This window comes from Pseudorasbora parva, chromosome 20 (assembly GCF_024679245.1).
Source record: "Pseudorasbora parva isolate DD20220531a chromosome 20, ASM2467924v1, whole genome shotgun sequence".
NCBI classification, from domain to species: domain Eukaryota; kingdom Metazoa; phylum Chordata; class Actinopteri; order Cypriniformes; family Gobionidae; genus Pseudorasbora; species Pseudorasbora parva.
This window is the reverse complement of record NC_090191.1, coordinates 1,737,943-1,853,542: the sequence shown is the minus strand read 5'-3', so window position 1 is coordinate 1,853,542 and position 115,600 is coordinate 1,737,943. Positions and strand designations below refer to the sequence as shown.

General features: G+C 41.8%; 2 protein-coding genes and 1 pseudogene across 2 annotated transcripts; 2 read left to right on the top strand and 1 right to left on the bottom strand.

Moving 5' to 3' along the window:
• Positions 1–30,037: 30,037 nt before the first annotated feature.
• LOC137049887 (membrane-spanning 4-domains subfamily A member 8-like) lies at positions 30,038–31,825 on the top strand. Its single transcript, XM_067428637.1, has 6 exons — positions 30,038–30,143; positions 30,234–30,302; positions 30,557–30,706; positions 30,961–31,074; positions 31,409–31,489; positions 31,674–31,825. The coding sequence occupies exons 1-6, from the start codon at positions 30,045–30,047 to the stop codon at positions 31,743–31,745; spliced, it is 585 nt and encodes a 194-aa protein (XP_067284738.1). The 5' UTR covers positions 30,038–30,044; the 3' UTR covers positions 31,746–31,825.
• Positions 31,826–47,074: 15,249 nt separating this feature from the next.
• LOC137049951 (meprin A subunit beta-like) lies at positions 47,075–89,359 on the bottom strand. The gene is made up of 16 exons (XM_067428700.1): positions 89,332–89,359; positions 88,351–88,748; positions 87,488–87,497; positions 87,213–87,254; positions 87,035–87,072; positions 82,319–82,391; positions 82,104–82,221; positions 72,060–72,238; positions 71,712–71,930; positions 59,816–59,971; positions 59,513–59,737; positions 59,003–59,443; positions 58,710–58,880; positions 57,223–57,331; positions 47,796–47,873; positions 47,075–47,604 (listed from the first exon to the last, which is right to left on the bottom strand). Exons 1-16 carry the CDS (start codon positions 89,357–89,359, stop codon positions 47,514–47,516), a joined length of 2,376 nt encoding a protein of 791 aa, XP_067284801.1. The 3' UTR covers positions 47,075–47,513.
• LOC137049902 (uncharacterized) lies at positions 67,044–69,976 on the top strand (annotated as a pseudogene).
• Positions 89,360–115,600: the final 26,241 nt, after the last annotated feature.

Genomic DNA, 115,600 nt, shown 5'->3' with positions numbered 1-115,600 from the left:
TGTGCGGGGATGTGTAAGGGGAGCAGCTGCAGCGCCTCCTACCACACCGGCAAATGCTTGCACTCAATCTTCGGTTCAGGGCCTAGTAGCTCGCCATCCATACAAGAAACCTGGCCTGTATAAACAGGACCAAGCAATGAGCAACACTGATTAAGCATTACAATAAGTAACAATTATATAATGTCACATCATATCATAATCATCATCACCATGTACATGATTCAATTTTATCCTGCATATAGCAGTCAACAAGAGTACTCTATAAATAGACAATATCATCAATAATTCCAAAACACATCTCAGCATTAATTAGAACCAGTTCACAATCAAACATCAATATTGCTATAAATGTCATTAAATATTTAGTGCATCAGTTATATAAAATTAATACAATTAAGCACATAATATATTCTGATTAAGTAATAAATTGATACAGCCAGCGCCAGCACCGGCTAATAAATCTATATACCATACACAAGTACTAACATTAGCTCTTTAACACTATATGATACAAACAATGACACTCACCAGTTCTCGTATGATTAAGTCACTCAATACAGCAGTCTCAACATAAATGGAGGCATCTAAAGAGGTTGGCAGGCATAACAGTTCAAAACCGGCAGTATAATGATTAATAGAATACGTTTACATAGTTAAACGCCTACCTGCAGCAGCTCAACACGTCGACTCCCACACACACACAAACTAACAGCGCGCGGCCATATTTAAAGGGAAATGACGCGATCTCCGTGCCAAATCTCGCGATACTTGTACAAATCTCGCGATAACGTGAAAGAGTGGAGAGTCGTGAGAACAGAGCATATAACAGTAAACCAGGGTTACATCCTCCCCCCTTAGATCATGCACGTCCTCGCTGCATAAAAACCACAGAAGTATTACAAGTTAGAACTAGTGTCTGCTGCAGTGGCATAACTAAGGGCCTCTGTATAAGCATTGGACAAACTATGAAAAAGAGTTTGAACAACTGAAATTAAAGGGTTACCCAATGCTGTATATTGAAGTCGTTGAATGGGTTGGCGCTGACGACCTGAACGTCTGGGTATTACATCAGAGCTAACTATATCACCAGAAGTAGTAGCAGAGCTCTGAACAACAGAACCCACCGATGACTCAGATTGGACCGGCCCACAGTCTTCATCCTCAAGCTCCAGAAGAACCTCAGTTTCAGGCACATCGATGCGTACCTCTTCCACAGGTAAGTCCACCTCTCTCTGGGCATATTCATCCCTCAGTTCAGGTAAAGAAATTCCAGGTTCTTTCACCATAGCGTCTACATCACAGCTGGACATCAATGAACCTTCCTCAATGGTTGGCCCAGACCCTTCAGCTTCAGGCAAGTGGCTTTCAGATATTACAATTGTAGGTTGGGAAACCAGGTTTTCTGAGGGAGGCAGGACAACAATATCACTTGGGACTGTCGACGAGGTAGACACTACAATGTCACAATTCATGGGTTCTCGTTCAAGTTCACCCATGTTCACACTGATATTCATTGGGACTTGAGGAAAACTCCCGAGGATGACAGGTTCAACATCCACTGGATCCTCATTCTCAGAGAGATCAATAGCTTTGTTACAACTCTGGCTGCGAGTGTGTGGCTTTTGAACAGGCAGATCTTCAGGAAGGTCCTCTATAGATAATAGAAAGCCACAAGGCAAAAGCAAATCACGATGGAGTGTGCGAGTAGGTCCTTCCTTAGTTTCTGGCCTCACAGTGTAAACTGGAAGATCCCCAGCCCGTTTCACAACCACATATACCTCTTGTTCCCACTTGTCTTCAAGCTTGTGCTTGCCTCGGATTCTAACATTACGGACAAGAACTCGGTCGCCCACCTCCAAACTTGCAGGTGTAACACGTTGATCGAACCGGTCTTTGTTCCTTTTGGCTGACTTCTGAGCATTCTGGGTTGAAAGCTTATAACTCTCCTCAAGACGAGATCTTAAATGCTTCACATACTGAGAATGTGAGGAAGATGGAGATTCACGGACAGGCAAGCCAAAAGCTAAATCAACTGGAAGCCGCGGTGATCGTCCAAACAGGAGTTCATAGGGCGTGAACCCTGTTACCTCATTTCGCGTACAGTTATACGCATGGACAAGAGGTTTAACGTATTCCCTCCACTTAGCCTTCTGCTTGCTCTCAAGGGTGCCCAGCATGTTTAACAATGTCCGGTTGAAGCGTTCAACGGGGTTGCCCCTGGGGTGGTAAGGGGTCGTTCGAGTTTTCTCAATGCCAGCCACATCACAGAGCTCCTTAATCAGCTTAGATTCTAAATCTGGGCCCTGGTCAGAATGTAGACGCTCAGGGATGCCATAACAACTCATAAAGTCATTCCACAGACATTTCGCCACAGTCTTGGCCTTCTGGTTTGCAGTTGGAATAGCGACAGAAAATTTGGTGAAGTGATCCGTAAGCACCAAGATGTTCTTTGTGTTACTGCTATCTGGCTCAATGGTAAGAAAATCCATACATAACAACTCCAAAGGACGACTAGTTTGGATATTTACTAAAGGAGCTGCCCTTTCTGGAAGACTCTTGCGTCGTACGCACCGACCACAAGTTTTAATGAAGTTCTCAACATTAACCGCCATCTTAGGCCAGAAGAACCGCTGCCGTACCAAATCCAGGGTACGCTCTATGCCCATGTGCCCCATGTCACTGTGGAGACTCTTCAAGACAACTGTACGCAAGACTGAGGGCAAAACAAGCTGTAGAACCGGTTTATCTTCATCCTGCCTTCTCCTATACAAAATACCATCTTCCAGCTTTAACCGATTACACTCCCGTAACAACAATGCAAGTTCAGGAAGTTCCTCTCGGGCATTGGGGGGAACTTTTTCTCCTGTCTCGAGTTGATGGATAACTTCACGGATTACTGGATCAGCACGTTGTTCTTCCCTCAGGTCAGTGTGGGTCAGCGGGGATATGACAGGAAGGCCATGTGATTCCTCCTTAGCGAAACTGTCAGGGATGATATTAGCATGAACAGAAAGTGACTCAACTAGGGTCATATCACTTTGGGAGTACTCAGCAAGACAGCATGATCTAACAAGACTGCTCTGGCAAATAGCAACCACACTATCAGGGGATATTTCTGAAATTTCACCCGGGTCACACCGTTGATTCACTAAACGAGTCACAAGCTCACACTCTTCACAACCTGCACTTTTATCTAACACTTCTCCGTGACAGCGCCGGGATAGAGCATCAGCATCAAAGTTGTGTTTGCCAGCACGATACTGCATCTTAAAGGAATATGTCGACAAGGCAGCTAACCATCGATGGCTTGTGGCATCCAGTTTCGCTGAGGTCAAGACATATGTAAGAGGATTGTTATCTGTGACGACCGTGAAGTTAGCACCATAAAGATAATCATGGAATTTCTCTGTGACACTCCATTTTAAAGCCAGAAACTCAAGTTTGTGTGCTGGGTATCGAGACTCACTCTTAGACAGGCCTCGGCTGGCATAAGCAATGACCTGCAGCTGACCATCCTGTTCTTGGTATAAAACGGCTCCCAATCCAATTATGCTAGCATCTGTGTGCAAAATGTAAGGCAATTGTGGATTGGCGAACCCAAGGACAGGAGCAGATGTTAACTTTGAGATTACGGTGTTAAAAGCAGCATGACAGTCGGCCGTCCATCTCTCCCCAAAGGACTGCTTCGGATCCCGGAACTTCCCTGCAGGACTTTTATCTTTATTAGACTGACGAAGAGGTGCATAGCCTTGAGTAAGAACATTAAGGGGTTTTACCAGGGTGGCATAATCCTTAATGAAACGCCGGTAATACCCTGCGAACCCCAGGAAAGACCGCAACTCTTTGAGATTTCGGGGTACTGGCCAGGATTTGAGAGTGGATATTTTCTCAGGGTCCGTTTCAACACCCTTCTCAGACACGATATGTCCCAGATAACGTACACTGGACTGGAAGAATTTACATTTTTCAGGAGACAACTTCAAGCCAAATCCAGCCAAGCGGGTAAGTACTTTGAGTAACCAGTTCTCATGTTCCTCTAAAGTGTCAGAAAAGATAATAATGTCATCTAGGAACACAAGGACCTCCTTAAGGTTTAAATCACCCATACACTTTTCCATCAGTCTCTGGAATGTACTTGGAGCATTAGTGACCCCTTGTGGCATCCGATTCCATTCCCAGAACCCTAACGGTGTAACGAATGCAGTTTTAGCCTTGTCGACTTCATCCATTTGAATCTGATAATATCCAGACTTTAGATCCAGAGCTGTAAACCATTTGGAACCCGTTAATGCTGAAAATGACTCCTCAAGATTCGGCAAGGCATATGCATCTTTCACTGTTTGCAAGTTTAATTTACGATAATCGATACATAACCGTACGTCACCATTCCGTTTCCGGACCACCACAATTGGGGAAGCAAAGGGTGACTCTGACTCACGGATGACACCAGCGTTGAGCAAATCTTGCAAATGGCTCCGCACAGCTTCAATGTCACGAGGATGGATCGGCCTAGCCCGCTGCTTAAAAGGGGTTTCATCATGGAGCTTAATGCGATGCTTTACCTGCTCCGTGCAGCCGAAATCAAGATCATGGTGAGAAAATACTTCAGGCATTTGACTGAGCTTGAGGGTTATTCGCTCCTTCCATTCCGGCGGAATAGGAGATTCTCCAAATGTTAACTCCAAGGCGCCTCTCTGAGAACCTCCTGAATCTGAAGGGGTTTTTACAGTCTGCTGGGCCAAGATAGTGAGTGATGTGCCAATATCAGCAATTACTGTCATAGGCGGAATTAAAACATTTTGTTCAGACTCATTCATAACAAGAACAGGAACCTTGTAGGGAGCATGATTTGGAAGTGTGATGAGACAGCTCTGGACACACAGCCCACCAGGAAGTGATGATGTTGGATGTTCAATTACAGCCCATTGAACTTTTGAAGAACTGTCTACTCTAGCAGAACCTTCAAGGACAATGGTCTGACCAGCAGGAATCAAAACTGGCATCTGACTCAACAACCTCACAACTCCTGTTCTGCCCACCTGATTCTGTTGGTACTTCACTTGCAGGAGCTTTAAGACTGCACAATACCCTTGGGCCATAGGTTGAAAACTGGAAAAGTCACTGCTGATATATCGTTCATATAAAGGCTCTAGAGTATTCATACCGATCAGCACAGGTGAAGAATCCCCTGGATGTACATCGGGTACAACAAGAGCAAGAGTCGGTATATCAACTTCTTTCCCCAAAAACTCTTTGGGAAAAGCAATATTCACCTCTACATAACCCAGGTATGGCACTGACTGACCGGCGGCACCCTCAACCTGAAGTAAGTTGTAAAGTGGCTTCACAGGGCAATGGCTGAGGCTCTGGTTATAGAAAGAGACAGGAATCGTAGTGACCTGCGAGCCTGTATCTAAAAGACAGTGGGAACTTTGTTCAGCAATCTGAACCACAGCAAAACACTTTGAGCCCACAAGCCCTTTTGGAAATTTTATGGGTGCATTCTTCATCTTAGACAGTGACATTTCTGCACAATTAACGGTCTTGGCTTTGGGACAATTTTGGTCCCCACTGGCCCCTGTCTGCCCCACAACAGGAACCGGACTCAGTTTAAATGAACAAAGTTAGAGGCGTTCTGTTGATTGCTGGTGAACTGTTTCTTCTTACGAGCAACCAGAGTAGGGTTAGGCTCATTTTCACATTGGGGACGGATGTGGCCATCCTCACCACATCGAAAACAATAACCAGGTTTGGGCTGAGTCAGTGTAGGTGGACGGGACTGCTGATTAGCTGCTCTGACATGTGGCTTACTGTAAGACGAAGTCTTTGAAATGGAACTGACCTTTGATTGACTGGCCGTAAGCATGGCTAACTGTCGCTGGACTTCAGCTAGTTGTTGTGCTAGTTGCTGGGTAATGTTAATCAAAGATGTCACTGCCCTTCCATCTTCACTGTCAGAACGAACAACCTGAGCATGAGATGTGACCTTCTGCCGTGTAGACCCCAGGTGCTGCTTCATTCGAAGTGCTTTAGCTGCCTCCCGATCCTCTTCGGTACGCAAGAGTAGCAGCAGCTCAGAAAAGTTAGGTGGACAAGTCTTCTTTTGCTTAAGCTGAAGTTCAGCAATAAGTGAATTATCCCAGCACCCCCGACAGAACTGATTCAACAAATGACGATTAACCTCAGACTCTATGACACCTCCTCTTTTCTTAGCTGAGTTCAGGGCAACCTGGAGCCGTTGGAGGAAGGCAGATGGTTTCTCACCTCCGTCCTGAAATGTGTCCATAAATTTAGCAAATAGTTCATCCCCATCTTGCACAGTAGCATAGGCTGAATCAAGAGTATTTAAATACACCACAGGCAATGTACTGGAACTCAATTGCTTGACCATATCTGCTGCTGGAGGAAGAAGACTCTCAACTATCCTCCTAGAACGATGGAGATCAGACGCCGATGGATCTTGCAACAGCAGTTCTACCCCTGACCGCCAGGTGTCATAATCAGCTTCATGCGCAGGTCTTGGGAGCCGACCCGAAAACACCCTAAGCCGTTGGTGATGTACTGCATTCTCCTCATTCTTTACAATGTGCTCCACTACGTAACGTTGTACCTCAGGTGGATGGACATCAATGCTGGCAGATGACTGCCTAAACTCTGGCAGCGTAGGGTCATTCGGATCATTGTGGGGCTCGGTGGCTGACCTGGCCGGTATTGACCTGGGGGCATCTGTGGCTGATGGAGACTGAGTCAATAACTTCACAGATGGCACAGCTAACTCTGTGATGGATAGCTCTTTCACCTGAGTCGCCGAACGGAGCTCAGGAACCGAAAGTCCAATCTGAGTCATCGTCGTTCTGAGCACTTCTTTGTAATCCACCCCTGTTAATTTGGCTAAATTCTGCAAATCAGATAAATACAACGCAGTTTTAGCTTTAGCAAAATGTTCAGTACAAACAGTAGATAACTCTGAAATGCAACATGTATATTTCCTTTCAGCAGAAACAAATGTATAAGGTAAAGTGGGACGCAACACATCCAAAGCGGCACCACTACTGAACTCAATGACAAGTGTACCATCAAATTCAGATTTCTTTTCAGAGATGGTCTCAGTCTTACTAATTAACCCATATTGGCTTAAAAATTCAATGACCTCCTTACCTCCCGGTTCTGTTATGCCTTCCACCAGTACAGCATTTGGTAATTTAATACCACATTTCAAAAACACATCCATGATTTTCACAGAACTGAAATAACTCAATTTAACAACTCAATGTACATTAAACACCCCAATTCCTCCTGGCTGGCTCGCCAAATGTAACACGTATGATTACTGCAATAATAGATTAAAATAGTGGACCAGTATCAGAAAGACTAAGTTCAGCTCAGGGAGGAAAATGGCGTGTTCAATGAGACACAGACACGTGGTTGCGATACCCAAAAGTGTAGTATATTATAGTGACATAAGCTGACAGACAGTTTCAATATTTACATGTACACAAAGATGGTAATGAGTTCATAACTGTTAATAAACAAATCTAAGTGTTGTTTTCTCAAGTCATACACAATCATTCAAATGATTAAAAGCTGCAACCGTCCTTGCACAATGCACACTGGGTCAATCAGTTCATTAAATTCAAAGAACCATAATGTAGGAATGTGTGTATTGGTGTGCGGGGATGTGTAAGGGGAGCAGCTGCAGCGCCTCCTACCACACCGGCAAATGCTTGCACTCAATCTTCGGTTCAGGGCCTAGTAGCTCGCCATCCATACAAGAAACCTGGCCTGTATAAACAGGACCAAGCAATGAGCAACACTGATTAAGCATTACAATAAGTAACAATTATATAATGTCACATCATATCATAATCATCATCACCATGTACATGATTCAATTTTATCCTGCATATAGCAGTCAACAAGAGTACTCTATAAATAGACAATATCATCAATAATTCCAAAACACATCTCAGCATTAATTAGAACCAGTTCACAATCAAACATCAATATTGCTATAAATGTCATTAAATATTTAGTGCATCAGTTATATAAAATTAATACAATTAAGCACATAATATATTCTGATTAAGTAATAAATTGATACAGCCAGCGCCAGCACCGGCTAATAAATCTATATACCATACACAAGTACTAACATTAGCTCTTTAACACTATATGATACAAACAATGACACTCACCAGTTCTCGTATGATTAAGTCACTCAATACAGCAGTCTCAACATAAATGGAGGCATCTAAAGAGGTTGGCAGGCATAACAGTTCAAAACCGGCAGTATAATGATTAATAGAATACGTTTACATAGTTAAACGCCTACCTGCAGCAGCTCAACACGTCGACTCCCACACACACACAAACTAACAGCGCGCGGCCATATTTAAAGGGAAATGACGCGATCTCCGTGCCAAATCTCGCGATACTTGTACAAATCTCGCGATAACGTGAAAGAGTGGAGAGTCGTGAGAACAGAGCATATAACAGTAAACCAGGGTTACATGTGTGTATGTATATACAGCTGAAATAAAAAAGTATGAAAACCCCAAATTCAAAATATCAGAAAATTAGAATATCACATGAAATCAATAAAAAAGGATTTTAAATACAGGAATGTTGGCCCTCTGAAAAGTATAATAAAACATATGTATATAGTTACAGATATTAGTTATAGCTAAATATATTAGTTTCAAGTAAGTAAGTAACATTTATACATCTTTTAAAAGAAAATTGCTGAAAGGAGGGCACATGTATGTCAGATTGTTGAGCTGGAGCAAGGCATTGCAATACAGTTTCAGTCCCCTGATGGCACCGGGAAAACAAGGAAATATGTTGATTCTCAACCGATTCAGGTATTTTGTGTTGGCTAATTTGTAAGTTCTTTCTGCACATTCGGTATATTCATGATATAGTTCTGATTTGTAATTTCTATATTTGCTTATTGTTTCTATATTTACATATTGTTCATGTGTTGTAAAGGATCTGTTTGCCTTTGCTGGCTCAGACGACATGGCCAGTGAAGTATTTTGTGTGCAGCTGTCCTGGTCATTGAACACTATACTTAGCGTTGATGGTAGCCTCTTAGATCATGAAATTAGTAGGCCCTCAACCTTTGGATGTCAGGTGTTCAAATAGAGGTAAGTTCAACTTATTTATTTTTTCTAAAAGTAAGAAAAAATAACTAATGTCTATATTATTATTATAATGCTATTTAGGGACTAATTGCATCCAGTGTTGAATCTTCAACTGACCAGCCGGCTGCTACTCAGGACTTAGGAAACATCTCAAGTCCCATCCATTCCATTGATCAGGATGTTGGGTACTCCAACACAGCCACAGGAAACATCTCAAGTCCCATCCATTCCATTGATCAGGATGTTGGGTACTCCAACACAGCCGCAGGAAACATCTCAAGTCCCATCCATTCCATTGATCAGGATGTTGGGTACTCCAACACAGCCGCAGGAAACTTCTCAAGTCCCATCCATTCCATTGATCAGGATGTTGGATACTCCAACACAGCCGCAGGAAACATCTCAAGTCCCATCCATTCCATTGATCAGGATGTTGGGTACTCCAACACAGCCGCAGGAAACATCTCAAGTCCCATCCATTCCATTGATCAGGATGTTGGGTACTCCAACACAGCCGCAGGAAACATCTCAAGTCCCATCCATTCCATTGATCAGGATGTTGGGTACTCCAACACAGCCACAGGAAACATCTCAAGTCCCATCCATTTCATTGATCAGGATGTTGGGTACTCCAACACAGCCGCAGGAAACATCTCAAGTCCCATCCATTCCATTGATCAGGATGTTGGGTACTCCAACACAGCGGCAGGAAACATCTCAAGTCCCATCCATTCCATTGATCAGGATGTTGGGTACTCCAACACAGCGGCAGGAAACATCTCAAGTCCCGTCCATTCCATTGATCAGGATGTTGGGTACTCCAACACAGCGGCAGGAAACATCTCAAGTCCCGTCCATTCCATTGATCAGGATGTTGGGTACTCCAACACAGCCGCAGGAAACATCTCAAGTCCCATCCATTCCATTGATCAGGATATTGGGTACTCCAACACAGCCGCAGGAAACATCTCAAGTCCCATCCATTCCATTGATCAGGATGTTGGGTACTCCAACACAGCCGCAGGAAACATCTCAAGTCCCATCCATTCCATTTATCAGGATGTTGGATACTCCAACACAGCCGCAGGAAACATCCCAAGTCCCATCCATTCCATTGATCAGGATGTTGGGTACTCCAACACAGCCGCAGGAAACATCTCAAGTCCCATCCATTCCATTGATCAGGATGTTGGGTACTCCAACACAGCCGCAGGAAACATCTCAAGTCCCATCCATTCCATTGATCAGGATGTTGGGTACTCCAACACAGCCGCAGGAAACATCTCAAGTCCCATCCATTCCATTGATCAGGATGTTGGATACTCCAACACAGCCACAGGAAACATCTCAAGTCCCATCCATTCCATTGATCAGGATGTTGGGTACTCCAACACAGCCGCAGGAGACATCCCAAGTCCCATCCATTCCATTGATCAGGATGTTGGGTACTTCAACACAGCCGCAAGAAACATCTCAAGTCCCATCCATTCCATTGATCAGGATGTTGGGTACTCCAACACAGCCGCAGGAAACATCTCAAGTCCCATCCATTCCATTGATCAGGATGTTGGATACTCCAACACAGCCACAGGAAACATCCCAAGTCCCATCCATTCCATTGATCAGGATGTTGGGTACGCCAACACAGCGGCAGGAAACATCTCAAGTCCCATCCATTCCATTGATCAGGATGTTGGGTACTCCAACACAGCCACAGGAAACATCTCAAGTCCCATCCATTCCATTGATCAGGATGTTGGGTACTCCAACACAGCCGCAGCAAACATCTCAAGTCCCATCCATTCCATTGATCAGGATGTTGGATACTCCAACACAGCCGCAAGAAACATCTCAAGTCCCATCCATTCCATTGATCAGGATGTTGGATACTCCAACACAGCCACAGGAAACATCTCAAGTCCCATCCATTCCATTGATCAGGATGTTGGGTACTCCAACACAGCCGCAGGAAACATCTCAAGTCCCATCCATTCCATTGATCAGGATGTTGGATACTCCAACACAGCCGCAGGAAACATCTCAAGTCCCATCCATTCCATTGATCAGGATGTTGGGTACTCCAACACAGCCGCAGGAAACATCTCAAGTCCCATCCATTCCATTGATCAGGATGTTGGGTACTCCAACACAGCCGCAGGAAACATCTCAAGTCCCATCCATTCCATTGATCAGGATGTTGGGTACTCCTACACAGTTGCAGGAAACATCTCAAGTCCCATCCATTCCATTGATCAGGATGTTGGGTACTTCAACACAGCCGCAAGAAACATCTCAAGTCCCATCCATTCCATTGATCAGGTTGTTGGGTACTCCAACACAGCCACAGGAAACATCCCAAGTCCCATCCATTCCATTGATCAGGATGTTGGGTACTCCAACACAGCCACAGGAAACATCTCAAGTCCCATCCATTCCATTGATCAGGATGTTGGGTACTCCAACACAGCCGCAGGAAACATCTCAAGTCCCATCCATTCCATTGATCAGGATGTTGGGTACTCCAACACAGCCGCAGGAAACATCTCAAGTCCCATCCATTCCATTGATCAGGATGTTGTGTCTAGACTAAGTTGTGCAATTAAAGAAATACCTCAATTTTTGTACTTCACAGTGAAGTTTATGCATTAGATTCTGAAGATAAGGAGGATGTAGTCATGTTGACCTCACCGGTTTATTCTAACAATGAAATTGTTGTAAGTATGCAACCATACTTTTAAAAAGCCATAATAAGCTATGTTATTAAGTTTATTTTTTTGTTATTGTAATGACTTAGGATGACGTTACTGCTGCTGACATCATCAGAACATTTCAGAGGGAAAATCTTAATTTGGAAGAAAGGGTGATTGTAGTGGCCAGAAGAAGGAAAATTCTGCATAGTGTGTGTACTGCACTGAAAACTAGCTACTTTGCATGGCACAAATCCCCACAAATCGAATTTGTTGGTGAAAGTGCTGATGACTATGGGGGACCTAGAAGAGAATTTTTCAGGTTAGTCTTACCTATTTGTCATATTTAATAATATATTTATCAAATATTATGTGATGTCTTTTTTTAATATAGCAAATATACAAAAAAATACCTTATTGCATTCAGATATTATATAATGTTTTCCGTTGTTTATGGCAATGCTAACCACTCATTAGGTAACTGAAATGGTGTTTCTTTTATGTGTCTTATATTACACCACAGTATAGAAACTGGTGCCATCCTGTGTCTCAATTATCATTTGAATATGGTTGTAAATATGACATCAAAGTACTACAATATTATCACTACTGTAATGTTGTGGCAGTGGTCCTTTTGTTGCATGGCCAACTGTTTTGCACCTTGAAATGGACTATTTTCATTTTCTTAGGATAATTTTTAAGATAATAAACGGGTCATTTAATATATATATATATATATATATATATATATATATATATATATATATGTATAATTTTTTTAAAACTTAAATCAGTACTTCATGACCACATGTATTTGGTGTAGCTGTGTATTAAATTGGAACACGCATATTTAGCTGGCCACTAGTCCAAATAAAACCTGACGTCATATTGTTTATTTTGCTATAAAGACTATACATTATGACTTCATTATTATTAAAATAATAAGAACAAATTTTAGGCTTTCATTTCAATATCAATTCAATAATTTAATTGTATTTGGTCTATTTATTTCTCTAGGCTTTTGATGGAGGATGTGCAGTCATTATTTTTGAGGAGAAAACAGGCCAGATGTTTTTCACCTATGACCAAGTAGCTGTGGATATGAAGCGGTATTACACAGCGGGAGAAAGCTAATTGCTTGGTCTCTCATGCATGGTGGACCAGGTTTTAAAGCACTAGATAGCACATTATTCAAACTAATGTGTGGCCAAGCAGATTCTGCAGAAGAATTTGACTAGCATAACCTGCCAGATGGCGAAATTCAAGATAAAGTGCGACAGGTATGCATCTTCACACAGTTCAAAAAGAAGGCATTCATGATTTGTTAGGGTAATGGAGTTTATTTCTTTCTTTTAAGGTATTTTTTTTGTCAGACCCAAGAAGACATAGATGGAATAGTGTCAAGCCTTGGAGACTGGATTGCTGACTGTGGTGTCCCTGGAATTTACAATGCAGCACCTAAGGATATGAGACGGATCTATGGTCAGGTGATCAAACACTACATTTACTTCAGGTATAAAACTCAAAATAATTTACATTTTAATCAGTCTACAGTTATAATCATGTTTATTTTAGTGCCCTTGCCTTCACTAATATCGGCACCCTTGGCCAGTGTTGGTCAAGTTACTTGGAAATAGTAATTAGTTACTGATTACTGATTACTTCTCCAAGAAAGTAATCCAGTTACTTTACTGATTACTTATTTTCAAAAGTAATTAGTTACTTAGTTATAATTAATAGCTAAGTTATTTTTCAAAAACATGATCTGAATACGCTATAAAGCAAGACCTTTCAGCCTAAAACATTCTTTCTGCATTTGTCATTGTAGCAAAGTTCGATAGGATGAGGAAGGAAGAGGACACGGGGGTCGGCTAGACGGTTGATGCTTGTTTATTAACTCAAAACTTTCAATAACACACACTGCGGTGTGGATTCACATAAACACACGATCACTTCCGGGTCGGCACTTCCGGCTTCCGGTAACTCAGTCTCTGTGGGGGTTTGGCATCAACCGTCCGAATTCTCTCTCTCCCTGGTCTCTGGTTCCGCTGGTGTTTTATCCCGTCTCCGCGCTCATTACTGGAACAAGAGACAGGTGTTATTAATCTGCGTCCAACCCACTCACTTACCGCTCGTCCCGCGGCTCTCTCTCCCGCTGCAGACCTCGCTGAACCACGCCCCCCTTGCCACATACCCCCACCGCCCGACTCAGGCCGGGGAGCCGTCCGGCCTGCAGCCCCCCCCCCCCCATTTCTGGAGAGGAAATCGGCCACAGCCATCTGAGCACCCGGCCTGTGGACCACCTTGAACTTAAACGGCTGAAGAGCGAGATATCCTTCATGCGGTGGAGCCATTGGAGAGGAGCGTGGTCCGGACAGAGAGTGAACTCCCGCCCCAGGAGGTAATAGCGGAGAGTGAGAACGGCCCATCTGATGGCCAAACACTCCTTCTCTATGGTGCTGTACTTAGCTTCCCTCTTAGAGAGCTTACGGCTAATGTACAGCACCGGCCGCTCTCCCCCCTCCACCTCCTGGGCCAGGACTGCGCCCAGCCCCCTGTCCGACGCGTCAGTCTGCAACAAGAAAGGCGGCCCGCCACATAGAGCAGCCTTCACTTGGGTAAAAGCCTGTTGACACGGCTCCGTCCACTGGACCGTATCTGGGAGCCCCTTTCTAGTAAGGTCAGTCAAAGGGCTGGTGAGGTCCGAATAATTTGGTATAAACCGTCTATAATATCCCGCCAGCCCCAAGAACTGTCTTACCTCCTTTTTGGTCTTGGGCCTCGGACAGGTTGCAATTGCGGCAGTCTTATCAATTTGGGGACGCACCTGACCATGACCCAAGTGGAAGCCCAGATACCTTACTTCCACCCGCCCAATCGCACACTTCTTTGGATTGGCCGTGAGCCCCGCTCCCCTCAGCGACCTCAGGACCGCCCTCACATGCTGCATATGCCGCTGCCAATCGTGACTATAAATCACTATGTCATCCAGGTACGCAGCAGCATATGCAGCATGGGGACGCAAAATCCTATCCATGAGTCGCTGGAAGGTTGCGGGCGCCCCGAACAAGCCGAAAGGAAGCGTGACAAATTGGTGTAATCCAAACGGCGTGGTGAAAGCTGTCTTTTCTTTGGACAATGGAGACAAGGGGATCTGCCAATAGCCCTTTGTTAAGTCCAGTGTCGAATAAAATCGAGCCGTGCCTAACCGAGTGCCTCAACCCGCGGCATTGGATACGCGTCGAATTTCGACACAGCGTTCACCTTGCGGTAGTCCACACAGAACCTGACCGAGCCGTCTGTTTTGGGGACCAAAACTATCGGGCTCGCCCAGTCACTGTTGGACTCCTCGATTACTCCCATGTCGAGCATTGCGCCTAATTCTTCCTGAACTACTTTTTTCTTGTGTTCAGGCAAGCGATACGGCCGGCTGCGAACTACCACGCCCGGCTCGGTCTCGATATGGTGCTGAATCAAGTCGGTACGTCCCGGTAGGGGCGAGAACACGTCAGCGAACTCCGCCTGCAATTTCGATAAATCAGTGAGTTGTAACGGTGAGAGGTGATCTCCCCCCGGGGCCAGCGCGACTGTTTGCGCTTTAATGCTCGCCTCTGGCCCGAGATCATCCTCTCCCCCGATCACCGTTGCCAACAACACTGATTCCACCTCATTCCATTTTTTTAGCAGGTTGAGGTGGTATATTTGACGTGCCCCGTTCCTATCGGATCGTATCACTTCATAATCGAGCTCTCCTATCTGTCGTGCGACCTCAAACGGCCCCTGCCACTTTGACATTAATTTTGAGCTCGACGTCGGGAGTAGAACGAACACTTTCTCTCCCGGCGTGAATTTGCGTAGTTTTGTACCCCTGTTATATGACCGGCTCTGGCGGTCCTGGGCTTACAACAAATTCTCCCTAGATAGCCGCCCCAAGGTGTGGAGTTTTGTTCGCAAGTCCATGACGTACTGAATTTCGTTTTTGGCCGAAGAGGGTCCCTCCTCCCAAGTTTCTCGTAGGACGTCCAGCACCCCCCGTGGCTGCCGACCGTAGAGAAGCTCGAAGGGGGAAAACCCCGTGGAGGCTTGCGGGACCTCTCGCACAGCAAATAAGAGGGGTTCTAACCACCGATCCCAATTTTTGGCGTCTTCCTGTACGAATTTACGGATCATGGATTTAAGAGTGCGATTAAATCGTTCGACCAAGCCGTCTGTTTGTGGGTGATAGGCGCTGGTTCGAATGGATTTAATGCCCAATAATCCGTACAATTCGCTTAACGTGCGTGACATAAACGCCGTGCCTTGATCAGTGAGGATTTCCTTCGGAATCCCCACCCGGGAGATTAAACGAAACAGTGCGTCCGCAACACTCTTCGCCGAGATGTTGCGGAGAGCCACTGCTTCCGGATATCGTGTTGCGTAGTCCACGATAACTAGCGCAAAACAATGTCCGCGTGCGGATCGCTCTAATGGCCCGATGAGGTCCATCGCAATTCTCTCGAAGGGGACCTGCATTAATGGAAGGGGGCGCAATGGCGCTTTTGGGGCGGCCAGTGGATTCACCAACTGACATTCCGGACAAGACGCGCACCACCTGCGCACATTGTCATGAATGCCTGGCCAAAAAAATCGGGTCATTAAACGATTCAGCGTGGCCGCCTGTCCCAGGTGGCCCGCCATTGGGTTAGAGTGAGCCGCCTGGAAAAGCATTTCCCGGCGGCTCTTTGGTACTAACAGCTGGGTTGTATCTACCTTTGTCTGAGTGTCTTGGGTCACTCGATACAACCGATCCTTGATTATGGCAAAATATGGATACGAGACAGGCAAGGCAGGTTGGAGAGACTGACCGTCAATCGATCGGACCTGTTGGAAGGCATTTTTGAGGGTCTCATCTTGTGACTGCTCCAGCGGAAAGTCATCGCAGTCCGAGAGAATCAGTCTCTCGATCCCGCTCGGTTCCGCTGAAGCTGTCCCCAAGGGTCCCGTCTCAGTCTCCTCGCCTTCTTCTCCCAAGCGGCATCCGCGCATAACGACCCCAATAAAGCCGAAAAGGCGGGCCAATTTGTCCCCAGAATTAGCGGATGCCGGAGGTGTGGACTAACCGCCACCTCTATACTATGCTTTTTCCCCCGAAACTGTATCGTGACTGGGACAACCGGGTATTCCACCACATCCCCGTGCACACACCGCACCTTAACCATGCGGCTTGTATCCAATGCCCCAGGCTGCATCAGGCTTTGATGGATCGAGGTTTGGTTACATCCTGAATCCACCAAGGCCTGATATGTACCCCCCTTGATACTCACAGGAATTTGGTACTCTCCTGCCTGATCGGGGGTGGTCCGCTGGACGTTCGGGATCCGGATCATTGTTCCGATGTCCATCATCGGACATCGGTCCACAAAATGATCCGGATCGCCGCACCGCCAGCAGGCCAGCCAAATGGCGAGGCGGAGGGCGTTGTCATGGCGGCGGCGCTGTCCTACTTCCTTCCCGGGTTTCAGCACCAGTGTAGCAAAGTTCGATAGGATGAGGAAGGAAGAGGACTCGGGGGTCGGCTAGACGGTTGATGCTTGTTTATTAACTCAAAACTTTCAATAACACACACTGCGGTGTGGATTCACATAAACACACGATCACTTCCGGGTCGGCACTTCCGGCTTCCGGTAACTCAGTCTCTGTGGGGGTTTGGCATCAACCGTCCTGACTCTCTCTCTCCCTGGTCTCTGGTTCCGCTGGTGTTTTATCCCGTCTCCGCGCTCATTACTGGAACAAGAGACAGGTGTTATTAATCTGCGTCCAACCCACTCACTTACCGCTCGTCCCGCGGCTCTCTCTCCCGCTGCAGACCTCGCTGAACCACGCCCCCCTTGCCACAGTCATCATCTAAAATCGAATGAAATAAAACATTGTCTTTTTAAACTTTTTTTTTAGTTTCAATATTTGAACTTTATCCACATTGCATCAGGCAAAAATTAAATTAAATGGAACAGTCTCAGACTGGAAGAAAATTGTTGAACATTTAAATCTATTTTCTGCACATGTCACCATATTTTAATGAAATAAAGAAAGTCTTTCTTCTGTTAACTTATATTTCTGCATATTCCAGCATATATATATATATATATATATATATATATATATATTTTTTTTTTTTTTTTGCGGTATAAGACAACCTGCATGTTGTTTTATTTTTTATTTGTTTAGATTGTGTAGGCCGTTTCGTTTACAAGCGCCGATGTGAGCAGCATCCGCCTGCCTCAGTTTATCAAAAATTATTTGAATAATATGAATTATTCATCATTTATTAGCTGCAGGGTCTGCTCTCTCCCGTGCTCCATGTTGTCTCTTGTTCAACACTACACACGTCGGTGTTACTGACGTCGCGGTGCTCATACGCCCTTCTCTCTCACGAGACGTCTCACGAAACAAAATCACGGTTAACGCAGTTTGCTTACGGGAAAGTAACAGTAATCTGATTACTGTTTTTGCAATTTTAATCCCTTACTTTACTCGTTACTTGAAAAAGTAATCGGATTACAGTAACGCGTTACTTCTACTTCCAGGGGCGGAGTGGCCATTGGGAGAATTCCCAGTGGGCCGCTCTGTCCGCTCATAAATTAAGCCGGCAGACTCGGCTGCTTCATTATTCTGTTCTCTTAATTTTCTCTGTATGTCTATATGTGTTTAGTTACTGTGTAACTGATATAACAGCGCCGCTAATGACACTAGATTTCAATTTAAAGCAGCGCATGATCATCAGACAGTGCATTAAAAAAATGCTGTTTTCTGTTGTCAAAGCTCTCTCTCTCTCTCTCTCTCTCTCTCTCTCTCTCTCTCTCTCTCTCTCTCTCTCTCTCTCTCTCTCTCTCTAGCATTGGTGGTGGCTACTCAAAATTGTAATTTAATGCTGTGGAGAGAATAAGCTAATCACGGAAGGATAAAATGGATGGTAAAAAGTTGCCAGGGGAGCTGAAAAAGCCAGGTGAAAAAAGAAAGGCATTGGAGGATGACGCGGTCAAATGTGCCAAACAAACAGATATTTTTTTTCTAGACAAACGAGCAGACAGAACATAGTGACTCAAGGTAACTTACAGTGAATATAGTAGTATATATATATATGTAAAGTTAAATTTATGCATTTGGCAAACACTTTTATCCAAAGTGCCTTACATTGAAGGAATTATTTTTTATGCAGATCACTGTTTTTAATTTGATTATCTGTTTCAATTACATTTCAGTGATTTTAGCCTTGTGACTTTCCTATTTAAATAACAGGATAGTAAGCACAGATCTGTCACTGTCTTGGGCTCCTGGGCTGAAAATGGGTCCCAGTCCGCCCCTGTCTACTTCTGTCTCTGAATCCAGATATTTCAGATCCCTGCTTGTGGACTCAATTTTCTACAATCAAGAACCGAGAATTGAGTTTCCAGAGCTGTATAATATTGCTTTTTTTTTTTTTTTACACCCTCTTTTCTTAATTTCACCTTTGAGGAGATGCTGGTATTTATTACTGGCGCAGACAGCATTCCCCCATTGGGCTTCCCTGGAGAAGCGAGAATTGAGTTTTACACCCAAGAAGATCGCCGGCTTCCATTTGCCTGAACTTGTGGCATGGTGCTCTTTTTGCCTCGAGGCATTCAAGAAGAGGAGGAGGAACTTCCTGTTGGGTAGCGAAACACGATGGCAGGTTAAGCAGCGAGCTCCCTCAAGTCAGTTTAAATAACTCCGCCAAACTCGATATATACTTTTAGTGAATCTTCGAACGTTGAGAGATGAGCGGAGGGACCAAATCTAAAGCTAAAAGAAACCCCGAAAAGCAAGGTAAAGACTCCAAACGAACAGAGACAGACAGCATGCAAGAAAAAGAGGAAGATGGCGACGGAGAAACTACAGACTCACTGCGCGCGGGTTTAAACAGTATAAGTAAACAGATACGGGAATTCCGCAACGAGCTGAAAACAGAGTTCGTGACGTTTAAAGATGAACTTAAAACCCAGATGAAAAACGAGCTAGAGGAGTTTAAAGAGGACATCAACCAGAAATTTGCAATAACAACACAAGAAATAAAGGAACAAAATGCAAAAGTTGAGGCCACGTTGTCGCGTGTTGAAGAAATGGAGCACTGGAACTCCGAAACTGAGAGTCTGTTACACGATTTTATACAAGAACACAAAAAGATTACGGAAAAACTGACGGACCTCGAGTCACGGTCCAGAAGGAATAATCTGCGGATTTTCGGAGTGCCGGAAGATACTGAGAAGGGGTCTGTTATTCAGTTAGTTGAAGAAATTATCCGGAGAGAACTTGACATTGATATCGACTGTCAAATTCAGCGGGCGCACAGGGCTCTGGCACCGAAACCTAAAGCAGATCAACCCCCGAGGGCTATCGTGGCGAATTTCTTGCAATACATCATAAAGGAGAAAGTATTGAGAAGAGCCTGGGAGAAGAAAATAATCACACTCGGAGAACGAAGAATTTTCTTCGACCACGACTACACCTCGGCTGTGGTGCAGCAACGCAGGACGTACATTAAATCGAAGAAAATCCTGAAAGAAGCGGGGATCCGCTTTCAGACTCCGTTCACTAAGATGAGGGTACATTGGAACAATGGAGTAAAAACGTACAACCAAGCGGAAGAAGTGGAGAAAGATTTGCGTGAAAGAGGGTATGAAGTGGACGATTCTGAAGATGCAGCGGGCCCAACAATGCTAAAGGAACGAATCGAGGCACGGAAAAGTTTAGCATGGCAGCGGGTCGGCAGAGAGCGGGGAACAGAGGCCAGCAGAAGGGCACGGAAACGGTTGGAGGATTTTCGGCGGACGAGCCCGGCGAATCTGTAAGAGATCCTCTATGTGACGACGTGAAGAAGGGACTGAATCATACAGTTGAGAAGAGGCAACGATTGTGGACACTGCAATTCAATGTGTAAAATAATGCGATCATGCGGTAAGGGGCTTTCGTGTACATATTGGCTTATGGGAGACATAGACATTTAAGACAATACAGTTCTGATATGGGTGCAATAACCTACAGCAGGCTGCACCTCATATCTAGAAGAGGGCCCTCCGTTCAGCTGAGGCTTTCCCTCACTATGGAGACAGTGACTCTAAACCCTAAGTTTTGGGTGAACATTACCACCTGGAGGTCAGTTGTTGTTCACACATTTCGTTTAATACTCCTTGGTTCATGTAAAAATTGTATAGCTGTTTATAGTTCAAAGGTTAGCCAGTGGGGTTATCATTGTACGAGGATTGTTGTAGAGAGTTAAATGCAGAAGAGAGATATTGAGATAATGTCTTTGAATGTTAATGGATTAGGGAACCCAGTTAAAAGAGCTAAGGTGATAGCTAAATTGAAAAGAGAAAAGAAGCATATTTATTTCTTGCAAGAAACACATTTGTCAAATGAGGAACATGAAAAACTGAAAAAATTTGGGTTTAAAAATATCTACTATAGTACATGTCCAAACCACCGTAAGAGAGGGGTCATTATCTTAATTCCAAAATATGTTAATTTTGAGTATCATAAAGAGTTAAAGGATAAGGAAGGGAGATATGTTATTGTTAAAGGAACAATTAATAATAACTTGGTAACCTTGGTAAATGTTTATGCCCCACCGGAAAGCAATAAACAATTCTTCAAAGTATTATTTGATATTGTGGCCAAGGAGATGGAAGGTGTTTGTATATGTGGAGGGGATCTAAACATAGTGCTAAACCATGACCTGGACACTACAAGCAACAAAAGAAACAAAAACATATAACAAAATTCATGAACCACATATGCTCAGAAATGGGCCTAATAGATGTCTGGAGGGAACTGCACCCATTAGAGAAGGATTATAGTCACTACTCTGCTACATACTCAGTATATTCTAGAATAGATTACTTTCTCCTACAAGAAGAAAATAGACACCGGATACAGAATTGTCAAATTGGGGTAGCAGACATATCGGATCATAGTGCTATATACGTGAAGATCTCTTTGGGGGAAAAAAAAAGAAACAATCTGTGGAGACTAAACCTAGGAATATTAAATAATAAATCAATTGTTGAAAAAATTCAATTAGAAATAAAAAGGTATTTAGAGGAAAATAATAATGGTGAGGTGGACCCCTCTATACTATGGGATGCACTTAAGGCAGTGATTCGAGGGAAATTAATAGCTATTACAAGCAATCTGAACAAAGAAAGATCAGCTCATTATGAGAAACTTATCTCAGAACTAAAGCAACTAGAGCTTAAACATAACGCAAATAAAGAGGTGATGGCTCAAATGGCAGAATTAAGAAAAGAAATAAACACCCTATTACAGTTAGAAGTAGAGAAAAAGACTAGATTCTTTAAACAAACTTACTATGAATCAGGACCAAGAGCACTTAAATTATTGGCAAGGCGAATGCGAAAGCAACAAACTGACCATTTAATTCCCCAAATCCGTGACCCCAAAACCAATCAAATTAAATACGATCCAAAAGATGTTGAAACTATTTTTAAGAATTATTATAGAGAACTTTATAAACAGACCTTGGGTATGAATAAAACTAAAGTACTAGAGTTCCTTAACAAATTAGATATGCCCTCTATTGGTGATTTACAAAATAAAAGTCTAACTGCAGAAATCACCACAGAGGAATTACAAGAAGTCATTGGCAAATTAAAAACAGGCAAATCACCAGGGAGTGATGGATTTCCTTCAGAGTGGTATAGAGCCTTCTATAAAGAACTGATGCCATTACTAAGGGACACTTTCAACTGGATCATAAAAGAGGGGAAAACTCCTCCATCATGGAAAGAGGCTATAATTTCTGTAATTCCCAAGGAGAAAAAAGACAGGGAACAATGTCAAAACTATAGACCAATATCTCTTCTTAATACAGACTATAAAATTTATAGTTCTATTTTAGCATCTAGAATACAGTTGTTCTTATCAGACTTGATAGATGAGGACCAAACGGGTTTTGTTAAAGGTCGACAAACATATGACAATATAAGAAGAACGCTTCATATAATAGATAGGGTGCATCAAAATAAATTTCCTGTTGCTCTAATCAGCCTTGATGCCGAAAAGGCCTTTGACAGGGTCAACTGGGAATTTCTTTATTTATCACTAGAAAAGTTTGGTTTTAATGTAAAATCTGTCCAGTGCATCAAGTCAATATATCAAAACCCGACGGCTAGAGTAAAAATAAATGGGTCTTTATCAGAAAGTTTCCTCCTGGAAAGAGGAACTAGACAGGGTTGCTGTCTTAGTCCCGCCCTTTTTGCCATCTATATAGAACCCCTGGCTCAATACATCAGACAACACTTGTCCATTCCAGGGGTCAAAATTAACGGTATAGAACACAAAATTAGTCTTTTTGCAGACGACGTTATGATTTATTTAGCTGAACCCAAAAAACATTTTACAGATCTTATGCAAGTTCTGGCACAATATAATGAATATGCCGGATACAAATTAAATGTAACAAAAACCCAAATCCTTATGCTTAATTGTAAACCTAACAGGGAACTCAAACAAAGCTATGATATTAATTGGGAGGCGAAAAGTCTAAAATATCTAGGTGTAAATTTAACTAAAGACTTAACAAAATTGTATAGAGCTAATTATGATTCAATCACTAATAATATAAAGACTGACATTGAGAGGTGGTCCACATACCCCATGAGCTTCAGTGATAGGATAAGAGGAATAAAAATTAATGTCTTACCACGCTTGTTATATTTGTTTCAATCCCTACCAGTGGAAATCCCCCCAAAGCAATTCTCTGAATGGGACAAAATAATATCCAGATATATATGGGGAGGTAAAAAACCCAGAGTGCGCTATTCAACTCTCCAATTACCTAAAGAAAAAGGTGGTATGGCTCTTCCAAATTTTAAAAATTATTTCTGTGCAGCACAGTTACGCCCCATCTTTTATTGGTGCACTCCTAGTTACATAGCCAAATGGAAAGAAATAGAAACAAATACACAAGGTTTTCAAACTCAGTCATTCATAGGGGAGAGTGAACTCCATGGACACAGTAAAGAGAGACTGGACCCAATAATGAAATTTTCATTGAAGATCTGGCATTCTACTGTTAAACATTTTAAATTGGAGAAGGAAATTGGAATACTCAGGTGGATTACACATGATGAAGAATTTAAACCAGGAAGGGAGGACCCAATATTTCAACAGTGGAAGGACAGGGGAATGACTGCATTGTGCTGTGTAATTGCAGGGGGTGAAATCAGAAGCTTCCAGGATTTAAAGGATACATTCGGACTAAGAAATCAGGATTTATTTAGGTACTTCCAGTTAAGGGATTATTACAACAAAAAAAGGAAAATTAGAGTAAACGATATCCATCCCCTAACTAAAATGATGATGAACTCCTATAATCATACATTACCCAAAATAATCTCATCTGTGTACGAGGTGTTGACCCAAAGCAGTCCCTCCTCCACATTATATATAAAATTGAAATGGGACAAAGAATTAAAAACTGAAATAACAGAAACCGATTGGTATGACATGTGGCTAATACACCAAACTACTACCAGCTCACAAATATGGAGGGAATTTTGCTGGAAGTGTCTTATCCGCTTCTTTATAACACCTAAGATTAAAAGCAAACAAGTCTCCAGACAACAGGTGTGCTGGAGACAATGTGGGCAGTTAGAAGCGGATCACACACATATCTTTTGGAGCTGTGAGAATATTCAATCATTTTGGGAGGAGGTACAGGGAGTTAAGTGTTTGGATATAAAATACCTAGAACGTCTCTATTTTTACTTATGGGGAATATTAAAGGTACAGTGCCTAAAAGTGATCAATATCTATGTAAGATTTTTCTTGCGGCTTGCAAAAAGACTATAACTAGGAATTGGCTTAAAGATACTACCTTGAACTGTATACAGTGGTTTGGAATTATTGAAGAAATCCGGGTTATGGAAGAACTTACATATATTTTAAAGATGAAGAAAAATACTTTCAAAAGGGACTGGGAAAAGTGGTTGATATATAAAGAACATAAAGGTATCCTTAGCTAAGTAAACAGTATTTGTTATAGGAATGATTAACCTCGCTTGTTTGGCTGAATTGTTCTGTTTTTGTTTATTTATTTACTTTTTATTTATTTTATTTTTCCTTCTTAATTTGGGGGTCAGTACATGTAAGTGCATGTATAAATACATTGATGTTTAAGAACATATTCTGATACGCATTTATAAGTTTACATTTGTGAACGCTGTATTACATATATTTGATATGTATAATTAATTTTTTCCCCTTTTGTTAATATTGTGTTTTATGTTCATTATAAATTTTGTAAATGAGAATAATAATAAACATAAAGTATAAAAAAAAATAAAAAAAAGAAGAGGAGGAACTGACTGAGCTGCTGAACACAGCACTTAAAGGGTACCTTGGGTTGGGAAAAATCTCATTTATTCAAATGTTAATTAAACGGATAGTTGATCCTAAAACTACATTTCTGTCATTAATGTCTCACCCTCATGTCGTTCCAAACCCGTAAACGTTTTTTTCATCTTCACAAATGAAGATCTTTTTAATGAAATCTAAGTGCTTTCTGTCACTTCACTGACATCTACACAACTACCACTTTGATATGTCAAAAAGTTCATAAATAGATGTGTAGAAATGGATTCATAGAAAATTAATCCATATGAATTGAGCGGTTTAGTCCAAATTTTCTGAAGAGACTTGATCTCTTTACATGATGAACAGATTGAATTTAGTCTTTTATTCATATAAACATGCATCATCTCACACATCCGTTGGGTAAACATAAACTAATATTTTGGACTAAAACGCTTAATTCACATGGATTAGTTTTACGATCTATTTTTGAAAATCAAAGTGGTAAAGATGTGTAGCTGTCAAGGGAGGGACAGAAATCGCTCGGATTTCATTAAAATCTTTAATTGTGTTCTGAAGATTAACAGAAGTCTTATGGGTTTGGAACGACATGAGGAAGAGTTAAAATAAACATTTTTAACAGAATTAAACATTTTGGGTGAACTATCTCATTAAGTTTATTGAGGATGTTTTGCAAGAACTTTATTTGATAACAATATGTTCTTGAATGTTAATGCAAATGCATAAAACACAGTTTAGAAATACACAATTAAAAGAAAACACTTACAATTGTAATAGTGGATTTGGTACCATCTCAACAGTTGGTAATGTGGCATAATTAATTAAAAGACTACAATAAAGGTTTGTTCTCTGAAAATAAATTCCAAAAATAAGAGGAAATATTGCATCTTCTGTTTTATTTCATTACACTATTGCAAAATCAAAATAAAATTGACGATATGCCAAGAATTGATGAAATTGCCAATATAAATGACTGCATGAAAAACTAAGAAAAATAACCTCACCTTAAACAACGTTTCACAGTGCGCCTGGACACACACAAGATGTCTGCCATTGGTTTGAAATTGAAAAATGATATTCTAGCAGAAAGCGCAACTGTTCTTCAGCTATGGAGAGTCGTGGACGGCCAGATGAGCCCCTTACCAAGACGTACAAAATTGCCTCGTTGACACGGACAAAGTGCGTGTTGACACGGTCAAAAGTCACGCGTTTCGGTCAAAGACTAATGGCCCTAATCGCGTTCCATAAATTTCAACGTGTTAAAGCATCCAGATTTGTAGCCATGTCAATAATGTTTGTAAGAAACCAAACCATTTGTAAATCCGTCAAGATTTCAGCGAGATGAGAGTATTTATGTTCGTACAGATCACTCATCTTACATCAGGTTCCACAGAGCCCGACAGAAAGCCTGCCTGTGACAAGATGGCCGCCGGTGATGATGATGGTGACTCCGCCGTAAGACATCTAGCCTTGATTATGGATATCTATGGGTTGAATAGCCGTGAGGAGCGATTACACTCACAGCGCGGACGAATCGTGTGTGTGTGAAGACTCAGGATCTATTGAAGAGAACGCAGGCAATGCAGACACTCATATAAAGCGGTAAAAAAAACACTCGTTTTTGATCCATCAATGCATCTCTCACTTACTGTATGCGATCTCACTGTTAGATGCGCTGCTGCGTCAGTCAGAGGAAAATGCCTATCCGTGTGCTGTCATGAATGATTAAGCGCGTGCTGTCATGAACTAAAGGTCCCGTTTTTCATGTGTTTTTGAAGCTTTGATTGTGTTTACAGTGTGCAACATACTTCATGTGTAAAAAAACACAGTATTTTTCACACAATGTCCTTATCTGTACAGCGCTGTTTCCTCTGTCCTGAAAACGGCCTGAGGATTTCCTTGTTCTATGAAGTCCCTCCTTCAGAAACACGTAACGAGGCTTTGAAAGGGAACTTCTGTTAAATTAAATATCTCGCTTGGCATTGAACTTTGAGCTTTATAGTTTTACAGGTATTATTTATGCTCCAACAGCAACATTACACACTAACTAAAGTTTGAAAGATGGGATCATGAAGAACGGGACCTTGAAGCAACGAGTCTTCTTATAGGATAAAGTCTCGTGAATAAATGAGAAAGCGATGAGTCATCGCCGTACTATAGTACAATAAACCGTCACAACCTATGATGAGTACATGAAGATGAATTTAAAATAGAGGGAAAAGGCTTAAAGTTAACTACTTGTCTCCCACATTCAAAACTACTCCATTATTTTCAACACACATACTTCTGTCAAAATCTCAGAAAATTAGGTTTAAGGTTTCATGGCCCTTTTACAAATGTAGAGTACACACAAGTAGAGTACACACATAGAAAAGGCAATGCCATTTCCTTTGCATCAATATATATTTTTTAAATTATTTAGAAGTTTTGCATTATGTCCCTTTTTGAAGGATAAAGAAAGTTAAACATAAGATATTGACTTTCCAACATTTTTTCCTTCTATTTACACTACAGAACAGTGACAGAAAGGGTTTTCGTGATCTGCTCGGGATGGAAGTCAAGGATTTCAGCTACTTGCTTGGAAAAGTGACACCGTTCATCCAAAGAAGGGACACCTAGAGAAGATTGAGAAGAGCCATAGGGAAGAGCCTTCTCTTCACAATAGAGAAGAGCCATCAGTGCGGCTGTCACTAACACTACGATTCCTGGCTACCGGTAAAGAGTCCATTTTAAAACTCATACCCCTAGTAATTATACACATGCTCCCCTCCACAGGAGAGACGTTTAGATCTCTGAGCTTCCAGTACAGGAGCGGAAGGGCTTGAATAAAGGAATATGCAGATAAAAAAACATTATAGATATAGCTCCAGAAGATCAGAGAAGCAGACTCGGCCCAAACCTCTCAATACAAATCACTAAAGTATCCCTTTGTGCCCAGATTCTTCATCACCCATAGATAAGTCAGTATGAAGTGCAACACAAGCACACTGAGTTAATGATTATGTTTTGTGGTGTTCTTCTTATGAAGGAGCAGCTTTACCACCTGAGCTCCAGGTGCCTTCCTGCCTCTCCTTCATTCTGGGAAACCGACTCTCATGACATTATACTGAACTACAGAGCAAACTGTGATAACCAACCGAAGAGAAGATTTTTTTACCGGTAAAACAACAAATTATACACTTACAATGACTATCTGACTACCTTTATACAGATGCCTATCTTTGTGTTATGTCTGCATTGTATTTATATATTTATTCATTGTATTAATGAATGAACTTTCACTATGGCGGTTGGTAGGGCACCTTTGTAAGTGTCTTTGGAAAAGAGCTTCTGCTAAATGCCTTAAATGTGAATGATGGTCAGTTTGTTATATAGCATATTCTCTGATTTTAACGTCTAATAGAGTTATTCTAGTTGATGACAATAATTTAACCAATAGTAATACTATATAGAGCGTCAGTTAACGCTTTGACGCGACATCCTCATTAAACCTCTGCCGTGACGACTCCAATCTTTTAAATGATCGTATGACTATCTATCGCTCTAATATGACTTCTGACCTGTAATGTTGCCAGAATCATAATCACACACTGTCTGTTCGTTGGCCAGAGCAGAACTGGCACCCGACTGAGCCTGTTTTATTCATATCTAGTCTTGATTTACTATATTCTTTTACAGGTCGATTTCAGATTCAGAGTCAAGAATGTCCCACACTGCCATACCCGTGAACTCTTCAACGCTTGTCATCCAGTTTCAACCACCAAACCAGACAGCAGCTGGAGCTGGAGCTGGAGCTGGAGCTGGGACAAATGCTCCCGCTCCTGTTCATGTTCAACAGCCAGCAGGAGTTTCACCTCTTCAGCCGTTTCTGAAAGGACAACCAAAAGCACTTGGGGTGAAACAGTTGTGCATAAACCCAAATCATTGATTTGTATGTGTGTATGTTACAGCCTGGTCTCAATGGAAAAACGTACCTGTGGCAACGTTTTTGCAAACCTCAAAATACGTACCAATAGGCACATATCACGTACAGTTTCAAAGTGAATCTGGTGACATTGGTTTTTTAACGTACACCCACACTAAACCCCAAACCTACCCGATAGTGTTAACAAAAGCAAATGTGACAAAAATAAGATTGTGTCCGTGTCATTTTAGCTTGTGTCTGGACTCGTCTTTGAGCTCTTTTATCGTGACCTGTTTTTCACGGGATTCGTTCCTGAGCTTTCAGCATCACAAGGTCAAATCTGTACCAGCTGAGCTATCGAGCTTAATAGGTCAGAAAATCCGAACATATGGAGCTGGGTAAGGGACGCAAACTCCAAAATGTATTCATTTACAAATCATGGACTATGGTAAAAAAAGAAGAAGAAGAAGAAAACGATAAAAATGCTGTTTTACTGGCTCTAGTGTTCATTTCACTTTGAAACGGTCGTGATATGTACCTATTGCTACGCATTTTGTGGTTTGCAAAAACGTTGCCACAGGTACGTTTTGCCAATCAGACCAGGTTGGTATGTTAGTGTGAGGTTAGGAGCAGTACACATGAACAAAGCATACACATTTTATTGAAGAATGTGACCTTAATACTGTAAGAAAAAAACAGCAAAATAAGATCATTATAAGTTTATCATTTACAGAGTAAAATCATAAACCTGTTTTAAGAGTGGCAAACCTTAAAAAGTAAAATAATGCGTAAATCATTGTGTGAAATCATGCGATGAGAATATCTAGATATGTTTGTAGTTCAAGCACAAGTTCATAACTCCAACATGTAACCGATTAGCTTGCTTTCTAAAGCCTCTCCTGTCCCTCTCAGACTGTCCAGATAATGATCGGTCTGTTGATTCTCCTGTTGGGAATCGTGTCCACGATTCATGTAGACTCCATCTTTGTCATTAGCGGTGTTCCTTACTGGGGATCTATCATCGTAAGAAACAATTATCCAATTAAGTGTTGTGTAGCACGAGTTGCATATTCCGGCAGAAGTCTTGATTTGTGTCTGTCTCTCTGCTCTCAGTATATCATCGCTGGCTCACTCTGCGTTGCTGCAGAAAACACGCTGAATTCACCCTCCGGTTTGTGTTTGGTATGTGCACAACACTGACTATGAGCACTGATTTCTTCTTCCTTATGTTTTTCTGCCATAAAAGTGTATGAGACCGTAATTGATCTAGAACCCAAACTTAGAAGTGTGTACCACTTAAAAAGGGTAGAATATACCACACCTATTATGCGATAAATCATAGAGATATCACTCTCCATATACCTTTCAATCTGTTACCAAGCTACGGTTCTTCTTGATTTATCGAATCTCTCTTATGTTTTTTTTTCTACCTGTAGGTGAAAGGTTCGCTTGGAATGAACATTATCAGTGCGATAACTTCAGGCATTTCCATTGGCATACTTTTAATGGATTTGATTGTAGGGCTCTTTAACATGTACAGTTACTGCAACGATTCTTATTGTTATTATATTGAGGACATGTATAAGGTATGTCACCAACTTTTATATTCACATTTATTTAGTCATTACAATAATATCATTGTGTGGTCAGGATGATATAATCTGCACTCATCCGTCCAGTCTTTCCCCAACATTTCAGGAGTACTTTATATATCTCTTACTGTTACAGATCGAATTGTAAACTCAGTCCAGTTGGACTTATAGATATGATGTATTTCTGTATGAACCTCAAGTAATTATTGTCTGCTTATTATTTGTGCTAATGTTGAATTGTCTCTCAGACTCTCTTCTGGGGAATCAGTAGTGTATCATTGATATTCACCATCCTTGAGTTTATCGTCTCCATCTGTCTGTCAGCATTTACCTGTAAAGCCGTCTGCTGCTGTTCTCCTCAGGTTAGTGATGTGTCAAGTCAGGAGTCCTCAAAATTTGTATGTATGAACTACCAGAGTCTCTCAACAGTGTTCAGCAGCAGCGTCTGTATTAATAGCACAAACAAAACCTCCAAGTTTAACTGCTTCAAAAACATCATTAACATCTACTGTAGTTTTCAGTTGTGAAATTATTTTAAGAACTCCAAATAACAGCATCCCCACTAGGACATTTCAGGTCTTTAGCTTTTATTCTACTCTACTTGAAGTAGATTGATTATAAACCTGTAATATTAAAACTATCTGCCAGTGTCACTGCATGTGTGGCTTAAAACTCTACATGTGTATTTTTCTAAAGGTGCCGTTTGTTCCACAAGTTGTAAACCCACAGCCCTGTTGTTTCAGGCCAAATCATCTTCACAATCTAGACAACTCAGAGGTAAGAGAAGGGTGGAATTGGACTTTGTTTAGTGGAATGTTTTTTGAGTACAATTCAATGTATTATTTCACTTTAGTGTAAGTGTGTAAAGCACTAAGCAATAGGTGCATTAATTGTTTACTATTCTCAATAAATAAATAATCCATAGGCAAAGAAGCTGACTCTATTGCTCTTTTTCTTGCAGATATCTGTGGTCAGCAACCCTTCTACGCATCTCCATCCTCCAGAAATTCCTCCGCAATACAGTGACATTTAAATACATATGAGTATTAAAACGCCAGAGAGTTTAGGTGGGACACATGGGTTTCCCCTCGATTTACTGTCCAATATCGATAATATGTCCTTTCATTAAAAAGAGAACATGAGAGCAACGAAAAAACACTTATTAGTAATTATTACACATATTTTTAAGTCACAAACGTGTAAAAAAACTATTAAAGATTAGATAGTGTTTCATGATTTTCTTACTTTAGTTAAGTCAAAAAAGTTGACAGTATAATCTGTAAGAATAAAGTATACCGAATAAAACATTTTGTTTATTTTTGTTTGTCACTTTTCTCCTTTATTTAAAGTATATTATATTGTATTGTCTTCAGTTTTGTAAAACTGAAACAGGCAATCAATAAAGCCGAGGAGATGCTGCACACGGGAGATAGATGAGTAACAGGTCCATGTCATTTTGCAGAACAAAGCAAGAAATTTGAAAAAGCAATGGATGGTAAGGGGTACCGATCACGAGTATGAACTGAGGAAACAAAGGCGACCCAAGCCCTTATACCCCCAAGACAACCCCCCCATAACTAATGTAAATAGAAAAGAAACAAACGCAATGGTTCCCCGTCTGTCTTAGATCTAATTTACCTAAGCCGACACCTTTAGCAGTGGCCAAGCGGGTGGAGTTTACACCAATGAGAACAGGAAGTGCCACAGGGTGTGTCACTAAGCATAGCGACATATGCCATTGGCTTCTGTGCGTCAGATGCCACGTCACGTAATGTTAATACTGCTACTGCAAAAAATACAAGATAGCAATCTGCATAGATAGAACATCTTCAACATATGCTAAAAAATACAAAGATGCAATTTTGTTGGTCCCATACCTACAACTTCTATAAAATGTTGCCTACACTAAAAAAAATGCTCTTACTAAGTATTTTTGTCTTGTTTCTAGTCTAAATATCTAGAAATTCTTAAAACAAGAAGTATTTACTAGACAAGCAAAAGCAATTGTCTTGTTTTGGGAAAAAATTACTCAAAATTAAGTGAGCTTTTGCTTAAAATAAGAAAAATAATCTTATTTCAAACAGAAAACACTCATATATATGGATTTACATAATGGACAGACTAAACAAGTTGCCTTCCTCAGAATCGATGACAAAATGGCTTCCAACCATGACAAGACAGCTCTCACCGGTGCGGCGCAGCTCCCCTAGAGGTGAAAAATAAATCAACATCCATTAGCACTCAATACATTTTAGTTTATTAACTTGATGCTTCACAATCAGTTCACTACAGATAAGACTTCACCAGCATTATACAAACAAATATACGTATAGAATCCTTTTTGGCTACAGTAAATTTACATACTTTACCAAACTCAGCAATTCTCATCTATAACAAAAAACAAAAAGATGACTTTTTTTCCCAATTCTACCATTTCAACTTGTCGATCAATTACACAAGGTAAACAAACCCACCTGGGGTTTGCTCTTTTGCTATAATTAGACAATAAAACTATTCAAATATAAAAACAAAAAAACATTTTATTTAACATATTAAATATAACAATTTGATCATATATCAACCACTCTAATCGGTCAAAATCAAATACAGACAGGGAATGCTTACAAAAAAAGTCCTATCCCTTTAGCATGGGGGAAACAAGCATTTCAAAAGAACGCGCGCAGACCTTTTTATGGTGTGTGTACACCCAACGTGAATTTAATTCACAACTTGCGCAAATAGATTGCATACAAAGTCAATGCAAAGATACGAATAGACGTGAAAAAAAACTCCAGCGGAAAATGGCATAAATAAGTGTTATTGATGATGTGTGGAAACTTTGTATAGCGGGCTCAGACAGTCGGTAGAATTGTCCATGAACTGATATGACATGTCCTAAAAAGTCAGCAAGCTGAACTTGTTCTTTAAGTTTACAATTTGGCATGTGGATGCCATTTCTTTGCGTAGATGAGTGGACCGTACATCAGGTTTCTCGGCACCCCATTCACAGCAAGTCGATGGAGACTTTGATGTCCTCTGTGGTACGTCAGGTACTCATTTTCGTCTGGCACACCACATTCCTGTCTTTTCTCAGTTATCAGACTGATTGCAGTTGACATCTCAGGAGTCAGTAGCCCTGCTACCTTTCTCCCCCTCTTCCCTTTAAGTTCAACACGCTCAAGATAGTCAAACAGCTTCTTTTCACACTCCAAAAGTCCCATTCTTTCCTGTCTGTTTGAGTGATCTCGTTCAAGAAAATTACTCAATTTCATCTGACACCTCTCCAATGAGTCTTCTGTTGGAAGATGACTATTTTGGTCAATGTTGTATGTGCTAGATTAGAATAGTTCAGTACTGTTGCCACCTTCTTCAGTGAGTGCTGCAGTTGCCAATTCTGCACTCATGTCCAGATGCTTGTGAAGTTTTTGGATGTCTTCACAGTGAGTGGTAGATTATCTGGTTTATTTTACTTCAAATAATGTACTCGGTTACTCACCTCGGCTCCCTGAAAAAATCAAATAAAATCTCACTCCACTCACTACAACCCTGACACAGAGATAATAAAGGATATAACGCCGGATGGTGCAGCTGGAACAGCAGGCGGCTGAAGGCGGCGTCCAGACGGGAATCCAGCGTCCTCAGGGCTGCAGAGAAGTTTAAAAATCAGCAAGATCAGCGAGGCTAAGGTCGCTGAAGGAGATTAAATCTGAAATCCTATGGCTGAACATGGTCTTTTATAGCCTCAATATGCTAATTCAGGCGACCTCTTCGGGCGGGATTTCACAGTGACCCTTATTGGCTCGCTCTCTCAGCCGCCTTGCCATAGGTTCCTGCAGTTGCTGCAGCACAGCCAATCAGCTCATAGCTCGCCCTGCCGCATCTGCTGTGCAGCCGCTCTGCGTTTTAAATAGATACTCTATAGAATAAAACAAAAGGAGCTTTTCCCATCTGCGATACGAGAGACCTCTCGAAAGGGAACCACCAGTACCACTGGAATCAAAAACATCATTACAAGCTTACCGTTGTGAATTGAGGTAAGGTAAGCAGATCGTTTTGAACATTGGCTAGTAAAATACTTGCTCAAACATTTATTTTGGATAATCTTTAACCCAAAAAAGTTACGGACTGCAGCTTTAAATACATGCAAGTGAACCCCTTACGGTTAAAATACTTGAAATAAAATGTAACTAAGATGTTAGTTGTTAAGTTATCACGGCCTGTGGGCGGTGCGCTGCCATTATATGTTTTTAATGGGGCTGTTAATGCAAACGCGTTAATGCAAATTCATTTTAACAGCACTAGATTTATTAATGTGCGTTGCTGTGATGATGAACACAGGGCTCATCATCACGTGAACATCCGTTCACATAATTATTGTTGTTTTGATTTATTATTTTCATGATTTTTATTTATTATTTTCATGATTATGATTTGTCTTAAAGTCTTGGGTTCATTCCGAGTTGCTTAGCTGAGGGCAGCTATTGAACCCAGACTTTGTGGCCTGTTATATTTTCTTTATTTAGCATTGTTTATAGTGTGATAAATGATATTCATGATTTGAATTATGTTTAAATGTGAATGTGATAGCACTGTTGGTCTAAACCATTATTCTTGTGTTAGGGGTGTTAGCTGAGTCGACCCCCGTAGATGGTATGATCCATGAGTGTTTGGCGGGAAATTTGCTTACACAAGCCTGAGGCTGCGTTCGGAACCGCATACTCATTGAGTAGGTACTCAATTTCAATAAGTACTTACTTAACGAGCGCTAAAAGAGTAGGTACTATATATCCAGATCTCGTTAAGGCGATCCGCACTTTATGCGCCATGTTGACGTTATCATGTGACCCATGACGATATCACAAGCGCAACAACTCGTGTGACAGGTTTAATTCATCTGTATATTGGTTTAAACGTGCTCATTTTTTGTGGTCTTTTTTAAGAAACAGCTGCCCATTTATTTTGTCATTGTACTATAAGAAATACATTTTAACCCTACTAATCTGACAGTTTCATCCTTTTTTATCCTTGCAAAAACCCCAAATCGTGATCTCTTGAATATGTTGTTAATTTCTTTATTTTATATGCAAAAAAATGTCATCCACAAGCAAAAGTGGGCTAAATCTCCTTTATATTTCCCTCTTTTTCTTGTTAAATTTAACTCCTGTTTGATCCCAGGCTTATGAAATAACTAAAACAAACAAATAAATAAAAAGTATTGCATTATGATGATTTATTCAAGATATCTAACCTTGTTATTGTTTTTTCTCTGTATATAATGTACATAAACCCATTAGTTTTATCATTATGATTGTTCGTTGTTAAATATACCACCATGCAATTATAAAACAATTAAAAAAAAAGATATGAGTGACCGGTGCAGTAAGAGCTCAGCATCAGTAACTCCACAGCCCGACCGGTGCGGTTTCCCTCAGTGTTTGTAATGTCTGCTCAGAAAAATCTTTCAGCTGCTCGGAGATCTCGCCTTTGGAGGAAACTGTTGATTGTATACTCGAAAAACGTAAGTAATACTATAAAAAAAAAAAAAAAAAGGTTTCCCCCAGAATGAACTGCACTGCTAGCACACCCACAAACACTTACAATAATAATGACAAATGCTGACCAATACTTAATTATATTACCTTTTTATATATATATCGTTTTAGTAAAACATACAAAAGGCAACTTGTCATATGACATAGCGATGCATGCCATGAATACACATTAGACAAATGCAGCCAATGTGAATACGATGTGAATAATTTTATTTACTGACAACTAAGGAAACATGAATGAATGAGTAAAAGAATTAATAAAAGTAAACATCACAAGAAATGAATAAAAGTCAACACATGAAACAAAGCTTTATTCAAATGTATTGTTCTAACGATCACACATACAGAAGGTGAACGCCACATCTGCTGCCCGTCTCAACACAGGTGTGCCAGTTCTGCAGCTTTATATTCATGAAGCAGTTGACCAGCGTGAACACCTTCATCTGTCCTAGCCATCCATCATGTCCCTCATAGCGTTTTGACTTTTGCGGTGTAGTGGGCTTTCTGGTTTGATCTCCGTAACCGTCACCACCAGTGTGTGCTTGAGCAAGGCTCTTAGCTCCAGGGGGATCGTCCCTGTAATAAGTGCACTGCTTTTGGTCTTTTTCTAGAAGTCTCACTGGCTCTGGGTTTACTGAGGATGAAGAGACCACAGCAATATCTGGCCCAGATGATGCACTAAGGGCAGGTGAAGTGATGGAGGGTCCAGGATCCTCAGTGCTCACACCCGTCTGCTGACATCTCAGATCCTACAAAAATGCACAAACATAATACAAAAGCACTCATTTAAACAGCACAATGTCATTTGATTTCTGTATTAGAAGTAACTAAATGATATTACTTTATATTTTTGTTTCAGGTTTTCCCCACACATGACACCCGTGTCTTGCAGGCCCTGCTCCATCACAAAAGCTCTGCAGCAAATACAAAGCCATCAAGAATCAGAAAAGTGCTAAAATAACTGTTTGAAATAAAATACAACTTAAGATTTAAATAGATGTTTTATTCATTTCTGTAGTATACTGAATCAAAGCCTTTGATGACAGCATTCCTTTATCAGCCGCTCTCCACCAGATAAACACACACACGAGCTCTTCTGTCCCTGTAACATCAGACAAGATTACCGTTACCTATGTGATTTATGTTCAATACTACATTTAAATGTAGTTGCTGATGTGTTAATGTTCCTCAGTTTATCAACAGTACTAATGGACAAATTAAATTGATAAGTTATGTTTAGTTACTTTATGTAGATTTGTTTATTTACATTGCTCAGGTTCATGTAAAGTAAGCAGAGTTGACAACAGTGAACTCTTCATTATAGCGCACACACACACCATTCTGATCTATTCAGATGTATCAGATGTCTATTTTATGGTGTGATGTGCTCATCTGCAATCCTTATCAAAAATTCCTGTCAGATGTTAAATAAACATTTAGTAAGTAGGCTATCTTTATCTTTAACATGCATATGTAATCCACTTTGGAGACGTATGTGTGTTACTGGAGCTCCCCTGTTAGCTATACACAATAAAACGTGTTTTTACAGCACAATCACAACTATTTAGACAACCTTACACCTTCAACAATTCAAAAGTTTACTCTACAGAAGCTCAACAAACGTGATTTGAACACAAGAGAATCGTGATTTTCGTTTGTAATACTCACGTTTGAAAACACCCGCATCGCTTTCCTCCACCTGACGTATCCTTTCCTGTGGCCTTATGGGAAGGCAGGGATAGAAAAGTATCCGACGATGAGCGCTTCACAATCTGGGCGGAGCGCAGTAGGCCATCCGGGGATTTCTCGCCTACTCTTTTATGATTACTGAGGTTTCGAACATACTACTCCTTTCACATACTGTTTTCGCCTACTATATAGTAGGTTAGTAGGCATATTCGAACGCAACTTGAGTACACGTACGTCCGAATCTCGCGAGAAATAGTCCAAACGCCTGGTAGTTCTCGCCTACTCTTTTATGAATACTAAGGATTCGGACATACTTTTCGCTCGCCTACTGCTTTTTCCATACTATATAGTAGGGAAGTATGCGGTTCCGAACGCAGCCTGAGTGTTTGTAGGTTCGGGAAAGGGGCCAGAGACAGCCCAAGGGCTGTAGCTTGTATGGCTATGCTGTGAGGTGAGGCCTAATGCCTAATGCCTAATGCCTAATGCCTAATGCCTAGTTTGCTGTTCTTAGCACAAGTATTAATGTTTTGTGTTGTTTAATTTGAGTATTTTGTTTATTTCTTTATTTTTGTTGGGAATTTACTTTGAGCACGTGTGTAGCGACAGCTGTCTAAATAAACATCACTTGGACTGTAAGGTGTATTCTGCCATAAATGAAGCCTGTCCCCCCGGATACAGTTACTTGGAGGCAGCTCGCAGCACGGGCCGCGGTGGTGGCCTAGCTGTCATCCACCGACAGGACCTGGAGTTGTCCCGCATTACGCTGCCTGTGACATCTTCATGCGAGTGTTTAGCATTTAAATGTAAGCCTCCTTTTCCAATGACTGTTGTGCTTATCTGCCGGCCCCCTAAACACAATTCTGCATTCATTACCGAAATATCTGATCTTCTCACTACACTTTGTACTACCTCTACAAATATCATAATCCTGGGAGATATAAATTTCATGTTGACACTCCCTCATGTCATCCTGCTGCTGATTTTCTTCAGCTATTGGACACCCTCAACCTACAACAACATGTTGATGTCCCCACACATTCCAAGGGACACACACTGGATTTGGTCATCTCAAACTAAGCCCTCCTCAGTAACCTACAGGTCTATGATCTTGGAGTATCAGATCATAAGGTTGTGGCTATGGAGTTGCCCTTTCTGTCATCTCACACCAAACCTAAGCAACAGATCCACTATAGAAGGTTGAAAAACATCAATGCGGATGTCCTAACCCAGGACCTTCAACATATCTCATCTGTCTCCTCCAGTTTTTCTGACTTCATTTCTGTTGCTGACTCTGTGGATTTTTATAACCAGTCCCTGAGCAGTCTTCTGGACCTCCATGCCCCGCTAATATCCCGGACAGTCTCATTCACGCGCTCAGCACCTTGGTACACTTGCGAGCTGCGAAAGATGAAGGCGGCAGGGCGTGTCCTTGAGCGGCGCTTCAAGGCCTCCGGACTTACTGTTCACAAACAGGCATACCGGGAACAAAAGAGGGCTTATGCAGAAGCTCTGCGAAACGCACGGTCACAGTATTATTCCACTATCATTAATACCAACCATGGAAACTCTAAACAACTTTTTTCAACTATAAACCACCTTCTTAAACCCCCTGCATTCTCCCACTCTGAGACCACCGAGGAAAGGTGTAATATGCATATTCATTTTTTCAAACAAAAAGTAAATAACATCCGCTCCAACCTTACTACTACTACTGCTCTGTCCCTTCAAATGGATGACCCACCATTGAAGATTGTCCAGCCCCTCTGTTCCTTCTCAAATGCTACACAGGAACAGGTGGAGGATCTCATCAAAAAAATGAAGCCGACCACTTGTGCTCTGGATCCTTTCCCTTCAACTCTATTGAAGGCCAACCTCTCTATTGTTTCTCCTTTTATTACCAAATTCATAAACCACTCCCTTACAGTTGGTCAGATCCCATCTACATTAAAAACTGCTGTCATCAAACCTTTACTGAAAAACCCATCCATGGATCCAGAAGTTCTCTCCAACTGCAGGCCCATATCGAATCTGCCATTTCTATCGAAGGTCCTAGAAAAAATAGTTGCAGCACAACTTCATGTTCACCTCAAACACAATAACCTGTTTGAAAAGTTTCAGTCGGGTTTCCGCCCTGGTCATAGCACTGAAACAGCCTTGGTCAGGATCACCAATGACCTCTTGATGACAGCTGATACTGGTTCTCCATCTCTTCTCCTCCTACTAGACCTAACAGCTGCTTTTGATACAGTAGACCACAACATTCTCTTACAACGCCTGAAATACAACATTGGACTCTCAGAAAAAGTTCATAATTGGTTTATTTCATACCTGACTGGTAGAACTGAGTATGTTGCCCTGGGAAACTGCAAATCACTCACCCAAAATGTCACCTGTGGTGTTCCTCAGGGCTCTGTGCTGGGACCCACACTGTTCTCTATGTACATGCTTCCCCTTGGAAAAATCATTAGCAGACATGGTATATCGTTCCATTGTTATGCTGATGACACAGCTTTATCTACGGACAACCCCAAATTCCTCTGCTCCCCTACCAACATCCACACTGACCACCTGCCTGGAGGAGATAGAGACATGGATGAACCTCAATTTCCTACAGTTAAACTGTTCCAAATTTAATGCTATTGTAATTGGTACGCAACATCAGCTTCGCTCTTCGATCATCACTGGCATTACTTTCTCTGGCTAAAATATCACCCTTTCCACAATTGTCAATAATTTAGGGGTCAAAATGGATTCTCAGCTCACCTTTGACACCCACATAAAACACCTCAGCAAGACTTCCTTCTTCCACCTCAAGAACATCGCCAAACTCCGTCCAACTCTCAGCCTGGCTGATGCAGAGAGGCTCGTCCATGCCTTTGTCTCCTCCAGGCTGGATTACTGTAATGCACTCCTCATCGGGATCTCTGGCAAAAGCATCCAGAGATTGCAATACATCCAAAACAGCGCTGCCAGAATCCTGATGAGGGTGCGCAAGCATGAACATATCACCCCCATCCTGAAATCTCTTCACTGGCTACCTGTCCTGTTGAGAATTGAATACAAAGTTTCACTCCTCACCCATCAGTATATTCACGGACATGCCCCCCTTTACCTACAGGGACTTATCACCTATCCGACTTCTTCACGCACCCTTCGTTCGGCAAACACAAACACCCTCCAAGTTCCGAGAACAAAACTTTGCAGCATGGGTGGTAGGGCCTTTTCATCGGCTACTCCGAGGCTGTGGAATGCCCTGCCGGACTACCTGAGGGCCCCACAGACTATTGATGTTTTTAAACGAAACCTTAAAACATATCTTTTTACACAAGCCTTCGAATAAATGTGTTTTATAGGTTTTATTGTGTTATATGTGTATATATATATATATATATATATATATATATATATATATATATATATATATATATATATATATATATATATATAATATGTGTATGTATATGTATATATGTATGTGTATATATATATATATATATATATATATATATATATATGTGTGTATGTATATGTATATATGTATGTATATATATATATATATATATATATATATTATTTTTATTTTATTTTTATTTTTAAAAGTGGCTATTTACTACCACTTGGTGTTTTGTAGCAGTTTGAGATTGTAAAAATGTAAAGTGCTTTACAAATAAAATTCATTATTATTATTATTATTATTATTATTATTATTATTCAGAAATGTCCTGTTTAGCCTTTAATGTTGAATTTCGTTGGAGCTGTCGTCTTGTCCCGGGTCCGACTCCGGTTCAAATTGATAGAGTTTGCACTCATTCGTCCCATGATCTGTCCTCAGAGACTCACGTAGCCTTTTGCCTCTACTGTTGTCAAGGTTGACCTGTTGACTGTCAAGGTTACTGTTGACCTCTTTAAAGAACCCTTGAACTATGATTTGTATCCTGTTACATTTGCACAAAGTATATGCATATTCTCTCACATTCACACAGACTTTAGCATTTAGTCATATTCAGAGCTCTCAAGTCTCACGCTTTGGGCGTGAGACACATTTCAACCCGTTCACACGCTCACACGGCACACCTTGTATTTCTCACACAGAGAAATCGCCAGGGTAACACACACTAAGTTGCGCGCTATTAGAGGAATCAAGCGAGTACCCCATATAGTTCTGACGGCCCTGCCACGCACCAGTTCATCTAATAAAAAAGTATACATAGATACCTAACAGAACAGCCAATCATAAAATAGATTTGCTGTATCTGGGTAAGATATAGATATTCCCTCCACCCAAGAACGTTTAGGTTCTGATTCCAACGTCACATTCTGTGATTCATGCCACGGCCTCGCTCATTGAATCAAATGCTCGCTGAAGTACCGTTAGTTGGCAACTAGAAGCCCCAATGACAGACGCAGAGACACAAAGATAACGGTGTTAAGTTAAGTTTCTGACAGCACTTTGTGTTTTCTGTTCTTAATCCCTCAACAAAACTTAAAGGAAGCTCAATCATGATTTACATGAAATGCATTTTGCTATCGTGCGTTATTGCGCTCTCTCTCAGTGACCATCTGTGCTCTTCTGCACTCGTGAATGCGGTGATGGACAGCTGTCCTCATTCCACTGCTGTTTGGATGGGATTTTTTTTTAAAACTCACTTTCATTAATTAATTTATTAAAAGTAACTCCATTTTGAAAGATCATTTTCATCTAAGTAATTCCAAACATCACGAGGCAGACGACATTAGTGATCAAATACAGTCGAGTTATTAATAATAATAATAATAATACATTTTATTTATAATGCACTTTATATTAAACAAAATCTCAAAGTGCTACAGAATTAAAAACAATCAACAACAATAAATAAATAAGTAAATTAATAAAATAAAATAAATAAAACTGAAAAATAAAATAAAATAAAATAAAGAAGTAACAAGTCAATTAAAAGCTCTGCTAAAAAGGTGGGTTTTAAGACCACGCTTAAAAGCATCTATAGTCTGTGGAGTCCGCAGGTGGTCAGGGAGAGCATTCCACAGACTGGGGGCTGCAGAGCAGAATGCCCGATCCCCCATAGTACGGAGACTGGCTGTGGGAGTTTTGAGGCGATACAGCTAAACAGAGCGGAGGTTACGAGTGGCTGTTTGTGTGGTGAGGAGTTCCTTAAGATAGGAGGGAGCATCACCATGGATGCACTGGTGGGTAAGGAGAGAGATCTTGTACTCGATCCTGAACGACACAGGAAGCCAGTGGAGTGATTTTAGAATGGGGGTGATGTGGTCGTATTTGCGCACCCTCATGAGGATCCTAGCAGCGCTGTTCTGAATACACTGCAGCCTCTGGAGATTTTTGCTAGGGATGCCAATAAGGAGCGCATTGCAGTAGTCCAGCCTGGAGGAGATAAAGGCGTGGACAAGCTTCTCCGCATCAGCCAGCGATAGAATGGGACGAAGTTTGGCAATGTTTCTGAGGTGGAAGAAGGAGGTCTTACACAGGTGTTTGATGTGCGCTTCAAAAGTAAGCTGTGATTCCATTCTGACCCCCAGATTCGTGACTGAAGTGGAAAGTGGAATGACCTGATCAGAGAAAGCAATGCTGGTGATAACGGACTTCTGGACCTGAAGTGGAGTGCCGACTAGGATAGCTTCAGTCTTGGAGCTGTTTAGCTGCAGAAAGTTTTGCTTCATCCACGCCTTTATCTCATCCAGGCAAGTGATCAAAGTGGATGGCGTGAGGTCAGCAGAGGGAGATGAACTTGTCCTAAAGTAAAGTTGAGTGTCATCAGCATAGCAGTGAAAAGAAATCCCATGCCGGTTGATGAGACGGCCAAGGGGGAGCATGTAGAGTATGAACAGGGTGGGTCCGAGCACAGAGCCTTGAGGGACACCGCAGGTGACATTGTGTGACAGGGATGTAGCTTCTCCTAACGCAACATATTCAGTTCTCCCAGTGAGATAAGAAGAAAACCGGTTAGTCAGAGAGACCGATGGTGGAATGCAATGGTGAAGGAGGATGTTATGGTCAACTGTATCGAAAGCTGCAGTTAAGTCCAGGAGGATGAGAAGGGGTGGGGAACCAGCATCTGCCGCCATCAAAAGATCGTTTGTGACCCTGACCAAAGCTGTTTCTGTGCTGTGTCATGAGCAGAAACCAGACTGAAATTTCTCAAAGATTGTTATGCTCCAAATGGACCTGAAGCTGTGCACCAACAACTTTTTCCAGCACCTTAGAGAGGTATGGGAGGTTGGAGATGGGCCTGTAGTTGTCATTAACATCTGGGTCTAAAGTAGATTTTTTTAAGAAGTGGTCTGATGATAGCAGTTTTTAGAGTTGAAGTAACAAGGCCAGCCTGGAGGGAATTATTAAAAATCTTAGTAATAAATGGACTTAAGACACAGAGGTTAGATTTTACCAAGGCTGTAGGAAAAGGATCCAGTGCACAGGTGGATGGTTTCATTTTTCTGATGATGTCCTCAACCTCGAGCTGTGTGATTATGGAGAAGCAGCAGAGATGTTGGAAGGTCCCTGGCTGTGGATCAACAGACGGGACAGGCAGAGCGGAGGTGCTAGATAGAAGCAAGTGGATGTTGTCTACTTTCCTAAAAAAAGGTCATGAACTTATTGCACCTCTCTTCTGTGGCTTCTGAAAAAGAGTGAGTTTGCGGTTTGAGGATGTGATTTATAGTGGAGAAAAGCTTCTTGGAGTTTCCAGGGTTATTGTTGATGATGCAAGAGTAGAACTGTGACTGAGCATCTCTCAAGGACCTTGCGTAGGCCTTCTGATGATCTCTATAGGCTTGCCTATGAACAGTGAGTCCTGAGAGCTTGAGACGCCTCTCAAGTACACGCCCAACCGTCTTCATCTTCCGCAGTTCGCTGGTGTACCAGGGTGCTAAGCGCGAGAAGGTGACCATTCTAGTTATGACAGGTGCGTGAAGATCTAGAAGGCTGCTCAGAGACTTGTTGTAGAAGTCAACCGACTCAGAGACTGAGGAGAGATCAACAGAGGAGAATTGCTGAAGGTCTGTAGTTAAAGAGTCTCTTTCACATAAGGTCTAATCTCTTATCAATGATGTGGTCTTGGATGAAAGATGACTTATTTGTGAGGGATTGTGCATTAAAAAGTTCTATTTTGAGCGTTGATGGGGTGGTGAATCTCGTTATTGGCCATAAAACACTAAAATCCACTCCACGTTTTCTGTCATGCGCTGTGCTAAAAGATCTCGCGGTGTTTCCCGTTCAATCCAGTTTAGATTGGTGAGATCTCGCGGTGTTTCCCGTTCAATCCAGTTTAGATTGGTGAGATCTCGCGGTGTTTCCCGTGCAATCCAGTTTAGATTGGTGAGATCTCGCGGTGTTTCCCGTGCAATCCAGTTTAGATTGGTGAGATCTCGCGGTGATTCACGTGTTACCAAAACGGAGAGCAACACTGTTGTGATGACGCTGCAGATGTGCGACGGAGGTCCAGATGGATGGTATGGCTGATGCAGATCTGCGCAGAAGTCCAAGTTCCTTAATGACCGCGATGCACGCCGGAAATGTGCGGTCGTTGAAATTTAGCAGCTGTGGAATGGAATATTTAAGCTTCATGACGGCCGCTGAATGGTTTTGACTAGCGCTATGCATTATAGAAACACAGAGCTGGAACACCGTCAGGCACAGCGAGATGATGGTCCATACCATAGCAGAGGAGTGTATGCACCAACTCCCAGCAATTCCAGCAAACAGCCGATTTTAGAAGAGATAGCAGGGGTGAGTAAAATTCTTTGAAATTTGGAGAAAAAACGTAAAAATCCGTACAAAAAAAGGTTTTAGATGTATAAAAGTGCTCTCCTGTCATGAGGGAGTCCATTCAAACTGCCAACTGTCAACAGCCAACTGTCAACAGCCGAGAAGAGTTATCCGAGACGATAAGAGCCAAGCAATATGTCCCAAAATTAGCACTGACTGAATGTACTAGTTATGACAAAAAATAAAATTAAAATAAAGTTTATAATTAACGTATATAAACTAAAATCGGGTGGAAAAGCGGCGAACAGACAACGCCAGCGTCCTCTCCCCCTCGTTGCTAGGCAATCTATTTTTCTATTAACTCGCTCCACAGCACCAGCCAGTGGATTTAGTTATAACTGGAAGTTGAAGAATTGGAAGATGAAGTGTAGCGATATAAAATTTGCAATGCAATATGTAAATGGCAATGCATTTCAGTATTTAAATTTACATTTTCCATACCATGTGTGCAACATTTGGAACAAAATGATAATTCAAATTGAATAATATAATTTACATTTGCTATTTCCTACACTAGTTTTAACATATAATTTAAACATAAATTGTTTATTGTAATACTTTATATAAGTTGCAAAATTAAAATTAAAATGTATTACAGAAATATTTAGATGTGTTTAACATGTTCAAGCAAAAATTGTAGCAAAATGATCATTTAAATGTTATTTTTCTAAATTGCATTTAAACTTCCATTTAAGATACTTGCGATTGCAATTTGATGATATATCCCGCAATGAATGGAGCAAAATTCAATGTGGAATTGAAAATGCAAAACTCCATCTCGCCTAAGGCAACCAAAGAGCTAGAGCCGGACCTGCCGCTGTCATAAAGAGAGGAAACAATACAACCATACTGATATAGCAAACAATAATCATAGGCAGCCTGTCTGAGATTATCTGAGAGTAAAATAATCTCTGTTGTAAACCACAGCTCACTTCAGCGCGACCGTGCTCATGTTAAGGTGCCACCAACCTCTGGGCTGAAGGCCTCAAAAACCTGCTACCAACACCAATAAACAACACTAACCACTCTCTCTCTCTCTCTCTCTCTCTCTCTCTCTCTCTCTCTCTCTCTCTCTCTCTCTCTCTCTCTCTCACACACACACACACACACACACACACACACACACACACACTAATTAAATGCATATTTTTTTATCTGTACGAATTTGTCGTTTTTCATATCAGACCCCCGTACCCAGCCAAACCCCGTTGCTGCCGCCACGGCCGAAATCTCACTCTGAACTCAGTTCAAAACTTGAGAGCCCTGCTTATTGATTAAACTGATTGGTTGTAGAACAATCAAGCAGTGATTTATTCCATTGAAAAGACAGAAAATATTGTGAATATTTACCCTTAACCTGTACAGGGAATGTGTGAATCATATATTATAATTACAATAAGAGCTCAAATATTGTGAATATTTACCCTTAACCTCTACAGGGAATGTGTAAATCATATATTATAATTACAATAAGAGCTCAAATATTGTGAATATTTACCCTTAACCTCTACAGAGAATGTGTGAATCATATATTATAATTACAATAAGAGCTCAAATATTGTGAATATTTACCCTTAACCTCTACAGGGAATGTCTGAATCGTACATTGATTACAATAAGATCTCACAAATTATAATATATTGGTAACTATTCTGATTAAAGCTATGATTGACATTGATTGTAGATTATATGCAAGCACCTCCTATAATTAATAACACAGACAGATTGAAATCTTGTGTATTCAGATGTAGAGAGCAGTGATAATGGTGATTCGTCATGATTAAATCTCCAGCAAAAGAAAGCAAAGCATCAGGATGATCAGAGAGGAAGCCGTCCTTCCACTGGAGCTGCAAAATATGTCCACACACTCGCTAAAAGAGGAGAGATGGGAAGATAAACGGCATTAATGCAATAGAAAAAGACCAAATGTACATTTATAATGTCTATGCAATATCACTTCACAAAATAACAGCGAGTCAAAAACATAGAGTGCAACCAGTGTAGTCTGATTATATTGGGATGTCAGTTCATAAACTTGTTTAAAATAATGTTGTAGTCTCACCGCTCAGTGGGTCCTGGTGTAGCTCTAGTGCTAGTTTTCACTGTAGTTCTTGAGTTCGGTGGAGGTGTGGGAAGAGCTCTAAGAAACACACAAACATACTGTCAGGTTATCATCATCAGATGCATCAATCAATCAACATTTTATTTATATAGCACAAAAACAGTAGTTGGCCATTGTGCTGTACGAGAGGACAAACAAATACAACAAATAATATAATGCAATAATAAAGGGAGTTTACATCGGAAACTAAATTGAAATCTTTAAAATCAATATTAAAAATCAAATACAGTTGTAACCCTGTAATCAAAAGTAGGTTTTCAACTTAGATTTAAATTCAGACTCTGTGGATACTAGTCTTAAAGAGAGAGGAAGACTACTCCACAATTTTGGACCAATAATAGAAAAATCACCGTCAGCCCTCATCTAAAGTCTAGCTCTCGGAGCCATCAGCAATCATTTATTAGATGACCGTAATGATCTAGCAGAGTTATTTAAGTTCAGAAGTTCAGAGATATGTTGGAGCTGATCCATTTAGGACTTTAAAAACAAAAAGCAGTATTTAACAAACCGGCAGCCAGTGCAATGCTTGTTATATCGAGGAAATATGATTATATTTCTGTGTTCCTGTCAACAGCCTGGATGCTGCATTTTGGACTATCTGAAGATGACTAATATTCGATTGGCTCATCAGAATCAGAATGAGCTATTGCCAGGTATGTTTACACATACTAGGAATTTGTTGTAGTGACCAGGTTTCCACCGAAATTACCCGGAACATTTTGTATCAGGAACTTTTTTTAGAGGAACTTTCCCCCCTAGACCTGCTACTGTCTGCATTTCCACTGCGGTCTAAAGTACCGTGAAGACTAGGCAGATTAGTCCGGTAATGTAGGACTGCACACAACTGCTCCTCCCGTCAGTGACGGACAGTAATCATTTTGGCGCGACACACACTGTCTGCAACAATAACAAGTAAAGACTTAAAAATGCTGGTTGAAATCAAATGCAGCAAGCTCAACCAATCAGCATGTTCAGCGCCCAAGTCCCACCCTCGAAAGTACCTGAACTTTGAAAAAGTACGACCTCGAGAGCAGGGCCATTTTTAGGGGGAAATATTTTCCCAGAATTTCATTTAGACCCTGGTTTCTGTGGTGAAAAAACACCGAGTCGTAAAGAGCGAGTAGGGTTGAAAGGGAGAAGCAAGTTACAGAGGTAGGGGGGAGCAAGGCCATGCAGAGACTTAAAAGTGAGAAGAAGAATTTTGAGTTTAATACGGTAAGACACAGGAAGCCAGTGAAGATCATGCAGAATTGGGGAAATTTGAGCAGAACGCTTGGTGTGGGTGAGCAGTCTGGCAGCAGAGTTTTGAATATATTGTAATTTGGAAATGGAGCTAGCTGGTAGGCCAATGAAAAGTGCATGGTCCTAAGTAGATGGTCCTTTGCCCAATGTCAGTGGTGGGAACAATGTTTCCTGGGGTCGGAGTATTCATCGAGAAGTTAGCAGGTGTGTTAGTGTTGGGAACGAGGCATTTTTACCGTGCTCGCCATGAAGCGTCTTCTGACCGCGCGCCTCTCCGCGATCGCGGCGACAGTATTGTGGTGGAGACTTTGTCTTATGCCACTGGGTATGTTAAACGAAGTCGAAGTATTCATAGGACAGTTCGGAGGCAGGGTGGGGAGTCAAAATGACAATGACAGTGGTCTAGGCATTTTATCATGTAAACGTGTGGCTTTTCATGAAAATTCTGTAGTCCAAGATTGTCACCACCATATGACGTCATAATATGCTAATTCAATTAGAAAATGTAATCCCTATATTAACTTTGGGTCATCCTTAATTAAGATTACTTTATCCGTAAGGGGACAATGCAATTTAATTAAAAACACATGAATAAACATGAGTAAAAAAGCCAGAATTAGCCAAAAGGCTATTTTTCATCTGTAGTCCCCTGGCCCAGATATTAAAAGAGCAAAAATATAACACAAATGTACATGGTTAGTAACAACACACATACACACACACAACGTTGCTTGCAGATGAAAAAGACACATAACACACTGCAAGTTCAACCATAAAAGATACAAGACATACAGCCTATAAAAACAAAGACAAACACATTTTTACAAAGAGACACAACAAGACTTTAGTGCTGATAGATGTACGTATCAATCAGCCATTTCATTTGATAGTCTGTTTCACTCACTAGCGCCCCTCACAGACCAGGCTGAAGGTGCTTTTGCGCAGAGGGATGACACACCCTGCGTCTCAATCAGCTCCCTAGTCCACTACTCAGGGCACTGATCCGGACATAAGTCAATGGGCTAATTGACTAGGGAGCTGATTGAGACGCACCCACAGTCACCTCTCACTGAGCCAGGGCTCTTCATCTAAAATTGCTTGGGGTCCAGTAAATGAACCCTCCTCACTGGCCAAGGACCGGACAATTATATACCTAAAAACATGTATTGATATTTTTTGATCAATTAGTGATAAAATTAGGGCCTTTTAAAAACGAACGAACGAACTGTATATAATATTCAACACTGCTCTCTCTGTGCTTCAAATTTCACTGGTAAAACATCATTATGAATATCATCCAGAAACACAAACAGGCAAAAATAAAGTGCCACCAGTGTTGGAATTATTAAAAAGTGCAGGAAACATTTTTTTATCTCTTTATTTCACCTGTTCCTTTAAATCCAGAAAAACGTAAATAACCTCAAATAACATCTCAAAAGGCTGAGCTGAGTTGACCTTAAAGACGGAACGGAAGCATAAAAATTATTAAAAATTAAAAAGGATTTTTAAAAAAAGCACATTGTCTGAACTTCAGTGAGAGAAATTGGCTCATTTATTTTCTGCGCCCTTACCTCAGACTGCTGAGGATAAAAGTGTTTTCAAAATGTGTATGGCTGAATGCAAAATTGCCCCCTAACCCTAAATAGGGCATTATTTGAAGAGACAGCCATTTGTAGTGGTGTCCGAAACCACAGTGGACATGTCTGAGCCGATGTACACTCAATGGCTGTCCGACTTCATGCACTTGTTTTCATTCACTCCTTTTCATTTACTCCTTCAAGTGAGCTGTAAGAGTGGTCTAACGTAGGGAAAAGTGAATGAGGGTTTAGGGGACGATTAGCCTAGAAATCTAGACGCACCCTAGCGGCAGCAAATTTAATTTGCCCGCAAGTGTGGTCTAGCAACTCTCAATTCCTATCTGAGCTGTATTCCTCAGAATCTGGACGGCCCAATCACATCGTGTAGGTAGGCTATAGAGTCGGCAGGCGGGGCCATAATGACGACGGCCGAGTTGCGTTTGCGTGCTTCTAGTAACACAGTCTTCTAGTAAACACAGAAACTGGCGAACGGCGGCGGTCTTTCGAATCAGCTCTGCCCGCGCCTCCGGAAGACTTGGAGTTAAGCTTTCCTCTGAGAAAAGAACAAAGAGCGGCACTGAAGTCAGGCCATCCTTAAAAATATTTTGGTTTGCAGTAACAGTAAAATTTTTTTTAAAAAGGGTCGGTAGGTATGTCTATATTTTTTTTTTCAAATTTTAATACAAAAAAAAAGTACATTTTTGGTGATGGTGATTACGTAGGTATGAATTTAAACAAATTGCATATCGTGACATCACTGACTGGGTCTTCAAGCCGTGCCTTCGGGCGTGTAGGCTAATTGCAGGCTATATAGACCACAAACAAATTGAAATATTTGTCAAAAACATGTTTATTGCATAAATTTCCGGTGCATTCTTAAAGAAAAGTGTCCAACCACCAGCTAGCTGTCATTGACTCAAAGCTGTCAACCCTCCCTTTTTTTCCGGGTTTCTCACGTATTTTAGCTCTTTTCCCGCTGTCTTCCCGTTTTAGTATTTTCCCGTGATATGTTTCTTATTTTTACGCTCGATTGTGTAAAAAGGGGTCGTTTTACGCTCTATTGTGAACACGCAACTATCTGTGTCTGTCTCTGAAGTGGCTTCCACTTCTTGCCAGACCAACGCATCTGGTGATACAGACTAGTGCATTTGAATATTAAAAAGCAAAAAGTTGTTTTTATGAATTCAATTAATTAAGTCTATAACCAGCTATTTAATCAAGAGCAGTGAGTGAGTCCTTATCTTTTGTTTGACAGAGAGCAGTAAAGGCTACTGCCCCTTTAAGACCTAATACAGAGCTATGCATCGTCTTTCTCAACTGTCTAAAGTTCTCTTAAGGCATATACAGACTGTCTGATGGATACTCATCAAGATCGACATGTTGACATACTTTTTGTGTGAGTTTATCCGTTCAAACGCAAGACTTGAAAGAACTCAATATTTGCGCGCTGTGAGACGTGCGCGCGCTGCGCAAAGAGACAGATCTTCTCTCACTGCAGAGGGTTCTCATTCGCGTCTTCTGGCGAATATACTGAGTGATGATGCCGAAAATGACTGGTCATACGGCAGCACTCGCATGCATTGAACACAGTTTACAAAGATAGACCGTTTTGCCCACGGTTTCTTTTATTATCGCTGTTGTAGTGTACGTGTATCCATCGACAGAACCATACATAAAGCATTATTTTTCAAGTTACAACCAGTCCCGCCGCTCCCACCACGCGCTGGGGTTGAGCAGAACACACGCTACCCATAGCAACGCGTTATGACAACGACATTTCAGACTGACAGAGACAAGATAAACGGCTTTTCCACCATTTGTTACTGTTTTGTACACGTTGTTATATTAATTATAATTCAAAATCTGTTTTATTCGCCACAATATAGTAATGATAAATGTTGAGGGGGCACTTTTGATTCATTTTCAAAAAGGACAGGGGCTCAAAGCCCTCCCCTCTGCAGTGCACTTGCCTGGTGTGTGTAACGTGTCCATGGTCCTCCTGACTCCTATCTCACAATGCGGCGAAATCTCCGACAGGGCTTTAAAACGTTACAGTGAATGAGAGTATGAGCCGAGCCGAAACCATGGCCGAAACGAACGCACGTGCTGGCCATAGTGTGACATCCGTTAACCATAGTGTAAACATAGATGACGTCACGGGTTTTTCTATAAACGAAAGAACGTAGCCTTCGTTTGTATGGCCCAGGCAATTTATACATTTATAATACTTACTAGAATATAATTCATATTTTATTACTGTTGTATTAGTTGTTTGAAAAGTAAAAAAAGAAATTGGTCGGTCTTAAAGCCAATTTACAACCGGCAAGTCGGTCGGACTAAAAGGGAAAAAAAATAAAAAATTGAGTCGGCCCTAAATTGACAGGGTCGGTCGGGTTACGGCAAACAAGAATATTTTTAAGGATGGCCTCATTCTTAAAAAGGGAAGATGTGTTCGGAGTTTAGCCGACCGGATACGGCGAATGTTTAATCAGTCAGCGAGCTCCCCTTCACCGTCGTTGCTCCGGTTGGTGTAGCGCTATCCTATCGCGTGCAGAGGGAGTTTGAAAGACAACCATTTATCCCGCCCCTCGGACTGAGCCCTGTCTATGGTGAGTTTCCAGACCAAACATCTTGATGTGGGTCTGGCTTGTCAGGCTAGGGGGCGATGTCAGATTCAGCATATGTTTTCGTCGCCGCTTTCTGCTCTTCACTGCATGCGTGACTGTGCATCTGAACGTAGCAACAGTGAGCATAGTAACATAGCCTAACTGTCATTATAAACAGTCAAACCAGAACCAAGACGACCCCTGATTGGTCAGAATCCATCTAAGAGGATGGGCACAAATTTGAGTTTTAATCTCAGAACTTGAACAAAGAGTTCAGTCAGTTCAACAGTTCGGTTCAAGAAGTTTGGAAGAGCAGTTGGGGTGGAGTCCAGAAATCAGCTGGAGAACTCCAACGGGTAGACAATCATGGCAGACCCAGATTTGAGAAAATGGGTTAAATTCATTCAAGCCATCTAGGACTCTCCTCTCACTTTCCTTTCTTTTACTTAAATTTCTTTTCTTTTCTGTGAGTCTCGTGTTCTGAGTTAAGTTTAGCCGCAAAGCTTCCCTTGACGAATCTTCTGCGAGCGTGCTTCAACTTCAAACATCCACAAGACTTTCCATCCATCCAGCCGCCAACACGCCATGTGATTGGCTTCCCAAGACGTCCATCAAAGATAGGCAAGACCGTCATAAACCATGAAAAAAACCCTCGCCAGCCAGGACCGAAAGGGAATCCCCAAGACGAAACAGAAGACAAACCTCCAGATACTAAACTGAACTGGTGCATTGATATCAAATTGAATAAGCTCCTAAGGACTCCTAAGAAACGATAGGAGGGTTAAGTTAATGATTGGTGGTTCATTCAGGTTGTGTTATAAATAAATATATTGCTAGAAACGTGGGATTTTATCTCTTTCTCTCTTAAGAGTCTTTCTTTCCTCACTTTCCTCTTTTTTTGCAACTCGTGTGAATATGTGTGTTTTTTGTTAGATGTTAGTTTTACGTGCTAGAGTAATCAATAAAGTTTTGTTTGTAACTAAAATTATGTTGTGTGGATATTAATATCCGCTGCAGTTACAGCCCGTTTGTGAACGCTGGACACTGGACGAGTCATTTGCTCGGTTGTAAAATAGACTCTTGCAAAAGTCCTTATGAATTAATTCATTCATTCGAACTAAATGGACCCGTTTCCCTTATACAGAGTCCCCTACACAGGCTTTTAAGACCCACTCTGTTTCGGTGGTTCATCTTTATACAGTTTGTGTTGCGGGTTTAGCAGATTTTATTTTTTGTCTGTAATTTGGTATAAGATGAACCAGGCATTGATCAGAGAGTCCCAAAGCTGCCCATGGGACAGAGTGATATGAATTCCTTATAGCTGTATAACAATGGTCCATTATATTACTGTCTCTGGTGGGATGTGAAATGGGATGCTGTCTGTATTTTGGCAGTTCACTGGAGAGATTTGCTTTGTTAAAATCCCCAAGAATGATTAAGACAGTCTGGGTTCTTTTGTGCGGTCTCTGTGATCTGATCGGCAAGTTTCTGTAAAGCCAGGTCCACGTGTGCTTGCGTTGGGATGTGATGCTTTGAGTCGTGACATTACATAAACATCTTTTCCTATTCTATTTTTCCCTGGAAACACTTTCAACACGCTTGCGTGTTGTGTGAAAAATAAGCGTCTGTTCTAGGGGTGACCCCTAATAGTCGAAGATTCGATGCATCGTTATGCAGGACCCGATTCGACCACTGATCTCAAGGTCGAATCTTCGCGGGTGTTATGAAACGAGGATCATACCATTTTGGCAATATGGGGGTGCTCAATATTAGTGTTATAAAGACGTGCCGCGGGACTCGCCGCTCCTTTAAAATTTGAACCCATACACCGACGGCGGCATTCGACACCTGTCCGCGGCGATTAAATGTATATTTCCCTCAAATCGTGAATGTACATACTGATTTCACCCTGTGCTACAAGATACACTCATCGTGCAGCTCTTCTGTCAGAAGTCCATTCAAAATTGAGCTCGCGCACGGCGAGTATATAATGTTCACGTCTGCCTGGTGTGAGATCCCTGAGACACGGCGCTGAGCTTCAGTCCGGTGTGCGACCCCCTATAGGCACAATCGGCTTAAGAACGTGCATATAAACGCACAAAGTGTTCTTTTCCTCACTAGGCAGGTATTTTTTTAGGTTTATTTATCAAAATGTTCTTTTATATATTTGTGTGATGGTCTGTGTTTCGATCGCGGCTTTTAAATGTTATGAGAGAACGGTTAATTTACGAATGTGTAGTGTAACGTTAGCCTGTTTTGATCACTTTATTAAAAGTGGTGGCTGTGTGCAGTGTGGAAAGTAAAATAAAAATAGTCTTAGCCTCCTGCTGACTAGTGTCCTGCCCTTCCCAACCCGTTTATACCGTTTATTTTTTCCGGTCTATGGTTTACACACATAGATGATTCGACTATTGGTCGACCATAGAGAGATTCGAAAATTCTGATTTGAATGTGTAAATCCTTAGTCGGGGACACCCCTAATCTGTTCCATTTCTAGCATGTACGCGTTTTCAAGCCACGCCTGAGATGCTCGTCACGCAGGCAGTGTGCAAGCTCTAACTGTTAACATGGGAGCCAAAATAAGAAACGGACACACCACGCAGCCGAGACGCTCACGCCATGCTTGGCCGTCAATACCATAGTATGGTCAATACTGCCGACGTTGTCTTTGCTGTATCAGTAGGCTATATATTTACGCCCCGCAGCTGACACGCAGCAGAAACGCCATGCTCACCCCATGTTTGCAGTGTGTCTCCGGCCTTAATTTCCACACGCAGTCCACACAAACACTTGAAAATGCGCACATTTAATACAGACATTATAGCCTACATTTAATATAGAGCGGCCCGCTCATTTTAAGATGCCCATCAACATTCAAATTCCGGCTACGCCACTGTTATAGCCAAATTTCTAACATTTCTAATTAGAAAAAAAAACAATATGCAACCAAGGCCAAATTATGACAAATAGAAAGATTAATTCATTAACTTACATTAGTAATCGTTATAGATCTTAGTGAAACTGGCTATAAAGAGATGACTTTCTTACCTTTCCTTGTGGTTCTTAAAAGTTTGAATGAAATTTGATGTTGTGGTTGTCGTGTCAGATACTCTTGCGTTGGATATTTTGCATCTGGCAAATCTTTTTTTATTGGCACGGTCCAGTTCAAAGTCCTTATAGCCAAACGAGAATATTTGTGAAGCTCGACCACTATCTGCCATGTTTGGCACGGTTTGAATTGTGCAGAGTTAAGGCACAGACGCTGATGGTGCTGACGTCACAATAATTATCTTTTAAATTAATTTTATTGCTGTTTGTTTATTAGAAGTTCAAGTGATTGTCGAGTCTTCCACTGCAAGTCAAGTCAAGTCTCAAGTAACTCAAGTCAAAGTAAAGTCATTTTCATACTTCAATCAAGCAAGTCGCAAGTCCTGAAAATTGGGACTCGAGTCAAGTCATATGACTCGAGTTCCCACCTCAATGTAGTTGAATTCGCAAACCTGTATAAATGTATTTATGTTGAACACATAGGAACATTCATTCCTACTATTGAAGTCAGTGGTGCCCCCAAAGCAGCCTGGGTATAAACTTTCTTCCAAATATCATCTTTTGTGTTCAGCAGAAAAAAAGAAACTCATACAGGTTTACCTTTTCATTAAAATAATGAGCTTTTCATTTTTGGGTGAACTATCCCTTTAAAATGCCCCAAATCGGCTAGTAAAGAGTTCTTTAGAAATAAGTAAAATAATCAAATGTAAAATAATCAGTTCACATACTTGATCTCATGTTTATTGTTGAGCTGTTGTTAACTTATTTTTATTTATGTCCTTTAAGTCATTGATGCAATTGTTTTTGATAGGTTTTTATGTTTGAAAGGGTGTCCCTTTTTTGTCACACTGAAGTTGGCAATCCTATGTACACCAGAGGTTAAAGGGCATTCACCTCGCAGCACATGGTCTCTGCTGGGCATTGGCGTCAGTAGAAATGTTGAAGTTCTTCACCGTTGCTTTAGGGCAGGGTAGAGAGTCGTTCTGGAGCAGCGCTGAGATATCTGGAACAGTACAACATTCATAAAGATCAGACACAAGGGGAATATCATTCCTGCCCAATCATCATGTATGGAGCCGGATCTAAAATCTGGTACACATATATGGATAAATGAAGTTCTGGAATTAATGTCCATCACACATTTATGAATGATGAGTATGTTGGAAATCTCCATCAGGTGGTGGGGGTGGCTGTTTTTAATGCCTGATCAAAAGTTACTGTGAACCTGATATTACTACTTTTATTAAATAAAATATATGTAAGGGATAATGTACACCCAGCCAGTTGTTATCGCAGAATAAACCCCGACAGAGTGATCAGGACCTCAACGCCAACAAAATATTGTTTCGAGAGTTCCAACCTGCTTTAAGCCTTTATCTATTGCTGCTAAATGTTGAGAATGAATGCTGAAAGGGTTAGTTCACCCAAAAATGAAACCAAGCCTATGATTTACTCACCCTCAGGTCATTATAGGTGTTTATGACATTCTTCTGTCAGACAAATACAATCAGAGTTATATTTAAAAAGCCCAGGCTAACGTTAATCCCTGCAGTAGTTGTGTTTGAAGTCAAATGCAGCTGTCCGTCAAATAACGTGCTCCACACGACTCCGATGGGTTAATAGAGCCTTCTGATTCCAATCGATGCGTTTGTGTCAGAAAAATATCCATATTTAAAACTTTATAAAGGAAACCCGCCTTGAAGTCTTCCATTGTAACCCACGGCTGTTTAAGACACAAGATGGCGCCAGCGTTAAGCACAGAAGTAGAACCGGTCAAGTAACTCGTAGTTCCCGGATGAGCGGTTGTTATCTGGAAATAACGTACCGCTGGAATGCGCGATTGACCAATCAGAATCAAGTATTTCACAGAGCCGTGTAATAAGTATATTTAACACTTATTAATATCATTACAGATAATCTTTATAAACAGGGCATGTGCAGTCCCATTAAAATGTGTTTCCATGAAGGACCCGATCATGGAGCAATGCACAGGACAAGCGCAGCATTGAGCTTCTTTAGTCTGGTCAGTAAGGAGCGTTTTGATTGGAGGATTAAACGCTCACTGTGATTGGCTAAATAGAACATCCTCCAAAAAAGATATTTATGAATCTTAACCTGTCAGGAAGGTCTCAAAAATACTATTCATAAAGATGTGATGGTCATTAACTCACTTGAACTTGACTTGTGTAAAGATTTTACATTTATTTAGGTAAGATGCATTTTTGTGAGCATGTGGGGAAATATTTATGCTTTTATTGTGCTTTTATGAATTTTTTGTAAATGTATTATTTCTGAGGCTGATCCGGCTCCATATCATTCTAATAAGGCCCAGTTTGCTCTTAATACAGCAGATAAACCTGTTCTCTGAGCTCAAATCCTACCTTGTGTGGTGATGAGAAGTATGAGGTCACCGCCCTTGATAAACTCTCTTCTAGTGACATCAGCTGTTGAGAGGAAATTTATAGAGGCTCCTCCACCCACAAATACAGACTCGCCATCAATGTCATTTTGTTCTCCAGCCTTTCGAGGATTGTCCCAGTAATAGACACCATCTGTTAGAGCAAAATATGGCTTTTAAAATAACCCCGAAAGCTACAGATAATAACTTTGAAATGTTGCATATAAACACATGAATAATGAGGATAATAATATCAGATTGCATTAAAGATCTAACCATAACTAGTCACATTAGGGTCAGTGGTGACGCTTTGCTCAAAGGACATGCGCTTCTGTATGTGTGGATTCTGGTCAAGGATCTGGACGGTTATTTGTCTCCATGGACAAGGCCACCGCAGATTATCATCATTTGCACCAGATACCAAACTAACACCCACTGTAAATTCATTCCTGAACACCGATAACCCAGCCACAAAGCGATAACCATCACTGGAGTAATACAGTGGACTCCTGAAACCGTACGACCCACTGTCCATTTTCTTCTCAACGTCTCTTATCTGCCATGTGAAGGGACACTCGGTCTCTGAAACATTGATATCATCCAGTGAGAAGCCTCCACTGGAGTTTCCTGCTCCTTTACGGCCTTCAAACACAACTTGGAAAGATTTATTGGCGTTCAGTGGCACATGATGCAGCTTCCAGTAATTCCCAGGGGTTTCTGCAAGAAATGAAGCGGTCAGTAACACTGAGATACAGGCCTATATGAGTGTGTGAAGAAGAGACAGACCTGTGATCTGATCCATAAGTCTGAGAGTTCCTGTGCTGTCTGCTTCATTCTGGTACTCTCGGATCCAGATGTTGAGCTGGTCAGACTGATTCCCGCTGTGATAGTAGTAGAACTGCAGGCACTGGACTTTGCAGTCTCTTGTAGGGGTCAGTGTCTTGCTCTCCAATCTGGCTGCGTCCCCCTGGTTTCTGCCCTCAGTGCTGAAGTGCATGAACAAAGACGAGCCTGAAACGGGCATGAAAACAGGTGTGTAGCAGCTGTGGATGGAAGTGATTTCTACTGACTGACTGTAATAGATCTGACCGTTCTGCTTTCTGCCCAAGTACGTGTGGTCGGTCACATTGATGCCCTTCACTGAGTTCACTCTCTTCCAGCCATAATCAGCAGCAGAACAGACGCTCATCTGACACAGAGATTCATCATCAAAACTACAGTGGTCAAGGAAAGAGACGGAGGAATCTGCAGTGCACACAAACACACACGGAGACAACATCAACTCATTTCCATTTCAGTTCATCACAATGGCCCTGGCTATCCCTGGCATCAACCTTGTAAACTTGTAACAATGTGTAAAAAACATTGCAACCATAGCAACCTGGTATGATCTGCAATTTCAGTATTTATAAAATATACACTTTAAGTAACAAAATATATAGAAAGTTAATTAGGAAAATATTAAATATAAAAATAAACGACCAGTAATGGATTAAAAAGACTATTGGATGTGATAGATAAAAAAGTCTTATAAGGCATATTCTTTTAACATTTATTAATGAACTTCTATTGAATACTGTCTATAGGCACCATCACTCGCAAACAAAATATAAGGGCAATATTGTAAGAATGGATTTCACCTGAGAACAAACTCAAGGGATCAAAGCTGCAATATGACAATACAACTTCACTCTCTGAATACAAGAGAAAACAAGACTGCACCTGGCCCAATCCTATTTCCTCACCCCTGCCAGGATATGACCCTCTCACCCTCTGGGTCACACAAACATGCAAATCTCACAGATACTGCCACAAGCTGTTTCTGTATGGTCAATATAAATACTTTTAGTGTGATTGGTAAAAAGGTTTCATCCTCACATCAGTGGAACTCTAGTTCATTCCAGCTCTAGTAAAACAGGTCGTAAAAGAAGGACAACTGGGTTTGTTCCTCTGGTGTAGGAGATGCTCATAAAGATCTTTTGATAAACATTTGCTGTCAGACCTCAAGGATGGGTGGGACCATTTGGGTCTGAGAAAAGAACCAAGATCTGCATAAATATTTGGGTGCTAAATGTTTATTGTTCTTTGATCTGGGGGAGTATTTAAGGAGAAGGAGCAAACCACTCAGGGAAGCATCTGTATCCAGAACTTCCCACACTGTTCCCGTGTGTCTCAATAGCCAGGTAAATGATGACTCTTCGAAACTATGTTTATACTATTTTATAATTGAGTTATATTGTATGCTGATCAGTTGTGTATAATTGTCTTTTAATTTGCCTATATTTTGATGTTTTTGCCTGGCTAAATAAACATTAACTTTGATTAATCTTGTATTATTCTAAGGCCGCTTCTTTTAGTATGATCAATCGAAGTCTGGTATTTCCGCAGGCGTTGTGTCAGGATAGATCAAACCGTAGGACTCAATGTATGGAGCATGGAGCACAGCATTAGGGATAATCTGATTTCTGACTATCACTGTATTAGCAAGTTGCAGTTCCTGTGATTATTATTCCCATTACGCTTTAAGATGAGTAAGCAGGCGCAACCACTTAAAGGTAAAATATTCACTCTGCAATCCTCTGACTAATATCAGAACCGGCTCGTTTGTGTTTGAGAATGTAATTCGCGAAACATATCTCTAAGAGATATCGGGTCCCTTGATGCACGAAGATAGTGAGAAGTAGAGATACTCAGGGAGATCAAAGATCTAAATTAAATCACAACTAATCATACGATCAGCCGTAAATTTATAAACATAACAAACTCAATGAAACTACATACAATTAGAGTCAGAGTAAATTAAAACATGGAGTCAGATTTAAAATTGGATCTTCACACTTTAAATTGCACTGTGCATTGTGTACTTTATAGAAGCGCCTGAAAAGACATACCCGCAGTATTCCTTCGACCAGCTGTTGGATTCCTACGTTGGGCCAAACAGGCGGAGTTTACAAAGTGGTGACCCCGACTAATCTCCCAGTCTCAGGCGAGTGACGTCTTTTGGCGCAACAATTCAGATCCAAGCCGAATGAGCATGAGGTTTTAAGTTCTACTTTTCTGTCTACAAATGTCCTGGTAAGTCCATTTTTGTTTACCTTTTAGAAAGTGTTGAGGGAAAGCCTAGACGCACCCAATATAGACACATTTGTTGAACGGGTCGGTATACCCACAATAGACCGGAGGCCGTAGAAATCCAGTGGTGTTTAAGGTTATTAGAAAACAACATGGCTTATCAGGGAAGCGGCAGTTTGAGTGTAGATAAGGAGATAATGGAAACTCTTGGAGTGAACATTAAAGATCTCCTCCTTAGCTTGCGTAACAAAGGTGTAGATTTTGAGTGGAACAATGATAAAATTCTAGCTTGTGTAGTGGGGTGGGAAACCCCCTATATCTCCCCCTGGTGGAGAATTTGAATTAGCTGCCCAGTAGATGCGGCTGTGTAAGGTAATCGGCTGGTGACTAATTACCATGATTGCACTCTAAATAAAAACGCAGCATTCCAAATGGCTGGCTAGGTGTTACTCTTTGCATCCCGTTCCTGTTGGAGTCGTGTGGTTCGGGGCATTGATTTTGTTTATTGTTTGATTAGGTATGTTAAGGAGTGTAACGTGGAATATGATTTTATAATATGAGTGTATAACTTAAAACCTGTGTCCTGCAGTCACTACACAATTTGAGTGCCGCAAGAACCTGTACAGTCATGATAGAATCATTGTGAACGCAGTGAGTATGATCTCTGTTCTGGTGGACTGTTCATGTTTATTAAAACGACCCATCAATTTCACTGTGTGCGTGCAGGTAGGAAGGGACGCGCAGAACAGGCATGCTTGCAGCTTTGAGCGGTGTAAGCTTCTCTTTAATGACAAGACGCACTGCCCCGGATCACGCTGCTGTTTTGTTTCTATTGTTGAATGTTCTATTTTTATTGACGTTTTTTTGTGTTGTGGTATTTGCTTTTATTAACCATTGTTACAATTGGGGTGATTAGACTGGTTCTTCTTTGTACAATTTGTATTTTGTAGACGAAGTGCTTCCCATTGGGGAAGTTTTATGAAGAACAAGCAACTGTTGATGCATAAAGTATTTTTTTATTTTATTTTTTGGTATTTGTAATTAATGCAAGCGCTTGGGTCTCTTGTGGGCAATGGTATAAAAAAAAAAGATACTTTGCCCACCTCTCTTGTTGGGGTGTAGTGTTTAACACTTGAGTGTGAGCTTCTTATTCCCTTTCTAGTGTGCAACATCAGTGTGTGTGGTTAGTTGTAGTGAGTGATTACTTTTTGAGGTGGAGCAAGATACTTTTTCCTTGTTATTGTCTTTTGACACCCAGCGCTACCTGTAGTGTTTAAATAACGTTTCTTTCTTCCTTTTTGTCTTTTCTTTTGGTACCTTTTCCTTGTCTGTGTTGGTATGTAAAAGGTAAATGTATTGAAGGTACTTATTGCTGACCGGTCAATCTGATAAGAGTGATATTTAAATGAAATAAAATTGTTTAAATTGGCAGAACTGTCTCAGTCCTCTCTGGAAACAACGAACCTGGGTTTAAGCTTTCTCTGAGTACTACTACATCCTAGGGTGAAAGCCCCTAGGTGGCGTAGTTGGTTACAAACTTATTTTAGATTATCTTATCGTGTTTTAGCCTGGCCATCTTGCCACAGTCGGTACCAGAACGAGGGCCGTAAATTGGAAACAAAGGCTCCTTTTAAGAAAATTCTGGTCGCGATCGTTTATCTGCTGCATCGAACTGATTTGGCAACTATTGCAGAAAACGAACGTGTAATAGCCAACATAAAAGAGCAAGAAACGCAACGATCGGACGAGCTAAAAAAGCTAAGAGCGCAGGTCGAAGCATCTGTGTATGATAAACAAACATGGGCAAGACAGTGCAGCGCGATCGAATCACAAATGAAAAAGCTTGAAAAGAAGCTTAAATCAGATAAAGATTATACATCCGCATAAGCAGTAAAATGGGTAACATCAACAGGCGAAATAGCGATAGTGACGAAGATGATGTTGCAGTTCTGTCGAGCAGTTTGCAAGGCCATCTGGACCTGAGAGAACATGAGCTTTCTCCAGGACCCGCGAGAGAGCGAAAACTACCCGATGATCCAAAACAATGCAGTCCCATAATAACTCGAGTTATATCAGGCTCGGTTCTCCGAAAACCGGTGAAAATTGCTGTGCTTAAAACAATGACGAATGCAGATGATGAAGTCACTACCATTAGCCGCCCATTAACTTGTGAATAATGCACAAAACACAAAGAAGTTGTGGGAATGATGCCATGAAAAGGTCCTTTCCAACCCTACTGGGACAACTTAATGTTACAGGCATCGGTGTACAAATTAGAGGTCAGAGATGTTTGTCAGTAGCCCTCATTACCATTCCAGACGAGCTAAAACCAAAAATGACCCGCGAATTGAGAAAGGGAGAAATCATAATCAAACAGGAAGATGAGGATGACAACAAAGTGTATGAAAGATTAAAGGAAACTTTATTAGAGTTAAGGGGACCAACACACGCTGAGTGGAATAGGATTTAGAGATTATAAGGCCAACAAAGAACCGTTTGAAATGTATGCCGAACGTTTATGGGTGACATACAAAGAGCATTCAGGTTTAGAATATGCACAACGCGATCGGGAAGTTTTATTACAACTCCTGAAAAATAACGCCGGTCCCCATATACAACAGGCATTAGTTCACGGAGCCGATCCGCCAGAGAATACCTACCGGTCATTGGTGGATTGGGCTTTCAAAATAGAGGCCAGACTAAAACAAAACAAAACCCGTTTCATGGCAACAACACAATGGTTAACCGAAGGAAAAGGTGCTAAAAATCCTGACCCTACATTTCAACCTCGATACCAGTTTTGTAAGAAAAACAACCATACTATCAAAAACTGTTTTCAATTCAAACGCAAACTAAATCAAAAAATGCATTCTAAGGACGACAATGAAATACTCAGACGTTTAGGGGATTTGATGGCAGGGAATAACACTTCAGAAAACAGCGCAAAAGCAATCTGAAGAAAGCAAATTGAACCAAGATGATAACACATTCCAAACAGAGTTCGCTGCCCTGCTAGCAAAACATTACATTCCCCAATAGGGGTGCGTGGCCTCCATTGCTATGGGAAGCGTTGTCACAAGCGGTAACCGAATCAAAATAAGAGCTAATCTCGGAGGCCGGTTAGGTAACATTCTCATTGATTCTGGAGCCGCCTGCTCTTGTACAAACCTTCCGTTACCCCTAAGCACAAGAACTATTCAAAATAAAGGCATACTTCGATGACCGCAACGCAAACACAACCAGTTAAACTTGATTTGGGCATGGTAGGGCTAACAGAACAATTCTGGTATTTACCAGATAATAGTGAAGGAACTGTGCTGGGAATGGACATTATGAGAAAGCATGGATTTGTTATTCATTGTTATGAAAAACAAATTGAACTACAAACATATAAAACTACAAAGGGAAGTTTGCCTAAAGGCAATGCAAGCATTCTGTCCATGTCCAGCACAGATCCAATTCAACGTCTCATCAGCAATACAGCAATGTTTGGGCTAATCATGAACACGATTGCGGCCTTGTTGACTTTGAGGTGTGCATCGAGGGAGAGCCCCCTCCCCCGCAAAAGCAATACCGCATCAAGCAAGAGGCAGAGGTCGCTGTTCATGAGATTGACAGCTTGAGGCAAGAGAAATAGTTCGACGATGCAGTTCTACTACGAATGCACCATGCTTGCCAGTGCCAAACCAAAACCAAACGGTACAAAACGGTAAAGGGCGTCTGTACATAGATTATCAGCGTCTTAACAAAGTTCTACCTAAAGCGACTCCAATAGTGGCAAATCCAGTTACCATCTTATCACAAGTTTCAACCGATGCTTCATGGTTCACAGTGTTTGACATCAAAAATGGTTTCTGGTCTCTTAAAGTTAAACGATAAGACCATTGGAAATAGGCATTTACTGTAAATCAAATGCAGTATACCTGGGAGCGGATGCCACAAGGCCTACACAACAGCCCAGCCATTTTCCACAGAGCTGTGGCAGATGTCCTCGGTCCCTTACTAGGGACTGGCCAGGTCGTTCACTATGTGGATGACATTTTGATAGCTACAGGAAAACCAATTGAGAACCATTTGCAGCTGGTTGACGAGGTGTTACAAAGGTTAGGTGACGCAGGCTTTAAAATGAACAAAGAAAAAACCCAAATTGCACTAAAAGAGGTACACTATTTAGGGTACACTCTGACGAAAAGCCACAGAGCCTTAACAGACGATGGAAAGAATTGCCGAACTGCCTTGACCTCACACCTTAAACTTGTTACAAAAAGTTCTGGGAACAGCAAACTGTTTACGAGACTTCATCCCTGATTATGCAAACACCGCTGCGCCATTGTATTCGCTTCTAAAAGGAAAAACAAAACCAAATGATGTCAATGAATGGACTGACGAGCCTGAACAAGCATTTAGTGATTTAAAACAGCGTTTGTGCGCCGTGCCTGCCCTTGGATTACCCAATGTATCCAAAGTTTTCCACATTCAAGTAGACACGCATGAAATAACACTAAGCGGAGTCTTAGCTCAGGAATATGGGGGAAAACTGCGTCCAATCGCGTATTACAGTCGGAAAAAAATCTCTGGTCGAGCAAGGATTCGACCCATGTACGCAACACGTGCTAGCGGTGCATTGGATACTAAAAACAACAGAACCCATTGTTGGTTTTCAACCTGTTGTTGTGCGCACAATGCACACGCCTGTACGTTACAGGGCCGAATCAAGGGAGTTTCTTCCCAAAGATTAGCGAGATTGCTATCTAACATTCAAGCGCGTGACATTACCATAAAAAACACACAAATTTTGCCACATCTGCTCAGGAATGTTGAGGGAAATCCACACACATGCCAAACTGTTAAAGAGGCACAAAGCCTTGTTCATGACCAACCATTACCAGGCCAAGCACCTGTGTATATAGATGGTTCACGGTTCTGTCAGAATGGTCATTTTTTTGCTGGATGTGCAGTGTGGGCCCCCAATCTTCCAGACACAGATGCTGGACAACAATTGTTGTTTAAATTACCGTCTAACGTATCCGCACAGGAAGCCGAGCTCATTGCATTGCTAGAAGCGATTAAGGCACACCCTGAACCACTTTGCGTGTATACAGATAGTCGGTATGCGTTTGGTGTTGTAACTGATTTTATGGCTCAAAGGCAATTGAGAAAATTCCTCACTTCTGCTGGAACGCCTATAAAACATTTCAACACCATAACGTCAATATGGAAAGCAGTTCAAGGGCGAAAGAACCCCATGTCCGTTGTGAAAGTACGTGCACACATAAGCAACAAACCAGATGTGCACGAGGAAAACAATAATGTTGTTGACCAACTGGCTAAGCTGGCCGCAGTCAAAGGCGACCAGTGGCAAAAAGAGACACCCTCTTCTTCTGTAGCAAGTGCTGCCCATGTCACACCCATTGACCTCAAACAGTATCAACAAGAGCTGTGGGTCTCTGAGGGAGAACTTGTGCCACACTTGAAACATGATCAGATGGTGAATGTAATCGAAGGCATAGTACTCCGAGATGGAAAATTTGTCGTTCCGGAAGCCCTCCAAAAAACAATAATCAAATGATATCATGACTGACTGTGCTGCGAGCAACCCCATCAAAAGCGACAGGCATTAGCCCATATGAGCTTATGACTGGAAGGGTGATGAAGTTACCCATTGATCCAGAAATTTCCCCAGCAGATCTGGGGCCCCTCATGCTTGCGACTCAGCAGACTGTGTTGGTGAAATTGCAAGAAAGATTGAAGGTGTTGCACGCACAGGCTGTACTGAAACAAAAACAGTCAGACCTGTCAAATGATGCACAATTTAACCTAATGTCTGAAATAAATTTTTCAGAAGGAGATGTGGTGATGGTACGCTTCTTTGTGAAACAAAACGCATTTTCCCCTAGATGGCACGGGCCCTATGAAATTAAAGCTGTTTGCAACAGCTGCGTGGCCGTGACCATCAGAGGAAAATTAAGATGGAACCACATGGTCCAGTGAATTAATTATGATCTTCTTCCTTCTCAGGACAATCACTGCAATTCCATGGAGGCCGGACGCCAGGTTGGTATCCAGACCGACCTGCATCGAACTGGGACAACACGTCACACTCACACACACCCTAGGATGCGAGAGATGGGTATGGAAATATAACAAGGGGCCATTCACATCTTATACTTCAATCACATACAAAGAAATAGTCACATGGCCCCCCGGATTAGCACCGGAACAAACCGGAACCAGGTTCTACCCATCTCCCATACAAAAACCTCACTGGTTACACACATGCACCCCGATTTCACCATAACATTACGGCCTGGGAACAACTTAAAGTGTTCCGAGATTCGAAAATTGGTAAGCTGCACACATTTTATGAGAAGAACAATTATGGCACAGATCCTAAAAAATGTTATTCAAGTACTGATCTGGAACCAGCAACATATAGGTGCACTCACACCACATCGCATAACGACACACATTTGAAGTTTACTGAACTTCTGTTTGATCTGACAAAACGGACACTGAGCAGTATTGTAAAAACATTTGTTTGGACTAGTCGGAAAGAAGGAACATACTGTGTGGGAAAATGTGAGGCAAATCTGGACTAGCCCTCACAATTGCTCATGGACTCTACACCATTGCTTTAATTTGACTACCTGTGGATACAGGAAACCCACAAAGTGTCCAAAATTACATCCCACTCCTCCAGGTGGTCTGATCAAAGGAAATGTGAATAAGACTTTGCTTCATGATGTCAATCTTGTGATAACACACGTGACGTATAACATCTCTAATATTTTGTCTGCCTACGAAAAGCACTGTGATATTAATGACAAAACATACACATGGCTACAGTCACGCATCAATGATTTAGTTTCTGATTACAAAAATAGACTTGCAGTCCAAATTCCACCTGCTCGCACTAAACGAGACCTTTTTGGAAATATAGCAGGTGTTTTTGGTTCAGTAAATTCTATATCCAACAATTACAAAATAACAGGTTAATCTCAATTTTCAACATGGTTGGCAAATCAGGTGGCCACTGGTTTTCAACACATCACTAATAGTCATGAAAATATTATTAAAGCGGTCAGATCTGAGGCGCAGGCGCTTCTGACGACCAGCCAGACAATTTTTAATCAGACCCGTACCATCGAGCATGACTTAGCCTGTAGGTTGTATGCACAGGATTTGTTTACTGCAGCGAGACAAGAGATTTTAGATCTTCGTCTCTATAAAACACCTAGACATGTTCTAAATGATCTTATTGAAATCTTAGATCTGCATAGATGGCTTGCATCAGAGAAAATGAAAAATATTAAATACTCTGAATTATTATCAACAGTAATGATGTATACTGGAAATGAATGTACTGGCTGTATTGGGTTCTTTGCCACTTTCCCTTTAATTCACCCAGATCAGGTTTACTTAAATTCCACTACCATATGCTCTATTGCCTTAGTAGTGAAAGATCAGATCATAAAATGGGACTATCTTACGGGTAAATGACTTTGAGGGGCATTGAAACCTTGTTTACCACTCGCATTTGTTGTCATGAAACATCAAGTTACATTATTTGCACCTGCAACACATTACAGCCTTTATCTGCCAATGACTCTAAGCTTGTTAACGTCCAGTCATTGCATGGACATTCTGATGCTGTTCAAGTGTCTCACACACAGTGGTGCATCATCAGTGAGATGAATTCCTTCACCTACGGAGGTCTGACCTGCCCTGCGAACCACACTTTCTGTTTAGAAGTGAAAGAGGACTTTTCAATGGGTTAGATCAACATCCAGAGTACCAATGGACGCGGACGTTTCCCCCTGGTGGGAGGACACTTTTTATGAAAAAAGCACACAAGATTTGGTCTACACAATGGACTTAGTACAAGAAATAATCTTGCAGACTGAATACCATCTCAACCAAGCACAAGTGGAAGCAAATCTGGTGGAAAAGACTGCCGAGATCCTTTCCAGTTCTTCTACGCGCTCAGCACAGTATGCGTACACATGGTGGGACTGGATGTTCCGTGGATGTGCCATGGCCAGTGTGTTCATCTTCTTATTCACACTCTGTCAGTGCTGCTACTTCAGATGTCTTCTTCGAGCAATGCGCACTTCAACCAACATGGCCATTGCACTCAGCCCATTACAGATACCAGCCCTACGGAAAATGCAGCTGTAAAAAAAAAAGGGGTCAAGAAATCCCTGATGGTGGCCCCTCGGAGACTGCTCTGTCTCTGCTCCAAGGGAACAAGGACGGAATTGTAAGAATGGATTTCACCTGAGAACAAACTAAAGGGATTAAAGCTGCAATAAAGACAATAAAACTTCACTCTCTGAATACAAGAGAAAACAAGACTGCACCTGGTCCAATCCTATTTCCTCACCCCTGCCAGGATATGACCCTCTCGCCCTCTGTATCAGGGCCACACAAACATGCAAATCTCACAGATACTGCCACAAGCTGTTTCTGTATGGTCAATATAAATACTTTTGGTGTGATTGGTAAACAGGTTTCATCCTCACATCAGGGGAACTGGTGACATTCCAGCTCTAGTAAAACAGGTCGTAAAAGAAGGACAACCAGGTTTGTTCCTCTGGTGTGGGGAGATGCTCATAAAGATCTTTTGATAAACATTTGCTGTCAGGCCTCAAGGATAGGTGGGACCATTTGGGTCTGAGAAAAGAACCAAGATCTGCATAAATATTTGGGTGCTAAATGTTTAGTGTTCTTTGATCTGGGGGAGTATTTAAGGGGAAGGAGCAAACCACTCAGAGAAGCATCTGTATCCAGAACTTCCCACACGGTGTGTCTCTATAGCCAGGTAAATGATGACTCTTTGAAACTATGTTTATACTATTTTATAATTGAGTTATATTGTATGCTGATCAGTTGTGTATAATTGTCTTTTAATTTGACTATATTTTGATGATTTTGCCTGGCTAAATAAACATTAACTTTGATTAATCTTGTATTATTCTAAGGCCGCTTCTTTTAGTATGATCAATCGAAGTCTGGTATTTCCGCAGGCGTTGTGTCAGGATAGATCAAACCGTTGGACTCAATGACTGGAGCATAGCGCACAGCATTAGGGATAATCTGATTTCTGACTATCACTGTATTAGCAAGTTGCAGTTCCTGTGATTATTATTCCCATTACGCTTTAAGATGAGTAAGCAGGCGCAACCACTTAAAGGTAAAATATTCACTCTGCAATCCTCTGACTAATATCAGAACCGGCCCGTCTGTGTTTGAGAATGTAATTCGCGAAACATATCTCTAAGAGATATCGGGTCCCTTGATGCACGAAGATAGTGAGAAGTATAGATACTCAGAGAAATCAAAGATCTAAATTAAATCACAACTAATCATACGATCAGCCGTAATTTATAAACATAAACTCAATGAAACTACATACAATTAGAGTCAGATTAAATTAAAACATGGAGTCAGATTTAAAATTGGATCTTCACACTTTAATAAATTGCAGTGTTCTTTATAGAAGCGCCTGAAAAGATGAACACACTGAATTCCTTCGACCAGCTGTTGGATTCCTACGTTGGGCCAAACAGGTGGAGTTTACAATATGTTAATATAATCATTAATTATTTACACAATTTTCTTAATTAAAGTATTATTATAGGCTTGTCCATTTCTGATAATTCCAGGTTGCTGTGGTTTTTTAGGCATTGAACTTGTGTCCATGAGAAATACATATCATCCCCTCAACATATGATCTCGAGGGCATAACATATTATCATGTTCCCACAAACCGAACATGTCCCCTCCCGCTCCCCGTAATTCAACAACCACCAGCGGCAACCTTAAACACAACTTCATTTCAGTCTTACATAGAGTCCAAAATAAAAAAGACACAAAACATGAAAGCCTCAAATGAAAGCAGTCAAATACTCACTGCATTTATAGAGTTTGTTGAGCTGAGTCACATCAGATTCACTCATTTCCATTAGTTGTCCGATCACATCCTGGAACTCAGGACTCTTGGTAATGATCGTGGGTCCCTTACCGTTGCTGAAGGCGTTTTTATCAAAATGCATCACCGAGTTATAATCATATGAGGTGCCTTGGGTGACGGACACGTTCCCACTGGATTTACTGAGAGAACTCTCATACCCTGAAAATAAAGACTATAGCAGTTATTAATGTGATGCTTCATAAGGAATGGCTTATTTTCTCTAAGCGTTCTTTAGTAATAATGACACTCGCTATGTAAAGCAAATTAATAATAAAGTGATATGGCAACCTTTGGTGATGTTTCCATAGTTTATGGTCACATAATCATCTCTGTCATATCTTGTGTGCTGGTGGGAGAATCCCAGTGCATGGAGAAACTCGTGCTCAACAATGGCTTTTATTCCACAGTCATCTCCAATGGAAAGAGTCTGACCTCTAGAAGACGTGCGTCCGATAGATGACCAACACCTGCCAATCCAGTCAGAGATACCAGCACATTCATATAAAACTACTAGTCAAATTATATCGCCTACATCTCAGGACAACAAAAATAATAAAAACTGTGCATTTTAATTTATTACCATTCAATTTCCAGACACAATATGTGCTTAAATATCTTATTCAAGATTCAATGATGATTGAGTTTGATGAGCTCTGTCACAACATTATAGTTTTTTGTTTGTTCTGTTGACAGTTCTTATGTTTTTTGTCTTGGATGTTGTCACTTTTGAACATTGGTTCAACAATAGCACACAGACAACTGGACTTTAAATTATTCAATGACGAACCTTGTTTATAAACAAGGCGGCGGAGCCTTTTGTCTGGGCAGCCCGACTGCGGAAACGCAGCCGGGAAAGGGGAAGGAGAGCTGGCGTTCTCGTCAGAGTAAGACATTGCGCAAATCGACCCCCGCTTCCCAGTATTTTACTGGCAAATGTTCAGTCTCTGGACAACAAGCTCTGCGAGCTGAGAGCACGGATCTCATTCCAAGGAGAGATAAGATCTGCTGCATTATCTGCCTTACAGAAACCGGGATGTCTACTGAGATTCAGAATCCAGAATCGGCCATTGAAACCACAGGGTTCTCCGTGCATCGAATGGACAGAGAAAAAGACCTCTCAGGAAAAAGTAAAGGTGGTGGTGTTTGTTTTATGATCAACAAATCCTGGTGTGATCAAAGAAACGTACATTTTATCAGGACTTTCTGTTCCCCTGATCTGGAACTTCTCATGCTTCTGTGCTGACCATTCTGGCTACAGCAGTCATTATCACATCAGGGAATTCACAGCAGTCATTATCACAGCTGTGTATATTCTGCCACAAGCCAACACAGACCGGGCACTAAAGGAACTGTATGGGAGAATAAGTGAGCAGGAAACCATGCATCCTGAGGCTGTGTTTATTGTGGCCGGGGACTTTAACAAAGCCAACTTCAAACAAATAGTGCCAAAATACCAGCAACATGTTCGCTTCAACACACGAGGGGACCGGGTTTTGGATCACTGCTACTCTCTCTTTCGGGATGGCTTCAAATTCCTCCTGCACCCACCATTTGGCAAATCGGACAACTCTTCCGTCCTCCTTCTGCCTGCTTACAGGCAGAAACTGAAACAGGAAGCACCCGCCCTCAGAACGTGCAGGGTGGACCAATCAGACTCAATGCTACAAGACTGTTTTGATCTCAATGCGCAGCCTTTAACTTTTAATTCCGGGAATGCTGAGGAGCATAAACAAGCAAGTTATACTCCCCGAAAAACTATCAGAGCAGCAAAACGCCAATACAAGATTCAAGGACAGTTCAACACCACCGACTCTAGAAGCATGTGGCAGGGAATCAATACCATCACGGACTACAAAGGAAATAAAAACTCCACCGTGAAACCCGCTGTCTCTCTCCCGGATGAGCTAAATACTTTCTATGCTCGCTTTGACGGAACTAACACTACCCTCGCGGAGAGAGTGCTCGTGGATGATGATACAGAGGTAGGTACACTCTCCGTATCTGTAATGGATGTAATCCGATCTTTCCGGTGGGTGAACATTCCTAAAGCCGCGGGTCCAGACAGCATTCCGGGCCGTGTCATCAGAGCGTGTGCGAATCAACTGGCTGGTGTTTTTACGGACATTTTCAACCTGTCCCTCTCCCTGTCTGTAGTTCCCACATACTTTAAAACGTCCACCATTGTGCCTGTACCAAAGCAATCTAAAATCACCTGCTTAAAGACTGGCGTTCTATTGCTCTGACTCCCATCATCAGCAAATGCTTTGAGAGACTAATCAGAGACTACATCTGTTCTGTTCTTCCTCCCTCACTGGACCCATTGCAGTTTGCATATCGCAACAACCGTTCCACTGACGATGTTATAGCATCTATAAAACACATTGCTCTCTCCCACCTGGAAAATATGAACACGTATGTGAGAATGCTGTTTGTTGACTACAACTCAGCATTCTACACCATAGTGCCCTACAAACTTGACTTAAAAACTCCAGGCTTTGGGCTTAAACAGCTTGCTGTGCAGCTGGATCCTGTCAAATAGACGCCAGGTGGTCAGAATGGGTAACAACACCTCCTCATCACTGACCCTCAACACTGGAGCCCCACAGGGCTGTGTTCTCCACTCATGTACTCCTTGTACACACATGACTGTGTGGCAACCTACAGTTCCAATACCATCAATAAGTTTGCTGATGATACGACAAGGGTAGGTCTAATCACTGACAATGATGAAACAGCCTACAGAGAAGAGGTGCACACTCTGACACGCTGGTGTCAGGAGCATAACCTCTTCCTCAATGTCAGCAAGTCCAAGGAGCTTGTGGTCGACTTCAGAAGAAACAAGAACGTGCACAGTCCCATCACCATCGATGGAGCACCGGTGGAGCGAGTCAGCAGCTTCAAGGTCCTTGGTGTCCACATCACAGAGGAACTCACATGGTCCATCCACACCGAATCCGTAGCGAAGAAGGCTCATCGGCGCCTCTTCTTCCTGAGATGGAAGAAGAAGTTTGGAATGAACCACCACCTCCTCACACGGTTCTACACCAGCACCATAGAGAGCCTCCTGACTGGCTGCATCACCGCCTGGTACGGCAATAACACCGCCCGCAGCCGTTAAGCCCTGCAAAGAGTAGTGCGCGCTGCCAGTTACATCATCGGAGGTGAGCTTCCCTCCCTCCACAAAATGTATACAAGGCGTGTGTGAAAAAAGCTTGGAGGATCATCAGAGACTCTAGCCACCCGAGCCATGGGTTGCTCTCACTGCTATCATCAGGCAGGCGATATGGCAGCATCAGAACACACACCAGCCGACTCCAAAACAGCTTCTTCCCATAATTTAACTTCTAAACTCTTGATCCATGAGGATCAAACACATAACTGATGTACAGTGGCCTCCACAATTATTGGCACCCCTGTTTAAGATGTGGTTGTGGACTTCTAAAAATTCTCCCTTTTTTAAAACAACATAAAACCCAAATGCAAAAAAAGAGAAAAATCCAACTTTTCATTTAAGTACATTACTTTGGTGGTAAAAAAAATCACACATTTAGGAAGAAAAAAAAACCTTGAAATCATGTGTCCCACAATTATTGGCACCCCTAACAATTCCTCTGAAAAATGTAATTCATTTTTTTAATATATTTTTCTGTAGTTGCTAAAGTTGGTTAGGGTATCTAGGAAATTTTAATTGGTAATTCATGAGTTCCTGCTTCCCTGGGGTATAAATATGATGTGACACAGAGGCCTAATTCTCTTATCCATTTGTCAACATGGCAAAGATAAACACACCATTCAAGAAAGGCAGATGTGTGTCGACCTTCATAAGTCAGGCAATAGCTACAAGAAAATAGCCACTCCCGTTAACTTCCCCGTATCTATAGTCAGAGGAATCATTAAGAAGTTTAAAACAACTAAACAGTGACAAACAAGGCTGGAAGAGGTCCCAAGTTTATCTTGCCACAACGCATAGTGAGGAAGATGGTAAGAGAAGTAAAAAAATGTCCTAAGCTCACTGTCACAGAATTGCATCAAAGAGTGGAATCTTGGGGTCACAAAGTCTCCAAAACAACCATCAGATGCTCTCTACATGCCAACAAGCTGTTTGGGAGGCATGTAAGGAACACTCACAAGCGTAAACGTCTGGAGTTTGCTAAGCGATACTGGGACTTCAACTGGGACCGTGTGCTTTGGTCAGATGAGACTAAGATTGAGCTTTTGGCAACAGACACTCTAAGTGGGTCTGGCGTAAAACAAAAGATTAGTATGCCGAAAAGCACCTCATGCCCACCGTGAAGTATGGTGGAGGATCTGTGATGCTGTTGGCCTTTTTCTCTTCCAAAGGCCCTGGGAACCTTGTTAGGTTGCATGGTATTATGAATGCTTTGAACTACCAGGACATTTTAAATAAAAACCTGATGGCCTCTGCCAGAAAGCTGAAGATGGGTCGTCATCACCAGGATAATGATCCAAAACATGTGGCAAAATCTACACAAAAATGGTTCAGCAGTCACAAACTCAAGGCCCTCCCATGGCCATCTCAGTCCCCAGACCTCAACCCAATCGAAAAGCTAAAGAGCTAAAGAGAGTGTATGAGAGACGACCCCGGACACTATGATCTAGAAAGATTGTGCAAAGAAGAATAGTCAAAGATCCCTCTTTCTGTGTTCTCCAATCTTGTGAAATGTTATAGGAGAAGATTAAGTGATCTCTTGTTGGCAAAAGGGGGTGGAACAAAGTATTAACATCAGGGGTGCCAATAATTGTGGGACACATGATTTCAAGGTTTTTTTTTCTTTCCAAATCTGTGATTTTTTTTTTACCACCAAAGTAATGAACTTAAACGAAAGGTAGGATTTTTCTCTTTTTTTGCATTTGGGTTCTATGTTATTTAAAAAAAGGAGAATTTTTAGAAGTCCGCGACCACATCTTAAACAGGGGTGCCAATAATTGTGGAGGGCACTGTATGTGTATGTATTGTATGTATGAGTGTATGTGTATGTTTATGTAAACATGTGTAATTGTGTATATATTTGTATATATATATATATATATATATATATATATATATATATATATATATATATATATATATATATATATATATATATATATATATATATACACACACACACTAGGGCTGTGTTGAAAAAAAATCGATTCACCAATTCTGAATCGATTTTCATATTCATTTCTAAAGATCGATCCGTAACTCAGAGGATCGATTTAATAATAGGCCTACATTTTCCCTGTGAATTTTAATTTGCCGCGTCATTGAATTCACGCATGCGCACGTGGTGGAAGGACATTAAAACAACGAACATGGCAGCTTTGAAAACTCCAGAACCGAACTCCAGAACCGAACTCCAAACTTAAGCCGAAGCTCTTGTCACTATACCGCCACCGCCGTGCTGAAGAAGCGCCGTGGACAGAGAATACTAGAGTAGATAAACAAACTCAAGCCGAAGCTCTTGTCACTATACCGCCACCGCTTTACTGAAGAAGCGCCGTGGACAGAGAATACTAGAGTAGATAAACAAACTCAAGCCGAAGCTCTCGTCACTATACCGCCACCGCCGTGCTGAAGAAGCGCCGTGGACAGAGAATACTAGAGTAGATAAACAAACTCAAGCCGAAGCTCTTGTCACTATACCGCCACCGCTTTACTGAAGAAGCGCCGTGGACAGAGAATACTAGAGTAGATAAACAAACTCAAGCCGAAGCTCTCGTCACTATACCACCGCCGCCGTGCTGAAGAAGCGCCGCGGACAGAGAATACTAGAGTAGATAAACAAACTCAAGCCGAAGCTCTCGTCACTATACCGCCACCGCCGTGCTGAAGAAGCACCGCGGACAGAGAATACTAGAGTAGATAAACAAACTCAAGCCGAAGCTCTCGTCACTATACCGCCGCCACCGCGCTGAAGAAGAGCCGCGGACAGAGAATACTAGAGTAGGTAAACAAACTCAAGCCGAAGCTCTCGTCACTATACCGCCACCGCCGTGCTGAAGAAGCGCCGTGGACAGAGAATACTAGAGTAGATAAACAAACTCAAGCCGAAGCTCTTGTCACTATACCGCCACCGCTTTACTGAAGAAGCGCCGTGGACAGAGAATACTAGAGTAGATAAACAAACTCAAGCCGAAGCTCTCGTCACTATACCGCCACCGCCGTGCTGAAGAAGCGCCGTGGACAGAGAATACTAGAGTAGATAAACAAACTCAAGCCGAAGCTCTTGTCACTATACCGCCACCGCTTTACTGAAGAAGCGCCGTGGACAGAGAATACTAGAGTAGATAAACAAACTCAAGCCGAAGCTCTCGTCACTATACCACCGCCGCCGTGCTGAAGAAGCGCCGCGGACAGAGAATACTAGAGTAGATAAACAAACTCAAGCCGAAGCTCTCGTCACTATACCGCCACCGCCGTGCTGAAGAAGCACCGCGGACAGAGAATACTAGAGTAGATAAACAAACTCAAGCCGAAGCTCTCGTCACTATACCGCCGCCGCCGTGCTGAAGAAGCGCCGCGGACAGAGAATACTAGAGTAGATAAACAAACTCAAGCCGAAGCTCTCGTCACTATACCGCCACCGCCGCGCTGAAGAAGAGCCGCGGACAGAGAATAATAGAGTAGATAAACAAACTCAAGCCGAAGCTCTCGTCACTATACCGCCGCCGCCGTGCTGAAGAAGCGCCGCAGACAGAGAATACTAGAGTAGGTAAACAAACTCAAGCCGAAGCTCCTGCACTATACTGCCACCGCCGTGCTGAAGAAGCGCCGCAGACAGAGAATACTAGAGTAGGTAAACAAACTCAAGCCGAAGCTCTCGTCACTATACCGCCGCAGCCGTGCTGAAGAAGCGCCACAGACAGAGAATACTAGAGTAGGTAAACAAACTCAAGCCGAAGCTCTCGTCACTATACCGCCGCCGCCGTGCTGAAGAAGCGCCGCGGACAGAGAATACTAGAGTAGATAAACAAACTCAAGCCGAAGCTCTCGTCACTATACCGCCGCCGCCGTGCTGAAGAAGGACAGAGAATACTAGAGTAGATAAACAAACTCAAGCCGAAGCTCTCGTCACTATACCGCCGCCGCCGTGCTGAAGAAGGACAGAGAATACTAGAGTAGATAAACAAACTCAAGCCGAAGCTCTCGTCACTATACCGCCGGCGCCGTGCTGAAGAAGCGCCGCAGACAGAGAATACTAGAGTACATAAACATCCTCAAGCCGAAGCTCTCGTCACTATACGGCCGCCGCCGTGCTGAAGAAGAGCCGCGGACAGAGAATACTAGAGTAGATAAACAAACTCAAGCCGAAGCTCTCGTCACTATACCGCCACCGCCGTGCTGAAGAAGCGCCGCGGATAGAGAATACTAGAGTAGATAAACAAACTCAAGCCGAAGCTCTCGTCACTATACCGCCGCCACCGTGCTGAAGAAGAACCGCGGACAGAGAATACTAGAGTAGATAAACAAACTCAAGCCGAAGCTCTCGTCACTATACCGCCGCCGCCACGCTGAAGAAGAGCCGCGGACAGAGAATTCTAGAGTAGATAAACAAGCTCAAGCCGAAGCTCTCGTCACTATACCGCCGCCGCCGTGCTGAAGAAGCGCCGCGGACAGAGAAAACTAGAGTAGATAAACAAACTCAAGCCGAAGGTCTCGTCACTATACCGCCGCCGCCGTGCTGAAGAAGGACAGAGAATACTAGAGTAGATAAACAAACTCAAGCCGAAGCTCTCGTCACTATACCGCCGCCGCTGCGCTGAAGAAGAGCCGCGGACAGAGAATACTAGAGTAGGTAAACAAACTCAAGCCGAAGCTCTCGTCACTATTCCGCCGCCGCCGTGCTGAAGAAGAGCCGTGGACAGAGAATACTAGAGTAGATAAACAAACTCAAGCCGAAGCTCTCGTCACTATACCGCCGCCGCCGTGCTGAAGAAGAGCCGCGGACAGAGAATAATAGAGTAGATAAACAAACTCAAGCCGAAGCTCTCGTCACTATACCGCCGCCGCCGTGCTGAAGAAGAGCCGCGGACAGAGAATAATAGAGTAGATAAACAAACTCAAGCCGAAGCTCTCGTCACTATACCGCCGCGGCCGTGCTGAAGAAGTGCCGCAGACAGAGAATAATAGAGTAGGTAAACAAACTCAAGCCGAAGCTCTCGTCACTATACCGCCGCCGCCGTGCTGAAGAAGCGCCGCGGACAGAGAATACTAGAGTAGATAAACAAACTCAAGCCGAAGCTCTCGTCACTATAGCGCCACCGCCGTGCTGAAGAAGCGCCGCAGACAGAGAATACTAGAGTAGATAAACAAACTCAAGCCGAAACTCTCTTCACTATACCGCTGCCGCCGTGCTGAAGAAGAGCCGCGGACAGAGAATAATAGAGTAGATAAACAAACTCAAGCCGAAGCTCTCGTCACTATACCGCCGCCGCCGTGCTGAAGAAGCGCCGCGGACAGAGAATACTAGAGTAGATAAACAAACTCAAGCCGAAGCTCTCGTCACTATACCGCCACCACCGTGCTGAAGAAGCGCCGCGGACAGAGAATACTAGAGTAGATAAACAAACTCAAGCCGAAGCTCTCGTCACTATACCGCCGCCGCCGTGCTGAAGAACCGCCGCGGACAGAGAATACTAGAGTAGATAAACAAACTCAAGCCGAAGCTCTCGTCACTATACCGCCACCGCCGTGCTGAAGAACCGCCGCGGACAGAGAATACTAGAGTAGATAAACAAACTCAAGCCGACGCTCTCGTCACTATACCGCCGCCGCCGTGCTGAAGAAGCGCCGTGGACAGAGAATACTAGAGTAGATAAACAAACTCAAGCCGAAGCTCTTGTCACTATACCGCCACCGCTTTACTGAAGAAGCGCCGTGGACAGAGAATACTAGAGTAGATAAACAAACTCAAGCCGAAGCTCTCGTCACTATACCACCGCCGCCGTGCTGAAGAAGCGCCGCGGACAGAGAATACTAGAGTAGATAAACAAACTCAAGCCGAAGCTCTCGTCACTATACCGCCACCGCCGTGCTGAAGAAGCACCGCGGACAGAGAATACTAGAGTAGATAAACAAACTCAAGCCGAAGCTCTCGTCACTATACCGCCGCCACCGCGCTGAAGAAGAGCCGCGGACAGAGAATACTAGAGTAGGTAAACAAACTCAAGCCGAAGCTCTCGTCACTATACCGCCGCCGCCGTGCTGAAGAAGCGCCGTGGACAGACCGAGTTTTCCTCACTCTTCCTCTTCTCTCGTTTCTGCGGCGGACAGAGAATACTAGAGTAAGGTAGATGAGTGAACTCGGGCTGCTAGATATGTCGAGAACCCGGCTTATGTCACAGCCGTTCTCACTGCAGCGCACGCTTACTGCCAAGGAAGTTGTAATGGCTGCCTTGTCATGACAGCAGCAAGCACCCTCTCCACAGTGCGTTCGCTGACAAGAGCAGTCTGGAAGGGGGATTGTTCTTTACAACCATCAATACTCCATTAATTTGCAGTTGAATGTCTATAATAATAGTATCAATATGTTGCATAACTACAGTCCTGTAATATTCAGGTAACAGCTGGAAAAAATGCTTTCTTTAAAAACACTTATCTAAATCTCAAAGATCGGATCGGATCAGATCGGATCGAATAATGATAATCAATTCAAGATCTTGAGAATCGGAATCGAATCGATTCTTAAAATTTGAATCGAAACCCAGCCCTAATACATACACACACACATACTATATATATATATATATATATATATATATATATATATATATATATATATGTGTGTGTGTGTGTGTGTGTGTGTGTGTGTGTGTATATCTATATATGTTTATGTGTATGTATGATGCGTATCTAGTGTACATATGGATGTATATTGTAACTACATTGTATTTTATTATTGTAAGTGTATTATTTTAGTGTACACTGTTTAGTGTAATATTAGATCTAGTGTATATTGTTAAAGTATATTGTGGTGTAAATAACAGGGCTCACACTGCGTGTATTATGTATTGCTTATTGTTTAATGTTACAGTGTGGATCAGACGTATCTGATGTTTGCTGTAATTGTCATAGGTCTCGTCATGACTATGTTGCACGGAACTGCACCCAAGAATTTCCCCACTGTAGCACTTGTGTATATGGTTGCGTGACAATAAAGTGATTTGATTTGATTGATTAAAATTCTTATATCTTAATCTTTTGACTGGTCAGTAATTAAGTCAGATATTTGACTCTACACATTCAGTACAGCACAGGCTACATCAGATCAGTCTATAATAATATATCACTAATATTGTTGATGAGTAACTATAATCATACTGTACCCTTCACGACTTTCCACTGAGATGTAAAACTCTTCTGCGGCTCTGGGCTTAAAGTCAATACATGATTTCAGTCTGAACTGCTCAAAGGCTCTCAGAATGACTCCTCTACTGTTCATACCTAGAAACACAAACTAAACTGAGTGGAAAACAATATGAAAGTTACATTAAGTGTTTAAAAGTTGATGGAAGCGTAAGTGAGAAATCAGAAATCTTACTGAGATTGGCACTCAGCTCATAGGGGACGGGAATATCCCACAGATTCCCTGGAATGACGCTCCCTTGCCTAGGCTTTAAAGCAGATCATTCATCATGTCTCCTGATCTTATATATATATACAGGGAGTGCAGAATTATTAGGCAAATGAGTATTTTGACCACATCATCCTCATTATGCATGTTGTCTTACTCTAAGCTGTATAGGCTGGAAAGCCTACTACCAATTAAGCATATTAGGTGATGTGCATCTCTGTAATGAGAAGGGGTGTGGTCTAATGACATCAACACCCTATATCAGGTGTGCATAATTATTAGGCAACTTCCTTTCCTTTGGTAAAATGGGTCAAAAGAAGGACTTGACAGGCTCAGAAAAGTCAAAAATAGTGAGATATATTGCAGAGGGATGCAGCAGTCTTAAAATAGCCAAGCTTCTGAAGCGTGATCATCGAACAATCAAGCGTTTCATTCAAAATAGTCAACAGGGTCGCAAGAAGCGTGTGGAAAAACCAAGGCGCAAAATAACTGCCCGTGAACTGAGAAAAGTCAAGCGTGCAGCTGCCAAGATGCCACTTGCCACCAGTTTGGCCATATTTCAGAGCTGCAACATCACTGGAGTGCCCAAAAGCACAAGGTGTGCAATACTCAGAGACATGGCCAAGGTAAGAAAGGCAGAAAGTCGACCACCACTGAACAAGACACACAAGCAGAAACGTCAAGACTGGGCCAAGAAATATCTCAAGACTGATTTTTCTAAGGTTTTATGAACTGATGAAATGAGAGTGAGTCTTGATGGGCCAGATGGATGGGCCCGTGGCTGGATTGGTAAAGGGCAGAGAACTCCAGTCCGACTCAGACGCCAGCAAGGTGGAGGTGGAGTACTGGTTTGGGCTGGTATCATCAAAGATGAGCTTGTGGGGCCTTTTCGGGTTGAGGATGGAGTCAAGCTCAACTCCCAGTCCTTCTGCCAGTTTCTGGAAGACACCTTCTTCAAGCAGTGGTACAGGAAGAAGTCTGCTTCCTTCAAGAAAAACATGATTTTCATGCAGGACAATGCTCCATCACACACGTCCAAGTACTCCACAGCGTAGCTGGCAAGAAAGGGTATAAAAGAAGAAAATCTAATGATATGGCCTCCTTGTTCACCTGATCTGAACCCCATTGAGAACCTGTGGTCCATCATCAAATGTGCGATTTACAAGGAGGGAAACCAGTCCACCTCTCTGAACAGTGTCTGGGAGGCTGTGGTTGCTGCTGCACGCAATGTTGATGGTGAACAGATCCAAACACTGACAGAATCCATGGATGGCAGGCTTTTGAGTGTCCTTGCAAAGAAAGGTGGCTATATTGGTCACTGATTTGTTTTTGTTTGGTTTATGAATGTCAGAAATGTATATTTGTGAATGTTGAGATGTTATATTGGTTTCACTGGTAAAAAATAAATAATTGAAATGGGTATAAATTTGTTTTTTGTTAAGTTGCCTAATAATTATGCACAGTAATAGTCACCTGCACACACAGATATCCCCCTAAAATAGCTAAAACTAAAAACTAAAGCTTCCAAAAATATTCAGCTTTGATATTAATGAGTTTTTTGTGTTCATTGAGAACATGGTTGTTGTTCAATAATAAAATTAATCCTCAAAAATACAACTTGCCTAATAATTCTGCACTCCTTGTATATATATATATATATATATATATATACATACATACATACACACACACACATACAGCTGCTGATCTTATAATTAGAATATCTTCCAAAAGTTGATTTATTTCACTAGATCAATTCAAAAAGTAAAACTTGTATATTATATTCATTCATTACACACAGACTGATATATTTTAAATGTTTATTTCATTTAATTTTGATGATTATAACTGACAACTAAGGAAAATTCAAAATTCAGTATCTCAGAAAATTAGAATATTACACTCTAATCAGCTAATTAACTCAAAACACCTGTAAAGGCCTTTAAATGGTCTAGTTCTGTTGGCTACACAATCATGGGGAAGACTGCTGACTCGACAGTTGTCCAAAAGGCGACCATTGACACTTTGCACAAGGAGGGCAAAACACAAAAGGTCATTGCAAAAGAGGCTGGCTGTTCATAGAGCTGTGTCCAATCACATTAATAAAGAGGCGAAGAGAAGAAAAAGATGTGGTAGAAAAAAGTGTAGGGCTAACCGCACCCTGGAGAGAATAGTGAAACAAAACCTGTTCAAAAATGTGAGGGAGATTCACAAAGAGTGGACTGCAGCTGGAGTCAGTGCTTCAAGAACCACTACACACAGATGTATGCAAGAGATGGGTTTCAGCTGTCGCATTCCTTGTGTCAAGCCACTCTTGAACACCGTACAACGTCAGAAGCGTCTGGTCTGGGCTAAAGACAAAAAGGACAGCTGAGTGGTCCAAAATGTATGTTCTCTGATGAAAGTCAATTTTAGCCTGGGCTTACCAGACTCTTGTACATTTCATTTGTACAGAGTCTGGCCACTCTCCATGGACAAGTGTTTACTTCCACGAACGCGGGTACTCTGTTGAAGTTTAAAACTATTGGACCTGCCCTGAGCCACTCTGAATCTGCCATAACCAAATCGCTAATGTTTGGTCGTGACGTATGTCATGCGCCCTTCACCTGTTAATCACAAATCTGTTCAAAATAAAATTGCAGGCCAACTTAGTGATAAAACCATAGGATAAAACCTAAAACTCGTGCATTCGGATTGTGATTGTGTTATTCATGGTGGACGGGAGAGTTTTGTGATCGGGAACGCACTGCTCCCGTGGTCCGTAACATCATTGTATGCTGTACATAAAATGTCATATGCTTAGTATGATAAGAATAAATGTTGCCATAAATAAGGGCCCAATTCAAATGTTTACTTGCTTTTATTTTAATTTGTTTGAGCGGTGATTAAATATGTTGCACTTGTAAATACTTGCCAGCATTTTAAAGAAATACAAGTCTAGAAATGCATCCAGAAAACAGCAAAGCGCAACAGTACGGTGCTCTGCAGTGGTCAAAAAGAATATAACGAGTGAATTTTTAAGATATATACTTGAAAACTCAGAGATGTGGATTCGGACAGCTATTAGGCTACATCACCACATGACCTTGGTGTTTGTTAAAAGCAGTAAGTAACTCGTCCAGGGATTATTATGTTGTTGGTGGGAAACGGACGGCAATAACTTCCGACCCCTCCAGAAACAGTAACCGTCCGAATAGCTGCAACTCCTTCATCACTAACGGAGCGAGTTGGAAAAACTTTTCCCGCAATCATACTGTTGGGGAGGAGGGCCACAACATCATAGCCACCAACAAACCCCAGCAAAGTTTGTTCTTGCTCCGGCTTTAACTTCTGGATATTTGGCAGCGGCGCCACAACGGAATAAACGGTTTAGTTCACATCTTTCTCCGCCACCTTTACTAAACTACAACACTACAACTAGCGCACAAAATCAACGTCATCGTTCTCAGCCATTCCCTCTGTTCGCTGATTGGACAGGTAAAAATTTCTTCGGAGAAAACCTAAGAATGCACCACAGTCCCAGACGTAGTACTGAAGGAAAATCAGGGTCCCAGAGTCTGGAGGAAGAGAGGAGAGACACACAATACACTTTGCTTAAGGTCCATTATAAAGTTTCCACAGTCAGTGATGGTTTGGGGTGCCATGTCATCTGCTAGTGTTATTTTGTGTTTCTGAGGTCCAAGGTCAACGCAGCCGTATTTAGAGCACTTCATGCTTTCTGCTGCTGACCAACTTTGTGGAGATGCAGATTTAATTTTCCAACAGGACTTGTACAGGACCTGCACACAGTGTCAAAGCAACCAATACCTGGTTTAAGGACCATGGTATCCCTGTTCTTAATTGGCCAGCAAACTCGCCTGACCTTAACCCCATAGAACATTTTTGGAGCATTGTGAAGAGGAAGATGTGATATGCCAGACCCAACAATGCAGAAGAGCTGAAGGCCGATATATGAGCAACCTGGGCTCTCATAACACCTGAGCAGTGCCACAGATTGATCGACTCATGCCACGCCGCATTGCTGCAGTAATTCAGGCAAAAGGAGCCCCAACAAAGTATTGAGTGCTGTACATGCTCATACTTCTCGTGTGCATACTTTTCAGTTGGCCAAGATTTCTAAAAATCCTTTCTTTGTATTGGTCTTAAGTAATATTCAGATTTTCTGAGATACTGAATTTGGGATTTTTCTTAGTTATTAGTTATAATCACCAAAATTAAAAGAAATAAACATTTGAAATATATCAGTCTGTAAGAGCCATATATTATTTGTTTCTTATGTAGATGTGTGTTAAATAATTGTGTGCATTAAGCAATTGTTAAAGAATTATGAGTAAATAATAATTAAGTGTAATTTAATATTACATATTGACGATGATGTAATTTCCAGCAAGGACAGTTAGTTTTTTGTGTGATGCAATATTGGAGCTATACAGTTTTTTGACCGTGTAACATTTTTCCAGCTAGTTTTGTTAATAAATATGTTGAAAAGAAGTTACTGGACTAATGGATGTTATTCGCGTTCAAATCATGCTCACTTACAAAGAAGAAATGCAACCAGATGAGAATATAGACGGATTGCTAGCAAATACAAGTTTCACTTTTGAATGGAATAAGTGAAATAAATCAAGATTTTGGTGATATTTATATATATAGACTTTCCTCTATGTATATGTTCAGACTTACCTTCATGATGTCTCCTTCTGTGAGATTTAACCCTAAAACTACAAGAGTGTTCAGATAACAGTAAATATGATCCAATAAAACATGAGTAAAAGTGATAGTTCATAAACACAAACAGGTAAAGTTATCTTACTGCTTATATAAATATATTTGTGTTCTTGAGATTATATAATAGTTTTACCTGTGTTTATATCCGGAATGGCCTTCCATTTCACGTAAACGCCTTTAAGGAAATGATATTGAAGACATTAAAAGACACAGAGAGGGAATGAGCATTGTGTGCTTTGAGTGATTGACCAAATGTAACTTTAGCGAAACCGTATGAAAGTAAGATGATGAATGAGCAATCTCCTCATCTGACAGTAATGAGCAGTTAAAACAGGATATTTCATCCTGAACGCTGGAAACATATTACAGTAACTTTACAGCAGATCAATGTGACTGTGCTGGACTTACCAGTTGGCTCCTGAGAACATGAGATATGAACACAAGACAGAAAGGAAATAGATTTAGTGTAAGATATCAGCAGCTGTACATCACTTCAACAATAACCTTAGGGTGCTTTCACACTTGCACTTTTGGTGCGTACCCGGGTTTCGATTGATGTCAGAGTTTGGTTCGTTTGGATGATGTGAATGTGTTACAGGTACCGGCTGGCACCATGTAAACAGCTTATATGATCTCTCTGGAAACAGGAGAAATAAATGAGACAGGGCAAACTGTGTCTGTTTTTCACCTCGCTCAGCAGAAAGAGAGCGAGAGGATTTATTAGACATTCACAATTTAAATCCACTGTTACAAACACTCAATGTTCGCTATGAAATAAACACAAATTCAAAATAAAATACAATTTGTCTTTTTTCCCCATCTTTCAGCAAATACTGAGTTATAAGTTTTGTATGATTAAATAAATCAAAATGACACCTGTTAACCTGTAATTTGTCTCTTTCCAACTCAAAATAAAACTGTGTTCACTTCACGTTATCACTTACATATGGTTCCTTTCACTAATTCACTTTTTTATTCATGGTGTGAGACGTCATGTTCTAACAGGACATCCTGTAGCCGTTCAATTACTCTGAACCAAAGAGATAAAAAGGAACAGCAGATTTTACACATTTGTTTTTAACATTAGCTTTTAACCATTAAATAAACTCAGTTTTTAACATTAGCTTTTAACATTTTACACAACATCATGCATTTCAAAGGTATTCCGACTTTACAAAAAATGTTTGTCTTCATTAAACTCTCCCCTGCTATTGATCCTGTATCTCTGCCTGCCGTCTGTTTATTCCCCATTCTGTGACAGAACGACCGACCCAAGAATGGATCCAGTGGGGAGAATGATGGTCCAAGTTCCGGTGGACCCAGTTCCAGTGGTCCCTGTTCTGGTGGTCTCGAAACAGAGGAGGAGAAGGAAGGCTACCTTTGTGGCACTTCCAGTGGTCCCAGTTCCTGTGGTCCCTGTTCCAGTGGTCCCAGTTCCGTTGGTCTCGAAATAGAGGAGGAGAAGGAAGGCTCCTTCCGTGACGCTTCCGGTGGTCCCAGTTGCTGTGGTACATGTTCCAGTGGTCCCAGTTCTGTTGGTCTCGAAACTGAGGAGGAGAAGGAAGGCTCCATCTGTAACGCTTCCCGGTGGTCCCAAATCCGGAGGTCCCGAGTTCTGACACGGCCAGGAGGGCTGTGCTGGGGTTCTTTATGGCGGCAGTCCTACGTGCTTGGGGGGAACACAGGGTATCCTCTAGAGACTCAGGGCTTGTTACTGAGCAGCCTGTTAAGACGAGTTCCAAAACTCTGCAGACTTCCGCAGACACTCCACAGAAAACTCAGTAGACTTCCTCAGAAAACTCTGCAGAAAACTCAGCAGACTTCCACAGAAAACTCTGCAGACTTCCGCAGAAAACTCAGCAGACTTCCGCAGAAAACGTCTCGGGTTACAACTGTAACCTTAGTTCCCTGAGAACAGGGAACGAGACGCTGCGTCAGCTTGACGCTACGGGGAACGTCTCCAGCGTGACAGGTGTCTGAGCTACTATCGAATCACAGCAATCCTATTGACCGGCGACAGCCTATAATGTCATCAAGGTGTGACCAGGAAGTATATAAGGATGCCTTGCAAACATGACACCAACCTCTTCGTCTGAAGGGACTGTTCGCAGGTAGGCCCCGAGGCATGGCAAAGTGACGCAGCGTCTCGTTCCCTGTTCTCAGGGAACTAAGGTTACAGTCGTAACCGGAGATGTTCCCTTTTGAAATGGAACTCGAGCTGCATCAGCTTGACGCTACGGGGAATGATATACCCCCGCCGCCATGCCGAGGGGAGTGCATGCCTACTGGCAGTGACAACTGTCAGGACAGGCAAATTCAACTGAAATGCCTGAACCACTCCCCTTCTGGTCACACTAGGCTGTCAGTGACAGCATTCCCTACGGTCATAGCCCTAACTATGGCCTTGGGGCACCTTCGTGTACCACATGAAGTCCTACCCCGGCCGCTCAAAGGCCTGGAACCAACTCGTTCTACAGAAGGGGTTCCTTTAAGGGAATGTGGCTAGGGGACCCGAGGGCGCCCCAGCCAGTCACTATTCGGGAACAACTATTCGGGAAAAACCGAATGCCACCAGGGAGGCCTGACCTGGCGTCACTATGCGGGATGCTTCCATCGGCCAGCCCTGTCTGTTGAAAAACAGAGCCTCTGGAAACTCGCCTCTGGAGAAGCATCCAGTTGAGGGACTGCAAGACTGGCAGTGTCTGCCTCAGGCCGGACCTCAGAGATGGGCTATCCTGGAGAACAGCGCTCAGCATAGTGCTTTCTGACCCTTGCTAGCGAGGGGAGTCAGCTGCTCGATCCTAGGATCTACCGAGCACATACATTACAGGGGTGCTCAGGAGGCCTGAGAAGGCCTACAGGCTGATCTCACAGGGAGGCCCCGCGGGGCCTACGACATTTACATTTACATTTATGCACCAAAGCGACTTACATTGCATTCACACATTATACATTATTGTCAGTTCTTGCTTTCCCTGGGAATCGAACCCATGACTTTGGCGTTGCTAGCGCCACGCTCTACTGGTTGAGCTACAGGAAAGCCTATGACCAACTGATCAGGCCCAGGCGGCCGTAAGCTCACAGACGACCCTCATAAGAGGGGAGCTCTTAAGCCTGCCTGGTAGGTACCATGCTGTAGGCAACCTATGCAGGTCCCCGTTCCTGTTGGGACCGCATAGCACCAGTGTCATCTCGTCGTGCTAGAGTATGCGACCGCCATTAGGTGCTGCCGGCTAGGACCGAAGACCGAACCACTAGCTATCAGCTTGAGCCAGTTATGTGTCTCCGTCCAAGGAACTCGTTCCCCCCAGGGAGGCCCGAAGGAGCCTCTACCTGGCACCATTGAGGCTAGCTGTTTAAAGCTGCAGGGAAGTGGCTTAACTGGTCCCTTCAGGGAGGCCCATGAGGCCATTCACCACCAGAAGCCACCCATGCTAGCTGCGCGAGTGTCCAAACCATGGAGCTCGCTCTCAGGGAGGCTTGGCGACCTGCTAGCAGCTAGCTTTTCACCGAGACCGGATCCGGGAATTCCTCCTCAGGAAGGCCCAAAAGGGGCCTATCACCTGACATCACGTTATACCGGTTAACCGAGCGTCCAAGCTTGGGGGCTCACCCACAGGCAGGCCAGGAGAGGTCTGATACCTGCTAGCCGGACGTGCAAAGCGTCAGAAGATACTGCGGTCCCGGAGCTCGCCTCCAGGGAGACCAGATGGAGGCCTTCCGAACAGTAGCGAGTCTTGGGGCGTCCTGGAGAGGTCTATTGCCAAATGGCAGCCGAGTGTTAGAGGCCTGGTGACAGATGGTGCTATCCAACAGAAAAACCCCCAGGGAGGCCCTGCAGGGCCTACTACTTGCCAGCTACTCCTAGCCGGCACTGGGGCCGGGGAACGACCTCAGGGAGGCCTGGTGAGGCCTGCTACTGTCATAGGAACTGGCCACGCTAACCACTTTAGCGTTAGCAAAGCTAGCTCTAAACATACCCAGCAGGCCCTCAGGGAGGCCTGGTGAGGACTACTACCTGCCATCTGGTTACTAGAGCCCAGGGACACCCCCTCAGGGGAGGCCAGATGAGGCCTGCTGTACCTCAAATGTCATGTTCCAGGCTGTGCAGGGGACGTGAGGACTTTTCCCACAGATAAAAAAATTCAACCGTTATGGTTGATATTTATTATCAATGGATACCACAACAATTTAATTCTAAATTGTTCATTTGTTTGGCCCATTTCAAGCAATTCACTCATCGTCTTAAACTGAAGAAAGGGCAATTCTAACTGTATTCTTGCAAGCAGTAAGTAGTGATTTATCCCCTTATTGACTGTTTAAACAATTTATGATTAAATTGAAAGTTTCTTAGAGACAGCATTGTCTAGATAACACAAGATGCTAGTTCAGTTACATTAGGAAATTCCAAGTACCGTACAAAACTAAATAGTGTGTCTAATGACAAATGTTAATATTATTTTGTGTTACAAAATACAACCTAAAATATAGTTAAAAAATAAAAACTTGAACAAAAACCACTGGTTTTGATTTTGTCAGAGGGAAAGAAGAGCGTTCGTGCGTGCGGTTGCCAGATTTCAGTAATTCAAACCCCCCCCCCAATCAGAGCTTTTCTGTGAAAAGAACACGTATACTATCCAGTGTTTTCCCTCAACATGTACAATCTGGAAACCATATGCACGCAAGCTCTCTCTGGCACGCGGATGATCTGAAAACAACAATAAACAAGTAAGCTGCATTTTAAAAAATCTCCATTTGAGATTTTCTGCTTAAAGTGTCATTCAGTCGGTCTGTAGAAATAAGCCAATCAGAGCAAAGATCAACATTAATATTCATGACTCTTCCAAATAAGGCAAAAACAGAGCATTACATCCTAGGGACAATTTCTAGGGTTGTAAATGGACCTGTAAAACTGTATCTGGACAATTATTGCCCTTAAATAAGCCACATACTCTCTATTTATCGGAGATCAATTTAAATAAATGCTAATATTTAATATTTTATTTGTAATGTTCAAGTTCCAATATGCAGGTTACCCCCTGCTGGCGAACTCCACAATTACTCCTGACATCTATATGAAATATTTTAGTGAAAGGATGATGGAACCAGGTTCATTACCCCTAAACAAATATTCAAAAACATTAATTATAAAATTACAGAAACTACCACAAATGGTGAACCGCACCCGAGTCCGCTTTAAAAGGTGGTTTAGGGTTCTGTTCATGTGAACTCTGGTACGGGTTGCTGCTGATGTGAATGCAATCATACTAAATCGTGGAAGTGTACCGCTATTAATGAAATTTGTGTTTTGTGTGTGTTTCACTCATTTACCTGACGAGCGTCACTGAAATGCTGTAAGCAGGGAGCAGAACGTCTTCGGCGTTCTTTAGAGTATTTGCAGTAATTTTACGGCAGATAGACACAAGTGCCATTCCGTACTGGTAAATAACTGCAGCTCTAGTAACAAAACCAACGGTTCAGAAGATGGGAATGGAAATGGAAGATTGGAAGCCATGACGGGAGCAAAGCTATGCATTTCGATCGCCTTACGCGTTACAATCCAGCAGGGGGAGGGGCGAGCAATCAAACTCGGATTCAGTCCAGGCAATTGAACCAAGTGTGAAAGCACCCTTATTCTGACGGTGAGTGTTTCTCATGTGGACGTCTGTAAGAATAAATGTGCTCGGCTCCTCAGTGATAAAACTCACATGATTGTAAATGAAATGTCATATGCTTGTGTAACGATTGTGGCCTTTACACATCCCACACACAGTCGCAAACGTACTTGACGACGCGTACAAAACTCTGGTTGTCTATACTTTTATCCTCCGCAGCAATGCTATTGTGAGGAATACATTAAAATGTATTATATTGGTTGAATACACTGCAGACATTAACCACTTTCTGTTGAAATACAGAAGGCATGGAGGGACAAGAAAAACAAATGTCTGCAATGCACTAAGTACTAGGGGGCACTAAAACACCATTTGATTAATTTTAACCTCTAATTTACATTTAGAATTAATTTTCTTTTTAACTCTGTTACACTTGAAATAATACATTCACATTTAATTTAATACTAGGAAATACATATCCTATTTTTACGCAGGTGATGGGAGAAAAACAATGACATTCTGTATTCAGACAGCAATAAAATCCCAGATTAACCCCTGTAAATGATGAGAATACCTTACGACCCCATGAGAAACAGTTACCGTCCGAACAGGGCTAATGACAACATGTACAATGACTGAACACTATATAACTTACCAGAGGTAATGCATGACCAAGAGCCAAAGCCACGCTCAGCAGAAGAAAAGCACATAAATACATCCTCACTGCAAATCATAATGACCACATTTGATTAATAAATCTCATCTCTTATTAACCTGCAAGCGTTTGAATATATATATTAGAAGACCATTAACTCAGGAGCTAAAGAGGCGATACACACCAGTTTCCAGTCACTGAAGAGGCTTTGTGAGTTCAGATGTGGAGTGGTAGTCCTTTATTAGTTTCATTCGCCCTGCAGCACTGCCTTAAACCCGCCCTGAAACTGACTGTAAAACCGGCTAGATTGCAAAATTAACATAACAGAAGTGCCTGATTGATTGCTCATTTGGTCTTTAGGTAAAGATTTCCATATTAATATATAATATTTTGTTATTTTAGCTCTTGTTAAATCAGTGTTGACCCTAAAGAAGCCCAGCAGAGTCACGATCAAGCCCAAGCTTTGAGAATGGAAATAGGACTCTTGCTTGTACTAGCGTTCTTACTTTTGGCAACAGAAACATGGCTATGGACCCTTTTCATAGACTCTGCTGATGCATTCCCACAGTTGTTTCTTATATAAAATAAGAACCTTAAAAACTGTAATATATATACACCACTCATCATTGTTTTTCTAAATCGTTTTGGATCTAACATCAGGAGACTTTATCACTGGTTGCCACCCTTTTCCTCATTCCCAGCGTTCTTGCATAAGATTGACGAGATGGAGGCCAAGGCCAAGAAGCCTCTGAGCAGTACTGGCTATTGTTACCTGTGTGTGTATGTGTTGACTTTAATCAGGGGTGTTTTTGGTGTTTTCTGATGGTTGGTCTTGAGTCTTTTGTTTGTCCTGAGCAGTTAAACTGCCCAATGTTCTTCAGAAGAATGTTTTTGTATCAAAAAGTCACTCAAAGTAAACACCATACTTCAGTTTACATGCAAATGTAATTATTAATGCTCCAACAGTTATCTAAATTTATCTAAATTTAACAAAAATGAGAAGAGCCAGAAAAAACATGACAACCTGCATTTGCAAAATGGAAGTAAATACAAATGGAAACTCGCCAATAAATGCAGAAATGGGACACTACTACTGAAAGAAAGAAGGTAGGAGGAATAATGAAATACTCTAAACTCAGGGATTTCCACTATGAGCAATGCCCGAAGACTTTCAGGTGCATAATTGAGCCAGTTTTGCTTGTAAGACAGAAATGTACTACAAAATGAGGTGAAGCTTGACATTTTTATCAAAATCTTTACAGTCCAGTTAAAACACGCTGAATTTAAATTCAGGATTATTTAATGAATTTTAGTATATACTTTTCCCTTTAAAGCTCCTGCAGACACACAGGAGGAATGAATGGACAAGCATAGTGAATATATCTGCTGTTTTATCTAATAGTACTAATAGTATTATTGTTTTTAATAGTAAATAAATAAAGTGTGAAAGTGAAACAAGTAAACTAATGATCAAGTAACTCAATTATGAAAAGAGCAGCTGAATAGACTACACTACAACAGAGATAATCCATTTTACAACTCGAACTGGAGGCGCAACAAATTTCTGCAGTTTGATATATAGCTGCCTACAGATCTCACTCTTTTTGTTTTCTTTCTTGCTTCATTAAAGATTCAATTATAATTATGTAATTGTTGTCGGCCCTTGTGAGGATATCGCTGCTGAAGCAGCTGAAGCAGAGATATGAACCGATTGTCCTACAGTATTTCCCCTCACCGTGCCAATAGGTCAATCAGTTCGTAGCTCTGCTTCAGCTGTGCGATTCCCGCACGAGTGGCGACCAGAATTACTGACAAGCCAGAAATTCATCAACCGTTAACCAATCTGATCGCCTCTTGTTTCTACACTGGACGAATAAGGGGTGATTTTAATCTCAAAATGATTCATCTGTGTGCAACGAGTAAGATGTGCATTTGTGAATCTGGTGCTGCATGCATTCATTGACTTGTTTGTGAGTCGATACTATATTGTCTCAAAATCCAAATGAATCAAATAGGATAATCTCACAAGTCAATGAATGATTGCGCGGCACCGTTTCCACAAATGCACATCTTACTCGTTGCACGCAGAGATTAATCATCTTGATACTAAAATCATCCCATTGATGAACACCTTACAACAAACGACGCACGAGTCAGAATTCGGTTCAAAATTGGACGAATAACACAGTGCATGCTAATCGTAAAAAATGAAGATGAATAAAAATTTAATAGGGTTTGGTGAAAAACAAACTGAAACTCAATGTATTAATATTATCCTCTGTGTTGGTTGTGTACAAGGGCATTAACGTGACACTATTGTAACAGTCACTGAAGTGCGATTACGACACAGCGGCACTACGAAGGCTGTCCCAATGTGAAGGCTGCACCTCTGAAGGCCGCATTTGAAGTGCGATTACGTCACAGCGGCACTACGAAGGCTGTCCCAATGTGAAGGCTGCACCTCTGAAGGCTACATTTGAAGTGCGATTACGTCACAGCGGCACTACGAAGGCTGACCCAATGTGAAGACTGAACCTCTGAAGGCCACATTTGAAGTGGGATTACGTCACAGCGGCACTACGAAGGCTGTCCCAATGTGAAGGCTGCTCCTCTGAAGGCCACATTTGAAGTGCGATTACGTCACAGCGGCACTACGAAGGCTGTCCCAATGTGAAGGCTGCACCTCTGAAGGCCACATTTGAAGTGCGATTACGTCACAGCGGCACTACGAAGGCTGTCCCAATGTGAAGGCTGCACCTCTGAAGGCCACATTTGAAGTGCGATTACGTCACAGCGGCACTACGAAGGCTGTCCCAATGTGAAGGCTGCACCTCTGAAGGCCGCATTTGAAGTGTGATTACGTCACAGCGGCACTACGAAGGCTGTCCCAAAGTGAAGGCTGCTCCTCTGAAGGCCACATTTGAAGTGCGATTACGTCACAGCGGCACTACGAAGGCTGTCCCAATGTGAAGGCTGCACCTCTGAAGGCCACATTTGAAGTGCGATTACGTCATAGCGGCACTACGAAGGCTGTCCCAATGTGAAGGCTGCACCTCTGAAGGCCACATTTGAAGTGCGATTACGTCACAGTGGCACTACGAAGGCTGTCCCAATGTGAAGGCTGCTCCTCTGAAGGCCACATTTGAAGTGTGATTACGTCACAGCGGCACTACGAAGGCTGTCCCAATGTGAAGGCTGCACCTCTGAAGGCCACATTTGAAGTGCGATTACATCACAGCGGCACTACGAAGGCTGTCCCAATGTGAAGGCTGCTCCTCTGAAGGCCATATTTGAAGTGTGATTACATCACAGCGGCACTACGAAGGCTGACCCAATGTGAAGGCTGCTCCTCTGAAGGCCACATTTGAAGTGCGATTACATCACAGCGGCACTACGAAGGCTGTCCCAATGTGAAGGCTGCACCTCTGAAGGCCGCATTTGAAGTGCGATTGCGTCACAGCGGCACTACGAAGGCTGTCCCAATGTGAAGGCTGCTCTTCTGAAGGCCACATTTGAAGTGGGATTACGTCACAGCGGCACTACGAAGGCTGTCCCAATGTGAAGGCTGCACCTCTGAAGGCCACATTTGAAGTGCGATTACGTCACAGCGGCACTACGAAGGCTGTCCCAATGTGAAGGCTGCACCTCTAAAGGCCACATTTGAAGTGTGATTACGTCACAGCGGCACTACGAAGGCTGTCCCAATGTGAAGGCTGCACCTCTGAAGGCCGCATTTGAAGTGTGATTACGTCACAGCGGCACTACGAAGGCTGTCCCAATGTGAAGGCTGCTCCTCTGAAGGCCATATTTGAAGTGCGATTGAGTCACAGCGGCACTACGAAGGCTGTCCCAATGTGAAGGCTGCACCTCTAAAGGCCACATTTGAAGTGTGATTACGTCACAGCGGCACTACGAAGGCTGTCCCAATGTGAAGGCTGCACCTCTGAAGGCCGCATTTGAAGTGTGATTACGTCACAGCGGCACTACGAAGGCTGTCCCAATGTGAAGGCTGCTCCTCTGAAGGCCACATTTGAAGTGTGATTGCGTCACAGCGGCACTACGAAGGCTGTCCCAATGTGAAGGCTGCTCCTCTGAAGGCCGCATTTGAAGTGCAATTGCGTCACAGCGGCCCTACGAAGGCTGTCCCAATGTGAAGGCTGCTCCTCTGAAGGCCGCATTTGAAGTGTGATTGCGTCACAGCGGCACTACGAAGGCTGTCCCAATGTGAAAGCTGCACCTCTGAAGGCCGCATTTGAAGTGTGATGGCGTCACAGCGGCGCAACGAAAGCTGTCCCAATGTGAAGGCTGCTCCTCTGAAGGCCACATTTGAAGTGCGATTACGTCACAGCGGCACTACGAAGGCTGTCCCAATGTGAAGGCTGGACCTCTGAAGGCCGCATTTGAAGTGCGATTACGTCACAGCGCCACTACGAAGGCTGTCCCAATGTGAAGGCTGAACCTCTGAAGGCCACATTTGAAGTGCGATTACGTCACAGCGGCACTACGAAGGCTGACCCAATGTGAAGGCTGCACCTCTGAAGGCCGCATTTGAAGTGCGATTACGTCACAGCGGCACTACGAAGGCTGACCCAATGTGAAGGCTGCACCTCTGAAGGCCACATTTGAAGTGTGATTACGTCACAGCGGCACTACGAAGGCTGTCCCAATGTGAAGGCTGCACCTCTGAAGGCCACATTTGAAGTGTGATTACGTCACAGCGGCACTACGAAGGCTGTCCCAATGTGAAGGCTGCTCCTCTGAAGGCCACATTTGAAGTGCGATTACGTCACAGCGGCACTACGAAGGCTGTCCCAATGTGAAGACTGAACCTCTGAAGGCCACATTTGAAGTGCGATTACGTCACAGCGGTGCGACGAAGGCTGTCCCAATGTGAAGGCTGCTCCTCTGAAGGCCACATTTGAAGTGCGATTACGTCACAGCGGCACTACGAAGGCTGTCCCAATGTGAAGACTGAACCTCTGAAGGCCACATTTGAAGTGCGATTACGTCACAGCGGCACTACGAAGGCTGTCCCAATGTGAAGGCTGCACCTCTGAAGGCCGCATTTGAAGTGCGATTACGTCACAGCGGCACTACGAAGGCTGACCCAATGTGAAGGCTGCACCTCTGAAGGCCACATTTGAAGTGTGATTACGTCACAGCGGCACTACGAAGGCTGTCCCAATGTGAAGGCTGCACCTCTGAAGGCCACATTTGAAGTGCGATTACGTCACAGCGGTGCGACGAAGGCTGTCCCAATGTGAAGGCTGCTCCTCTGAAGGCCACATTTGAAGTGCGATTACGTCACAGCGGCACTACGAAGGCTGTCCCAATGTGAAGACTGAACCTCTGAAGGCCACATTTGAAGTGTGATTACGTCACAGCGGCACTACGAAGGCTGTCCCAATGTGAAGGCTGCTCCTCTGAAGGCCACATTTGAAGTGCGATTACGTCACAGCGGCACTACGAAGGCTGTCCCAATGTGAAGACTGAACCTCTGAAGGCCACATTTGAAGTGCGATTACGTCACAGCGGTGCGACGAAGGCTGTCCCAATGTGAAGGCTGCTCCTCTGAAGGCCACATTTGAAGTGCGATTACGTCACAGCGGCACTACGAAGGCTGTCCCAATGTGAAGACTGAACCTCTGAAGGCCACATTTGAAGTGCGATTACGTCACAGCGGCACTACGAAGGCTGTCCCAATGTGAAGGCTGCACCTCTGAAGGCCGCATTTGAAGTGTGATTGCGTCACAGCGGCACTACGAAGGCTGTCCCAATGTGAAGGCTGCACCTCTGAAGGCCACATTTGAAGTGTGATTGCGTCACAGCGGCACTACGAAGGCTGTCCCAATGTGAAGGCTGCACCTCTGAAGGCCACATTTGAAGTGCGATTACGTCACAGCGGCACTACGAAGGCTGTCCCAATGTGAAGACTGAACCTCTGAAGGCCACATTTGAAGTGTGATTACGTCACAGCGACACTACGAAGGCTGACCCAATGTGAAGGCTGCACCTCTGAAGGCCGCATTTGAAGTGCGATTACGTCACAGCGGCACTACGAAGGCTGTCCCAATGTGAAGACTGAACCTCTGAAGGCCACATTTGAAGTGTGATTACGTCACAGCGGCACTACGAAGGCTGTCCCAATGTGAAGGCTGCACCTCTGAAGGCTACATTTGAAGTGCGATTACGTCACAGCGGCACTACGAAGGCTGTCCCAATGTGAAGACTGCACCTCTGAAGGCCACATTTGAAGTGCGATTACGTCACAGCGGCACTACGAAGGCTGTCCCAATGTGAAGGCTGCACCTCTGAAGGCCACATTTGAGGTGCGATTACGTCATAGCGGCACTACGAAGGCTGTCCCAGTGTGAAGGCTGCACCTCTGAAGGCCACATTTGAAGTGCGATTGTGTCACAGCGGTGCGACGAAGGCTGCCGCATTTCATGAGCGACTTCAAAATGCGCCCTTCGGTTCTCAGGCAAAGGAAGGGTACAGCAGATGGAACCTTCCCACAACTTCGCAGCCTTCCCTATCCCAGAATTCATAGCACACTGGGGATTACAGGATTTGACTGGTCCGTATTCCTGCCCCACTCGATCAGATTTCCCAGTTAAAGATGGTATAGTGGTCAGTAACTCAAGTGTAGCCTGGATACTATTGAACACAACAGCGCAAGCGCTTGAAGTAAACAAAATGTTTATTGCATTCTCACAGTCCCCAGTTCCCTGCCCTGAACAACAAAGATAACATTTAAATTTCCCAATTTTTAACTTGCATATATGCTATTTATTTCTCAACCATTCTCTCAATAAGTCAGTCCATTACCTCTCTTTTCGCTCTTTTTATTTTTTTACTGCACTTTCTTTAAATAGCCTAAAATTAAATCTGCGCAGGGCTGTATTTTCGTCCCGCTCATTTATCATTTATTTTTCTTATCATACTCGACAACACCATAGCTAAAAAATGTGACGGACAAAAATAGGCTAAATTAAATGCGACATCTGTCACTCAAAATTATAAGACAAAATGCAAATAAACGAAAACTGCTGACTTACCTGTAGGCTAGCCTACTGCAAAATAAATATTTTTTTCCATTACGAAAGTCTTCTCCAAAGGCTGAATGTAAAGACCTGGCTGGCACAGAACAATTTATCTAGGCTAGGCTATATTATTATTATTAGCCTATTTTTTTTTTTTTTATGAAAGTTATTTGTAAATTAATGAAATGTTAATGTTCATTTTTGCTAACTTGAATTGGCTAAATAAGAGAAGTGGTTGTTCTGTAGGCTACTTTGTTTATTTTTGTAATGTAAGTTATAATTTGTACATTAAACACATAGGCCTATGTTTAAGCCTATACATATATTTTGTTGTCTTGTAAATTAAAATGTTTAAATGAAAATAAATGGGTCTATAGCCTACATTAGGCTATTAAAAGTATTTTTTTTTTACTATTTATACACCAATTATATCCTGTTTAACATCAGAAACAACATAAATTTAAATGAACAGCTAAACCAGAAGAAAACACTTTTCTACACTTTCATTGCGCTGAGCGGGAGAAGCTGGTGGAGCTGGACGGGGATGGGCGGGACATCATCTTCTGGGATGATCAGGGCATATTTCCACTGTCCGCAGCTTTGGGGGGCTGAATCGGTCGACGGCTGGCATCATGTCACAAAAAGTAGGCTTTAATGCATCGGAGATCATGAGTCGGATAATAATAAGTAGGCCTACTTAAATAAAGACCTGGGCGTAATATATAAATGTGTATTCATTTAACTCATTTAACATAAGAAATAAACTGTTAACTAATAGTTGCAGTTTGACGATATTTAACCGGCTACAGATTTACGTATGGTCCGGTCTCCCATTGTCGCAGACTTTGAAGCATGTCATAACCCAATAAAAAGCTCAAAAAAATAAAATAAAAATTCTGCTCCATTTCTCTTTTTAAAATCTCCTCATGAACGTCCGCTGTCAGTTGTAACCATAGGGTTGTAACCTGCTAGGCCATTAACGACGCTTGGATCATTGTTGCCAAGTCTGGAATGGGGCTGCGTTTAGGCTACTGTTGCTTTGGGGTGTTTGTAGCCTATAGTCCACAGGTTAAGTTGTCTTTACTTAAGCAATATTTCTACCGCCCGCGCCCCGTGTTTTGGGATATTTTTGGCCCATTTTGGCCGTGATTCTGCTACTTTTGATTAGCAATTGGAGTTTTTTTTTTATTCAGACCTGGCAACCCTGTCCCTTGGTTCACCCTTCTTGCACTTCGTGCACTTTGAAGGCGGGGCCAGGCCTGGCGTTTGAAGTGCGCACCCTTCACTTTGGAACACAGCTATGGTTTGCTCATTCTTATTGGCAGTGCTATGTTCATCATATCCACTAGGGGGCACCAGTAGTATCTATACCTTATGAATAAAAGAAGAAGTAAAAGAGTGAGTGGTAGATTCAGTTTGAGAAACCTGGGGTGCTTCTCAATATCCCTCCTACACATGACTTACATTGCCCTTGAGTGCTGGATTGGGAATTTGCTTGGGTGCCTTGGTGCAGCAGCCCAAAGATTTTATTCTGAGCCTTACGGGTTACAACCAGAAGGATAAAAATTCCTTTCATCAATTCCTACCGTTTTGCAGATGAGACTGTGTTCCTTCTAAAGACTGCTTACCAGATGAGTCCCATAATTCTTCAACTGTATGGGACGCTTTACATGCATCCATCCACACCATTACTTTTATTTGATTTATTTAATGTTTGAGTGATTATCAGCTTTGGGGGCTTAAGGGTGAATTGTTTTTACCAGAAGATTCGATATATGTTGCAAAAAATTTTCCTTTTGGTTGTCTTTTGTTGATTTATGCATACCCTGAACACTGTGTGTGCCAGATTGATTTCCCCCTCCTTTTCTGTAGCAGGCCTTGTCTGAAATAGCTTGGACTGTTATACTATTAACGTCGCAGTTCACTCTGACTCGCCCAGGAGAAGCACACAAGAAATAAAGATAAAACACGAAATGAAAACTGAGATGAATTTGACTCATATTTTTGTACGTACCTGTAAAAAACACTGTCGCAGTCCTGTGTCTGTCTTTTTTGCGCTTGAAGTCTGTTGAACTACGCTTTGATCTGATTGGTGGTTGATCCAGATTGAAGGTGCATTACCGCCACCTACTGGATTGGATTTTGGCGCATTCGATACATAGGGAAAAATATTCTAAATTATTTACTAACCCTGTATTCTTTAGATAAAAAATTACATGCATATACATTCTACATCAGGGCTATTCAAATCTTACCCTGGAGGGCCAATGCAGTGCAGAGTTTAGTTCCAACCTTAATCAAGCACACCTGAACTTGCTTATCAATGTCTCCAGGATCATTGGAAAATCACAGATGGGTGTGTTTGATCAGGGTTGGAGCTAAACTCTGCACCGAATTGGCCCTCCAGGGTAAGATTTGAATAGCCCTGTTCTACATGATTTAAATAATAATAATAGCCTACATTTTTGACAAATTTAAAACATGCTATGATGTATTTCTATAACCGGATGACCACACGAATTAAAGACTCTGACATCATACAGTATATCTCGCTGCATGCGCTGTAGCTAGCAGAAAACACTAGAGGATTGGAGAGGTTTTCTGTGATGGAGGAGATTTTAAAACAATAATTAAAACATTAATATTAATACTACTACTAATAATCAACTGGTTCATTCCATTGAGTTCAATTTATGGTAGGAGTTCTTTGTTAATCCACAGTCGTTGGCCGACTCGTCGTATCCTTTGAGGATAATGAATGTGCTCACATTCACACAAATGTACCCAATTGATTTGGCCGGGGCTTAGTGGCAGAAGAGCTGCTGCGTGACTGGAGTTACTAGAGGAAAACGCGAGTATAGAGCAAACGATTATCAGTTTAAACTAAAGGTTGGGCTCGATATAGTGGTCCTTACAACCTACCACAGATTCAGTGATCCATGGATAATGACATGCAGCCAGGAATCGTGTTTTCCTGACATTTTTATGAGCCTGATTTCAACTGATTTTTACCTCGTTCATCACATTTTTTGAGTGAATCCCGCGTGTAATTTTATATGCGGATGGGTCAGTGACTGTATTAAACTGTGTATGTGGTAATAATATTTATAATGACTAAAAGCTGTCACTCATTCAATAAACACAATCTCACAAAGTTATATTAATTGGTGAAGCTGATATACAATTAATCGTATTTACCAATGTCTGCACTTACAGAGACGCGCGTGTAAACTGAACTCCGCGTCTGGACAAACACTTGAGCGGTGAGTGGATTCCTAGTTCAACACCTGTGATTGGTCAACTGCATTGTAGATATCTACAAACATGTCTGTGATTGGCTACATTACTCACCGAGGCGAAAACACATTGGAAATGTAATTATTTGACGAGTGCAAATACAGATAGACACGGGATCGTTTGCTAGCTCGCTTTTGCTAATAATATGCTATTATTACGAATTCTTACAGAGGATTACAGATCCTAGACAAGCAGTTATGGGCAGCAGAAAATCCTCTTAAAGCAGAAGCAGCAGCAGGTGGCAGTGAGAAAATTGTGTGCTATTATCAAGTCTGGAACAGCCATAGATACGTATACATATCTTTGGCAACAGCGATGTCCATGGGGTCCGTGAACAAGCCTCCCCTACACCCTTCTGGCGCCGGGCCTGGTTTTGTGTGTTTTCGCTGCAAGTGTGGATCGATGGGCACTCTAACGGCTAATATTGCCCACAACCCATTGCGAGTTGGACGAGGATTCGATTAGAACTACAAACACGGATAAAAAGCGTTAAAAAAACTACAAACATGGCGGATGTGCGATTCCGACGGTTAAGTAGAGAAGTTTAGATAAAGGGGTTTGAGTGACCAACTGTCAATATTTTGTCCGTCAAAAATATATTTATTCAGTGTTGTCCACATTATATTTCACCTGCAGCAGCATTGTGAACTTTTGTAATGACACGTTTGGCCATTAACTTTTAAATGCATCATTATATTTAAATGCAAACACATGAGGAGAGTCTCTTACCCACAAAGACCCACACATGGCAGATCAACGAGCGGCTACATTTCTCTCCGATATGGCAGGAGATTAAACTGAATGTGGAGGATTTGAACTGTGACGAATCTGACGATGATTGACAGGGCAGATAAACGGTGACGGGATGCTCGTAACTAAGCGACAGAGTCCGTTAAAGATGGCGAAGTAGTCCCGAAGCTTGCATACTTTTCTGCTACACACTCAAAAGAAAAATACTTTTTCTTCACAAAAAGAGTACATACTTTTAGGACGTAGTATAAGTAGGCGAACTGGGACGCAGCATCAGTCTTTCTGCCACTCCGTGGGGCGTAATCACAGTCGCTCCATGGGGTGTTTACGGGTTCGCGTTTCTTCCTCGTGGATGATTTGTATGTGAATTGTTTGCCTGTGGTCACGTTACAGATAATGAGGCTGCTCCGGAGAAACTGGACCTCTCGCTGTTTTCATATGGATTACATAAACAGAGAATATTACTTTTTTTATATAAATTACTTAATTTAAAATAAGACATTCCAAGCTTTATAAAGAGATATCTGTCGTGTTTGTGTGGCAAGTCTTTCTCTGAGTCCTGAGTATATTTTCAGACCCATTTCAGAAAGGACTTCACAGGGAGACCGACTGGAGAACGCGCATCCTGTTAGTTTTCTTTATTTAGCGAAAAGCACAACATTTAGTTTTTATTTTGAGTGTACATAAATAAAAGTAGACACTTTAATTTTTGTAAACACATATCGGTCATGTCTGTGAGTTCAAGAATGACGGAGTATTTTAAGCTGTTTTGCACTGTCATGAGGAAGGGGCGCATTCTTCTGGCCCAGGGGGTTAATAAAAAACGTTAAATTTGTGTATTAAAGGGATAGTTCACCCAAAAATGAAAATTCGGTCATCATTTACTCATCCACCCTCAAGTTTTTCCAAACCTGTATGAGTTTCTTTGTTCTGCTGAACACAAAAGAAGATATTTGGAAGAATGTGTGTAACCAAGCGGACAGAGCAACCATTAACTACCATAGTAGGGAAAAAATACTCTGATAGTCAGTTGTTGCTCTATCGGCCACTTCTGCTGTTACCCACTGCACCTTGATCAGAGATACTGCAGACGCCATAAATGATGAGGACACCCCCTCCATACATAAAGACATGTTTCTATTTGACAACATCTACTTAAATAAAACAGTAAACAAGTTTACTACTTGAGTAAAACACTTACACAACACACCCTTACACACCCTTGATTTAAAGTCAACACACAGGTAACAATAGCCTTACCTGAACTGCTCCGAGGCTTCTTGGCCTTGAATGAACACAATATGCAAATCTCCAGCAGGAACGCAGGGAATGAGGGAAGGGTTCATAGGGTTCATTAGAGGAACATACCGTTCTATCATTTTAAAGTGTTATGAAAACATTATTTCTGAATGGTTTGCAAACAACTAAGGACGTAGGATCTAAGCATTCTGAGAATATGCATGAGGCTTGCTCTTAAAACTGAATTGTTGCTCATTTCAGAAGACCACGCAATAATGCAGTGAAAAGAGTGAAAGAGTCTAGAGTTTCATGACTTCAAACCATTTTCTCAGCTCAAAACTCACTTTCATACACCAGCGAGTGCAATCTGATCACAGTATGAGGCAGAAATATATTATATCATGAGCACATGTAAGTTACTTTGGATAAAAGCATCAGCCAAATGTGCTTTACAGTGATTTAACAAGAGCTAAAATATTAAAATATTACATATCAATGCAGAAACATTTATGTAAAGACCAGAATGTGCAATCGATCAGGCACTTGTGTTGTTAATTTTGCAGTCTAGCTGTTTTTTACACTGAGTTTCAGGGCGGGTTCAAGGCAGGGCTAATGAAGTTTAAATAACTTCACATTTGAACACACAAAGCCTCTTTAGTGACTGGAAACTGGTGTGTATCACTCTTTTAGATCATGACGTGACAGAGCGTTACGGGTTTCAGACACAAGGAATTTTGACTACGCCACTCTCAGGAATTTGAACCAAAGCAAAATGAATATATATATATATATATATATATATATATATATATATATATATATATATATATATATATATACAAACAAAGAAAACTAAACAATTACTAAAATGTATGCATAACCTGCTAGAATTTCCCAGCTTATAACTACATGCACGACGACACTTTCCGGAAAAGGACAATGTGTGCTATTATTCATATAAACCGCCGTTTAACTGGGATACAGTGAACTGCACAGACTCAAAACCTCAGCCAATCCCTAAGCCCGGAGCGAAGCTCAACAATCTGCCTTCAACAGAGCAGTTAACGCACATACCTGACAGGTGAGCAGTCCCAGAACGCACCACTGAAGCAAGCCGAAGGAAACACAAGGAGATGAAAAGACAGTCCAGAACGCAACGAATCATTAATACCAACACACAGCAACTGAAACTTAAGGCAAGCAAAACTGCTACCGCGGTTGTGTAATATTCAGTTCCTGTGAAAAAATGTTCCAGTGGGTGGTGTACACATGAATATTCATGATATATCCCGTGTTGCGGGCTTGGTATTGTGGCAACACGCAGAGGAATGGAACTGGGAATATTAGTGCACACTCCTCAAGTCACAACTCGCTTCATGGATTGTTTCTAAATGAGTTTCAATGTTAATGTTAATGCAACAGTTCACATTTTCAAAACAATGAATAGTTGGTGTATGATACTCGTACTTATTGAAAGAGAGAGAATGTGTGTGTGCACGCTGTATGGTTGCAGCCACTTTGCTATAGCCTAATAATACTCGTAGATCTAGCCTATGTGACGCGGTTGTGCATGATTTGGCAATAGGGGACAGCCATACGCTGTTGAAAATCGGGCCGACTCCCCGAATTTTTTAAACATGCTTAAAAATTATCATGAGGTCATACGAGTGGCCACGAGATCTCTCTCGCGATATTACCTGTGAGTTTGTACGACAAAAATCGCACGTGTACGCCCACCTCAAGGACACAGCAATCAATGAGCAAAAAACTCTATTCTCCTCTAGGCTAACATTTGTGCCCTAATAAAATGTTTCAAAGCTTCTGCGGCATATGCTTGGAGTAACCTGCGCGAGAGCACTTGCCCCTTTAAAAAATCCACTAGTCCCGGACAAACGTTAATGTAGAGCCCTGTGGGGTAAGGATCATTTCCAACAGTTGATAACCTCCCACACACACAAATACCTGCCAAGGACTGTGACACTAATGTCAAGTCTGAACATGACTCGCTGCCTGTACTAAAGTTAACGCTCATAAACCTCCCATCATTTAAACACACAAGTCCCAATGCATCCATGAAATCCTCCACTATTAAACCATTCCTATCTGTCCTTTCTGCTCCCCAAAGACTACGATGAGCATTAAATTCACCGCACCAAATGATTCTTCTACCATCTAGTCCCTTTCCCCATTCCAACCTCTGACATGGATAATTGAAATTCACAATAACCAACCTACCATCCCCTAACCACACTTCAACAACTACATAAACCAACTGTAAAACAAACCAGAAAACAAGGTCACAGGGAACAGGAGACATTAGACAACCAACCGATAAGTTCCAAGTTCCCAAGAGGGCAATCTCCTCAACCACCACTAATGTGCAGCACCACCTGGATGATGCCATGACAGCCATATTACATTAACTGCCCACAAGTAGTGGAGTATTTAAGGTTAAAATTGAGAACATGGTTTAAATCCCAATGCAAAGAAGCAAAATAGAGTCATTTTGTGTGTGGAAAAATATAAATTTTCATTTGTAATGCCATGGTTTACCCACTAGGTGCCAGTATGGCTCTTTAAGACATATAAACATAACTATAAGTGTTTCTAGTCTGCGTGCTCATGAGTATTGGAATATCCATTTCCATGACTTATTTTCAGGTTTTGCATATTGAGACATGATCAAACACTGGCGTTTTTAAATGTGGAATTAAAGAAAGTTACTAACTCCTAATATTTTTATGATACTTGTACAAGCACGCAGATGTGAATATTAATGAATGTAAGCAATCACTGAATTTAACCAAAGAAAAGTTTAAAATAGTGCTAAAACGTGCGAGCTCTGCTGAAGTGCGCATCGAGGGCTCTTCTTTAAGTTTAAATGATGAATGGGACACCCAATGGTCTTGTGACGTTGTGCCGTTCATGAAGTGATATCTCAATATAATCAGACTACACTGGTTGCACTCTCTGTTTTTGATTCAGTGTTTTTTTGTGAAGTGATATATTGCATGCTCGTTATAAATGTACATTTGTAAATTGGTCTTTTTCTATTGCATTAATGGCGTTTATCTTCCCATCTCTCCTCTTTTAGCGAGTGTGTGGACATATTTTGCAGCTCCAGTGGCAGGACGGCTTCCTCTCTGATCATCCTGATGCTTTGCTTTCTTCTGCTGGAGATTTAAAGGTGCACTATGTAGTATTTTTGCAGTACACCACAATTTGTTGTGCTCACACACACAGACACGCACTCATACACACAGGTGAACCAAAATCACACACTCGGTGAGGTGGTTGCAACACACAGTGAGGAAGATACCACCACCTAAATAGATCCAGCCCTCTGCCCCTAGTGCTCAGGCCCTGTCAAAAACAAAGAACATATACATCAAATACAATCACTTAGAAGGTTTGTTGAAACAATCAAATAATCAACTGCACAAAACCCAAAAATAAAGATAGCACTTTTTGCAATTTGTACTTTGCAATATACGTGTCAGTAGATAAACAGTTACTCAAAACCAGAGTGAGAGATGTAGTTTTTGTGTTCATCTCTGGCCTGAGATCCTCCTCTCCACTTCCCGCCGTTGCCAGCATCACTAGCTGCGTTTCCATTACAGATTTGCGAAAAACTTTTGCGATATTTCTTAAATGTCGATAAAAAACTGTTGCGAAATGACAGCGTTTCCATAGCTGCAGTTATGCGACTAAAACATATTACTTTCCTCTCGCGATAGGTCATTCCAAAATGATGGTACTTGGTAGGTTTGTATATCTCATCCACTAGCCATTATTTTTATTGGAAGGACACGTGTTATCCAAGCATTAATGGCAAGGAAAGCCCCTTAGGTTACTTAATCGGCACGGGTGTGTGTGTGTGTGTGTGTGTGTGTGTGTGTGTGTGTGTGTGTGTGTGTGTGTGTGTGTGTGTGTGTGTGTGTGTGTGTGTGATCTGCTTCAAGGTCTTCATGATAATGTAGCATTTCTGTGTTTAGCATCCAGTATTACTGTAATCCTATATTGTCTTTTATGAGTTTAATAAAAAACTCCGTCTCCTCTTCTCTCCAAACCGAACCATCATCTGTAAAGAATGATCGACTCTTACGCGCGCCAGGTTGACGCATATAGAGTAGAGCGAAATGTTTGAATTTGCATGGTAACTCAAATGTTTGTTGTTTTTTGTTTTTTTTTGTTTTTACCACTTTCGTTATTTTGGCTAGATATTTCGTTTGATGGGCATGTGAATTGATTTTAGAAATGCTTTGGAAAAGAAAAAAATGGCATTTAATAAACGAAATATTTTTTTTAAAATGAAGACCGCGTTTGGAGTGAGTGCATGCAAAATAATTAGTTCACTGAGTCCACAAATAAAAATAGACAGTTTATAGTTTATAATTATGTCTTGAACTCATCTGTATAGCTAAAAATGACAAGATTATTGTAAATTGTTTCATCTCTCTTAAAGGAAGAATGAAAAAATGAGAACGTCGGCGCTTTTATCGGCCGTTGGTTAAAGAAAACATAGCCTAACTACGAAACTAAATAGGCTACCTTTAGGACTAAACATTAGCCTGTAATATTATTATTTTAATTTATATGTTGATTATGAAAAGTGAGCAGCATGAGTAAGAATCGCAATATGTTTGAGACCTGGGGTCACATGATTTTGATCAATTCGAGTTTTATTTTCTAGAAAGTCTTTCTTAAAAAAAAAATTGTTTTGTATAAATTGTATTTTTATTTGTATCGATGTTTCATCAATTAATTGCCTGTTTATTAAATAAGAAACAAACTAAGATCGTCTGGAATGGATTGACGTGCGTAACTGGCCTGTTTCCTCGGCCTTTGAGTAAGGCTGAAAATACAGACTAGCTCTTTCTGTTTTAATAAATTTCTTGAATATATGTCTTAATTACAGTATATATAGCCTGTAGTCCTTATTAGGAGAAAATATATGTCCTTTTAACTACATTATCTTGTTATTACGACACAATTGAGTGGGAAATATAATATATTGGCCCTATGTTGCAGCAATGCGTCACCGCAACAGGTGACCTGTAAATGCGAAAAAAACGTTTCCATTGCAGTTTTGCGAAAATGTCCTTTTTCGAATCGCCTGAAAAACCACCTCATGAGAGCGTAAAAACTTTTTTGCGATATATGGGAGTTTTTGCGAAATTGCCGCGTTTCCATTAGGCGTGTTTTCAATTCGCAATTTTTAATATGCGCAATTTGAAGGGTAATGGAAACGCGCCTACTGACTCCACCTCGCTCCACTTTTTAAGGAGGTTGAGGTGTTACTGATGTGCTCCGTTTCTATCCGATCGAACTACCTCATAATCGAGATCTCCTATTCGTCGTGTGACCACGAAGGGTCCTTGCCACTTGGCACAGTTTCTGAGTCCACTCGAGTCCCATTCAAAATATTCATGATTATTACTCTATGTTAATATTTCTAGTTAATAATTCAAGTTTCACACTTTCAATGATGTGTGGTTTTCTTAAGCGCAACTGCATGTGACTCAGGGGCGTAGTTTATGGGGGATGGGGAGATGTAACCTCCCCCAATATTCAAATCCCTCAGTTACAACCCCCCCCCCCCCCAATTTTTCAATATGAAAATCACAGTAGATCAAAATAATAATATGTATCATTTGTTTTAAAACAATAATTTGGTTCCTAATCAAATATTAGTAAATTGGACAGAAAATACTCCCCCTCCATTGAACCGATTAGTAACGCCCAACCAATGAGTCGCACTTTCACCAGAACAACACGAGTGGTGTTTGAATGGGAGAGCAAACGTTAGCGCCAAAAATGAAGAGAAGTGCTGCACAGTGGACTATATTTAACTGCTGGTCAGAGAGGGATGCAAAAAATAAATAAAGCATGTACTGAGAATAAGGTATGAGAATAGTGTGTAATAGCTAAGTACACACCACATATGTGGCTAGCTAATCCATTGCAATGTATAGCTATATCTATCAGTATAACAAGTTACCAAAGCAGCCGTCTGTTTTGCTAGTTAATTTTTCAATAGTGTCTGTAATTATCAATGACAAACGTAATCACATCGTTTTTTGTTTTCTTCCTAAATTAATCTGACTTTTGAACGAATTGGGTGAATGAACGATTTAGGTGGCTCACTCACGTCTTTCCTCATCTTTCTTTTTATAATCTCTACTATGCTAAAATTTTAAGAATTATACACAAATTTCATATTGTTATGAGGTGTATAATCTCTTTACATGTTTTTAACATGTTTTTATAACAGATTCGAGGTAAATATACCAGCATGGTAGAAAAGTCAGCCGAGGGAGAGGAGGAGCAGGCGATCAGGTAAAGAAAAACAGCAGCTTTGTAAAGTTAGGCTGTACAGATAGATAGTTCAAGTTCAAGAGTTTTATTTGTCACATACACAGTTATACAGAATACAACCGGCAGTGAAATGTAAACAGGTCCGCTCCATGGACAGCAAATAACAATTAACAAAAAAAGCACAATAAATTATAAAATAGGAATAGGATAAGGTGCTATATATATACATATGTAGAATTATGAATAAATCAAGTAAAAGAAATAAGAGATGTGGAATAAAATAAGTGAGATAAAGTAAACTGGAGACTATAAAAATAAATACGTGGATAACAGAAGTGCAGGAGTGTAATGTGCAAACAGCATTATAATGAGTAGTTACATGGAACAACAAGAATAAAGTGAAGTGCAATATCAGTATGTGAGTTTGTTAATACTGAAGTGAGGTGAAGTCACATGTAGTTAAGTGACAGCGTTCAGGAGTCTGATGGCCTGTGGGAAGAAACTCCTCCTGAGTCTCTCAGTTTTGGCCATCAGGCTACGGAAGCGCTTACCAGAAGGCAGCCGGGTGAAGTGGGGGTTGGCCGGGTGATTAATGTCCTTGATGATTTTTATAGCTCTACCTCTGCATCGTTTGATGTAGATGTCCTGCAGAGACAGGAGAGCTGACCCTGAGATGCGCTCGGACAAGCGCACCACTCTTTGCAGGGCTTTGAGGTCGTGACTGGTGCTGTTACCATACCACGCTGTGATGCACTGAGTCAGTAAACTTTCTATCGCCCCTGAATAGAACGTTTTCAGGATAGCTGGTGAGACCCGGAATTTCCTCAGCTGGCGCAGGTGGAACAGTCTTTGCCTGGCCTTTTTCACCTGAGACTGGATATGTGCAGTCCAGGTCAGGTCCTCGGAGATGTTGACACCCAGGTATTTGAAGCTGCTCACTCTCTCTACTGGTGTCCCGCTGATCATGAGAGGGGAATATGACCGCTGCTGTCTCTTCCTGAAGTCCACAATCAGTTCTTTGGTCTTGTTCACATTCAGAAGGAGACAGTTGTCTTGGCACCATGATGTGCCAAGTTGGGGACACTAAAAAATATGATTAAAGTTATTCAACTTATTATACAAATAAAATGTATGAATTAGGTCTTATTTAATTCTATAAACTATAATACTGATCTGCCAACATTGTCGCTATATGATAAATTAAAATAAGCTGATAACATCACTGTTTTCTCCAGTACGACTGTACAGCCAAATCTAATTTTGTCGCAATATTATCCTGTTTGACACTGTGAAGCTGCTTTGACACAATCGTGATTGTAAAAGCGCTATATAAATAAAGTTGATTGATTGATTGATTGATTTAGATGATTACATTCATTATGCATACAGACACCCACCTAACCCTAACCCTAACCCTAACCTAACCCTTCACATTTCACATTAGTCTTAACGGTTGTTTGTACGTAAAATAATAGGATCATTGTAGTCAGGCTGTTCTCTCCGGCAGAGGCCGCCACAGTCTGTTTCATTTTGTAAAAATATTTTAATAATCTGTTATTGCTATAGGTAACACTTAAACTTATCATATGTTTTTATCTGTAACGAACCAGTTGTTTATCACTATAATTGACCGCGTGCGCATAATAGTTTTATATTTCCACATATGCACTGTTGTTATGGACTAAGGCTGTTTGGTTGTGGATTAAGGCTGTTTGGCTGTTTAGTTATGCAACGATCATCATTTCAATATTATTTAATGTTTTTATTTACTATTATTTTAATATCTATTTATTTTTAATTCGCTATTTTCTTTTTGTTTTATTTATTTCATTATGATTATTATTATATTTTATTTTATTAATTAATTATTTTTTTATTATAATTATACATTTTATGTTATTATAATTTTTTTTTAAATCTATATTTTGCTTCATTTTAATTTAGAACTGTTCGATCTGGTCACACAGCCAGGTTTTGTAGATCTCACGCGAGAAGAGGACGAATGTAATCATCAGGCCCCCAGCACCAGCACCATCGGGACTACTTCAAGAATCATCGATCAACCTATAGCAACGCAGCCGAAAGTTGATGAGTCAATAGATCTCACATCTGACGAACAGCCGAGCGTCGGTAAGCACGAACCTCCACAGAAGAGGAGAATCATTGGCATTGCTACCCCAGTCAGGGCTCATGTGACCGTGTTAAATCAAGGTATATAGCAACTACATTTATCTTTATACAGTTTTAACATGCTTGACAATTTAAGTCTCACTGTACATCCACTAAACTAAGTTTTTTGCTTTTTCATTCATTACAGAAAGACGCAGTGCTGACGACTTGTCAAGGTGGTCTGACTCACAGCCAAACGCTTGGGAGCGGGCGTCTTGGACAAGTGAAGAAGAGTCAACAGTGAGAGGTCGTCAAACACCGCATCCTTTCATGACACTCATCCAGAAGATGACTCATCAGATGTAGCAGAAGAAGAAGAAATAGGTGGATATGAGTCATCAGATGTAGCAGAAGAAGAAGAAGAAGAAATTGAAGAAGGCGAAGAACAAGTCGAAGAATCTGAAGAGGTTGTTGATGTACGAGAAGTAGAGCCTGTGAATGATGCTGTTCTGCTTCAACAATCCATTAATAGACGTTCAGTCCTATTTGAAGAGAAACTGAATATAATAAACAACCGTTTAGATGTGATTGATAGCAGGTTGAATGCTAGCAATGCTAATACTATAGAATTAAGAGACAGCTTAAATCAACAGCGCCAAATGATTGATACTGGCTTCACTGATTTCCACCAAAAATATGCTGAAGCTATAGCTGTAACCTAAATTTAAACCTAAATAAAAATTTTGGATTTAACATTTGTGCACATGAAGTGGGGGTGGCATGACATCCATTGATGCTGTCTTTAATTCTACAATTATTGTAGAGCTCCTTGGATTATTTTTCATCATCCATTTCGTAAAATTTGATTACAGATTAATACACTGTATATAAAAGTATTTAATTTACATGTGTCATGCTTGTGATTTATGACATCATTACTGATTTGTTTATTCAGAACAAGAAGTAACTTCAATTTACTTGTGTATTCTACTTTTCATTGTATTACTGTAACAACAGAGCCCCCACTACATGTATAAATATATAGCGGTCTAGCTGGAGGGCACTAGGACCTGGAGGAGCTTCTGCTGCTGTGGAGGCTGCCGCACGCGCTAGAGAGTGGGGAGACGCGATTGGGCTTGTTTGCAGCAGACATCATTGTGCACCATGATCTTCCACCACCATCACTTTCTATCAACAGGAATCTGTACTTTCACGGAAGGAATCTAACCTTCAGCCATAGAAGATTTACTGTGTAACTATTTCCTTTTGGAATGCTATTGATACTACTTTATCTGTAAAACTGAAGAAGGGGAAAAAAAAGAACAATCTTATTCTGCTTTTACTTTAATCTGTAAACTAGAACTTGTTACTTTGATTTACTTCAACAGCTTACCCCTCTACGATACTAGGCTGACCTAGGGTATGGTAACTAAACATTTTTTACTTTTCTGTTTCTCAAAGGATATACTCTTTTGCAGGCAGGTTGTGAAGGAGG

What these genes read in the sequence shown, in the direction of transcription:
- LOC137049887 (XM_067428637.1), top strand. Translation starts at nt 30,045, where the DNA reads ATGATCGGTCTGTTGATTCTCCTGTTGGGAATCGTGTCCACGATTCAT. An exon ending in TCTGCTGCTGTTCTCCTCAG is followed by an intron (nt 31,075 to 31,408) that starts GTTAGTGATGTG and finishes ATTTTTCTAAAG; the next exon opens with GTGCCGTTTGTTCCACAAGT. An exon ending in ACAATCTAGACAACTCAGAG is followed by an intron (nt 31,490 to 31,673) that starts GTAAGAGAAGGG and finishes TTTTTCTTGCAG; the next exon opens with ATATCTGTGGTCAGCAACCC.
- LOC137049951 (XM_067428700.1), bottom strand. Translation starts at nt 89,359, where the DNA reads ATGCACTCCCCTCGGCATGGCGGCGGGG. An exon ending in TGAGCTGAGTGCCAATCTCA is followed by an intron (nt 82,222 to 82,318) that starts GTAAGATTTCTG and finishes TTGTGTTTCTAG; the next exon opens with GTATGAACAGTAGAGGAGTC. An exon ending in ACTTCTCATCACCACACAAG is followed by an intron (nt 57,332 to 58,709) that starts GTAGGATTTGAG and finishes GTACTGTTCCAG; the next exon opens with ATATCTCAGCGCTGCTCCAG.